This window comes from Mercenaria mercenaria, chromosome 16 (genome assembly GCF_021730395.1).
Source record: "Mercenaria mercenaria strain notata chromosome 16, MADL_Memer_1, whole genome shotgun sequence".
In the NCBI taxonomy this organism is placed as follows: Eukaryota; Metazoa; Mollusca; class Bivalvia; order Venerida; family Veneridae; genus Mercenaria; species Mercenaria mercenaria.
In genome coordinates, this window is record NC_069376.1 from 55,673,948 (window position 1) to 55,818,126 (window position 144,179).

A 144,179-nucleotide genomic window follows, 5' to 3' on the forward strand; every position below is an offset into this window, starting at 1 on the left:
CGGGTCCGCACGACGCATGCGCAACATGCGTAACTAAAACAATTAATTTCAAGCTGCGGTTTTGGGAATAAATATAATTTCAACAGTTTTCATACACACAATCTGTAAATTTACAGATCGAAAAATCTAAAAATTTATAGATTACCTGTAAATTTACAGATAATCTGTAAAATACCACTTTCCTAGACCTGCATATTGGATAAGCGTCTCTAGACCCTGAACAAGAACCAGAGTTATATCGCTTAATTTCAGGTAACCCCACGTATAAAAGAAGATTTAGCAGGACACCAAATTAAAAATATGCCTCTGTATCTTTCTCAATGACTTAAAAAGTTAAATGTCTTGAAGGAATAGGGTAGTATGATGTTTCTTACGTTTCCTTTTCTTCCCATCGCCATCTTGTTAGATTTAGTAGGTAGACTGTGTCCCTAACGTTTCAGACCGTTTCAGACGAAAGGTCTTTTCATCCCAAGACATGCAAAAAGGATAGGGATAGAGTGCGAAATGGACTCCATTTCGCGAAATGGACTTTATGTCTACGAAATGGACTTTTATTTTCTTAATTGTGACTTTAATTTAAATTTTATCTGTATTTTCATCAATAGATATAATAAATAAGAGGTAAAACTAAATGTTGGTCATTTTTGATAAAATATGTTTCTAATTTATAACCAAAATATTACAATTTATTAAGACCACGTCCTCCGAAATGGACATTTTCGCGCCTAACTTCTACGAAATGGACTTTTATTTTTTTTAATTTCGGCTTTAATTTCGTTGATATTTGTATTTTCATAAATAGATATGATAGATTAGAGGTAAAGACCCCAAAACACCTAAAATACTTAACACTATCTATATCGACTGTGTACTGCCCAACGATCAATTCTGGTTATATAACTGGGATCGGCGCTTCTCTGGGACAGACTGTTAACAGATGAGCAAGCTCATTAGGTGCAAAGTTAAAACGAACAAAGATTACTAAGATAAAAAAAACAACATAGATATAGATTAAAGTCTAGGTCCCCAGCAGGGGTTTGACTATATGGAAGATAGATAGATTAGAAGGTTAGAGTTGCCAGCCTCTCAGTGAATTAGAATCAAACTGGGGCTGGACAATGTGTGTAGGGGAAGACCATTCCAGGAACAAACTGTTCTTGGAAAAAGGAGTTAAAATGGTTTTGCATATGAGATTGTGGGATCAAGTAGTTCAGGTTCCCTGTAGGTGCGAGGTGGTTATGGTCAACTGCAATTAGACTGTATACTTTATTTTAAAATGTTTATAATAAGGAGTTTTTGATGCGGCATTGTTCAAGGAATTGCCAGTTGAGATCTTTAAGAATTTAGGTAACACTGCTTGTTTGACCATAGCTGTTACATACGTATCGAGCTGCAGACCGTTGGACTCGTTCAGTACGTTGTGTAGGTGAGGAATTTTTGCCAAGGGTGCCATATAGAGGAACAGTTTTCAAGCTGTGGGCGGACATACGTGTTGTGAGCTGTTTCTTTTACTTTTCTGTTGTTTGTTTTGACATTTCTTTTGATAAATCTAAGTGAGTTATTTGCTTTCGACCAACACACGCACACACGCATGCACGCACGCACACACAACGTAAACACACAAGGACAAAACAAACAAATAAAGGAACACAGTGGGGAACCGCCTTGGAACGGTCAGTGGCAAAACCACCACTGGGGAGTTTCAACCAATTTATGGTGCACCTAACCTCACTCTTACCCACGCCATGTTCCAAAGTCACAGGACAGTGTAAATAAAAGTTATCCTCGCCAGGTGAAACCCTAACATACGCAAAGACAACAGAAGGCATGTAATGTAAAACACAAAAATGCTCTTATATATACATGTATACATATATGCAATCCTTAAGAACCTAAAACGCATGTACTCAATGCCTTTGCAGAAGACAGAGGCATCAAGGGAAACAAACACCCTTAAGTGTCCGACAAAACAGGCTAGAAGACAAGAAATCAAAATAGCTCAGTCCTGGTGGAATTTAAGAACTACCTATCATAGAGTCCTCCACCTGTTCCGTCATATACAATCAAAGAGGAAAGCGTAGCGTCCAACTGTGAAAGGGCTGAACACCTAACATGCGGTGTGTCTCAGTTGGGTCATAACCTCTTTAATAAAACGTTTAATGACTTTACTAAATACAACTAGGAAATTGCCATGACCCAAAATCTTACGAAGTTTGTAAATAGAAAAAGTGGAAACTCCACAGGTCACTCAACACAACAAAAACGAAATTGTTGCAGGCTCGGTTTGATTGAGCCTGTTCATGGACGGTTGTGGAAATGCATGCTACCGTCCACGCCCTCAAGCCCCGGGTTGAGCAGAACCCCATAAAAACGGGTTTTGAAATACCTTTTCGCAGAAGTGTCTTTAAATTGCTATTTGTATTTTAAAACCAAATCTGAATTACGATAGTAAAATTTAGCAAAGTATTTACGTAATTTATAATAACGGTAGCCCTGTTGAAGAAACTTATTTGTAATATATTGATTACGTTCATTGAAGTCCTCAAGCCATCAAGCTGGCTTATGGAAGGCCAATGGTTCTACCCAGGTGCCCGCTCGTGATGAAATAATGCACGGCGGGTCACCTGGGGACTTCCTCCTCCATCAAAGCTAGAAAGTCGCCATATGACCTATAATTGTATCGGTGCGACGTTAAACCCAACAAAATAAATAATGTAACTCGTGTGCCGATAGATGCCTCTGTCATTATTCAGTAAAAATAAATATAAATTTTTAAATAATTAAACTTGATATGCCGAAATAACAACAAAACAAAACAACACACACACACACACACACACACACACACACACACATACGCACGCACACACGCACGCATGCACACAAACAACAACAAAAATCAAAACAACACACAACAAAAAACATGTTTAATAATCATTTGATGGAGAAACATTTCCTTTTGACATTTCATTCTTCTAGCTCGACTATTCAAAGAATAGGTAGAACTATTGGACTCATCATGCATCAGCGTCGGCGTCCCGATTCGGTAAAGTCGGTCAATAACTATACATAGCTAATGTTGTCTATATATGTAATACCGACTTTAAATAAAATTTGTATCTTGTATCTTATAAGTTTTTGTATTTAAGCTGGTATTTCAGTAATCACTTGTGGAAATGGATTGAAATTTCACACACTTATTCACTGTGCATTACACAGTTTCCATAACTCTATTTTGCTTTTTTTTACAAAATTAAGCCCCATTTTCAAACTTAGCAGTTTTTGATTAAGTTTTTGAATGTAAGCTGATATCTCAGTACCCATTAATGGGAATGGACTGAAACTTCACACACTTGTGACATGCAGTGCACAGGTTCCATAACTCTACTTTACATTTTTACAAAATTATGCCCCATTTTTTTTACTAAGCAGTTTTTTATTAAGTTTTTGTATGTAAGCTGGTATCTCAGTATCCACTAATGTGAATGGGTTAAAACTTTACATATTTGTCCACAGTCATGAGCTGATATGCATTGTACAGGTTCCATGGCCCTGTTTTACAACTTTACAAAATTATGCCCTTTTTTCGACTTAAATATTCATTCAATTGACAAGGCTGTTGAATGGTCGAGCGTTGCTGTCCTCCAACAGCTCTTGTTTTGATAATATTTATTATGAAATTAAGATATATTTTGACAGTTTTTCCTTTATGGTATTTCTCAATTTTATGAATGTGATGCCGACCAAGAGCAGAAGATTTCACGATTACCAAACATATCAGAAGGAACAACCTATGCAGAAGGACCAAACTTACTGTACGTGATCCGATTTTCCTGTTTCAGCTAAGTCCATATTAATATTGAACCTTTTGAGTTCTGCTCCAGCAAAGGGCTATAGAGGACGTGGAAGGTAGCCTGAAAATAGCATCTTCATTTTTGTCGTGTTGGGCGCTCAGAGTTTCCGCTTTTAGCTCGACTACTCGAAGAATAAGTAGAGCTATCCTACTCACCAAGGCGTCGGCGTCTGCGTCGGAGATACACCTTGATTAAGTTTTTGTTTTGTACCAGTCCACTTTTTGACAAAACCTTTTAAAACTTTGAAAATTTTAACACTTGTGTACCATCACCTTATCCAGTTTTAGGCAAGAGTACATAACTCTATCAAGGATTTTGGCTGAATTATGGCCCTTCTTTAACTTACAAATCTTGGTTAAGTTTTTTCATACCAGTTCATATTTTGCATAATCTGTGTGACATATGGCTTTGAAACTTTGAACACTTGTTTACTATAATAATCTCTATCTGTAGGCAAGAGTAGATAACTGTATCAACTATTTTGGCTGAATTATGGCCCTTTTTGGACTTAGAAATTAGTACAATTTTCGTGCAAGTCCATGTTTTGTCAAAACGATTTGACATGTGGCTTTGAAACTTTGAACACTTGTTTATCATCATGATTTCCACATGTAGGCAAGAGTACATAACTCTTTCAACTATTTTGGAATTATGGCCTTTTTTTTTTACTTCGAAATTGGTTCCGTTTTCGTACAAGTCCACGTTTTGTCAAAACTATTTGATGTGTGGCTTTGAAACTTTGAACACTTGCTTATCATCATAATATCCATCTGTCAACTATTTTGGTAGACTCTTCCACGCGTTAGATACTACATATCTGTATTCGATAAGACAGATCAGTGAAACAGACTACTATTTTGGCTGAATTATGGCCCTTTTCAGACTTGGAAATCATTTGATTTTTTCATACCAGTCCATATTTTGCATAACCTGTTTGTCACATGGCTTTGAAACTTTGACCACTGGTTTACCATCATAGTTTACGTTATGTAGGGAAGGTTAGACTACATAACTAGGATAAGGACTTCAACATAGAAATTAGTAAAGTTTGACATACCATTCCATATTTTGTCTTAACTGTTTGATATATATAGCTTTGAAACTTTGAACACTTGCTTACCATAGTGCAAGACTTATCCAAATCCGCAAATACAGGTACAGTGTTTGTCTTATCTATATTTTTTTCTTTTGTCTGAAAATCTCTGGTAATATTTTTACCCCATTCTTTCTTCGAATAGTCGAGCGTGCTGTCAACAGACAGCTCTTGTTTTTATTACTGCTTCTTTGCGCTAAACTTTGGCTTGAATTTGTAAAGCAGTCTATTTTGATAGATAATCCCAAAACCAAAATAAAACTATTATTATTTTAAGTTTTATTATAAGTAGTATGTACTTGAAATATAATTGATGACAACAAAATGTGTTTGAAATAAATAATGTTATGATGATAACAAATATTGTGGCTCTTTAGCTTTTAATTTTTTATTGATTTTGCTTGGTTCAGAGATTATTCATGACATCATTCTGCCAGGTTGTTGACTTGTAAGAAATTTTGTCGTTTCTGGAGAAAAATACGTAGACAGCATCATGTCAGCTCCTTTAAAGACGGAAGAAAGCTTTGAAGCTGCTCAAGGAAATGGTAAATCTAGGTTTTGTGAAACTTAATTGTTCCCTTTATGTAAAATATGTACGCCTATTTTGACAGCTACAGATGTGACATTCAGTCAAAAATGACAAAATTGCGCAGGTTGTCGTACTTCGATTCATATACATAAAAGTTATGGTTCTGATACATGCATCAGGTCTGTAGTTTGAAAATGCAGATAAAAAGTTCTGGAAGTGTCCAGCCGTGTGTTAAATGGATGCCTAATGTGGGAAACTTGTCTCATAATTTAGGACCTTGGTCATCTTGGTCTGGCTGCGTTGGTTAAGATTTATTTGGCCCAAATTTTTTTCCAGACAATAATATTTGATCTCTGCTTCGATTCTGATGGCGGTGAGAATCCCTGCAGGGATATAAATTAACACTTAGACCCTAATATGAAAAAGGCAAAGCCTCTTTGCGAGCGTAGCTTAAACGACAAAGAAACTATTCACTGCTTAAAACAATTCCGAGAACCTATTCACTTGAAAAGAAACAAAAAATTAGTGATATTATACCTGTAACAGCGAATATCATACGTTGCAAAATTTATGGAAAGCCGGTGTCATGGTGACGTCATTACCTATTTGCGGCGTTCTTATGGCTTTTGCTTATTTATGACATTTTATCCCATTTTCTGGCCAATGCTTGATCTTTTAAAAGAAAATCATATTTTTTTTCTACCAACTGAAAATATTTCTTGCATTATTTTTGAGTGATGGATAATATTCAGCAATCAAATGAAGTTCTGTATTCACTGCCTGTGAGCACCTTGCCTCTAGGGACACGCACTTCGTAAAATAAAAGCAAAATTGAAATTATTTCCATAACATAACTTTTTTAAAAATAAAGACACCTAATGAACATTGAGATTGTAACTCAAATGTAAAATTAAAAAAACAAAAAAACAATTTTCCCGACTTTGACGGAAGTAGAACAAAATGGCGGCGCCGAGACGAGAGGAAAATTTTTCAGCTACATCACTTTGCCCCATTCGGCACACCTTTGTTATATTCGCCAACACATTGCCGTAAGGCGAGCTACGTGCTTGCTATTAGCCATCTGAGCTCCTTACAGGCAAATTCTGGGGGCCCAGCCTAAAACTTAGGGGCCCAGCTATGTTTTGCTGAGAAAATATAACAATGGTTTAGATCTACATACTTAATTATAATTAAGTCTTGTAATTTGATTCCTGCCAAAATACAATTCCTTAAATAAAGAACACTAATGAAACTCGCATAACCAGTCAAAATCTGAGAGGACAGTTGTTAACAACTAGTGCATGACATATTCTAAACATATGACACAGCCTCTCAAACAGAGACACATTTAATTTAAATTCTGAATGATTTTGCAGCATTAAAGGAGGATACACCCGGGGTTGTTAATGGGCATTTTTGATAAATACTGCATGTTTATGGACATCTAAATTCTAGTATTTTGTTACATTGTCGAGTTACAGGACTTGCAACCCGACACAAAATTATTACTGTACAAAAAGTACAAACCATGCTGTGGTCTATGTTTCTAAGCTAAGGTCTGTTAACAGCCCATTTTTCTTTCCTCTTTGGCCATTAGGACTTTCAGTAATCCTGATAATATTTTGTTTTGTTGCCGCGGCCAGCCATTCTAGGCTCTTTAACAGCCTTCAGTAAATCTCTACTTTCTAGTGCAGTATTTCTATGGGCAGTATTGTTGGTGACAGAGTAAATAATCCCAGTATGCTGATTTGTCGTAGTATATATCAGTAATTTTAATTGGCCGATTTATGTGACGTTGTGCATATTAATAAGACTGTCTCGGAAAACCCAGATTATTGACATTAGAAGAATCCAAAGCCATTTGCCGACTGGGCGACTATCTTGGAAACTTGACTCGACCAGCTTTAAATCTGGTTGCACTGGGCGAGTGTTAATTTATATCCCTGCCCCAGTTTTGCTGGGTTATTGTGGTGAGAATTAGTGTTGAAAGTTTCAACACCTTAATTGCTTCACACTTGCCAAACGCGGATGTCTACTTGGATGCTGCATTGCGACTTTGTGTGTGTACAGGAATCCGGCGGTGGAAAAGAGTTTTACTTTCCCCAGTTTGGTACCCTCGCCAACAAGGTGAAACCTTGTAACTGCTTCCATGGTTGATGGATCCTGGTGGAAAATAGATTCAGTGAAGGATCTGGTAAAAAAGCAATAAAGTCATTATCAGAACAGCATTCATGTATCATTCAATATTTGTACAAAGTGTACAATCAAATATATAACTTAACTGCATGAATGAAATAAATTTATGCAAAGTGAAAACTACAATGAATGACAATGAATGAATTACAACTATTTTTTATTTATAAAATTAAATTAGAATAAAGTATTTAAATAAAAATCAATTGTTTGTTATGTAGATATACCTGATCAAGACATTTGTCACAGACAAATGAGTGGGTAATCTCTCCTTGTTGCAACTATTTTACTGGTAAATGGAGAGGCCGAAAATAGAGACAGTATAATATTAAATATCTAGTATCTTGTCATTGTTAGATCTAGCTAGAAAAATGACAAATACTTTTAACTGTTGTTGGAAAAAAGTAGAAAAGAAAACATTGCTTATCTCTCTACCATATTTTTTGTGTCAACCCTGATTATTAGCCCCAACTTTTTGAAAACCAGTTTCGGGGACTATAAAGGATTGTGCTTTTCTGTTGTTGTTTTTTTAAGCATATTGCCCAGCCCAGTGGGTGATACTGGGAAAAACTGGGTTTTACTTGGCAATATAAAATTGCAGTTCATACTTCAGACCAGATCAAAATGTTGAAGCACAGAACCTACCTTTTAAGGAGACTCTAGATGCAGTGCCGGACTTGTTTAGTTATCATTCTAAGTGAAAAAATTAATATGCCCAAATCTATGTTAAATGCTGTAACAATTGAGAATACAAAATCTGTTACAAGTGTGATGGTGCTGTGTAGAGAGGACAAACTTAGGGCAGTTAAAGAACCACTCTGTAGAATAGCCAAAAAACTTCTAGATATGCCGGCATCTTCTTCGTCTGTTGAAAGGGTATGTTCAAATTTTAGTATTATTCAGACAAAACTCAGAAATAGATTTGGGATCGAAAAACTGCAAAACTTGTATTCTGTTACAGAATGCTTCGTAATAAAGAATAACTAGCTGGTAGACTATCATATGTTAAGTAAAATCTAGTTGTGACCTTGAGAGATCATTCAATATTGTGATCACTGACAGAGTGTAGATTATATATAAACTTTAGTAATACTGTGTCTTTTATAAATTCATGTGTAACTATAAATGTTGAAAGGTGTTTACTTTCACATATTAAAAATATTTTGTTTTGTAAATAAACCATACTTTTGTTAATAAAACTGTTCTGTCAGCTACCTATCACTTTACCAATGGTTTCAAAGTAAGTAAAACTTAATGTTAGAATTAGCTCACATTTTATAACATAGAAACTCAATAGTTTCATGCCAACTGTGTTTCGTCCATAACTTATTCATAAAGGGATGTTAATATTACTTGGCATAATTGTTCCCCATAATAGGATGGCATGTCATGAGCAAAACTTTGACCCCTAGGTAAGAGTTCAAGGTCGCACTTTGAGGTCAGAGGTCAACAGGGCTTTCTTGTGCCCCACCACTCAGTGGAGAGGGCATACAGATTTGGTCTTGTCCGTGAGTCCGTCCTTGCGTCCTTCCGTAAAAAAATTGTGATGTGCCTGGCTCAAAAAGTATTTGATATGAATTGATGAAACCTTGCATGAGTCTTTATCATGATGTGAACTTGCACACTTGGCATTCTTCTTGTTATTTTAGCGCTAATTACAGAGTTGTGGCCCTTGAAATAACCAAAATAGTGTATTTTTTGTTTATGGTGCTCATACAAAAATGTAGTTCTAAAAGTATATGGCCTAGAATAATGAATCCTTTATATAAAATGTTTATTGAGGCTAACCCCCTTAAGACTGCAAACATATGAATTATTGTCCCTTATTTGTGATAAATGTTCCAGTGGGTGCATACCCTGTGTCCTACAGACACATTGTAGTTTATGTTTGTTCTGCAACTCAACAGTCCATGAAGGATTTTAATATTTAGGAATGCTATGGTTTTAGATGTATTTTGGGGTACTTATGTCAGGGGCAAGATCATCGTTACTAAAAATAGAAAAGTTGTTTTCTCCCGATAATGTCAATTGAGTAGCTTTGTTAGAGACTAGTTTTTCAGGTAGACTCTTTTGAGAAAAGGTAAAACTATTTGTCTCCTCCATGTGTCTGTGTCTGCATTAGCATCCTGATTTGGGTAAGTTTTTGTTTGTAAGCTGGTATCTCCATACCCACTGATGGGAATCAGGGCCCTCACTCTACTTTGGGGGACAATGTTGGCAAAAAGCCGGTCAATATGAGTATTGACCGGGCCGGCGGTCAATACTGGTTAAAACCGGTCAATACTGGTCAATACCGGTCAATACTGGTCGATTCAATACTTTGGTCACTCTTTGGTGGTCAATACTGGTTTATTCAACACTTTTACATAATGCACATTAACAGATTAGAACAAGATGTAACAGTAATGTAAAAATTATAAAGCAATCTGAATAAAACAAAATTTTGTTTGTTAAAAAGTATAGTGGATTGATGGTCAATACTGGTTGATATAGTTTTGGTCCTTGGCAATGTGTTCTGGTCAGGCTCAGTTCTGGACAAATACTTAGACTGGTCAGTGGTCAATACTAGTTTATTAAATGCTTTTATCACTTTAAAGTATAGCTTTTATTTTGAATTAATTAAAAAAAATATTACTATAAATTACACTCTGAAATGGACAGTACTGGTCATTTAAAATTTTGGTCCTACACAGTATCCCTGATCAACACATATTGTGGTCAATACTGGTCATTTGAATACTTTGAATTGCATAACTAATTTTTTTTAGATAAAGTTACCATGTTCAAGCACCTCATTGATACAGTGGGATTATTGATGATGACAGCCAATAAGTGACTAGATAGACTGGCCTGCAACATATAATCTGTTGTATATTGTAAGACATGGTGTCAATTAGGCAATGTGACACTTGCTATCAAAACACAATTAAACCACTTCAATGAAAGGGTCCAGTTGTAGGCAGCAATTTTTCATTGAATTAAATACCAGTAAAAATAATTAGATTTATCACTTGTGAATCAAACACTTGACTGCTACAGTTTATGAAATACTTTCTACAAATGAAGTTCAGTTAAATTAGCAATATAATGACCAGTATCAACCAATGCTGACAAACTGACCACTTCTGACTAATTTGGGAGTATGACTAATTTGGGAGTATTAATTTGGTTGCTTGAACTAAATATAATGCATGCAAATACCTTCATCAGCGGATTTTGTCCTACACTCAAGCCCCAAATGCTCTTAACAGTCATTATTCAAATTGTTCATAAACTCTGCAAAATATCTTAACAGTCAGTATTGACTAATTGACCAGTATTGACCAATCGACCAGTATTGACCGGTATTGACCACTTCAGGGAGTATTGACTGGGGCGGTTTTAACCGGTTAAAACCGCTGGTTAAAACCGGGGTGGTTTTAACCGCCCAACATTGTTGGGGGAAGGGGTCCGCAGCCCTCAGGCGGGGGAATTTTCGCGTCGTTTTAGCCAAAAGGGGGAATTTTCATTGCCTTCAAAGAATAACATACTATAATTTGTAAGAACTATAAATCTATAAATCTCATTAAACTAAAGTTGTTTCTTTTTCTCAACATACTACTGGTAACTGCAACCATATCATGTCAAGATTAGTTTTTCAGAGGTCAAGCTATACTGTTATTAATGAAACTTCCACAAACTTTATCTAAAAGGAGTACATTTATCATTACAGATTTTTTAATCAATTTATATTTTAGTTGTCAGTGTCTAAAAGTGGGTGGGGTTTGGTGCCTTTGCATTTTATTATCAAAAATGCTTCAAAATAAGGGCTGCTTTTGCAACAGTGATCATATTTTTCTTAAATGCAGACTTTTAAATGGCTTTTTAATGAGATCGTGCTAGAAAAATCTTGTAAGAAATGATGAAAATGTCCAAAAATCACGGTCGCGAAAACGGGTGACAAATATGGAAAACGAAAGTAAACATTTAAAATTCTTCATGAAATACCTGTTCTAAATTTCTTTTTTTTACCATACCTATTCAATACTTACAATTTCTGCTTATTAAAGCATTTAATTTATTTTGGACCAAACAAAGCCTCGGCAATGATAATAAATTTCTATAGACTGTAACGGTTGACCCGCTCACGTAATTGTATCAAGCAAACAAAATAATGATTTTAATTATCCATTTTGTGCAAAGACGATAATCTAAAGCTGCATTGTTTATCAATTAATTTTTACACATTGATCAGTAAACACCTTTGATAATGACAGGGATTATTGTACTGAATATAAACCGCGAGATGACCACGTGTCAATCGGCGCTTGGCGTGATTGACATCTGTTAGCGGCTAATTAACATACTCCATAATACCAGCTCCACCTACTACCATACTTCCGCGTATGACGGCGAACAATATTGAAATTGACTGGGATTTTGATTGACAAGGGGCAGTAAACTTTCGAACTCGAGACGCATCAAACAAAATTTCCGTGAGTCAGCCCGACGCACGGAGCATATTTTGTGCGGTTCAAATACGAGTTTTTCTTGATTTTCGCGGATCAAAAACCTGGGACTTCGGGTCAACCGAATGCCCAGTAAGGGGGAATTTTTTTCTCTGGGGGGGGGGGGGGGAAAGGATACTATTTTGGCCAATCGAGGGCCCTGGGAATGGATTGAAACTTTACACACTTGTTCACTGTGATGAGCTGACATGCATCATAACTCTAGCTTGCAGATTTACAAAATTATGCCCCTCTTTCGACAATTTTTGGTTTAGTTTTGTATGTAAGCTGGTAGCTCAGTACCCACTGTTAAAAGGGAATGAATTGAAACTTCACACACTTGCCCACTGTGATGAACTGACATGCATTGTACAGGTTCCATAACTATGTTTTGCCCCTTTTCTCTCTTATATTCATTCAGTTGACAGGGCTGTTGAATAGTCAAGCGTTGCTGTCCTCAGACAGCTCTTGTTTTGTTGTACATGTAGGTAGCTTTTGTGACAGTCATTGTTACTAAATATAGAAAAATGTTTTTTCAATCAGTGATTTAGAAGGAGTATCTTTCAAAAAGACTGAAATTTAATTGCATTTAAGTATGTTTTTAAGGCAGAGGAATACTGACAAAAAATGATCGTAGTTGTCTGACAATTAAATTGCGTCTCGGGACAGCATTTAAGGCAAAATGAACTTTATCGCAAAATGTTATTGAACTTATATCAATGAAATGAACTGATTCACAAGACTAATGTACGTAAATGACCAGTGATGAATTTTCAGAAAGGTGATGTAATGAAATACTGGCCTTAAAGTTATGTTTTGTATTTTATGTTGAAAGAACTGTCTTTAGGTTATAGCATTATTTCATATTTGGGAAAATTGATTTAATAATGAATAGTTTGATGAAAATTCAAAGCTGCATTATATACATGTCCTTTTTGGCAGTGTATGAAAAATAATGTTTTCTTCAAAAAAGCTTTAATCAGTTTCAAATGTAAGTTTTATGGTATCTCAATTGGACATCTAAAACAGTAGATTTAAAATCATACTGCATTTTCTTAGAAAATAACAAAGCATTGATGGATAAGATCCAATCAGGGGCAAAAGAGGTTTTCTGTGATGGATTTTTGAATTGTAATGATCTTAGAAACAGATTTCAAGCACAGGACAGGTTTTATTTCTTACACTGAAAAAAAGGAAACATAACTTTCCTTAACCCTTAGCCTGCTGGTGGCAATTGATTCTGCCTTTGCGACCAGTGCAGACCAAGATCAGCCTGCACATCCGTGCAGTCTGATCATGGTCTGCACTGTTCGCCATTCAATCAGTACTTTTTTGGTAAGCACCCCTTTAACAGTTAATGGTACTTTCCAAATTGAAAGATGGACCAGTCCATTTTAGAAATTTAACAGGCTAATAGTTAAAGAACTTCTGATTTCAGCTTGAAAAGGATTTGAAATTATAAAGATGATAATCCTAATGTTAAAGGACACATGATTTGTGCCAGACATTCCTTTCAAGCAAGGTTTCTAGTGGGAGGGATTCAAAATCGTAATAGGGCTGACTCTGAAAATAACCATTCATCCATGTGAGAAATCACATGATCAAAATAATCTCTAATCCAAAGTAAATTTACAAATAAAATGGGATAATATTGAAGCAAGTTTTAATGTAAATCTAAGATATAGCCTATCTTTTGGCAGCATAGATGATAAGATAAGATAAGATAAATTTGATTTTGAGTCGGCAAGATAATTAACAATACAACATAAGCTATCCAAGTACTTTTGAACCGACTATAAATGCTTTTGAACCGACTATAGTGCTTTTGAACCGACTATGAGATTCTAAAACTTCATAGATTTCAACCACAATCACCTGATGATTTGGAACACTTCAAGGAACTGAGACTTCTATTTTTGTAAGTGTTTGTAATTACTAGAACTCAGATATCATCATTGTAAACTACATAATTATTTAACAACTTTCGTTAGCCATATATTAGGCTATGTTTAAAATTTCATATCTAATCACAGTATGAACTTTATTCACTTTCTACAAAATATCATTTTGGTTTAAAGATTATTATGATCATATGATTTCCCAGAATGAAAAAGGTCATAAATAGTGTTCTGATAAATCATTGTCTTTCACATTCATTGACTTGCAGTTTATTTCCCTGTTTAAAAGTGTTTCTTAGATTATAATGCTATTCTTAAATGTCATTGTTGCAAGGGAGGTAACTCACTTATGTAAATTGTTATCTCCCTTGCATCTTAAAACTCTTGAAAGGTCTTATGATTTTACCTGAGGCAGTTGACAAGCCAGTGATTCACGTGTACAGGTACATCAAATTATACATGACATTATCTATATCTGTCTACATAGAAAGTAATTACATCACTATATATATCATATACATCCAACTGTACAATTGCAAGTGTGTTGTAAAGGTTTTTATCACTGGACATATGATAAATGATATGAGGACAATTATTGTACATGATAGAATTTGAGTTAAAAAGTTTATTTCAAAGATAAAATTGTATATTTTGGAAGTAAAATAAGAATCTCTGTTATGATTTTGTGTTCAGTATAAAAGTATGACTAAACAGTTGAGAAATTTAATTTTACGAGAGATAAATACTGTACATCTATAGATAAAGTTGCTTTGTGATGAAGGAATATTGTAAATGATGTTTTAAAGCATTCATTTTAAGCCTTGGAGGTTTTATCTTTAAATAATGGATCTGTTCATTCAGTGGTATTGAGAAGAACTGGGTAAAATCTCCCATTTTAGTTTCATGGTAAAAAAAAGTACAAGTGCATTAAATGTGGTGTATAAGGAGTTGGAATAGGAATATTTAAAATTGCAACAATGAGTTCACTGACAGAGTCTGATGAGGATTTGAGTTACACACCAAAAATAAGTTCACCAGGAAATTACCGTAGGTATCTGGACATATCACGGTCTGATTCCCTGTCTGAAGAAGATGTAGGGAACCATTCTGGGAATGAAGGGTTCATTGATGATGAACTTTTTCTAGATTCCAGTCTGCCTGAAGCAGGTGTGTATTTTGTGTAGACTGCTGTCAGATTTAGCGCAGTACCACGCTTTCCATTTGTTACAGTATTTTTGACTGGTACTTGTATATTGGAGTTTGGATTACATTCCACATCTTACAACAATTTAACTTGCAACCTTGGAAGAAAAGTTCTAAGCTGTATGTCTGACCAGTATGGTCCAATTTTAAATGACTTTTTAGATTGACTTTCCGAAGAAAATGTAGAGCTATTGCACTCGCCCCGGTTTCAGTGTCAGCGTCGCCTTTGGTTAAAGTTTTTTATTAAGTCAAATATCTCTGTTACTATCAAAGCTATTGACTTGAAACTTAAAACAGTTATTTACTATCAAAGTCTACACCAGGAGAAACAATCCCCATAACTCTGATTGAATTTTGATGGAGTTATGCCCCTTTTTGACTTAGAAGTTTTGGTTAAAGTTTTTGATAAAGTCAAATATCTCTTGTACTAATTTCAAAGCTATTGACCTGAAACTTAAAATAGTTATTTACTATCAGAGTCTACATCAGGAGAAACAATCCCCATAACATTGATTTTGAATTTTGATGGAGTTATGCCTCTTTTTGACTTAGAATGTTTGGTTAAAGTTTTTGATAAAATCAAATATCTCTGGTACTATCAAAGCTGTTGACTTGAAACTTAAAATAGTTATTTACTATCAAAGTCTACACCAGGAGAAACAATCCCTATAACTCTCATGTGAATTTGAAAGAGTTATTCCCCTTTTGAACTTAGAATTTTTGGTTAAAGTTTTTGATAAAGTCAGATATCTCTGTTACTATCAAAGCTGTTGACTTGAAACTTACAATAGTTATTTACTATCAAAGTCTACACCAGGAGAAACAAACAAACCTCATAACTCTTAACTCTCTGAATTTTGACAGAGTTATGTCCCTGTTTAACTTAGATTTTTAATCCCGCGCCGTGGCGGAGGGATTATAGGAATGGTCTGCGTCCATCCTTCCTTCCGTCCGTCCTTCCGTCCATAACAAAATCGTGTCCGGTCCATATCTCCTAAACCCCTTGAAGGATTTTCATGAAACTTGGGTCAAATGATCACCTTATCAAGACGATGTGCAGAACCTATGAGTCAGCCTTGTCGGTTCAAGGTCAAGGTCACAACTCAAGGTCAAAGGTTTGAGCCTTCCATTTTGTGTCCACTCTATATCTCCTAAACCCCTTCAAGGATTTTCATCAAACTTGGGTCAAAAGATCACCTCATCAAGGCGATGTGCAGAACTTATGAGTCAGCCATGTCGGCTCAAAGTCAAGGTCACAACTGAAGGTCAAAGGTTTGAGCCTTCCATTTCGTGTCCGCTCTATATCTCCTAAACCCCTTGAAGGAATTTTATAAAACTTGGGTCAAATGATACCCTCATCAGAACGATGTGCAGAAATTATGAGTCAACGATTCCAGCTCAAGGTCAAGGTCACAACTAAGGGTCAAAGGTTTGAGCCTTTCATTTGGTGTCCACTCTGTATTTCCTGAACCCCTTGAAGGATTTTCATCAAACTTGGGTCAAATGATCACCTCATCAAGAACTCATGAGTCAGCCATGTCAACTCAAGGTCAAGGTCACAACTGAAGGTCAAAGGTTTCAGCTCTGTATCTCCTAAACCCCTTGAAGGATTTTCACGAAACTTTGGTCAAATGATCACCTCATCAAGACATTGTGCAGAATTCATGAGTCAGCCATGTCAGTTCAAGGTCAAGGTCACAGCTAAAATCAAAGGATTACCCTTTCACTATCCATAGCAGTGGCGGGGGATTTAGCTGTCTTTTAGACTGCCTTGTTTTGGTTAAAGTTTTATCAAGTTTTTACTGGCAAAGCTCTAATTCAGAGTCAAGCACTGAGAAAAATCGAGCGCACTGTCTTACAGACAGCTCTTGTTATGCTACAATTTTATGTATACCAGCATCAAATAAACTTAAAAAATATTGCAACTGACTTTCTAGCTTTTGTTACACTAAGGAACAGAATGCTGTTTAGATTTACCCAGATGTAATTCAAATGAATACACCTTTCTAGTTGATATCATCTTTCTAGTGGGTATGTACCTTTCTAGTGGGTATGTTACCTTTCCAGTTGGTATGTTACCCTTTCTTGTGGATATCATACCTTTCTAGTAGGTATGTTATCTTTCTAATGGGAATATTACCTTTCTACTAGTTTTTAGTAGGTATGTTACGTTTTGAATGGATATGTTACCTTTCTAATGGATCACGCTACCTTTTTAGCAAATATGTTGCCTTTCTAATGGATTATTTTACCTTTCAAGTGGGTATGTTACCTTTCAAGTAGGTATGTTGCCTTTCTGGTGTGTATGTTACCTTTCTCAGAAAGATCATATGAATCCCAACAATACAACTCACTTCAAAAGTGTAAACATCAACAGTTTTGCTTGTTCTACCATTTAAGTGAAAAGATTTATTTTTAAAGTCTTGTTTATTTATACAGATTTGTATCCAGACTTGAGCTCCCCACACTATGAAACTGCACAGGAGCAGCACGGGGAACCAGCACAACCCCAGCCATTGTCTGAGGAACAGAAGAAAGAACTTCAGGAGGAATTAGAAAAGGTAATTACTGTGCCACTTGTTCAGGTTTCATTAATGGCCTGAGTGCCCAAGCTTGCTGGGGCAAGTCATGTGGTCCTGAGTCTTATATCGGATAGTTTGAGTGTTTTGATCGATTATCCCCTTGCAACATGCAGCAATAGATAGTCCGATTCATTGCTAAAATGGTATGTATAAATGAGCCTCACCATGAGAAAACCAACAAAGTGCATTTGCGACCAGCATGGATCCAGACCAGCCTGTGTGCCCACGCAGTCTGGTCAAGATCCATACTGTTCACTTTCAAAGCCTATTGCAATTAGAGAAACCTTAACAAACAGTATTGATCCTGACCAGACTGCTTGGATGTGCAGGCTGGTCTGGATCCATGCTGGTTGCAAATGCACTATGTTGGTTTTCTCATGGTGTGACTCAAACAGTGTATTGTCAGTATGTTCTTCTGTAAAAGTGTGTTGTTAATGAATTAGATTGGTCTACTTCCATTTGTTTATTATTTAATGTTTAAACACAATGTTTTTGTAGGTAGAAGGAGAGATAGCTACACTTAGACAAGTTTTGGGATCTAAAATCCGTTACTCCACTGAATTAAAAAGAAAACTGGGTATTACCCCACTACAAGAGATGAAAAATGATTTCCAACTCGGAATTAAGACGATAAAAGATTCCACACCGTAAGTATGGCTAATTCAGAAGAAACAAGAAATATAGGTCCAGTCACTGTTTAAAAACGCTATAGTTTTATTAACAAATGAGACTTTCACTAGTTTCAAATTGTAAATTTATGAAGTTTCCTTGAGAAACTTTGTTCTGCACTTATTTTGACAACAGAACATTGCACTGAAGTCAATGGAAAATGAAATAATCTTTAATACCATAATGCATAAAGGAGGAGAAACATGATATGCCACTGTGAGACCCATTTTTTAATTGTTTGGAGAATCTGGTGACCAGTATATCTTTACCAGGTGCAGGGCTCCATTTCTTAATGGCAATGGTTGCTTATTTTGAATCACATGCTCTTCACTGCTATGTTTATAAGTTTGAAGAATCCTCTTTGTGGCATTTACTGCTGTCGATCCAAGTTTGCTGCATTATTGCAACAGTCTTTAAAAAAAATAGCACATGATTGATCTTACAGGTAGAGCTGATCTTATGTCAGAAAAAATTGACTCCAGGGTAATATATATTTGAGGTTTGAAGACGAGTCTTAAAACAAAACCAATTTTTGACTAATGTTAATTAGTATCAGCCATTCTTATTCTGGTCTTCTCACTCTTAAGTTTACCATTAGACTTGGACGAATGAGTTGGATTGAGACATATCCATCTATGATAACTAAAATGATGGCCAGTTTTATAAGGATTTTTTTCTGTCATTTAGGATGGAAGACGTTTAATTATTTTTATAAAACTGTTTTTGTCAATATACATTTTATTGCTGATTGTAAGTTTTTATTTGTGTTTTTTAGCACTTTATATAGTCGCTGTACTATTTTGATTGTTTTGTATCTACTTGTTTTGTGAGCATTTTATTTTGCACCAACAGATATCAAAAGACAAATGAAAAACTTCATGATCTTAATGAAAAGATTCACCAGTCACCCGCGTAAGTTTTCACTAGCATGCTGTTGCAAGATTTTGTGTTTTGTAGTTGTTTTATTAGCTCACCTGTCACATAGTGACAAGGTGAGCTTTTGTGATCACCCTTCGTCCGTCGTCCGTCGTCAGTCCGTCCGTGCGTGCGTCAACAATTCCTTGTCTGCACGATAGTGGTTTCATTTATGATTTTATTTTAACCAAACTTGCACACAACTTGTATCACCATAAGGTCACGGTTCCTTTCTTGAATTGGCCAGATCCCATTATGGGTTCCAGAGTTATGGCCCCTGAAAGGGCCAAAATTAGCTATTTTGACCTTGTCTGCACAATAGCAGCTTTATTTATGATTTGATTTTTACCAAACTGGCACACAACTTGTATCATCACGAGATCTCGGTTCCTTTCTTGAACTGGCCAGGTTCCATTATGGGTTCCAGAGTTATGGCCCCTTAAAGGGCCAGAATTAGCTATTTTGACCTTGTCTGCACAATAGCAGCTTCATTTATGATTTGAATTTAACCAAACTTGCACACAACTTGTATCACCATAAAATCTTGGTTCCTTTCTTGAACTGGCGAGATTCCATTATGGGTTCCAGAATGATGGCCCCTGAAAGGGCCAGAATTAGCTATTTTGACCTTGTCTGCACAATAGCAGCTTCATTTATGATTTGAATTTAATCAAACTTGCACAAAACTTGTGTCACCATAAGATCTCGATTCCTTTCTTGATCAGGCCAGATCCCACAATGGGTTCCAGAGTTATGGCCCCTTAAAGGGCCAAAATTAGCTATTTTGACCTTGTCTGCACAATAGCAGCTTCATTTATGATTTGATTTTAACCAAACTGGCACACAACTTGTATCACCAGGAGATCTTGCTTCCTTTCTTCAACTGGCCAGATTCCATCATGGGTTCCAGAGTTATGGCCCCTTAAAGGTCCAAAATTGGCTATTTTGGCTTTTGCAGCCATATAGAGACTTCATTTATGGTTTTATTTGATACAAACTTCCAAAATATCTTCAACAACAATAAATTTTGGATTCCATGACAAATCAGATCCAATCGTAGGTTCCAGAGTTATTTTATATCTGATTACCTCCCCTGATTGTAATCAAAATGGATTTATATCAGTAAGTACTTATAGGACTTATTTGAAATTTCATTATTGTTATTAGTTGGACAGAGACAATCAGGGTAGATAACTATGGACTGGTTTTATGTCAAATTACCTCCCTTTATTTCAAATTAAAATGGGTATATCTCCGTAACTAATGAAGATACTGATCTGAAATTTCATTTATGTCAACAGATCTATTTGGCAGATCCTTCTTTTGTTCACTTACAATATTTATTTTTTTAATTACTTCCCTTTTACGTTACTATAAATAGCTTATTTTTAGTAACTTTTTTATTATTGGCCGTAGGGAAAAACCGAGACCACTTTTCTGTGGTACAACATGGCTGGTACCTCCAATTTTTAGGTGTATTTTGACATATCTATACCTTGTAAGAATTTTTTTTCTTTTTGGTTAAATTTCTTCCGTTTGTTGTTCCTGTCCTTTGGACTTTGATATTTTACTGAGGACCTTCTTGTCCTCAAGTGCAATGATAACAGGTGAGCGATATAGGGCCATCATGGCCCTCTTGTCTTTTTTGTATGCTGTATTATTTCCCTTTATTAAAGACACTTCTGTATAGTCTTGATATTATGCTGTATTCAAATGTTTTCTTGTGATCAAGATGTTATTATTTTCAAGATATTATGTTGTATTTAAGATCATTTTTAGCTCGTCTAGCTATTCTACTCACCCTGGCGTCTGCGTCGGCGTCACACCTTGGTTAAGTTTTTGCATGCAAGTACATACAGCTATCATTTAAAAAACTAGTGATGATATTGAATTGAAACTTTACACGTGTCTTCAGGGTTATAAAACTAGTTGATAGCACCAAGTCCCATAATTCTGATCTTCATTTTGGCCAAATTATGCACCCTTTTGGACTTAGAAAATCCTGGTTAAGTTTTGTGTGCAAGTACATACAGCTATAATTTAAAGGCATATAGCTTTGAAACTTATTATTTCTTTTTTTAGGTCAATAACCAACTTCACTGGGTCATGTTCCATTACTCTGACATGTATTTTGAGCAAACTATGCCCCCTTTTGGACTTAGAAAATTCTGGTTAAAGTTTTACATGCGAGTTACTATCTCCAAAACTAATGCAGATATTGAATTGAAACTTCACATGTGTCTTTGGGGTTATAAAACTAGTTGATAGCATCAATTCCCATAACTCTGACCTTCAATTTGGCCAAATTATGCCCCCTTTTGGGCTTTGAAAATGCTGGTTAAAGTTTTGTGTGCAAGTACATACAGCTATTACTAAAATGCATATCGAGGGCTTGGCGCAAAACTATTGTATCTTGTTCTTTATTTATATACACTTACAATAGTTTTGCACCAAGCCCTCGATATAGATTTGAAATTTATTTTTTCTTTTTCTAGATCAATTACTAACCACACTGGGTCAAGTCCCATTACTCTGACATGATTGTATTTTGGGCAAATTATGCCCCCTTTTGGACTTAAAAAATCCTGGTTAAAGTTTTACATGCAATTTGCTATCTCCAAAACTAATGCAGATATTGAATTGAAACTTCACTGGCGTCTTCAGGGTTATAAAACTTGTTGATAGCATGAAGTATCATAACTCTGATATGCATTTTGGTCAAATTATGTCCCCTTTTGAACTTAAAGCTCTTGTGATATTTTAACATTTTGGGTAATATTTTCCTGCTTCTGGGACAATATTTCAAATAGTCGAGCTTGGCTGTCTTACGGACAGCTCTTGTTGTATTCAAGGTATACTGTATTCAAGGTGTTTTCCCAGTATACAGGATGTTTTGTTTCTATGCCTCTAACTACACACCACAGTTTTAAGTGGTTGGAATACAATTCTGTAAGTTTACACCTGCTTTGATCTTCCTATTTCATGGGAGACATATTGTTTTATCTTCACTGTCTGTCTACATTTAGCTTATCTGTGCTTCTTCTCAGAAACCCCTAGCCATTAAATGAGCCCTACTGTTTTAAGAGTCGGTAGGTCAATGTCACAGTCACCAGGAATCAAAAATGGTTTCCGATTGATAACTGAAGAATGCTTTGGCATGCATGCATTAATCTTCATGGGATGATTTCCTGTGGTTAGTAGATGACCGCTATTGTTTTTGGGGTCACATTGGCATGTGACAGTAAAATTTTAAGACTGGTTTGCATATTGTTTTGAACTCTTAATCTGTGACTTTTATGCTATTGAATCAGTCTAAAACCAGGTTAGTAGGTCAAATCTTAGAAAAACTTTGTTAACCTGCTAGATGCGGTGTTTTCTATCTGATCAGAAAATTTCAGAATGTTGGTCTTTATGAAATAAAAGACAAGTTAGCAAGCGGGTTATTATGACAAATATTTAAAGTAAAAACAACCTGATCAGGTGAAGGACTCAGGATTATCATTGTCCTCTTGACTTGTTTTTTTCTGACGAAAGAAAAGCATAGTATAAAAAGGTTACTGAAAATTGTTCAGTACAAATACAGGATGTATATCAACTTAAACCCTGTTTAGAAATAATACATAAGACTGAACTGTTTGCTTGTTAAAAGTTCTTCAGCTTGGTATGAGTCCAAATTTATTTCTGTAATGTTAAATAACTAAAATCGTAGCAATACATGAACTGTACAGTGTACCTTTAAATGTGTTGCGGCTACTTTTAGTTTGTGAGGAAGCCATGCAGCTGGCTTATGGAAGGTTGGTGGTTCTATCCAGGTGCCCGCTTGTGATAAGATAATGCATGGAGAGGGGCACCTGGGGATTTCTTCCACCATCAAAGCTGGAAAGTCACCATATGACCTATAATTGTGTCGGTGTGACAATTTAAATCCAACAAAAGCTTAAGTTTGAGGTTATGGAGTGTAATAGCTAATTTATTTACATCATCTTGGGGTTTAGGGGAAGGATGTAACTGGCAGGGTTGTTATTAACAGATGATGTTACAAATGTGACAGCCAGTGATACATTTAGACATACTACAAGAGTTGATCCAAAAGTAATGTCATTGGAGTCGTAAAACTTGTATGACGAAAAGAACTGCCCAAGTACCTTGATATATTTACAAATCTTGTTTTAAAATACCATACAAATTTATCGCTTAATGAGATACAGAGATTCGCAGAAAGCATGGAAACAGTGTTCAACACACATCAGTCACTAACGTTATTGATGCCGGACATTGATATTTCAAAATCCCACCGTCAGCCCATCCGTGCGTCCAAATTCTTGTCTGGGCTGTAACCCTGCCATCCATGAAGGGATTTTGAAATAACTTGGCATAAATATTCACCATAATGAGATGACGTGTCATGTGCAAGAACCAGACCCCTAGCTCCAAGGTCATGGTCACATTAAGAGGTCAAAGGTTAACAGGGTCTGTTTTGTTTCCGGTCCATAACTCTGCCATCCATGTTGGGATTTTGAAGTAACTTGGCATAAATGTTCACCATAATGAGACGACATGTCATGCACAGGAGCAAGACCCCTAGCTCCAAGGTCAAGGTCATGCAGATGGCATCCTAATAAAAGTAGCCCTGTCTGTATAAAACCGATCAGTATATATAGTACACATATTTCAAAGTATACTGGTATATAATTATATTCACTACTAATGTTATTGGTTTGATTTTATGTATATTAATTCTAAATAGCGGTTTACTAACATTGGAGGTGTTAAGAATCATTGCCTGAATTAATTCCTATGTTATTTAGATTTTGTGCAATATTACCAACTGTTATTCAAAGAAAAGTACTCTCATTTCATTCATTTGAATGTTTTTCTAGACCTGTTAAAAAAAAAAACTTAGGTTGAAGCACAAGTTGTTTGTGTTACTGACATTGTGTAGGAGAGCTTCAAAAATGTTTAAAATTTCAAGAGAATCCACAATGCAGATGAAAGTTGATGTAGGCTTTCACTCTTGACACATTTTGTGGAGAAAGTTCTCAAACCTATTTCAAAATAAATATGGTTGTTTGAAAAAGTAGGGTAAGCTTAGCTGGTGCTAGTTCCGGAGTACCATATTTACTCAAAATAGGATCAGATAAGAACTGAATTCTCATTTAATGCATTGACGTAGAATCATGGAATTCAAAACAGTTGTTAGGGCTTCCTTTCAGACTTTTCACTAGGATCTAATCTGATTAAAATTTTCTCCCTATTAACACCTGGCATACGCTTACATTAGGGAGATCAATTACTTTAGTCAGATTACACTAGGACCTTCCTTAATATGTTTTTGACAAAACTGACAATTACAAAATATACACTCCTTTGGTTTACACACTTGCAGTACTATTTCTAGTTTTAGGAACCACAAAGAGGCACACTCTTTTACACTTGGGTTTCCCAATAATTGCCCAAGCTCTAAGTTTCAATTAAACACTTTGCTGCTTAATCTTAAATGTTAAATCTATATCACAACTATTCCAGAAACTGTGTTTATACAGTGCACTTAGCTTGATTACTTGAAGTAAAATCAGAAAAACTTGTTTGTTGAGCTTTAAGTTCATTATTTGGCAGAATATCTTCTACATTTTACAGATACTGGTAGAAATGGGCCATAATTCCAAGAACTATGATCTTCTGTTAAATGTACAGTAGACACATTGCTAGTTGTTGGGACATTTGCCTTTCAAATTTTTCACCAGGAACTTCCTTGATAGTAATGATTCTGACAAAATTGACAATGACAAGTTATTTTTGAAAACACTATACTTCATGCTGCTTTGGTCTAACCTTTACCCTGCTAAATTTCTAAAATGGACTGGTCTGTCGTTCAGTTTTGCCAGTACCATTTGTTATTCGAAGGGGTGTTCACAGAAATTTTTATGCCCCCCGAAGGGAGGCATATAGTTTTTGAACCGTCGGTCTGTCGATCTGTCAGTCTGTCCGCAATTTTCGTGTCCATATCTTTGTTACGATGGATGGATTTTCAAAGAACTTGGCATGAATGTGTACCACAGTAAGACGACATGTCGCGCGCAAGACCCAGGTCTGTAGCTCAAAGGTCAAGGTCACACTTAGACGTTAAAGGATAGTACATTGATGGGCCTGTCCGGTCCATATCTTTGTCATCGATGGATGGATTTTCAAATAACTTGGCGTAAATGTGTACCACAGTAAGACGACGTGTTGCGCGCAAGACTCAGGTCCGTAGCTCAAAGGTCAAGGTCACACTTAGACGTTAAAGGATAGTGCATTGATGGGCCTGTCCGGTCCATATCTTTGTCATCGATGGATGGATTTTCAAATAAATTGGCATGAATGTGTACCACAGTAAGACGACGTGTCGCGCGCAAGACCCAGGTCCGTAGCTCAAAGGTCAAGGTCACACTTAGACGTTAAAGGATAGTGCATTGATGGGCGTGTCCGGTCCATATCTTTGTCATCGATGGATGGATTTTCAAATAACTTGGCATAAATGTGTACCACAGTAAGACGACGTGTCGCGCGCAAGACCCATGTCCGTAGCTCAAAGGTCAAGGTCACACTTAGACGTTAAAGGTCATTTTTCATGATAGTGCATTGATGGGCGTGTCCGGTCCATATCTTTGTCACTCATGCATGGATTTTAAAATAACTATGCATGAATGTGTGACACAGTAAGACGACGTGTCGCGCGCAAGACCCAGCTCTGTAGGTCAAAGGTCCTAAACTCTAACATCGGCCATAACTATTCATTCAAAGTGCCATCGGGGGCATGTCCTATGGAGACAGCTCTTGTTTTGAGTGATATTAGGGAACAGTGCAGACCAAGATCAGTCTTGTACAGGCTGATCTTGGTCTGCACTGGTCGCGAAGGCAGAATATTTGCCGCCAGCAGGCTCAAGGTTTATACACCAAGGCCTTTCTTGATAATTTTGTTTCTGACAAAATTGAAAATGATGAATTATTTTGAAAAACGTTATACTTCATACCGCCTTGGTTTAATTAAAGCTACACACTTGCACTGATTGTATTTCAGGTACCAGAAAACTTCAGCAGCAGCAAAATCAGCAGCTGAGAAGACCTCCACAGTGGTTGCCGGTATCGGTTCAACTGTATCTAAGAAATTGGGAGATTTAAGGTGAGTTGTGCATAGATGTAATATGTTACACAATATAAGGATTAGTTTTGGGATCTAGGCAGATAGCAGCTCTAGCTATTAGTGTAGACAGATGATCTGGTGTCCATTGTCTGTGTTTGAAATCTTTTATCCACCACCTCTGATCCGTTTACTTGCAGAGAACAGATAAGTACTGGTACAGAATCCAGGAACACTGGTTAGGTTAACACCAGCTGTACAGAATCCAGGAACACTGGTTAGGTTAACACCAGCTATTACATATTTGAACTCAAACATTACATTTTCTGTGTTGTCAAATAGTGATGAAGTATGTACATAACATGGGTGATAAGCTGATGACTAAATAGTTGGTATTGTTTTGCTTTATATACAACTGAACTACTATGAAATCATTAATATTTTTGGGAGACCAATTTCCGTGGATTTCGTGGTTGAGTCAATCCATGAAATTTAATACCAACAAACAAGTAAAATTCCCATAAAGTTGAAATCCACGAATTCATATCCCCACGAAATTGCTGTTAGACCAAAACCACGAAATTAAATGATTTTACAGTATTTGAATGGGAAAGCAAGGTGTAACATAATATGTTGTATAGGCAGTATTTTCTTTTTTTACAGAAACTCACAGACTTTCAAATCGGTAGAAGGAAAGGTGGAATCTGCATACGCATCTGTAAAGGTAAGATGATAATGTCTTTAGAGAAGATATTTCATGGATGTAATATCAGATGAGTTAAAACTGGGTTCTCTGTCAAAGCTGTGATAAAACGAGTGGAAGATCCTTCTTGGTCATTTAATACCCAGCAAACAAATTTGAAGGTGGGGATGGTATATATGAATCATTTCATGTTAATGCAGTCTGTTGGTCTGTTTAAAAAAACAAAAACAATTTTGATGCCAAGTAGTAATCTTCCAAAACGTTTCCAGCAACTTGTCATACTTATGACCACTGTGAACTATACACATGGATGGCATATTTGTGTAGGATCTGTTTAAGCATTGCTTAGTTTCAGTGCTTCTATTTCTTGAGACAAATCAGTTTTGTGGAGGTATTATTCACTGTCGGTGATAGCTCTAGTTTAATCTGTCTTTGAAAAATATTTTTTTAGATTTCTGTTCAGTGGGTATTCAGTAAGAATGTAAATGTAGACAGATCTGAGAAACTAATACTTATTATGATTTTGCCTAATTTCTGTGGCTTATTATATTGTATGTTCATGTATAAGGATTGAGTGCTAATGACTGTATTTGTTTGTGTAGTCGTCACGTTCTATAGAAGGGCTGAAAGATCGCTTGGTGAGTTAGGTATTGTACTGTAGCATGTTGTTGTATGCACACTGCACCATTAATTTTCATTTAACATTTTGTAGAAATATTACACTTACTATATGTTTTATATATTTTCCAAGGTTTCTTGTAAGGGCACTTTCAGAAAAAATGGCTAAAAACGTGACATAGGGGGTCAAAAATAAAGTTCAGATGCATTGTTATGCATTGCCTTCATTGATAAGTAGATACATTGAATTTTTTATCTTTAAAATTTCAGGACTGAAATACAAGCCGTTTTGTTTTTATGAAACTTTAATGAATTAAAAAAACTGAAAAAATTACAAAATAACACATAAAAATCATAGTATTCTTCTGTCTTTTTAAAGTACTTATATTTCATTTTTCTTCAACATGTGTGTTGGATTAGGTCTAAAACAAATTAGAAAAACTACTTTCTTAACATTCCCTTTCCATTATTTTTTTTCTACCTTTTAATGTCAAAAAAGTACTTTCTATAAAATAAATGGTGACAAAAGTTTTCATTGTTTTCTTCCATCAGTAGCTAAGTTTGAAAATTTATGCCAGATTTTAAGTTTAGATCCGCAGTAGCAAACATGAAAAATTTCAGCATAATTGGTCACTCTTTGGTGTCAAATCACTTTCATTTCCGAAAGCAGTATTTTTAGCTCAAAATCTTACACTCCTGACATAATAATAAGTCTAATATAACAACTAAGTTCTTAGTTTCTGGTGCTTAATGCAACAAGTTTCTGTCACTTATAACTCTAAATATAAAAATCATTAACATGTAAGCATTATTTCTTGGCAGAATTTATTACTGAGGCTAAAACCATCAATTTGTTTATATCAACCAATATGGAAGTTTAACTTTGTTAATTTTTGTGATAAAATATCAGCAAAACCATACTACTTTAACCAACAAACACCTTTGCAACAAATAATGAAAACAAACTGTTTTAACTGATCTCATTTCAAGAACAATGGTCATAACTTTTAAAGAAAGAACAAATCTTACACTCCTGACGTAATAATAATGAAGTCTACTATTACAACTATATTCTTAGTTTACTCTAAATATAAAAGTCATTAACTTGTAAGCTATATTTCATGGCAAACTTTTTAACTGAGGCTAAAACCATCAATTTGCTTATATCATCCAATATGAAAGTTTTAAATTTGTTACTTTTTGTAATAAAATATGAGCAAAACCATAGTATTTTAAACAACAAATACCTTTGCAACAAATAATGAAAACAAACTGTTTCACTGATCTCATTTCAAGAACAATGGTAATAACTTTAAAGAAAGAACAAAATCTTACACTCCTGACTTAAGAGCAAGTCCAAAGAATTCTGACATACTAATGTTTCTAATTTATATGTAAAAACAGCATCTTTTACCAAAATTCTAAATTGCAAATCTTACACTTTGTGTCATTTTTATATTTTTGTAAAGTAAGTCACCTTTTAGATAGAACAGCAATATATTTTCAGTGTTAAAAATAGCTGCAAGATATCTGCCACAATAACAAAGTTTAAAATACTCGAGATGACTTTCAAGTTAAAGTGTCACAGTATACAACAAACAAACTGAACACTGACAGGGCTCTCGTTTGCTTTTTGGGACAGGGTCCAGGGTCCAAAAATGGGGGGAATTTCGCATGATTTTTCAAAAAAATCCTTTGAGGGGGAATTTCAAACACAAAAAGAAATGCAAACAGATATAATCATGCTTTTCAATTTTGCTGACCCAAACCTGAATTCTGTTAATTATAAACTCTGCTGTATGACTTCTGCCAATTATAAACAACCTTATTCAGGCATCACACTTTGTATTTTTTTCTCTGAGCTACTGAATTTTCGGAAACAATAAAATTTCAAGGCCAACAAGTCCACTGCAAATCGCTTAGCACTGATGTTCTTGGACTCGAGGGGGAATTTTTTTGAATAGGGGGGAAAAAAACATTATTTTGAGGGGGAAATGGGGTCGATATTTGGCCCCAATTTTTGCCAAACGAGAGCCCTGACTGAACGCGAAACATAAAACTGTCCAAAGTGTATCACTCCATAGTTTGTTCAGTCAGTTTGCACTGAGAACATCTGGCATCGAGATGAGCTCCTCGATTCATCCAAATCAGGACATATGGCAGGCGTTTTATGATACTAAAATGTGGCTATTTTACGTTTCTGATCCTGAAATGATTGTACACTCTGGCTTGTTGTACAATCAGCATTATTACTGAGATCTGTATCTTGCAGTTCATCAGTAGCTGCTATGAGTTAAGATTTTATAACTTGAATTTTCATTGATAAGGCAAATAGTAAAACCACCTTGGACTTGTACTGAACAGCACAATTATCTGTAAACCTATGCAGGACCTTGATTTTGCATGGGCCAGGATTCTTCATGAGGTGGATAAACAGCTGATCTGTGAAAGCATGGACAGCCTTAGCATTATGTACTAATTCATCTGAGAGAATAATAAGTGATTCCTTTATAATCACAGGATTCTCCATTGTACTATTTCGGCCATGCCTGACTACAAAATATTTTTTCTTGTAGGCAAGGTTCTGTTCCTTTTTCTGTTTTTTTTTATACTTTTCATTTGTCTCTCTCCTGGTGGGATCAGACTTTAATTTTTCTCTGAATTTTTTTACATAAAAATTATTCACGATTCTTGATTCTCTTGTCCAGTGCATCATGATTTTTAGACAGTTTACTTTTCATATTTATCTGAATATTGTTTATTGATCTGAAATTACAGGTAATGCAGGACATTACAAATTTGTAAATTATTTACTATACATATATAAATATAGTAACATTACCATTTACATAATGGTACATCGTTGTGTTTTGTATTTAATTTCTCATGTAAGTAGTAAATTGTTGATTTTATAATCAATATATATTGATGTGCTCAGTCAAAAATGTGGAACATACACTTTAAATTTAAACATTTCATATATGTCAGGAGTGTAAGATTTAAACAAAGCCCTAATATAGGTCTTTATATTAAAAATCCTAAAAAGGCATGACTTCTAATGGTTTACATATTCAACATGGACCAATATAGCATTATCTTAAGCCATATACTGTTCTGTAGTTACACAATGGTTTGATTTTTATAGCTTATGAACACAATTAATTTCATTTTGATATTAATACAAGCTTTTTAACATTTTAAAACCTTTGTAACTTGTCTGAATCAGTTTTAGTATAATATTTAGAAACATAAATTCTACTTACATTCATTTCATGCAGCCACTATACATGACAGTACCAAGCTTTCATAATGACATAATTCTTACACTCCTGACATATTTTTAAATTTTTTATACTTGACACCAGTCCTGTCAATCAAGTATCATCAGTGAACTTACATGACCTTGCATGTGTAGCAGTCCACTCAATTTCTTACAAAATGTACACATAAGTTGGTTCTTACAGTGTTTTTCAAAATTAGGGGTGTTAAATCACAAATCTTACACTCCTGACCATTTAGTAGTCCTGTTTTTGATAAGGTCCCCACACTCACACATATAAACATATTGGGTTCAGTAAAAGGCAGTTTGCTTAAATACTCTTCTGAAAATGTTTATGTACAAATAAAATGCTATAAAACTAACAGTGCCATTAACTGTATTGTTTTCGTTGATGACAAAGCCCTTTTTAGTATTTTTTTTCAATCAAGGGGTGCATAACTTCTTGGGCGCACAAAATGTCTTTAGTCACTCACAATATGCATGTATGTTCAACCAAAATTTAGTCAAGTGTCTGTATTTTTATATAAGGTAGACATTTAAAGGGTTCCTATTCATTTTTTTCTTCAATATTGCTATGAAGCAAGATGTACTTCAGAAATGTCACGCTAAAATCTTACACTCCTGACAATTTTTGGCCTAAAAATCAAGGTTACTTTTTTATTATAAAAGATATCACTCTAAAATTTTGACACAATATATTAACCTACAAAACGCATTGTTCAATATGCAAATCAGTTTGTTTGGGTAAGACATGAACAAAATATGAGCTTTATAAAAAATTAGCCATTTTTTTTGAAAGTGCCCGTAACTCTTGGGACCTTCCTGAATAAATTTTGTATATTTTAGGATATTTCAAAAATGGACATGTTTTACCCAGTGATTCCTCTCTTACTCCTTCCCTTAATACATTTTGTGGAGATCCACCAACTTTGAAACATTGCACATTTCATATTGATGACAGTGAAAAAAAGGATTATTTTTTGTCACAGATTTAAAAACAATAATTAATTTGTTTGCAACAAGTTAATCAAAATGAAGTCAATTTATGTAACATTAATTAATATTTTATTACTGTATCAGAATCCTGTATTTTTGATAAAACTTCCTATATTTTCTACAGCATACCTTTTAAAGGCCTGCCCCAGTCCTCTATGATTCTTGAGAAACGAGCTTATATCCAAATGGAAATTTTTTAATCATACTCAATAATTTCTTAAAGACAACACTTTTTATAATGAGCACCAGTGTAAAAATTATGTATGTTTAACCCTTATCGTGCTAAATTTCTATAATGAACTTGTCCATCTTCCAATTTGGACAGTGCCATTAACTGTTAAAAGGGGTGCTTACCAAAATGATACTGACTGAATAGCGAACAATGCAGACCATGATCAGACTGCACAGATGTGCAGGTTGATCTTGGTCTGCACTGGTCGCAAAGGCAAAATCACTTTCCAGCAGTAGGCTAAAGGTTAATTTGTAACAGAAATGTGTTTGACTTTTAGTGACTGTTAGCAGAATCATGTTGATTGTATTTTATGTTTTGTTGTATTAAATGATACATTCTCTTGATACAGTGCTTGATGTCATATATACTGTCACCCTTCTGAGCAAAAGAGGCATCTTAAACTATGATTCTTGCCCTGTAAATTATTTTGAGTCTTTATGTTTAGTGTTAAAGTTTGTGGAATGATTGTAGTGAAAACCATTGAATGTGAGTTTAAAGTAATGATATATCGTTGAATTCACTGCTTGTTGTATTAAGTTTTTGTTGTTGAATGATCAGGTTTAACCACCATAATTCCATGTTTGCTAATGATATGTTGTTATTGTCGGTGGTGTTAATCCTTGTTGAATGCATTGCAGAATGGATTATGAAGTGCAGTTCCAAGATTTTACAACAGTTGGTTAGAAAAATAGTTTGAAAAGGTAGATTAGTTGTGAACTGTAATTGATTTGCTTCAGAAGATATAACACTGAATGTTAGTTGAATGTGAATGTAGCTGAATACAACAGTTTGCAGGCCATGTACATTAAAAGTTTCCATCAACATTGGTTTTCATTGAAGTTGCAGGGATGTTGAATATATATAATGGAAGTTATTGTAGGAGAACAGCAACATTGATGTGATAGCATGTTCCCATAGACTATTTTTGTATGCTGCGATCCTTACCATAGGGGATTCAATCACATGGACTTTCAGTACTAGTTGGGAAAGCAGACCTCACATAAAAGAGAATATGTTATCAAATAGAAATTTATATTTTGTTATATCAGGTGCAATATCTTTTGCCGAGTGGTTAAGGTCGCTGACTTCAAATCACATGCCCCTCACCGATGTGGGTTTGAGCCTCTCTCGGGGCGTTGAATTCTTCATGTGAGGTAGCCATCCAGCTGGCTTACGGAAGGTCGGTGGTTCTACCCAGGTGCCCGCTCGTGATGAAATAATGCACGGAGGGGCACCTGGGGTCTTCCTCCACCATCAAAGCTGGAAAGTCGCCATATGACTTATAATTGTGTCGGTGCGACGTTAAACCCAACAAAAAAAAAAAAAATATCTATCATCACTTAAAGGTCCAATACTAAGGAAAGTGAACATTTTAATTTCTTTTAAAAAGCACAGAAACTATTACATTTTATTTGAAAATGAAAGTTGGTATGTAGAAATTCGAAATAAATCGCAGTATATGTACAATTATTTTTCTATGAAGTATGAAGAAAGTTAAAAAGACCTGGGGGGTCATTCTGTCGATTCATTGAAATTTCAACATAATACACATACATTTCTTTGAGTTCCAAAGACCTTCTGTAAATTTTGACCGGCCAATCTTCATTATTTAGTGTCTTGCAGAAGTCTATGCACTGGCTGTGAAAAAAATTGCCAACTCACTTTCCCTTAGTAATGGACCTTTAAGGTTATGCTGATATCTCTAACGGTTAGGCAGATATCACTAACGGTTAGGCAGATACCGCTAACGGTTAGTCAGGGACAGGCAAGTTCAAATAACAACAGCCAAAGTATGCAACATATGTAAGGTTCAGTATGGTCCAAATTGCTTGTAGATTAGAAAACTTCTTTCTTTATGTCATTGCTATTGAAATTACTTTTCAGGCTAAAGTATCGGGTAGCAAGTCGGAAGGGAACTTCGAGGAAGCTTTACAGAGTGAAAAAGAGACAAATGGTGCAAATGGTTCCACAGCACCAGAGACACCTGCACCGGAGGAAAAAGTCCCTATGTAAACATAACGATCAAACTGAAATATGGGGCAAGGGGATAATTTAAGCTGAGTCATGGAGATGTGGTAGTGTAGATAAATTTCAGTTGAACAATGTAAAACTTCCAGATGTTACGTATTTTATTTTTAAGACAAAGAATTTGGAATATTTCTCAAAGCTGTAGAGCTTGCTGTGTAACTGTTTGCCTCACTGTGATTGTATTAACAATAACTGTTCATTATGCGCCTTGTTCAGATATGTGTCTGGTATGTGTTTAGAAGGTAAAAACATTTCAAGTGCTAACATCTTTTATGTTTTTTCGGAATTTCTTATTTTATTATGTTGGTACTTTTTAACTGGTTATATGTTACAGAATTTTTACATATGGGCATATTAATAATGAGATTTACAATTGTTAATGTTTATAAGCTGTGCAGTTTAGAACACTGTCTGGCAGGATGTACTTTGGCCTTGTGGTTTATCATGTGATAAAACATGTTTCAGAGTTCGGATATTAAATTGAATTGAAGCACAAAGGCATTTGCCTGAGTGGTTAATTATCAAAGCATTTGAACAGTAAACTTTTGTTGTCCCTTGTTTATCTGACAGACAAGCCATGTAAGAATGTCACATTAATTTCTGAATATTCTGACCACAATATTCTATTCCTTTTGTGTGTCACTACCAAAATGTGTTGCAAATAAAACTTAGTGTAATAGTAAGTGGTTGAGGGAGGGAACTTTGGCACTTTATGTAATCTGAATCTAAAAATTGGATAGTAAAAAATAATACAAAACTTTATTCAAGAAAAGAAATTATGTTGTTTCAGCTTACTGTGCATTTTCTTGAGCTTCCATTTGTAGATTAATCTTTACATAAATATGCATATATTTTCTGTATATAAGTGGAAAAGTTTGCAACGTTGAAATGTTCGCAGATTTCATGAATTAAAAAAAATCACAAAAATCTCGGCCAGCGTGACTTTCCATGTTTACTAATACACATTATAGTCAAGTGAAGATAAACAAACTTTGGCACTTTAGATTTTGAGGGATTTGTGAATATTTTCACTTGCAAAATGTCTGGAATTGGCAATGAGCAAACTTTTTGACCAGTGACCATATCAGCTTTGTTGCTTTATGCCGAAAAAACTCCTTAGATATGACATTGTTTATGTAAATTGTTTTGCGAAACACTGTCAGCTTGCCACAAACCGTAACTATTGTAAATGATGTAAATGTTTTAGTCTAGGGGCATGTTTGAGAGTAAAGATTTAGATGTTGCTTCTTACTTTGAAATATAATTTGAAATATAATTTCTCTTGCATGTTTGTGTCACATTTTGCCAGATTATTATTTTGAAATGAAAAAAAAAGAAATATGAAAGAGTCATCTAGAGAAAAAAGCTTCATTAAAAATCTAAGTAAAGATAAAAATGAACAAGAATATGCAAGGTCCCTACTTGAATAGTATTTAAAAATGAAATTGACATGTAAGACAGTATATATAATATATTTTGTAAGTAATGGTATTTTATATGCCGAGGGGTTGATAAATAGATGTGATATGATAATTTAACTGACCAAGATCCAAGGTTATATAGCAGTTTGGAATCCAGTCTCAAAATCCTAGCCTGTGATTGGTTGATTCAGGATGCAATCTTGAAATTGACCAATGGCATGACTCCATTCTGAGACTGGTCTCTACACTCAGTTTCATAACTTTGGAACCAAGACTTAGTATGAAAGGATAGCATGTTTGTGTAACAATATAATTGTTTATCTGTTTACTCTTTATTTTCTGTATTGTGATAAAGTTACATTGATACTGGTTTAAGTGAATATTCAGTTGAAATAAGAAAAATAAACAAAAAAGGGGACATTATTGTTGCTTTCTACTGCATAAACAAAAGCTTATTGGCCCATTCCAGCAAAAAAAGTTTTTGGAACAAACGTAAATTTTTTAAAGGCTTTTATTTCACCAAATATCTGTGCTCTTGAAATGAAGTCCGACGTTTTCTGTTACTAGCACTAGGGGAAAAAGAGGTTAAAACCCACAGTTGGGGCCTTCCCTTCCTAAACCTGTTTTGTTTGTTACATATTCATGAGTAATGCTTATCATAAATCGAGATATTCGACAACATTATGGCAAAACACAAAGGCAGTTACAGGTCAGGAATTCTTGATGGGATAAAGGCAACTGACTATCAGATTGTGAAATAAAGACTGAAATCTGACATTCATTTTGTTGAGCTTCCCTGTTGAGAATCACTGAAATAATATATTGAAGAATGTGTAAAAACTGATTCTCTGTACATTGACCATTTCCATTTTTTAACAAGGATAGTTGGTATGGTTTGAATATGTTAATAAGTAAAACTTAAAGCATTGTTAATGATGTATTATCCTTTTCACTAGAAACTGTATAGTTTATTTTAAAATAAATTTGTTCGTTCATTCTTTCATTCATTTACTAAAAAGAGGATTAAAGATGGAAAAAAATGAAATTTGATACAGTTTTTAAAGTAAATCGTACATCAGCACTTAACATTGTTGTGCATTGGCAGTTAGGTTGACTTAAGAGACTTATATATGGTAACTTGTCAGTGGAGTAACTGGTATGTTGTATGATTGTATTATATCCTAAGTCATTATTTGTGTTGAATTCCTGTCCTATAAATGGGTGTAAATATTTTACTTAAGTTACCATTATTGTTATCTCCTTTTGTTACTGTCTGTTTAAGAATTATTATTGACATTATATTTGTTGTGAATCACAATCAGGCCTACCTATTTTTAGGTCATGCATGGACCAAGACATTGTAAGAAAAAACAAAAAAAGAAAAGAATTGAAATACAGATAAATTAATCAATTCTTGCAATAACAAAATATTTGAGAAGTAAAGAGAGAGAAAAAAAAAACAACAGAAAATCTCTACAAAAATAAATTTTTGTGAAAAAAAATTGCCAACTTGGAAACCCTTGAAAACTGTTGGAAATTTAAAAATTACAACATAAATGAGCCGTGCCATGGGAAAACCAACATAGTGGCTTTGCGACCAGCATGGATCCAGACCAGCCTGCGCATCCGCGCAGTCTTGTCAGGCTCCATGCTGTTCGCTTTTAAAGCCTATTGGAATTGGAGAAACTGTTAGCGAACAGCATGGATCCTGACCAGACTGCGCGGATGCGCAGGCTGGTCTGGATCCATGCTGGTCGCAAACCCACTATGTTGATTTTCCCATGGCACGGCTCAATTAAACTTACATGTTTAAGATGCAAAGAATCCTGAATGTGGTAAAAAAAAAATTAGAATGTATTTTTATTAGGAAAAAGATACTTGAATGTTGGTGTACACTATTTCTGTTGTGAAACATTTATTTTGCCAAAAGTGTGAACATTGCTATGTGCATAATGTTTGTGTATTTATTGTTTACAGTGGTGTAAACCCATTGTTTATAGTGGTGTAAAACTAAGTGGTGTAAAACTAAGCTGTTACAACGTTTGCTTAGTTCTTCGATGGTGGGTATTCATAGGTAGTAGCAACTGTAGTTTCATAAATGCGATTTATTGTATTTTTATGATATATGCTTTAAGATAAAGAATTAATATTTATTGCCCGACAATTTAATGACAGAGTCTGGGGTATAGTTATGCCTCATTAACTGTTGGGATTGAGTATGTTCAAATATTTGATTGTTAGAACCTGTATGTGATATTGGTGTCATATCTATTTATATGGAGAGATAGATTCTTTACTAAACTGCATTAAAAGAGAGCTGTCTCGTTTTATATTGGGTTGAATTCTACTAAAGTTCTGTTATCATTCTGAGGAACTTTCATTATTAACAGGCACGCCCTTTAGCCATAAGCAATGTAAAAACAAAAATTCTGTGTAATACATATTTTGAAATTTTGGTCCTTTACAGTGATCTGTCCCAAATTTGAATAGTCCAGAGAAATCTCATATTGTTTTTCCAAGTCAGGTTGAAGATAGTGTTGTTATATCATTCCATGACAATACTTAACATGAATTCCTTGCTCGCTGCATGGTACTAAGTGCCACATGGTGGACCAAAATAAATCATATTCAGTACTTGTTGTTATTGATGTTGGTCTTTCAGGATCATAGAGTCCAGTAAGTTTCCCTGACTTAAGGCGAGGTGTGTTGCATGTTTCGTTACCTCCCTCAAGCAGGCTCTAAATACAAGACTGCTCAGTTGCAGTGTATGCTTCCCGATGATTTTCTATGGATTTGTTTATAGAAGTGAATACATTAATCAGTCTGCAGTTAGGTGAACATTACATAAATTAATGTCTACATTTTCAAGTAGATTCTAGAAATCTCTTGCCTTTTTCCACAGTGGGTGCTGGGATAGACTAGTTTTGAATATATATACCACCTACATTTGATTTTGTATTAACATTTATATTTCCATTCTTTGTTCTCAGATTATTTTATCTGTATATATTGTTTTTGAATTTTGAATGCTGTCTTTATATTACAATATAAGTTTCAGCAAACAGTGGTTTTAAATTAACACATTTGTTTATAATTGGGTCACCAAGTTCTTCATTTTTGCACATTATAGTGTTCCTAGTATCGTTTATGGTGTATCCACTATATAGTTGATTAAAAAAAAGCAAGTCACAAGAACATACTAGTTTTGTCTGCACTAACTTTAATGTTTAAATTTATCGACAGAAATGCCTTAAGTTGTTGGAAAATATGTCATTGTAAAATATGCCATAAATTATTTCGGTGCCACCATAAAATTAAAGTGCATGTTTCTTTGATTTACAAACACAGAGATTTATCCATTTCCAAAATTACTGTAGAACATGTGTTTAAGAAACTTACATGGACATATTAAGATTTTGACATTGAATTTAGAATTCTTGTATGGGATATAGCAATAGACATCTCATACCCATTCTCAGAGTGGGTTTATAAGAAAAGTACGAATCCCTAGTATTAATGAATTCAGTAATATTTTTCTGTAGCATATTTGGTAGGTCATTCTAGACATAATGATTTGCTTGAAAGCTGTTAACATATTTGCTGTAAACGTTCACTTTCATTTAACCCTTAGCCTGCTGCAGGCGAATTTAACAGCCTTTGCAAACAGCTTGGAACCAGATCAGACGCCGATTAAATCGGCGTCTGATCAGGTTCCAAGCTGTTTGCTACTCTGACAATATGTCTTCTAATTTTGGAGCAAATTGAATGAACTTTACAATTTTAGCAGAAGACATTTCCAGCAGACGACAATTTATCTAGCATGCTAAAGGTTAAGATAAATACATCTGTTTAGTTGGTTATTTACCTGTTTAACAAAGTAAGACTTGATATGAAGAACTTTAAAAACCTGATTGTGCAATATTGCTTATGAATAAAGTAATTTCTTATATGTATAAATGTTTGTTGTGTTTTACAATGATAACTACTTCAGATTACTTGGCCACTACTCTCTGGGTACTAAACTCTGAATTCCATTTAGGAAGCTATCCAACTGGCTTGTACAACATTGAATCTTGGAAATTATCATATATGGCCTAAATTCTGTTGGTGACTTAATACAACCATTGATTAAGAATTAAAGTATCAATTGTGTGTGTTCAGGCAACAATTATTCAGTCGTATAATCCACAGCAGTATCAATTGAAGACTGGTGTTAAAACATCGGGCTAATGTTGCATTAAATGGCTGCTGTAATAGTAAACTACTGGTTAATATTGCATGAAATGCTACAAGTTCAGTTCCATTTGTATGAAATGGTTTTCATCGTACTTATCAGAGCGATTCCAAAAGGTTAGCGCATCAGGCAGCTTATCCACAGCACAACCAGTTGTTGCAGGCGTCGCGCAAGGTTCTAGGACCTGTGCTCTTCATTATTTTTATAAATGACTTGCCACTACATAGCAGAAATTCTAAATTAAACATGTTTGAATATGACACAACAATCTCTGCTCCTGGAAAAACTGTTTCAGATGTACAAATTGCCCTCCAAGAAGATCTTACTATTGTAGAAAACTGGTGCAAAGACTGCTATGATACCAAATGCTGAGAAGACGAAAGCAATGTTTCTTTCAGCCTCCAACAAGATACATAATACTTTTGGAAGTAACAATTCCCTTGCATTTACATTAAACCAACAGTCGCTTGAAACCGTTCACGAAAAAAAACTTCTTGGAATACAAGTTGACCAAAATTTAAATTGAAAAAATCAAATTAACAAAATACTAAAAATGTGCAATTCATTACTTTATCTTTTACTAAGAATTAAAGGGAATTCCTAGTTTTTTATGTGCATCTTTCTGCGCAGCCGATACTTTCTTTGAAAGATTGAAGTGCAGCCAACATTTGTTGAAACATTTGACAGATAATCTTAAATATGAGGAATCTTGTATAAAATAACATTTTTCAATAAGTTTTATACATAATCAAATGCTGATACTGGTTTATGTTGTACTGACGTGTATCATGCCTGACATGCGACTTGCCATTTGTGGCTGTGTTTTGACAGCGCATTTTAGTGCAAAGACAGCATTGTTCATATAATGTTAGACAATTAACTTTGTATTGATAAGACAATATCTCCCTTCAGATCATTTAGTATTCAGTTATAGAAAGGATTAAACTTCTAGCAGATATAATCAATTCGGTCGAGGCCAATTTTTTGTCTAAACAGGTGTTGTATTCAAGCGGTCCTAACATACAATTTAGCCTGGTGACACATACATTTTTGGCCATTTTTATGTTCACAATACAATTATTTATACACAAGGAAAACAGGGAAACAAGAGGGTCGACCCTGGATTGCTCACCAGAGTAATATGAGCTACATGTTTCAAATGTCAAACTGATGATTTTTAGAATTTTTTTGAAAGATTTTCCGATGTACAATCAAGTAACCCCTGGGGCTGGGCCAATTTTACCCGGGGGGTCATGATTTGAACAAAGTTTGTAGAAGTCTACTAGGCAATGTTACATATCAAATATCTAAGATGTAGGCCTTCTGGTTTATTTTTAGAAAATTTTTGAAGATTTTCCTATGTAAAATCAAGTGACCTCTGGGGCGGGGTCAATTTTGACCCCAGGGGTCATGATCTGAACAAATTTTGTAGAGGTCCACTAGGCAATGCTACATGTCAAATATCTAAGCTCTAGGCCTTCTGGTTTATTTTTAGAAAATTTTGAAGATAATAATTTTCTATGTACAATCAAGTAACCCCATGGGGCGGGTCAATTTGACCCCGGGGGTCATGATTTGAACAAATTTTGTAGAAGTCTACTAGGCAATGCTACATGTAAAATATCTAAGATCTAGGCCTTCTGGTTTATTTTTAGAATTTTTTTGAAGATTTTCCTATGTAAAATCAAGTGACCCCTGGGGCGGGGTCAATTTTGACCCCAGGGGTCAAAATTTGAACAAATTTTGTAGAGGTCCACTAGGCAATGCTTCACACCAAATATCTAAGCTCTAGGGCTTCTGGTTTTTGAGAAGAAGATTTTTAAAGTTTTTCCTTTCTGTTGCCATGGCAACCAGAGTTCTGCATGGAATTCAATTCTTTGAATAATTTTTGTAGAGCTTCACCCAAGGAACATAATGAATCCTGTGAAGTTTGGATGAAATTGGCCGAGCGGTTTATGAGGAGATGTCATTTAAAGTAAAAGTTTACGGACGGACGCCGGACGGTGACTGATCCCAATAGCTCACCCTGAGCCAAAGCTCTGGTGAGCTAAAAATCTATGAAACAGTTTTTTCAAAATTTTAAACAATATTCTTTTCTAAGAGTATTTTTCATTGAAAAAAGTTCACAAAAGTGAATATGAAACAAGATTTTTTTTTCATTTGTACCCATCATTGTAATGATTATAGTATTACAAATATGACTACGATATGAAATAAGTATATAATAAAATCTGTTAAAAGAATAAACCCTATTGTGCTGTCTTGGTTCATGTTTTGTGGGTATTTATAATAAAAAGCAGAAAATTATGAAAATGTTAAACAAAACGCTAGGAATTTCAGCAACAGTGGGTATGTTCAAAACAATTTTTCACAAAAACAAGCCTGGTGACCCATTGTTTTTATTTGTTCATTGTTTTCAGCATAAATTTTCCTCTCATATATGTGAATTTGAAAAAAAATTGATGAACGGAAAAAAAAACAGGAATTCTCTTTATTCAATAAATTATGTCTTAACTTACACCCGTAATTTATTCTACAATGCCTATATTTTACCCTGTCTGGATTACTGTAGCACAATTTGGGGAAACAGCTCACAACTGCAAAATGATCTGATCGAAAAGGGCTGCGAGAATTTTACTAGACGAACCATTTGATACCCCTTCAAATGAACTCTTCAAGGAACTCCATTGGATGACTTTTCCAAAAAGAGTTGATTATAAAAAAGCTGTAACAGTCTATAAAGCATTGCAAAAGATAATAGGTAAGGGTAGATTTCTCAGAAGCACAGAACACCAAAAATACAGCCTCAGAGCCATGCATTTGCAAAGTAGGCCCACAACAAAAAGTAGCTGTAATGGAAAAATTGCTTCACGAATCTAACTAGTACATATGAATTTATGCCAAATTAGACAGAGGGGGAGGAAGTGGCAAGGGGTAAAAAAAAAGGGGGGAGGGGGGGGGGTGGGGGTGAAGGAAGTTGAAGGGGAAAGTAGAACAAGGATGAATATACAAAGGGAACAGAATCTCAAAGTTGTCCAGATATGTTAATAATCAGATAAGTTAATAATAAACTCAGATCATCACAGCAACAACTTCTTTATATTCCAAAATCCAAATTTAGAATTTTTCAGGAAATCACTAAATTATTCAGGACCGAAACTGGAATGACATTCCTTTACATGTAAAATCTTCTGCATCTAGTGCAGAATTCAAAAGAAGATATATCCAATGGAAGTTTCCTTGTTGGACAAACTGACAATTAAAATAAATCGTTTTTGTTCTGTACTGTTGATTATGTAAAACGTATCTGTTTTGTTCTTCGTTATGTAAAATGTATTACGTTGATGCCCATATGGAAGATTGCTTCTGCAAGTATGCTGCCTCGTTAAATAAAGTCTCTATTATTATTATTAAATGCCCGTTGTAACGACAAACTAATATTGCATCAAACTGCTGCATTCCTTTGCAACATCTTTTAAACAATGTTACTACATTTCTTGTGTAGGTAACAACAGTAAGCAATGTGTGAATGTATGTAAAGGTTATTTACCTTCACCACCGCATCTTTATTCCTGAATTTCTTCATTATTATATATACCATGTTACGAGTGTGACTACCGGTATAATTATCAGACCAGAGCATGTGAAAATTACATGTTTCTACGGAAACAGTGGCTGGTGAAACTATTTAACCCTTAGCCTGCTGCAGGCGAATTTAACAGCCTTTGCAAACAGCTTGGAACCAGATCAGACGCCGATTAAATCGGCGTCTGATAGGTTCCAAGCTGTTTGCTACTCTGACAATATTCTTCCAATTTTGGAGCAAATTGAATGAACTTTACAATTTTAGCAGACGACATTTCCAGCAGACGCCAATTTATCTAGCATGCTAAGGGTTAAAACATAGTTTGCAAGTAAGTTACAGTCTGCCACAGCAGAAGTAAACAAGACGAGATTATTCTCCAAATTATCCACATCTAACAAGTTTGTGTCCTTCTTGGGAACCAACTGTATCAATTGGTTGTACACATTTAAACTGGCGGCTTGTTTTCAGATAGAATACACTGATAAAATATACTTGGTACTGGCAATTTTTTATCTTTTTATAGGAAGCAGCGACTGACAAAACTGTTCTTGGATGTCCACAGGAACAATACCTATGCTTGGGATTCTAAAGCCAGACATGTCCTTTTTCAATTGAATTATTTAGGGAAATTCTGGCAGCCAAATGCCTGAAATCAGTACCAGTCCGGCCTGAATACCGACATGTAGCTTATAACGTCCCTAAAGAGCGGAAGCAATGATTACATTGTTCTAACTACATAGCTCTGATAAGTCAGTTTATATTGCAAATATTCCAGCTCTCATGTGCCCCTTGTGGCCTTACCTCCTGCACAGACAAGCACTGGTCTGAACCACAATATTCCAGACTCCAAATAGAAACATCTGTATCAAAAGTTCGGTTTGACTGCAATCGCTGTGTAACTGATGTTACTTCTGGAAGGTTGAGGACAGTGGTCTAGTAAATGTTAGGAATTTGTATAAACTAGCTGTTAGCATGGAACGGGGAAACATAATAATAAACTGGTCCAGACTTTGAGTAGTAACATCAATACTAGATGTCCACGGGCAAAATGTCGAGCCAGTCAGCTGTCAAAAGGATTAATATTTAGGATACTTTTGGCAGTGACAGAACTGATTGCGGAAAACATTTCTGCCAAGTTATTTAAGAGCATCTCTATCCATGGCTAAGTTACAGCCCAGACAAGAGAAACTGCATCATGTTTTGACCTCTGACCCCTAAAAGCTTGACCTTGACCTTTCAACTACTTACGCCCGACAGACTGTCTCATTAAGGCAAACAATTGTGTAAAGTTATTAAAAAAACCCTCAATCCATGGCCGAGTTACAACCCAGACAAGGAAAGCTGTACCAACTTTTGACCTGTAAGTATGACTTTATCTTTTAAGCTACCAATCTAGTTGTTGCACATGACAATCTAATGGAGGCAAATATTTGTGCCAAAGTATTTAAGAATCTCTCAATCCATGGCCGAGTTACAGACCGGACAAGCAAAGCAGCAACAGGTTTTGACCTTTGACCTCAAAGTATGACCTTGACCTTTAAGCTATCAATCTGGTTCTTGCACTGAGGCAAACATATGTTCCAAGTTACCTAAGAATCCCTTGATCCATGGACAAGTCAATCTCGGACAGCTGCACAGAATACACCAAACCACCATTGTGACAACTATGTCTAGCTCACCTCCAGCGGGCTCGACAAAAATCGTGTCTACTTTACTCGTCCATATAATTGCATTATGCATACCTTTTTGTAGTCCAATCGTATTGGAAAGAATAATAAAACTGCACTAATTTAACAGACAACTTGCTGTCCTGGTGCAATTTTACTACTTATGGTCAATACAGATCAAGATTCTACAAGCAAGTGATTATCTTAGGCTAGTTCTAATGACATAAACGTAAGATCAGCTTCTATTTGCTGAACTTTGGTTACAGTCTATACTGGGTGCCTTACAAGTACACACTGACATGGCCCTATGAGGGCTAAAACCTGACAAGACTTAAGTGGTCATCATCTTAATCATACAGTTTTGTGGCCTTTAACGGGCATTGTAGCACTGCAGAAAGGAAGTTCAAAACAATATACAGCAGTGAACATATAAAGATAATTTTATTTCAATAGAAATACTAAATTTACACACATAATCCTAGCAACATGTACCGTCACACCTGAAACACATTCACCCACAAAAATTACAACAGTCATGATAATTTAACAAAAAATTTGGTTTCAAAATCTTTGAGAAGTTCCTACTGGGTACTGTGTGTGATATGCCATGGTCAGACCAGATTTCTATAATCTGAATTCTCATTCTTTCATAAACAAGTAGCACAATAGAATCATGGATTTCTGAATAAAACATATCATCATTCACTGCTGTCTCTTACTCATGAAAATATTGAAGTGCTGCCAAAATAGAAACTTTAATGAATAATATACATTATATTGTCTAGAAAATCTTTCAATGTTTTTTCTTGATTTTATTTACAACAAAACCTTTACCCTGCTAAATTTCTAAAATGGACTGGCCCATCATTCAATTTGGACAGTACCATTTTCATTTGAAGGGGTGTTCACAGAAAATTTGCTGAATGAATAGAGAACAGTGCAGATCAAGATTAGCCTATATGAACAATGTGCAGATTGATTTTGGCCTGCACTGGTCGCAAAGGCAGTACTTTCCCCCAGCAGGCTAAAGGTTAATAATAACAATCTGATTAAAATGACATCATTTTCACACATATTGTTGATAACAAAAACACTGTAAGTACTTGAGAGAAAATACTTATTGCATGTTTTCACATGACATTCGACATTGGAATGCTTAACAGGAAAGAAAACAAAATCCTTCGTAGACGTAAAATGTACATAAAATCTTGAAAGAGGAACTAAATTTAGCCCAGGTCAGGTCTGAAATTCTTCACTTGGTATACTAGTAACAATTTTGACATAAAATATTGCACCTTTTAAAGCATAAATGCTTGAAAAGTTTAATATAATGCATTAAATAAATCTATTTTTATAAGACTTTATACCAACAACAGAGGTAAACATGTATGTACATTCTAATAAAATAAAGCACTTCTATTTTCTATGACTACATAAATAAAAGCTTTTAAATGATTTGAATTAAAATGTCATGAAATTTACCTCTTTTTATACAAATTTTCAAGAAAGAGATAGACTGTATCACCAATGTAAATGCAAAGAAAAGTACACTGTATAAACAAATTGAAGATCAACCTTAACCAATGGTAACTGTGTACATGTAAACTTATATTATAAACAAACAATTCATATATCTATGGTTTCCGAGTTTTCCTTTTACAACACAGGTGCTGAAGCTAGTACAAATATCTTTGGACAAATTTTCACTGTTTTGCTATAGGCAGATATTTCATGCACACAAAACCTGTGGTCTGTGTCTGAATTTCACATCAGTTTCTGAATGAAAATAACAAATTAAACCCTCCTGATTTGTCACCCATGCAAAAACTAAAGTGATTACGGACACAGACAATAAATTCTGCATACACAGAATACAAGCCTTAATTTGATTAACAAACTAACATTTAAAAACATTTTTATTTTATTAATCATGGACCTTCACATACACTCCAGCTAATATTCTTGTATCCTAGGACTTCTCCCCTTTCCTGAAAAAGACAAAAATAAAGTTTAAATGCTTTAAATTCTGACACAACTTTTCTTTTACCTAAAGGGACATAACTCGGGATATACATCACAACAGGTACACTTTCTGAAAGGTTGCAATTTCCATAAATGTCACAAATCATACCTAAATTTAATCTGAATTAATAATTTTATGATATATTTATAGTGTAGCTATTTAAATGCATTGGAGAGCATTCCTACATATTAAATTTATTTATTTATTTATCTGGGTTTTACGGCGCACCAACACAGTATAGGTTATATGGTGCCAAACAGGACTACAAATTTTGGTTCCACATCTCAGGGCTCGCGCTGGCGTTCGCCAATTGAGCCATTGGCTCAAGAAAACGAAAATTGGCTCAAGAAAATTACGATTGGCGAAAATCGTCAAAAAGTATGACTTTGGACTTTTGGGGAAAACCTACGTACTAAAAATAGACCAAATTGGTAGTTTTCGACCTCGCTTTGAAATATCGCCTGACTGATTTTCCAATACATTGCCGAAGGCGCTCCAGCGAGAGATAATTGTTGGACACAGTCTACTTGATTGTGTATTTTTAGAAGCGGGTCATGGTCGCAGTTTGTCAGCTGTGTGGCAATTAAAAGGATGACACCTTCGTCAATTGACTATGATTGCGGATAATCGTTAAACAAACAGCGGTCGAATGTAATGAAGATCACAGGCGGCGCCTTTCAAGAGATTATCGAGTAGATTGATTTGTACAGGGTCGGTAAACAAAATCAAAGGAACCGTTGGTGGTTGTCTCTAAATAATTTCGGTAATTGACTTTATTTGTCATAATGATAATCGGTAATTTATTGGTGAGCAAATTGTCGAGTAAATTATTGAAGTTATATATACTGATGTTCCTTGCTTATTTCATTTCTGCTTGAAATTGAAAAACATGGCATCAAAACGTAAAATTGACTCTGGCATTAATCCTCCTGCTAAAAAATCAAAAACAGAAAGATCTTTTTTGGATAGTTGGAAATCTGGCAATGCTTGGTTAACGTTTGATTCTGAAACTAAATGCATGTACTGCAACCTTTGTAAGAAGCACAGTAAATCAAATACATTCACTTCTGGGTGCCCAATCATGAAGAAAGATGCTGTCACCAAGCATGCTAGAAGCAAAGGTATTGTTAATAGTTTATTAAGAGTTTTGTACATGTAATTACAATTGCTCAAGTTGAAAGTCTCTTGTTTAAAAGACCAAATTTAAAGTTATGTTGTTTTTTTAACAAAGTAAATGTGTTAGCCATAACTACATGTATGTATGTTGCACTTCAGTCTGTCTGTTATGCATTTAAATATGTGCCCTGACATGCACAAATCAATATAGTGCATTTGCAATCAGTTGATCTACGTCTGCCTGTATGGATCAGACACCATGCTGAGATTTTATTTGCAACTTTGTTTCCTATTCCAGATGCAATTCTCATAGAATTTTTTTTTTGCTTTCTTTTTCAGACCATACAGACTGTTTGTCAGCAGAGAAGTTGTCCTCAAATATGAAAATGGCCCAACAGACTGCGCTTGGGAAGAGCGAAGCTGCTATCACTGCTGCGCTAAAGAATGTATATTTTGCAGCGAAAAATGATCTTGCCAACTCCATGGTTCCCGAGTTGAACAATCTCTGTCTGAAACAGGTATGTTAAGTAAATATGTTTATTTCAAAAATCTAATCTGTAAAATTGTTTTTGTGTGTGTATCATTAGATAAAACAATTAACATGATTTTTGGTCTATGTCTGAAACAGGTATGTTTTGTAAATATTAAATATTCAAAAATCTAATCTGTAAAATTGTTTTGTGTATGTATCTTTAGGAAAAACAATTTACATGATTTTTGGTCTTGTATTAGGTTGTAATATATAGTTGTTGAACTGTTGACATGACTTTACTTGAATTCACAACCATAAGCCTGGGAATGGAACATGTATCTTTAAATGAAAGAAATCATGTAATAATTGGCATTGTAAGTAATCTGTTAAAATTAATGTGTTAAGCTGACCTCAAAATTGTATTGCAAGTAACATCAAGGTAACCACTGTGATAAATGTCTATAATTAATTATACTTTTTCCTGTAATTAGGGACAAATAGTTAAATAAGACATTTTTTGCTTTCCAGGGAGTCTCACAGATCAGTGACCTTAAAGTGGATGCCCACACAACATATGAGCATCACAGTAGTATTGGTGAGTTCCAGGAGGCGCTGGCTGGGGTTTTAGTCGAGAATCTACAACAGAAGTTGCTGAAGTCACCAAAGTTCTCACTTATGTTTGACGAATCTACAGACACGTCTGTTTCACAGAATCTGATTGTGTATATAAGATCACTTGACTATGATGTATTTGATTTTGCTACAAGTAATACATGTTTTCTTGCAATTTCTAGTTTGCACAGGGCAAATGCAGATGCTATCTATTCTAAGGTTCTCCAGCTTCTTTCCCAGAAAGGCCTTGATCTTTCAAACCTTTGTGGTGTTTGCACCGATGGTGCATCTGTGATGATTGGCTCTAAGAGTGGTGTGGTGACCCGTCTGAAACAGTCTGTGCCTGGGGTGCTCTCTTCCCACTGCATCGCCCATCGTCTGGCTCTGAGCTGTAGTACTGGGGCTGATACCATTCCTTACCTTGTGAAGTTCCAGGAAATCCTCAATTCTGTCTTTAAGTACTTCCATAACTCTCCTAAAAACATGTCTACTCTCTCTGCTATCCAATCTGTCCTTCAGAAGCATTCTACCAGATTTCAGGAGGTGTTCCATACCAGATGGCTCAGTTTTGAAGGTGCTGTTAGTGCTATAGTCAGCAACTATTCCAGTCTTCTCTCTTGCTTTCTTGAGGAGAACTCTGGGAAAGCTTTATCTCTCTACAAACCTGTTGCCACATACAAATTTTTGTATGTTGCACACTTTCTGTCTGATGTTCTTTCACCACTTGCCATTCTCTCCAAGATGTATCAACAGAAGAACCTGATGTACAGTGATGTTGAACCTCTCCTCACATCAACCATCTCCACCCTTGAATCCTTGAAGGAAAAGAAGAATGGCACTTTTCTCTCTGCTTTCCTTGGTTCTTGCCCCCCTGAGCCTACCATGGATGGTGATGGTCTGTTTACATTTGAGTTTCAGTCTCACACTATTAGAGATTCTGCTGAACAGAGACGAGTTGCTGTGTCGGTGTGTGACAAATTTGTTGACAACATGGTGTCCAGTCTTCACTCTCGTTTTTCAGATAATGCTGACTCTGTAGTCATGAAGGCTCTAAGCAATCTCTTCAACCCTTCCATTACAGATGTAGGTGCAGACTGTGAGGCAGTGTCAGAGTACCTAGGTACTGTAGGCTTTGAGGGGAGAAGGAACGAGCTTGTCAGCTTTGTTAGCTATTCAAGGGCACTTGCAGCTGATACTTCAAACAAAACCTTGAAAGACTCTGTCTCTTGCGCCAATCTAGCAATTAAGAACAGGCACAGTTACCCTGCCACTGCTGAAGCTGCTGAACGGTTTCTTATTCTTCCTGTCTCCACTGCTGACTGTGAACGTGGCTTTTCTAAGCAGAACCTTATTAAGACTGCTCTTAGAAACTCTCTCTCTATTTCTTCTCTTGAAAATCTTATGCATCTGTCTATTGATGGTCCACCTCTTGCTGACTTTCCCTACAAGAGAGCTTTCAAAGCCTGGGCTTCTGCAAAGAGTAGGAGAATTTTGATGTAAATTGTAACTAAGGATCTGTTCTCTAAAGAATTTCAGATTTTTCTTATTATGGTACTGCAAATGCCTATAAACTATGTACTGTGAAACCACTTCTTTGTTTTAAAGTTGATGTTTTCAATTTATGCAGTTTTTATGTTTTGTGTGTCATGTAAATCATGTTTTGTCTATTATATATTTATGAACTTAATGTTTTGTAGTGTGTGTCATGTACAAACATTGTTTTGTTCTGGTTGTTAACTGTTTAGTGTTTGTATTAAGTGTTGTAACATTTTATGTGTGATGAAATGGTTGTAAAATAAATTATATGAAACAGTTAAAACTCTGATTTATCTTATCTGCTATATATGTTATAGTATGTTACAGTATAGTTATGTTCTCCCAGTTAACAACCAAAAATAATGCTCAAAATAGCTATCATAGCACCATTCACACTTGAAATTCACAAAAGTTTTCATCCCGAAAACAGCCCCGCGCCCCACCCCACAACCGCGACATCCAATTGGCTCAAAGAAAATCTGACCCAGAGCAGGCCCTGCATCTCATTTACATCGAAATAAAAACATGAGGTATGGAATCAAAATTTGCATACCTGCTGGAATCACAGAGTTACAGCAAAACCAAGTGTTAAAGACCCTATTAGTCGCCTCTTATGATCATGCAAGGGTAAGGCAGTGGTTCCAATTCTTTTTATACACAGATCGTCCCAGAACCACATGGGGCTACATATTAATATTAAATGGTACACACATTCAATTATATGGGTTTAAAGTCAGTGACACAGATCAGGTCTTATGGAAACTTTCCAGCTGTGAAAGTGAATGAAGACCTTAGGTGCCGCTCCAGGCACTTTTTTCAGGCATGATTCAGCACCTGGATTCATGGTTCATACAGAACATTCAAGACAATTTCAAGTACTTTTTAAGGATTTTTTTTACTTTTTCAGGACCCAGATCTTGTAGTCTCAAAAACTTTTATCAACTATTTGCAAAACCGGACTTTAACAGAAATTTGCTCTGTGTAAACTGTGATAAAATGCTGTCATTTTATGACCACTTCTGGTGCCTAACAGCTCATTAATTAAGTGACCGAAGACCATTTTCCTTCAATTTGATTTCTTATATAACACTATTTCGTCACATGACAACACAAGCAGGGCTAAAGCTCACAGAGCCTTAATACAAGCAAGTAAATGCAAGTCAGCAACCTTTACCAACTGGCCACAGAGGACACCATGACTATAGGTAGTTCTCTCTGTGAACGTCTATGGACTGTTGTTGCCTAAATGAGAAATGAAAGACTGATCAGATAACAGGATATCTCTTACCTTCTGGCGGCTATACTGCTAAGTAATCTATTTCCAAATATAAATGTTGGAATTCCTAACAAGCCGATGTATCTCAGAGTTTCAAACATGTTCAATGTTGTCCAGTACAAATAATACAGACCAAACAGAGCTGAAACAAAAACACAGTATACATAAATGTGTCTTCATATCAAATGTTACCTGGAAGACAATAGAAACATTTTCACAAAAGTACACATTCATGCCTTGCTGAGTTTGCAAATACATGTATAACATTTGAAATGTGAAGTCTAAGCATGCAAAATCAAATTTCAACTAGAGCTACTTTTGAGAAAAGCGCATGTCTCCCACAACTGCCTAATCATCTGGATTGGCATTTCTTCTCCATTATGTATCTGAGTCAACCATGTACTAAGACCTGTATCACTGGCATCAGTATTTTTGGTTCAAGGGCCATAATTCCAAAGTGCCTGGGCCGATTTGGCTAGTTATCGATCTTGGCCGAGGACATATTGGCAAACATATTTTGTTTAAGTTTGGTGAAGATCGGATGAGAAATGTTCGATTTAAAAGAGTGCGGACAAGATTTGTAATAAGACAGACAAACACACAGACAGGAGTAAATCAATATGTCTCCCACCACAGTGGTATGGGAGACATAATAATGCTATGTCACACAACTTCAGTCCTCTAAACATTTCATTAATAACAACTTCCAAGCATGAAAGAACAAGTATGCCCGCGGGAAGAATGTCGAGCCCGCCAGCTGTCACATGTGACCTTGACCTTAGACCTAGGGACCTGGTTCTTGCACATGACACTCCGTCTCATAATGGTGAACATTCATGCCAAGTTACATTAAAATCCCACCATGCATGAAGAAATGCTCCGGACAATCTTCAATTTGACATTTGACCTCCAACTGTGACCTTGACCTTTGAGATAGGAACATGGGGTTCGCGCACGACACTCCTCATTAATGGAAAACATTCATGCCAAATATAAACAAGATTGGTCCATGCATATCAAAGTTATGGTCCGGACAAAATCGGACAGACGCACACACCAACCAGACAAAAGTGACAACTAAGTCAAGCTCACTGCAAGCGGGCTCGATAAAAATGGAACGATAAAAATGGAATAACTTTAGTCTCAGAAACATGTTCCTTTAACCAGTCTGAATTACAATTACATTGCGTACTTTATAGCAAGTCCTTTTGATTCGTTATCTCAACTGAACTAAGGTCTGTCAAAGTCTAATCACATTGTAACTGGTATATCCATCAATGTTAAAACTTTCATGTAGAGTTAATACATGAATGTTATCATAGTGAATAGTGTGTTGACTTTTTGTAAAACATGAACAATTTCAACATACCACCAAGGCAGACATGGAATCCTACAGCACTAATGGAGAATGGGAAGTTTGAAATGTTCACTCCAATCTTCATCCACTGAAAAATGAAAATATATTTTAGTGTTAAACTGTGATCACTTCAAAAGTATTTTGTCTCTAAAATATTTGTGTATTATTCGCTATTCTGAAGATTTATCTCCCCATTTCAACTTTCTACCTAATGGAAGTACTTAAATCAGTGATCCCCCCCCACCCCCACCCCCGATTTTTCAGACAGTACCAGTTCTTTTGAAATGGGAAATAAGCATTGAAAATTACAGCTTTGGGGAAATATAGAAACTGATGCAGTATTACTAGTAATTGCTGGGTTGGTCAGCAGGTGTGTGATACTAAACAGTTTTGGGGATGACATTTTGTCGGTTTAGAGTTGATAGCGCAATGTTTCGTTGTGTAAGACTAGAACTTTTTTAAAATCCCAACATGAAAAAACATGATAAGTGAGTTAGATACCTCTGATTTTTTGTGGGGGAATCATCGATAAACTGCTATTACAATCAAGAAGTTTGTTAATATGTTTTCACTTCATTATGTTAAAATTAGACTGGTTTACTTACACAAATGAAGAGAATGGCAAAGGGCACAAGAACTAATCCTGTAAATGCCAGTGACACCGTCTTTGATGGTCTCTTCTCTGGTTCCCGGAACATATGCTTCAAGATAAATACAGAAAAACTTTAAATTGGTACTAGTACACAGAAAATATGTCACAAATGCATAACAGAAAATGACTCAGAATAACGTATGTTTCTAATTTACCCCCCGACAGTATCTGTAATTAGATGAAACACTGGGGATATAATCATTTCATTTACCAGTCAGCTTGTAAACATGCGAAACATAAAATCTTTAACACTCAATTAACAAGCAGAATGGGATGTCTCCAGGTCAATGCAGTAAAAAGAGGTTCAACTTCAAGTGGAAAGTACAATTTTTTCATGTGAAGCTGTACAGTCAAAACATTTATTAATATAGCACAGGTGCTTGTACCATACCTTGATTTCTGGTTTCTTGGCATACTGATCTACTTTCTTGCCAGCAGATGGTTCCTCTTGGAAGGTCAGAGCTACATCAGCCTGAAAATTAAACAGTGTTCTATTCATTCTTATTTATTTATTTTGTTGGGTTTAACGTTGCACCGACACAATTATAGGTCATATGGTGACTTTCCAGCTTTGATGGTGGAGGAAAACCCCTCCGTGCATTATTTCATCATGAGCGGACACCTGGGTAGAACCAACGACCTTCTGGATAGCTTCCTCACATGAAGAATTCAATGCCCCACCCACATTATTTTATTATTATTATTATTATACCAGATTTATATAGCGCCCTTTTCATGATCAATTTCACGTTCAAAGGCGCTTTACATAGTTCAAATGCAGCCACACAGGGCGCATAATTCATCCTCTACTAGTAGACACAGAGCGATCTGACCAGAGGGACAGAGTGAGACAAAGCCCCCATGACAGAGAGATCAGAAATCAGATACAGGCTTGTCCGGCTAACTTAGCCTAGCTCGTTTCGAATAGACAGCCTGGTTCTTTAACGTGCCCAGTGTATAACACTGATACACGCAAGGATTGCCTGGGTTCCTGACCAGTACACCTCTAGTTGGGTGGGAAACACTGAAAAGCGTTTCTGAAAATTCCCGAGTAGTTGCCGGGGATCGAACCCCCGACCTCAGGACTGGAAGGCCAGTGTGCAAACCACTGAGCTATCCGTCTACCATCCATGAGGGGCAAGTGATTTGAAGCCAGGGACCTTAACCGCTCGGCCACGGAGGCATTCTAACCACAGAAATGTGTCTACAAAATGACAATGTAAACAGAAATTAGAAATGCAACAATTTTAAACGACCTGTGAGGGAGAAGCTTTACAGACTCTTTTACTAAGAAATACATTACACCATTTCAGCCTCTTCCACTCAGAAAATCCTTTTCTACTCGTGCTGTTTTTCTCTTAATTTTTCTTCATATCAGGATTTTTATTTCTCTTTGTCCAAAATAAAGTGCTTTCCACACCAAAAACAGACCAAAACACCTTCTCTTAGAAAAAAGAACCAGGACACAATAACTGTGTCTCCAAAGTAGGATTATTTCCTCTTCCTGTTGCCTAAAACTGAAGCTCAAGATTTCTCAACTACAGCGAACTTGGCCTTAATACAGAACATGGGCAAAATAGAACCAGCATGACCTACACTTGTGTCTTTAAAATAAAGACAGACATGACGCTCACCACTGTCCATGAGATAGGATTCTCAATAACGGCATCACCAACAATCAGCTCTACATTGTATTTGCCGGACTTGTAGCCAAAATCTTTAGCACTTCCTCCAACATTCTGGAAAGTAACAACGAAAATATTTAATATCCAAGCCTAACAAACTTCTATTTTATTCACTTATACAGCAGGCCACTAATAGCTATCTCACCTATTTAAGGAACTTCTCTTTTTTTCCCCATTTTGTTCCTTTACTGATTAAATAAATGAATTTAAGAAGAAACAGCATATGCTCAAAACTATGGAAGTAACAAAACATAATATTTTGAAACTTTCTGAAATTTTGTCGCTTTATCTAAAGCAGTTTTTTCATGCAGACATGAATTTCTGGATTTCAGATAATCTTTATTTTTTTTTTCATTTGGATATAATTACATGAATTCATGCAGCTACTAGATGTGACTGATAGTCTCTTATGATCAATAATTTCACAGTGGAGTTTCTTGAACTATCACAGGTTTGGGAGAAACATTTGTGACATAACTAGCTTCAAATTATCTTCAATAAAATTAAGTAGGCCTTACCAAATCAAACTTGTTCACATTGCTGGAATCAGCCTCGGCAACAAATATGATCTCCTGTTTAGAGTCTACGTTTGTCAACTTGACGAATGTTTGATGGGCCTTGAAAGAATTGCCAGACGTTTTATCTTTCAACGTAAACTTCATGATCAGCTTCTGGTGGAAATCTGCTTCCAGGGTGGCACCTACTTTCTGTGGGTACTGAACCCTGTTTGTAAATGACAGAATATTTAAGTATTGCAGTTGTCACAAACAGCAAAAGAATCATTATAAAAGAATTTTATTGTGTTGGAGTTGAAGCCAAACAATCAGATTTGGTCATATGGAATATTTGCATTTAATGGTGAAGGAACATCTGGAGTGTCCAACAGCATGCACAAACTAGCTAGAAACACCAAACAATGCTTACTGGTACACAATAGTCCAATTTTCAATGGTTTTTTTTTTTTTAAATTTCAAAACATATTTACAAAAGTACAAAGCTGCACTACCCCTAAATTTATAGGCACTTTACAACCAACATATATATTTCAAGTTATGATGATAACACTAGAGGTTATTTGATTTTAATGTGGGTTGCTCGTTAAAGAAATTCAAATGCATAAAGCATCAGCTACTGCACCGTGTAAACAAGAGACTACCCTGGTTATATAATTTTATCAGACATACAAATCAAACAAAGTACCTTGTAGGTTTGGGAGCTGAACCCTGGTCCTTGTCTGCGACTCCGATTTCAACACCTTCAAGAGAGACTTGAGCGGTAACCTTGACAGTCACGGAGGCCCCTGTTGTACCTATTAAGCGACTGTCAGCTTTCTGCGGCTCAACACTGATTGTTACCTTGTAGAAGCCACTTGATGGTTTGTTGGCCATAAAGTCCATTTCAAACAGGGAACTACAGAAATCAAAAATAAAAGTTTAACCAAAACATAATTAAGCTGCACTTACAGTCACGGTGAACTGAGACTCTCATACTCTTTCTGATAAATGAACCTATCAGCAATGTCAAGGTCTCAAAGTTCAGTCTGGAGACCACTCCAATAATACAATCTTAAATTTTTTTCAGAAAAAAAAAAAAAAAAAATAACAAGAGCTGTCTCCATAGGATGACACATGCCCCCGATGGCACTTTGAATGAATAGTTATGGCCGATGTTAGAGTTTAGGACCTTTGACCTACGGACCTGGGTCTTGCGCGCGACACGTCGTCTTACTGTAGTACACATTCATGCCCAATAATTTCAAAATCCATGCATGAATGACAAAGATATGGACCGGACACGCCCATCAATGCACTATCATGAAATATGACCTTTAACGTCTAAGTGTGACCTTGACCTTTGAGCTACGGACCTGGGTCTTGCGCATGACACGTCGTCTTACTGTGGTACACATTCATGCCAAGTTATTTGAAAATCCATCCATGGATGACAAAAATATGGACCGGACACGAATGCACTATCATGAAAAATGACCTTTAACGTCTAAGTGTGACCTTGACCTTTGAGCTACGGACCTGGGTCTTGCGCGCGACACGTCATCTTACTGTGGTACACATTCATGCCAAGTTATTTGAAAATCCATCCATGGATGACAAAGATATGGACCGGACACGAATGCACTATCATGAAAAATGACCTTTAATGTCTAAGTGTGACCTTGACCTTTGAGCTACGGACCTGGGTCTTGCGCGCGACACGTCGTCTTACTGTGGTACACATTCATGCCAAGTTATTTGAAAATCCATCCATCGATGACAAAGATATGGACCGGACACGAAAATTGCGGACAGACTGACAGACCGACAGACAGACTGACAGACCGACAGACGGTTCAAAAACTATATGCCTCCCTTCGGGGGCATAAAAAAGCAATCAAATAAGCTATTAAAATTACAACTAAAAATTATACACCCAGTTACCAAGCTAACACAATACACAATAAAGATTATGTGGATAATTTAAGTCAAAGTATTTTAAATTGCAATAAGTTGTGAAGAGCTTTTTAAACCTGAAAACAATGCACTTACTCCTCCTTGGTAGCTTTGAGCTGTTTCTTGCTCACAACAACAGACTGGTCACCAAGGTTTTTCGCACTGTCTGCTGTCACAGTCAATTTACCTAGACTGCCACCCATCAAGTTTGTTACTCTCACCTGCATAAGTAGTGAATACAAATTTTACAATTCCCGAGATTTTTTTTCAGGGTAATTTCTTATGACATCATTCAATTTTTTCAACAGAACTTCAGCCAATATATGTAATCTGTTGAGTTACACCAAGTTCATGGATTTCTATTCTTCTATTGTCAATGCTTTTGACATAAGTAACTGTAATGCACAGAAAGGCTTTAATTAAGCAGAATCATGATATGAGTTATGTCCAACTGTCAAAGAACCCAGAGGTAAATTTAAATTTTGCCAATAGGTTGTTAGAGAACAATCGTATGTACCTGTACGACTGGTTTAGATGAGCTCACAGACACTGAGGTGGCGAGAGTAACAGCAACTGGTACATGGAACTGAAAATTGAAAAATAAACACAGTGTCGTATGTTTCTTCACAAACCTTAACAACTTATACATTCAAGAAATGTTTCACAGTAAAACCACAAAATTTCTCTGAAAACCTTTTTAATACTTTACATCTAGAAATGTTTAACATGATTTAATTCAAATTTCAAACTGTGTGAAATTTCTATAAGATGGAATCTATTGTTAGTCAGGTTTTGTTTTGGGTCGTTTTAAAGTCACACCAAAACAATTACAGTTCATATAATGAATTTCCAGCTTTCGTGGTGGAGGAAGATCCCCAGGTGCCCCTCTACACACAGGCGAGCATGTGTGTAGATCCAAAACCCTTCTGTAAGCCAGCTGGATGGCTTCCTCACATGAAATAATTCTTCACCCCATTATGGGTTTAAAATCCACAGCAGTGACAGACATGATTTGAAGCCAGTGACTCAAACACTTGGCCATAGAGGCCCCCTGAATGTATTGTTGTTCCTCATTGCTTTTAAATATATACAGTTACATGTATCATCTTTTGTATAATGGGTTTGTTTTACCTGTTTCTGCTAACTCCACCTTGGTCATCAGTTAACTGTGAGAAGCACAACACAATCTCCTAAGACCGAATTTTACAGTTTATTTCCTAATAAGTTTCAGAAATAACTCTGTACTTCTACTGAATACATGTACCAGATGTTTTTACCTTATTAGCTGTGAGTGTGTTGACAGCTGACAGAAGAGCATATGCTGACTTGAGTTGATGGACATGTTTACGACTCAAAAAGTAGTTGGAGAACTTCAGTACTTTATCCTGTAAAACACAAAAAATGCACATTTCAAATGCTTTCTGTGATGCGAAAACATGCTGCTGGGAAAAGGAAGTTTATAATCAATATGTATGTCTAAAAATAAAGTGGGAACTTGTTATCTCCAACTTGCTTATCTCAAAATTCCAACCATCTCAGAGACATTTTCAAGCCCGGTCCCGAAAACATATGAACAAAGTATCATATTTAATTAGGACCGAAAACATGTGAACAAAGTATCATATTAAGTCAAATTTTGGTTATCTTGAATAAATGCTCCTTCACTTGAAGTTTGAGCTACTGAGTATTTGGGACTGAGGACTGATCCTATGTATATTAACATTTTATGTTAAAATTTGTTTCAGTCTTAATCCAACTAACCAACTTCACACAACTACATTAACCTTGTTCCGTTTGATTCAGATTGTACCAGTTAGTTGCTTAAATCAAAAGAAAGGAAGACAACCTACCTGAGAAATGGTTGGGGCTTTTCCAACTTTTCCTGCAAGGGAATAGGAGCTATCCACAACAAAGGCAGTGACAAATAATCCACCTTCAAACTGAAACACAAATTTAATCAAAGGCTATTCAAACAATGTCTTGAAATCTTATTCCAGACAACTTCAAACTAATTCTTTCCATCATTTACTGTACAATTTAAATATAAAACTAGAATGTGTCTGTAGGACACAGGGTGTGCCCCCCACTGGTACATTTGTCACAAATAAGGGGAAATCATTCAAATGTTTGCAGTCTTAATGGGGTATAGCCTAAAAAAAAACTAGAAAATGCTTTTGTAAAAAAGCGCATGTCTCCCCCAATGCAAAGTCCTATAGGCAAGAAGTTAATAGGGGTCAGGAGCGAAAGTCAAAGAGACACTGATGGTTGGCTGCAATAGGGATCATCTACTTGGCATGTCCAGTCATCCCGCTAAATTTCAACACTCTTGGCCTAGTGGTTCTCAAGTCACTGTTCAGGCTCCTGTGACCTTGACCTTTGATCAAGTGACCTCAAAATAAGTAGGGGTCATCTACTCTTTCCAATTCTACATTTCCAATCATCCTATTAAGTTTCAACATTGTAGGTCAAGTGGTTCTCAAGTTATTTCCAAAAAAATGATTTTACATGAACAGGCCACTGTGACCTTGACCTTTAATAGACTGACCCCAAAATCAATAGGGGTCATCTACTCTGCATGTTCAATCATCCTATGAAGTTTCAACATTCTGGGTCAAGTGGTTCTCAAGTTATTGATATGAACTGGTTATCAATGTTCAGGCCTCTGTGACCTTGACCTTTAACGGAGTGACCCCAAAAACATTAGGGGTCATTTACTCTGCATGAACAATCATCCTATGAAGTTTCAACATTCTGGGTCAAGAGGTTCTCAAGTTATTGATTGGAAATGGTTTTCCATGTTCAGGCCCCTGTGACCTTGACCTTTCACAGAGTGACCCCAAAATTGTTAGGGTTCATCTACTCTGCATGAGCAATCATCCTATTAAGTTTCAACATTCTGGGTCAAGTGGTTCTCAAGTTATTGACCGGAAATGGTTTTCAATGTTCAGGCCCCTGTGACCTTGACCTTTAATGGAGTGACCCCAAAATCAATAGGGGTCATCTACTCTGCATGAGCAATCATCCTATTAAGTTTCAACATTCTGGGTCAAGTGGTTCTCAAGTTATTGACCGGAAATGGTTTTCAATGTTCAGGCCCCTGTGACCTTGACCTTTAATGGAGTGACCCCAAAATCAATAGGGGTCATCTACTTTGCATGTACAATCATCCTATTAAGTTTCAACATTCTGGGTCAAGTGGTTCTCTAGTTATTGATCGGAAATGGTTTTCCATGTTCAGGCCCCTGTGACCTTGACCTTTGATGGAGTGACCCCAAAATCAATAGGGGTCATCTACTCTTCATTATCAATCATCCTATGAAGTTTCAACATTCTGGGTCAAGTGGTTCTCTAGTTATTGATCGGAAATGGTTTTCAATGTTCAGGCCCCTGTGACCTTGACCTTTGACGGAGTGACCCCAAAATCAATAGGGGTCATCTACTCTTCATGGCCAATCATCCTATGAAGTTTCAACATTCTGGGTCAAGTGGTTCTCTAGTTATTGATCGGAAATGGTTTTCAATGTTCAGGCCCCTGTGACCTTGACCTTTGACGGAGTGACCCCAAAATCAATAGGGGTCATCTACTCTTCATGGCCAATCATCCTATGAAGTTTCAACATTCTGGGTCAAGTGGTTCTCTAGTTATTGATCGGAAATGGTTTTTAATGTTCAGGCCCCTGTGACCTTGACCTTTGACGGAGTGACCCCAAAATCAATAGGGGTCATCTACTCTTCATGACCAATCATCCTATGAAGTTTCAACATTCTGGGTCAAGTGGTTCTCAAGTTATTGATCGGAAATGGTTTTCAATGTTCAGGCCCCTGTGACCTTGACCTTTGACGGAGTGACCCCAAAATCAATAGGGGTCATCTACTCATCATGGCCAATCATCCTATGAAGTTTCAACATTCTGGGTCAAGTGGTTCTCTAGTTATTGATCGGAAATGGTTTTTAATGTTCAGGCCCCTGTGACCTTGACCTTTGACGGAGTGACCCCAAAATCAATAGGGGTCGTCTACTACAGCAGCCCTACAACCCTATGAAGTTTGAAGGTTCTAGGTCAAATGGTTCTCCAGTTATTGCTCGGAAATGAAGTGTGACGTACGGACGGACGGACAGACGGACGGACGGACAGGGCAAAAACAATATGTCTCCTGGGGGAGACATCATAAATTATGAAATGGATTCATTATTCTATACCATATACTTTTTGAGCTATGAGCATCACAAACAAAAAATCCACTATTTTGGCTATTTCAAGGGCCATAACTCTAATTATAGCTAAAATTCTCAAGAAGAATGCCAAGTGTGCAAGGTCACATTATGATAAAGACTGAAGCAAGGTTTCATGAATTTACATAAAATACTTTTTGAGTGAGGCACATAATTAGGTTAAAATGTGCATTTTTTGACTATTTCAGGGGCCATAACTCTAGAAATAGGGGGCGGACCAAGATGAAAAATAGGAGGTGCGCAAGTTCATATCATGATAAAGATTCATGCTAGGTTTCATCAATTTATATCAAATACTTTTGAGCTAGGCATGTCAAAAGGTGAAAATGTGCATTTTTGATTATTTCAGGGGCCAGAACTCTAGAAACAGGGGGCGGACCCAGATGAAAAATAGGAGGTGCGCAAGTTCATATCATGATTAAGACTCATGCAAGGTTTCATGAATCTATATCAAGCACTTTTGGAGCTAGGCGTGTCACAAGGTGAAATGTGCATTTTTGAATATTTCAGGGGCCAGAACTCTAGAAATAGGGGGCGGACCAAGATGAAAAATAGGAGGTGCGCAAGTTCATATCATGATAAAGATTCATGCTAGGTTTCATCAATTTATATCAAGCACTTTTGGAGCTAGGCGTGTCACAAGGTGAAATGTGCATTTTTTGACTATTTCAGGGGCCATAACTCTAGAAATAGGGGGCGGACCAAGATGAAAAATAGGAGGTGCGCAAGTTCATATCATGATAAAGATTCATGCTAGGTTTCATCAATTTATATCAAATACTTTTTGAGCTAGGCATGTCAAAAGGTGAAAATGTGCATTTTTGATTATTTCAGGGGCCAGAACTCTAGAAACAGGGGGCGGACCCAGATGAAAAATAGGAGGTGCGCAAGTTCATATCATGATTAAGACTCATGCAAGGTTTCATGAATCTATATCAAGCACTTTTGGAGCTAGGCGTGTCACAAGGTGAAATGTGCATTTTTAACTATTTCAGGGGCCAGAACTCTAAAAATAGGGGGCGGAGCCAGACGAAAAATAGGAGGTGCTTAAGTTCATACCATGATACAGACTCTTGCAAGGTTTCATTAATTCATATCAAATACTTTTTGAGCTAGGCGTGTCACGAACTTCGGACAAACAAGAGCAAATCTATATGCCCCCATCAGTAATGGGGGGGGGGGGGGGGGGCACAAAAAAACATGTTCATAGAACAACATAACCATTGCAAAATTGTGCTAAAAGTCATTTTTTCGGAATGCTTCTCTCTTTTCACATGTCAAGAGACAGGCTACATGTAATTAGTTTTTTTGTCAAGGTTTATGTTCTTCAACAGTCTCTCATTTAATAGCAGAAATGCACTCTGTGTAAATCACAAAAAAATTGTTGTCACAGAATGCTGTGTAGACCAGGACTGCTTGGTGATGAAATATGATGTTTTCTTTCAAATCATATTCATTTCTTATTCTTTCCACATGGCAAACTGCTGAATGAATATTCATTAAGGAGTATCAGATGAAATTCAAACAGATTTTTACAAAATTCAATTAATTTTCAATATTTTGTGTGTGAAAGTCACTTTCAAGGGAGTTTTAAATGATTAATTAGCATCAAGTTCAAGAACTTTCTAAGGTCTGTGTGAACCCTTTACTTCAGTGAAAACCTTTACCTGCAAGTATTTTTCATCCACCTCATCAGCCTGGGCAACAACATCTTCTATAAGATCAAAATACTTATTCAGATCCGAATTCAGCTCCGTCACTACACGGAATGCGTAACTGTGGCTGAAAAAACAAACAAAACAAGCACAAAAGTGAACAAGTAAATTCAGATATAGCAAGTTAAATGAGAGCAAATTCAATGTTTATGAGAGGCAATACAATTAGAAACAAATGAAAAAGACATCAAAACTAGTGACTCCGACAGAGCAACCGTAAGATTCTTGCTTTTTTGCTGTGTTTGGATCCAAATATTTCTGACTTTCATAATTTTATCATATTTTTTTTCATTTTTGTAAAGCACTTTCATCCTTACTTAATACTTATCATACGATAATCATTTAATCAAAACAATTTACCTCAATGGAGAATCGTCCTTCTTTAATGCCTCTGCAAGCGCTGCAGAAACTTTCTTTCCATCAACTGTAATTCAGAAAATTAAAGGAGAGATTAAGTATCAATCAGCTCAAAACATTGACTGAAATACAAAGAAAGTGCAGCAGGTAAAAGCATAAAATAACATTCTTCTACATTTAACTAACTAGTGTCTCTTATCTGGGTTCCCCAAAGATGTCTCTATTTAAAGTGGACATTGGTACAGAAACTCTAACCTTGTTATAAATTCAAATTTGAAAAACATGAAATTGTATCTAGTGTAACAGGAAATATATTTTCAAGTTGTTCATATTACTAAGACAGAACTGATATCTTTCAACTTAAACAATAAACAGTAAATGGTAAACCAATGATTTAATGAACAAAAAAAGCAACAGTTGTTCGAATTACCTGCAAGACCGAGGTTTTTCAATGCAAAGTAAGCATAGTATATATCGGCCACACTGCTGTCCTCGGCTACTGCAGCATTTAGAACCTTCTCAGCATTTCCTGCTGACAGTTTACATCCAGACAGGGCCTTGGCCGCAGTGGAGGCATGAAACCAGGAAGCTACACTGTTAGCATCCACTGAAGAAGTCACTGATCTGCAGACTTCCTGCACAAAGCAAATGTATATTCAAATTAAAAGTTAATAAAAGAACCTTTTATTCATTGATGGTCTTTTCTCAAATTCAAAATATCTTGTATATAATAATCTTTAATGTGCAGACCATCATTTTGAATGCTTACTCACCTTAAAAAGAGCTATACAAGTTTTCATTTCATGTAAATAATTGATGCCTTACTTACAATTTTTCTCCTGCAAAAAAAATGCCTCTACATAAGATGAAAGCATGTACAATTACAATATTTCAATAGTTCTGTACTGATCACTATTATGGTTTACAATGTCCTTAAAAATGGGAATTTATTAACCTTTCTTTCAAGTATGGTTTTTTTATCAAGATGGAAAATTGTACAATTTGAAAGAAGCTTTCTAAGGAGAAAACAACTGAAAATGGCCTCAACTACAGATGAGCGACTCTCCAAATTTTTAAGATCTCAGCAAGTAAATTCTATTTTTATTACCTGCTCCTTGGGTATTGTGGCACCCAAGAGTTTAAGGCCCAAAATAGAGTAGTGGGCATTAGCTGCATCTGTGTATGGCTGTGCAGATTCAAACACTGATCGCAATCTATCCCTGTCAACAGTGGTCAGGAATGTGGATGGTGTCAGAGCCTGACCCACTACTGCCACAGCAAATAGATATAACACTACTGAACCTGAAAGCAAAGATGAAAATCTCAAAGTTGAGCATAATAGATATTCTGCACTCCTCTTCAGACCATTGTGTAGGTTAGTAATTTATCGCTGTCTCCTGAACTATGTTCCTAGGGATTGAAAAAATATAATGCAAGTTGTCTGCATACATGCAGCTATTTGGCAGTATCATATTTGGTCCAAAATGACCAGAGAAAGAGACTTGGGCTCTTCTTTAATGAATAAACAGACAATGGGTGCTGGATTAAATTTGTGTCCTTGAATGTCTTACTCTTAAGATGTTTTTTACTACTAGATAGCATCATTATTGACTAAAACATATATGCCAAATCATTCAATGCCTATGGTACCAAGTGTTTTCTTTCAGACGTATTTCCCACGGCATGATTCTTCCAACATTTAAATCTAAAACTCCCAAAAATAAACTCGTTTTTTCTTTGAATTTCATCAGGGGTGTGGAAATCCCAGTATTTTTCACTTGTCCACGGACAAATGAGACTTTAAAACCTACTTGTCCACAGTCAAAACTTACTTGCCCGGATTTTCAACATTTTAGCATGCAAATTATTCTTTATTTTGGACAATAATCTACGAGTAGTAACAAAAGCGAACATAACAAAGTGTTATACTGTAGCTGTTTCAAAAAATAAGCTTTCGACACTTTATTTGTGTTCGTCCGCGAGGCCGTTGAACATTCAACAGAAATACCTAAAGACTGCTCATCATTCCATGTGAACCCATGTGAGAAAGCATGACACTTTCTGACTGTTAGAAAAACAAACATGGAACTTCCTGACTCGTACTAGCGAGCTCTTTGTGCTTTGACTATTTACTTCAATTTTTGTTGGCAGACGAAGTTGTAACCGTTGAACAAATTTGTCCAAAATTGTGATAATTGTTTACGTTTCCGGTTTCTATTCGACAAGTTACCGTGTGCAAAAATCACGCGAGATCATGACAGGGAACCAATCAGAACGCAGCGAAAGAGCTGCTAAATTTAGACAAAGTATGGTTTTCCCAAAACTGGAGAAATCTAGAGGCTCTTGGCGGGTGAAACATCCGTATCGTACATCAAATTCTTAAGCGTTCCTAAATTATTCTTTCCTTTTTTCATTTCAAACCAGAAAATTTGTGCTTGTCCGCGGACAAACGGAATGCGAAAACTCACTTGTCCGCAGTCAAAAAGTCCCGAGTCGGACAAGTCGGACATAGGAATTCCACACCCCTGTTCATCCAAGACTGTACCAATGAAAACAAAATTACTGAACCAAATTTTGTGGCAATTCTTTCTAGAAATAAAAAATGTCACTTTTTTAACAACTCTTAATTTCAATGGTTACTTTAAAAATGAAATTTTCCCAAACTGTGACGTGCTTCACAAAACTGCTTAGCAGATTGCTTAACATTCAGTTAGATAAACTTTTTGTTACGTATAGCCACCATTTTGATGATTCATCAAAAATTGCTCAAAATCTTGTAAGATGTAGTATAATATAATACTGTTTATGATTGTTAGATGAATAGTAATGACAAGTCAAAACATTTGTTACATTCTTTTATCAAGGGAAAACATTCTTTGAATTTGTATGACAGCCTATGGAATAGTCTGAACAAAAAACTTTTGATGGAAATCTTCAACATCCAGTCTAGGACGTTGCGTTAAGTTGTAAGACCTGCTCCAGGGTTTTTTTTCGGCCGTTTTTATAGCCGTTATTCGGCTATATTCCCAATGCCAAAAAGTATGTATTTTCCCCAAAATAAGTGCAAAAATTCCCAATCTACATTCTGAAAAAAATTTCATCAAAATTGCACAAACATTGACCAAATTATGGACAATATTGTAATGGAAGTATGTTAAAGAGGGTGTACAATGTAAAACAAGTGTATGAGAAAGTGCTTAAACACATCCTTACTATATCCTGTGGGACTAAATATTTCCCAATTTGGAACATTTACATGTCAAAATTCCCAATTTTGGGGGTATAGGCTATGTTCCCAAATTAGGTAGAAAAAACCCTGTGCTCAAAACTTTCATGAAGCCTGTAAAAATATCCCAAATCAGTTTGTGATGGTTAATAGGCCACTTCCAACAGCCGTGCTGATGGGTTAACCCTTTAGCGATATGGTTAGTGTCCGCCTACAGATCATGAGGTCCGGAGTTCGAGCCCAGCAGGGACCTTGGTATTTTTTCGCCCAGGGTTTACTTAAATGGCAACGAGACTCTTCTGGAGAGCTAGTGAGCTCTGAAAAGTAAAGGGGATGAAGTGTAGTGATAGTAGGTTTATAGGTCACTTCTAACAGCCTTGCCGTTGAGTTAACCCTTTCGCGACATGGTTAGTGTCCTCCTACAGATCACATGGGCCAGGGTTCGAGACCCAGTAGGGACCTTGGTATTTTCTCGCCAATTAAGGGTTTACTTTATCAGCAGAAAAAAAACAATTGGTAGTTTGTAACTCATTTATTCACAAAAAATCCTGAAATTTACTTAGGCATTAAAATACTTGCTGTACATTTCAATTAGGTCAAAACTTCTTTTCCTGAAATCAACTGTCACAGAAAAAAGAATTCTGACTTGCAGATTTTCAGCGTTCGACACTAACTTTTTTGCCAGGTATCCCGAAGGAATACCTGCTGGGAAATTTAGGAATCCCTGCTGAAAATTTGGAGTCCCTGATAACAAAATGTGGTAAGAACATGAAAAAACTAAAATCTAACAAACACAACTGTTTACAGTACTACATGTATTTTATTTCCACTTTATTTCCATTTTACATCAATGACAACAATAGCTTGTATGACTTTTGCTGTAAAAGAATAATGTCATTTCTGTCCAAGTCCTCTTCCCCCTCATCTTCACTACCATCGCACTCCTCTGTCATTTGTTGTAGTTCGTCTAAATGTATGCCGCCTAGTTCATTCCCCCTTATAACCCCCTTATTAGTAATCATTTTTTTGACATAAAAAAAAATTCCGAAGTCTCCCTTAAATAAACAAGAGGACCATGATGGTCCTGAATCGCTCACCTGTTCCCGCATGACCCAGTTTTGAGTATGACATCGTTTTTTCTATTATTTGACAAAGTGACCTAGTTTTTGAGCTCATGTGACCCAGTTTTGAGCTAGACCTAGATATCATCAAGATAAAAATTCTGACCAATTTTCATGAAGATCCATTGAAAACTATGGCCTCTAGAGAGGTCAAAAGATTTTTCAAATTTTAGACCCAATGACCTAGTTTTTGACCGCAGTTGACCCAGTTTCAAACTTGATCTAGATATCATAAAGATGAACATTCAGACCAACTTTCATACAGATCCCATGAAAAGTATGACCTCTAGAGAGGTCACAAGGCTTTTTTATTATTTGACCTACTGACCTAGTTTTTGAGGGCACGTGACCCAGTTTCAAACTTGACCTAGATATTATCAAGGTGAACATTCGGACCAATTTTCATGAAGATCCATTCAAGGGTATGGCCTCTAGAGAGGTCACAAGGTTTTTCGATTTTAAGACCTACTGACCTAGTTTTAGATCGCAGATGACCCAGTTTCAAACCTGACCTATATATCATCAAGATAAGCATTCAGACCAACTTTCATACAGATCCCATAAAAAATATGACCTCTAGAGAGGTCACAAGGTTTTTTCATTACTTGACCTACTGACCTACTTTTTGACGACATGTGACCCACTTTCGAACTTGACCTAGATATCATCAATATGAACATTCTGACCAATTTTTATGAAGATCCAGTCACAAATTTGGCCTCTAGAGAGGTGACAAGGTTTTTCTATTTTTAGACCTACTGACCTAGTATTTGACCGCATGTGACCCAGTTTCGAACTTGATCTAGATATCATCAAGATGAACATTCAGACCAACTTTCATACAGATCCCATGAAAAATATGGCCTTTAGAGAGGTCACAAGGTTTTTCTATTATTTGACCTACTGACCTAGTTTTTGATGGCATGTGACCCAGTTTCAAACCTGACCTAGATATCATCAAGATGAACATTCTGACCAATTTTCATGAAGATCTTGTGAAATATATGGCCCCTAGAGAGGTTACAAGGTTTTTCTATTTTTAGACCTACTGACCTAGTTTTTGACGGCACGTGACCCAGTTTCGAACTTGACCTAGATATCATCAAGGTGAACATTCTGACCAACTTTCATAAAAATCCCATGAAAAATATGGCCTTTAGAGAGGTCACACGGTTTTTCTATTATTTGACCTACTGACCTAGTTTTTGAAGGCACGTGACCCAGTTTCAAACTGGACCTAGATATCATCAAGGTGAACATTCTGAGCAATTTTCATGAAGATTTTGTGAAATATATGGCCTCTAGAGAGGTCACAAGGTTTTTCTATTTTTAGACATACTGACCTAGTTTTTGACCGCATGTGACCCAGTTTCGAACTTGACCTAGATATCATCAAGGTGAACATTCTGACTAACTTTCATAAAGATCCCATGAAAAATGTGACCTCTAGAGTGGTCACAATCAAAAGTTTACGCACGGACGGACGACGGACGCTGCGCGATCACAAAAGCTCACCTTGTCACTTTGTGACAGGTGAGCTAAAAAAAATTCAAAAAAAAAAAATGTTCCGACCTACCTACCCTAATTTTTTTAGCATGTTACCAGATGCAAAGATTTTTTAGGCCTTATTAATGCAACTCCCAGACTTTATCTACAACTAGGACATTGGTTATAACAGATTTTCTTAAACATTTCATTTTAGTTGTTTTATTTTGCACATTGCCTAAAAGTGGGTGGGGTTTAGTGTTTGCATGCTTTTATTATCAGCAAATTCTTCTAAATAAGAGCTGCTTTGGCAACAGTGATCATATTTTTCGTAAATGCAGACGTTTTATTGGCTTTTTATTTTAGTTTGTACTAGAAAAATCTTGTAAGAAATGATAAAAATGTTCGAAATTGTCGGTCTAGAAAACGAGAGACAAATACGAAAAACAAAAGTAACAGTTAAAGCTCTTGAAAAGATAACTGTTTTAACTTTATTTTCTCATCATACCACGTATAATTTCTGCTTATTTAATTTGTTTTGCCCAAACAAAGCCTCAGCAATGATAATAAATTTGTTATAGACCGTAACGGCCGACCGGCTTACGTAATCGTATCGTGCACACAAATAATGGTACAAACATGATAATCTAAGGCTGCATTGTTTATCAATTAACATGTAAACATTGATCAATAAACACCTTTGATAATGACAAGGCATATTGTACTAAATACAAACCGCGAGATAAGCACGTGTCATTTGGCGCGTGGCGTGACTGACATCTGTCGGTAGCTAATTAACATACTACACTCCGCCTACTGCCATATTTCCGCTTGTGCTGGCGAACAATATTGAAATTCACTGGGCTTTTGATTGACAGGGGGCAGAACTATCGAACTTGGAACGCATCTAAGTAAATTTCCGCGAGTCAAGCTGACGCACGTGCCATAATTTATGCGGGTAAAATACGAGTTTTTCTTGATTTTCGCAGGTCAAAACCCGGGACCTCGGGTCAACTGAACGCTTTGCTTAGCAAAAGAGCGATGTTTGAGCGAACAAGACTGGGGAATTTCATTTTTTTAGAATCATATTTTATCTGAAAATCAAGAGTCCCGACGGAACACCGAAATTGTGAACTTTAGGATCCCTTGCAGATTTTTGGTGTCCTCGGGATCCCGGGACACCGTTAGTGTCGAACGCTGATTTTCTTTCCTTTTTTTTGACACAATTTGTTATGCATCCATCACTGTGTAAAGTATGCAATAGTTTGACACAACTGCCAAGTTATTTACTGCAACTAGTAACAAGATTATTATGCAGTAATATACAATTTATTGTAAAATCATATATATTTCATGCAAATTTCACTTTTTACACGTGGCAACGCCGGATTTACCGGCTTATTTACGGCCACTAATTTGGAAGAAATACGGACAACCTTGGAATTCGGTTTCGTACATTGTTGGTAGGTTTTATATAAAAAAATTTTGCAATAAGAAAGCAATGTCAAGAGCGATTTACAAAGCACTGTCAGACGTTTGAACGCTGAATTCAAATACACTACCTTTCGCCATTTTAGATAGGTCACTTCCGGGGACGTGTGACATCCGGGTAACTTGTATGCGGTGACGCGATAATTAAGCTTCATCAGGAAATTTCTTTCGGTTTAAGGTATTAGATCACTAATAGTAATGTTTACAAACTAGCCTTTGCTTGGTATATTCTGAAAGGTAACAGTGTTTTGCACTATTTTGCAATTTTTAAACAACTTTTACCGTGCCGTTTTTTTTATATAAATTTTGTTTAACTTATGGTATCTCCTCAAGCTCAAGTAGAGACAAATTTCAAAGTGATAGCAACTATCCAAAACGTTTGCAGAGAACTCTATTACCATTAATTTTAAGAAACATCAAACTTGGTTATCAATTATAAAACACAAAATAAAAATGTCAGTATCAGTTTTTCTATGGTGCCTCAAGTAAACGGATTTAATGTGACAGAATTCATACTTCAACATTGAAAAAAATAAGGTCGAATGCTGCGTTTCTGTTTTGAATTTTGCTTACTCCATTTAAAAATAGCCCTAGGGCAGACGTAAAACCTAACTAAATTTCTTCCACAATATATAATCTAAGAGTGAAAGCAAAATAGAGAACTTTCACCGCGTGTAACCCAATATTTTTAAAGATGTGTAACTCTACCACTTCTGTTTAAGTAGTAAATTCATTTTGAACACCAAGAAATCGCTTATAAGATTCATTTTTTTCCAATTTTGTACAAGAAATCAATAATAAGTCTTGAAAGAAGTAAAAACTTACTAGAAAAAAGGAAAATAAGGAAAAAAAAATTTGGTTCCAGCAGGGCTTGAACCTACGCTCCCCCACTAAGAATTGCAGTTAAAGTAGGTTTATGGTAGGAATTGAATACTCTTCAAAATGGAGGTTCTGTATTAGTGATCTAATACCTGAAGACACTAAAAACCTCTAAATCAGACATTAGAGAAATGGCAGTATTTTACAACTAACAACATAACAGAACTACAAAATTCACTAAACATTTTCTAGCAATCTAAACAGTTACTTCGTATTTTAGGAAGTGTCTACAGTAACGGATCCGCATCTAATAGACACTTACCTTTTAGCTCCTTTTTGCGCCTGTCTGTTTTAAAATAAGATAAAAGATGATAATTTATTTGGAATCGGCAAGACTTATATAACATAAGCTCTGAAGATCTTTTTTTAACCGACTATGTAACAAGTATAGTTAGTGTGTTCACAAAATGTACAATCTACACACTGACAATAGTAATTGCCAACAACTAAGCACTATGCTGTAGAACAGAAATGCTAAGCATAGAAAATATTTCACTTTAAAAGCTAATACTACGGGCACATACATGCTCGAATGACTCCATGAAAGGTATTTAATCATAATAAACATAAATCTTACACAGCATGAACAATATCAAGACATAATATTTAAATGCAAATTTAAGCATGTGTAAAATAGATTCGACATTCAGCTAAATAGTTGAGTCTACATATTGACAGAAAAGATACCACATGCACATAGTATAGTTATCTGAATCAAACTCATACAGACTTCGTAATAGCAATGACTACGTAAAATTAGCTCGCCGTACCCATATATGTAGAAAAATCTAATTCATCTTTTATTCCATCTGCCACTTCTCAATGAATATTAGAAACTTGGATTCATTGAGTCTTTTCCAAACCAGACTAAAGGCAAAATACAAAGCAGATACAGTTCCTAAATATTTTTGTATTGGTGACAGAAAAAATTTCTGTCACCAATACAAAAGTCCACGGTCAGCGAAAAGCAAGGTAGTGGGAAAGTAAATAAAGACAAGTCATTAATGAATGCTAGGAAGTACAGCAGTCCGTGTTCACTGTGCCTTGGGGAACGCCTGATGAGACAAGAAGAGCCATCGCTTCTGGAGCTTAGGACGAACTTCACTCATTGCAATGTAGCGCCCGTCTCTATAGTAGAAGCCTTTTGTGAGGTACCTTGTCGAAAACTTTTAGAAATTCAAGCAGAACTTCATCTCCTTTATCTTTACCAGCATGGTAGTGATCAGCTGGGCATCGCATGACCGTCCCTTCCGAAAACCATGCTGAATGAACATTACGGAGGATTTTGTTCTTCCCAAAGTGCCCCATACTTTGCATGTTACAAGGGAGACAGACAGGTAGTTTTAGGCTAGTTGCTTGTCACTTTGTTGCATGTCGGTGAACTATGTGCATCTCTTCAGTCTGATGGTACTGTTCAATATTCTAATGATGAATGGAAACTGAAAAGGACTGAACATCGATGTTTGTTTTGCGCGTGTTCAAAATAAAAGATGTTTTAGTGCACTGCATTGTTTTTGTAGGGGTAGGTTGGGTATAGTTTCATCCTATTGATTGGTTGATGACTGTACGTCTCGTAGGTTCTTATAAAGCATCAACGTCATGCTATGTTAAGCCGGTGATATAGGCGTGAAAGGTGTTCCACATTTCATTACCTTTGATTCAATTAAATCGAGTTTGCTAATAGCTTGCTTGGTTGTGTGGATTTCCAAATATATCATATTTTTGTAGACGTAACTCATGTCGACACGACACACATAATGTAGTACTCGCTGCGTTAGCGTTAGTTCTTTATCGTGTTCCAAATTATCAGAATGTGATTGTGATTGAAATCTATGTAGTTTTAATTATGTTTCCATAAGATAGTCTATATTTTTAGACTTGCAGCACATTTTGTTCCAAAATTATCATATTATTCGTAAATTTACTTTGGTTTAGAGATTATTTTGATCATGTGATTCCCTATTTGAAAGCGAAAAGTAGTTTATCTGTTATAGTGTCTTTTGACGTAAATGAGCTATTCATGTGTATCATTACTGACGTTTAAATTGTTTTTGTATTAAATGCATTTGAATTTTTGGTCTATCTGCAAATTGAGAGTTTGGACATGCCGGTCTAATGATAATTAAGTTGACATTTTAAAACGGGCCATATAGAAATAGTTTATAAAAGGTCAGAAATTGATTGTTGACGTTGACAATATGTACGTTTTAGCAACAAAAGAGACAAAATATCATGAAAGGTTAGTAAACATGTGTAAGTAGAAGGTCTTACAACGCTGACAGCTGTGGTATTGACGTTGAATTTAATAGATATCTACCATGTTTTATTTTTAATTGATATTATTTCAAAGGTTTCATGTTTATGAAAAATATATCGTAGTTGGAAGGTAATGTCATATGAGACAAACATTAAACGCCATATAACGTTACACTAACCACTACGTTTATCGGGGTATTTTACATCTAGACTGTTCGATTTTAACTTAACATGTACATTGGCTATAAAGCTTTATCTTGATGTCAAGCACTTTTATAACAGATTTCAACGCGACGAATAAGGAAATGTAAACAGAGGTAAGGTGACATTTTATATAATTTAAGAAAGTTTGGTTTTATTTTTTAACATATAATATTACAGGTATGACCCAATAACTTGAACCCAACTATCTTCATCCTTTATTCAATATAAAGGTAAGTGAGATTTTTAGTTGGATAACATTTAAGATACATTTATAACAAAAGTAGATTTGAATATTTGCATTTATTAATGAATTTAAGAGCGGGTGGAAGAACGGATAGATGGATGGACACTGACCTCGTTGTTTGCAATAACCAATATTTCACGTGTTTGTTTCTTGATATTAACATGGATTTATTAATAATATGTTACTGGAAGAATAATATTTATAGTTGCTCTTGTAAATACGTGAATTTATAACTGGAGAAATAAAAATCTTTGAAGCAGTGAAATCAAGGATATGATTTGGCATCAGTTTGTAATATGATTGTCACAGTTTTATTGCGAGAGACAGGAATGAATGCGGTCACACTTGAGAGAGCGACTAAACGTAAAGAAACTCTTTTTCTTCAAATAAAGGAAGGCCGTTATATTTAAATCTTAGCAAACATTTGCCTCGTTTCAGAAACGAATCAGTTTTTATCAAATATATGTGAATACTTTAACGGGTATACACCCGGAAGATTTAATCTAGTAACAGGTCATTGTAATTTTATTCTAACATTTTCTTTTTTTCAGCGTCCTTGTTATATCTACATAATATTGCTTAAACAAGGAAGGAAACTTCAGAAGAGGGCAAGTGTTTCTCTTTTTTTTTTATTTCTATTTAAGATTAAGATATTACATTGAAAAAAAAAACCCATATGAATCAACTTAAGACTTCAAATTTAGTAAAATAAGTAGTGAAGGAAGAAAATACAACTGAATAATATCATAATCTTATATTCACAAAGTTGTATATAATCGGTATTTATGCAAACTGATGCGTTACCAGTTTTGTAGTTATGCAATTTGAATAATTTTGAGATAGATAGATAGATACATCATGGTGTTATAATTGAATATTTTGTTATATTTAAAGCCGTCTGAATAGGCGGTGCAAGTTTATATATTTTTTTTAATTCAGCTAAAATATTTTTTTTTATTTCAACAGGATAAACAGCAATATCAGCATACAGTTTGAATGAGAAACAAAAAACCCACTTGTATATGTACGAGGAAGATATTTTTCCTTTTGTGTGTTATGTCAAAGCATGCATTTTTAATACTTTGATGACAAAGTTTAATGCACGGACAAAGTGGTTTAATGTTACATGGAGTGGTTCGATATTTTGATGTGAGGAAATGAACACGTTTGGAAGAGTGTTTTAGTTATATGAAGGAGACAAAGACACGAGAGTTGACTATGAACATGCTGAAAATGAAACTTGCGGATACGGTATCAGTTACCCGAAGTTATATTTAGAATACAACACAACTGTGGTGTAAATTTTTCACTTTTTTTGTGTCGATATTAAATAAAGTGTCAAAATTAACAACATGCAATCACCGAGATTTGTTGACATTGCTTGTGTGGAGAAATGCCGACAGCATCAACACAATATCATTATCTATTATTGTAACATACATGACGAAATCGGTTGTTCCGAATGTATGTCAACAACCCACAGGGCATGCGCCACTGAATGTATTGGCGACATTGCTCAAGGAACTAAGGACTGCATTGAGTACACGACTTTGCTTGAAGATCTAGCTGCGATAAAAATCCAAGCTGAAGAAAATGAAAAGAAGGCTGTGGAAAATAAGCTTAATTCTGATATATGTCTATCCACTGTAATGCGGGACATAAGAACGTTTAGACATGACATTGATGCTCGCTTAGATCAGATGGAACTTACAGTATCAAACAAAGCTAAGGAAGTGAATCTAGAATACCAGATAGAAATGAATGAAATAGTAACAGAAAGTAAAAACATTCAAGAGAATGCTGAAGAACTGTTAAAAGAAATAAAAGGTATTGAAGCTAAGGAAACAAAACTATTTATAAAAATGAAACAAAAAAGAGTTGATGTTTCGAAATATAAACATGGTACTGAGCGGGACAAAGTACACAGAATGCAGTCTTTTACATTTGAACCAAATTCATGCGTGGCAGATATCTTTAGAACTAGTGAATCACTGGGGAAGCTGCTAGTTAACAATTTGAGCGATGAGAAAGGATCGGTTTTTGACCAAGCCGGGACTGAAGAAAACATTGAAAATGTGACGGAAGACAGTTCCGAACATGATGTTCAAATCAAACAAGATATGTATGTAGAAAGTAAAGGTTTAAAGGATGAAGAGTTAGGCACATCGGGTGATACAATGGAAGACACTAAACTTGATAAGGAAGTCAAGGGATGTGATGTCATTTATCAAAGATCATCATTTAGCACAGAAGATGGTATAAGTGATAGACAAGAAACGAATAAAGATGAGCATGGTGGTTCTGATGAACTTAAAGAAATAGAAATATGCGTAAAAGGTAGATTAAATGCAAAGTTATTTTCTGACAAAGAAGATTGCGATATTTCTGGTATGGACATGCTATCTGAAAACGAAATTGTTCTTGCAGATTATAACAACAGATCAATCAAAGTCGTAGACATTATACAGAATAAAATCACAGATGAAATCAAACTTGAGTATCATCCATATGACTTAACAGTTCCAGACACAAACACAGTGGCAGTAACACTAACAAACACAATCCAGATGATTGCAAAATCTCATCTTTTGCGACTCGGTGACAGTATAAATGTAGATGGTGAATGTTACGGAATAGCAAGCAGTCGTACAAAATTCTTTGTGTCGTTTATCAAACCAAATCCAAAGGTAGAAATTTTAAATCACCAAGGAGATGTTTTACAGAAATTAGAGATGGATACTATCGAACGAAGAATCTTTAAAAGGCCTCGGTATATAGATGTTAGTCCAGATGAAAAATTCATCTACATTTCAGATTTTGAGACAGATAGTATTATAAGATTAAGTGCTATTGACAAGCAGACAAACGTTTTCACAGATGCAACCATACTGAATGGACCGTACGGGATTCATGTAGGTGAAAATGGACACGTTTTAGTATGTAACTATGGCAACGACAACATTTTTGAGTTTTCTGCAGACTTATCGAAACACAAAATGGTTTTGTCGCAGACTGAAGGTGTGGAGTCGCCGCAATCTATATACATGTGCAACAAGGAGAATAAATTGTTCGTAGCTTGCACAGATAGTGCCGACTGCAATGACATACAAATTTTCAGTCGCAGTTCAAGATAATGTCTAGTTAACTGTGTACAGACCTGGACGAAAGCAGTCACAGTTCAAGATAATGGCAAAACTGTATACAGAGGTGATTAAAATCAGCTCAAAATAATGCTGAAATAACTAGTCGGTACAAATATTAACAGAAAAGTCCAAAATAATGCTGAAATAACTAGTCGGTACAAACATTAACAGTAAAAGACCAAAATAATGCTGAAATACCTGAGCCCTAATAAATCAGTAACATTCTAAAATTAGGCCGAAATAGCTTTAATATAGTACAGTATATGTGTATACCAAACAACTTTGCTAATTTGTATTATATCACCATTACGCAAAATGCATTCAGATTTGATAGGGTTTCTTCAACTTTAATTAAAATACTTTTATTGGTAGATTAACTTAAAATTATAACATTTGTTCTTTTTCTTTATAAACGTCTTCAGCGAGCTGGGTTGTTGGTATTTTGGAGTTTTCACTTACACTGAGTTATATATGTATTTTATGCCACTGGTGTCTGAAATGTTCGTTAGTCCGCCCATACGTCTGTCAAACTCGAATAAAACTAGGTAGACACGCAGGTATTGTCGGAAATATTTTGTCCTATTACATTTTTCTGGAGTTATGACCTACTTGTCCTTTGAAACTTAACATCAAAATTTGCAAACTGAGTATTCAACTTCTACAGTTTTTAATCGAATTCAAACCAAACTCGGTATCGTCATCATCAATACAAAGTGATTGGGATTTTTATGTGCATGTGACTGTTCCTGAGTTGCATCCCCATCTTTCGACTTAACAATAAAAAAATAATTTTTACATTGTGTACTCAGCCTCAATCTCACCAACATTTTCATTCCAGTTTAAGTGAAATTTGGTATACTGTATAATACATCAAGTGGGCATACTGAGTTTCATTTTAATTAACTTACTGTTTTCTATTGTTTGTGCAGACTGTTACTACAAGGTCTTGTTGTAACTTATTTTCCTGAAACTGAATAATTTAATTAAATGCCTATTTTAATAGTATTTTATTGTATTTTCCGTTACAAATATCACGTTTATCGGAACTAACAATAATAGATCGTATTAGTATGCAAATCCGTTGTATTTTCTATTTTTAGAACTGATAAGACAGTGATCGGATGGGCAGAAACAGTGATGTTTTTCTAACGGCCTAAACTTTCTTAAAAAAACAGAAATTATATCAATAATTTTTCATCAATGGAAAGGTTATAAAATGAGGATTTTTTTTTGTTAATTACTTTTAAGTATCATTTCGAAATAAAATGGATCAATTATAAATGTTGAACATCACTACCATGCTATTTAAATTATATGTCATTTAAGAAGGTGATTCATTTAAAAAAGATATTTGAATATGAAAAGTATTTTGTTAGTATTTCAAAACTTTTTGAATTAAAAAATCCACAATTGAGCGAAAAAGTTATTAAAACAAAAAAATCAGATCCCACCACCAAATAAACAGATGTTAATGCGTGACGTCATGGCGATCTCTCCTATTAGGACCACCTTATCATCGTAAACCTTGTGGCATGACAATAATAGTATGGCCGCCGTTGTCACAATGTTATGTCATCGAAATGGAAAAGGACCTGTACCTATTGCACTTGCTCTAATCATCTATTACTTTGATAAAACCTACAAAGTTGACATGAAATGAATATTTTACCAAGTTTGATGAAATAGTGAATTATTGGTCAATTGCAACTGATAGTGCAAAGAATCTGACTTTCGCTCCAATGTCTTTATACCAGAGGTTTTTAAAAGTATTAAAGTTCCAATGCAGAGCATACAGTCAAGTAAACGCTATGGTGCTGTATGATTTAAAGGTAAGAATGTAAGAGGTTTTAAGAAAGAAATTATCAAATAATATAGAGTTAACGAAAACGAATGTCATATACATGTACATGATAAGGATACACTTCATGCCAAAAATTCTCCCACAAATACTGAAACCTTTAATTTAGGATTTAAAACTTTATTCAATTTAGCTCTTTTGTGAAGAGAACTTTAATATAGTAACCTTTAAGAAAATCCTGGGAGATTTATAGAATGCAACCAAGCAAATGGATACTTGTGTTCATGAGTGGTAAGGCGTTAAAAATTGTTTGTTTCGGTATCCCGACCTACCCTAAATTTTAGCCCGACCCTAAATGTTTTATGGCCTTGGAGAATTATTTTAAACTTTTTAACAAAAATTTGCAAACTGCTCTTTTTATGATTTAAACATGGTCAGTGATGTTAGAAATCAACTTACTGATGCTCTAAAAGCATAACCCCTTTATTTGTATTCATTTTTTTTTGACACGAAAATAATTTCCAAAAAGTCCCACTTAATAAAAAAAATCCAAATAAAAAAAAAATACCGACCTACCTACCCTAATTTTTTTAGCATGCTACCGGAAACAAACATTTTTTACGCCTAACGAGAAGTGTAACACCCCTAAAGCCCTACATCACAAAATCACGGCGGAGCTCTATTTGATACTGATACCACTGAATGTACTCCATGAGCCCAAAAACCAAGTCCAAGTAAGGATAGTATTGCGTATTTGCATAACTGAATAACTCTTGGAACAAGCATTGCTGGTGTCATATCAGGACAACCGACAGCAACCCCAGATAGAGAGTCGAAACCACTACCTGTCGGATGAGCTGTCGGCATCTTATCCGGCGCCTGATACATATCATACTATATTCAGTAATACAAAATTTTCTTTCAGCGCAAATTAAGCCAAAAAGAACGAGTGTGCCAAAAAAATGGAGCAAACATTTGCATATTAGCAAATTATAATAGCGGGCATATTTTGATAATATTGCGGCCGGATGGAAATGACTTACATCGAAACAAAAACATTGATACCATGCATTCATGAGAAGATGAGGCTGTTTTGAGTTTTTCATAGAAATTATCAGTCGTTGCTAGATTTTAATGTTTCGTTATTCATGCACTTCAGTGTAACTTATTTAGATTTGTTGATATATATCTCCATACATGTATATAACGACAATGAATTTAAATGTTGGACATGGATTTCTTTCTATAGTGTATTGTTTTTGTTTCATTGGGTTTGTTAAAGGTAATATTGACGTATTCATTTTTCGTCAAGTGCCTTTTTATAGTTTTATATATTAATAAAATTTAGTTTGACTTTTGTGTGAGGACGTGTGCCAGATTATTGTTACACGTATTAGAACAATAATATACATGTTTTGGTATTTGTGTCTTTTGTGTGTTGTAAAAGTGTAATTATGTTATAATTTGTTACAATAACATGTTTTTTTTTGTTCTCACGGAGCGTACCGTCTGTCGTTTTGGACCTCTATTCTTGTATGAGGTGTCCTGGTTTGTTCTTCACATGAAATTACTGAAATTATGAAAACAATCGATGGTTTTGTTTTATGTAAAAACAATTAAAAAGTTAACCACCTTGCTTATTTTAACATACATTATATTAATTAAAACATTTATTTATTTACTAGTTGCCGTGTCACTGCAATGTTATAGCTGTCCGTCCCAAAGCACTGCTGAAGGGTGTCAGGCGATCACATCATGTGGACCGGACCAGGTATTATCTAATATAAAAGAATATTAAAAGAAATCTTTCGGTAATTCTGTATTTGTTGAGCCCCGTCTATCACAAATCATATACACTACACCAGGCACATGTGAAAAGTGTCTTTTCTTTCTTCATGATTTTGACATGTGTGTCCAAATCATGGGCTTTCAGTTATCACTTTTTTGTGTGTTTTTAATTGTAAAAGATCTCACAGGGAAATTACTCCTATCATTTCGTGAAAGTGGGCCGACAAAATAAGAATTTTGCATGTCTTTTGAAAATGCTTTTTGCAAACTTCGAATATTTTTCTAGTATTAAATCGTCAATAAATGCATTTGTAAATTTTAGGCTATTGTTGTTTAGCTGTAATCGTCGTACAAGAATAGTATTAAAATATCCTGACGTAACAAATTTATTTCCAAATTAACAAAGTCCGTTTCTGTATCAGCTACATACATGCCTGACTGTATGTTTCAAACCATCTTGGTTTATTTTCCACTTTCATCAACACCTTATTTATCACATTCTAAGTAAATAAATCTGAATAAAATATCGAATCGTATCTTGATTAAATATTTAAAATAAGTTCTCAATTGGGCAAAATAGTAAAATGTGATCCAAACAGGAGAGACATTTCTTGAAAAAAACAACAACAAAAAAAAAAAAACAACTGAAATGTGAAAACTGTGACTTTATATCACTCTGAATAATAACATTGATCACAAATTTTGAAAGTTGTGTCTGTGGAAAAATCCGTTTTTCACATGTGTGAGGAACTGGGTCACGTTCTTCACAGGGGTGAAAGCTGCGATTTGTGAAAATAGAAAAGATTTTTTTTTTTCACAAAGTGCAGTACCGGTGACTAAGTTTCAATGGTTACATCTTAAATGTATTCTGTGATGTATACAAATATATGTCTTGAAAGTTTGGTAAGAATTGCCCACACATAATTCTACAAAAGCTTAATCATAAGTGTAGAGAAGTTTACCTCAGTTTTTGCAAATATTTTCATCCAGATGAATAAATATATTTTACATGTTATCATAATATAACAACAGCAGCCAAATATGTTGTAGAGAAGTTTGTGATATGATTTGAACGAATGTCGACTGCAAATAGTGTTTAACAAAATTAATTAGTGCCCTGGGAACAAAATATAATTCATGCCACAAAATACATTTTAATATAACGCATCTTTGTTACTTTGTGATATAAACATTTACCAGGTGTGCATGTTAAGGCGTACAATCAACAACCTGACTCAGGAAATTCTGTACGAATCGCAATGTGAAGACAAAGTAGTGAGTAACACGTATTTTATAATGTACATTTTTCCATTTGTTTGGTCTGAAGTCACATCGACTGTCTGTTTTTTATGGTCAAGGAAGACCCCAGGAGACACACCTCCTAAAATCACACGGATGCCTTTCCAAGAAACGATACCGTATCATAGGAGGAGGTAATGGCTGTGCTATTTTCTTTGGTTTTAATGCAACTTTCCAGCACCTAAAAGAAGAATGGTCCCATGGGCAATACTGGATATTTAAGGCATGGTCAAGCCACTGGGTAGAATCAAAACCTTCTGCAATGCAGCTTATTCTACCAGCATTCTACCATAACATTACTGCTGTAGCAACCACTGTAGCGGAAGACTCGAGATATTCAGTTTCCAAAAATTGCCTGTTGTCCAGACTGCAACGATCGAGTTTCGATAAAACCTTTGTTAACATTCCATGTATGTTAAACAAATTTTTGTTTTAAATCAAAATGGCCAAATTTTGTTGACAGGCCTGTGATTTAGAGCTTGACAGATACAGAGCCATCTTAACAGCACTGGTCGGCAGAAAACGAGAAATGAAACAAGTTTTAGCTGGTAAACTTTTAATTCATGAAACGCGTTTTATTTATTATGTAGACGAGTGCTTCTTCAACAAAGAGAAGATCAAACGTAACCAAACTATCTAATTGCAGAGTCGGTTTATAGTTTTTGTGTGAAATACCCCTTCACGTCTATCGAGCACTGGCTTAAGTGGAACTCAATTATATAAGAAAATTAAATTGACTCCATGGTCCAAATAACAATGCTGAGTCCTAGTACGGGAATGTTTTTTACGGCCACGTCTAAGTCAATGAATGGGAAGGGTATTTTACGGTCACCAGTGAGCATGTCCATATCGGACAGATATCGATAAGTGGTCGGAATACCGATATAGGTTCGGCAACGAACCGATGTTTGCCCGATATGATAATATGAACCACACCATTTTTGGTAATAGTTAGTTTTATGTGTGTAAAATATGAATTTTAAGAATGTCCTAAGCTAATACCTAAATCTATATGTATGCCTATAAACAAAGTTCCAATATTGGTCAAATGTAGCCAGTGTGAATATACCGCCATATTCCTGCTGCAAACGATTACGATATCTTGAAGAACCCTATTTCTATCTGACTAAATTGATAATTTTACTAATAATCAACACATCGCTTCTTTTTGAATATTTTTACGGACGCAAAGTCTTAACTATTCAGGCATTTGTCAATGGTTCAAGAAATATTACTATTAAAAAATAAAGGATATGAAACTTTATTACATTCTAATTAGATTTTTAAAGAATTTGAGTGTCACGAAAAATTGTATAAAAGGGCTTGTGTTGGAGTTTAGGACCGCTCGAAATTTCGATTTCGATGAAAACTATTTTGTCAATTAAATTTTATTTAAGACAAATAGAATAACATTGACCCGCGCAGACTGGAGATATACCATTTTGTGGATTCGCCGTAAACCACCATTCCACACATTGACCCCCAAGAAGAGGATATACATATTGATGCCAAAGACCATTAACGAAAAGATTATTATTAGATAGAAAAGTAGAACATGACAATAGACTTAAAGTGATACTATCGTATGGTCCGATATCGGAACGAAAGGTACACTACAAGCTATCAGTCCGTCTTAAAATCTACCAGTTTTTGTTTTGAGTTGTCATTATTCTTATCACCATCTAAAAACAAAAACTCAATGATCAGTCCTTATTTGATAGTTTCTCACATATTTCAGTAAACAGTTTTTATATCATTATCATACTACTATGCCTTCTCTCTACTGGGAAAAGTGACTTGAATATATCATGGAGGTATTTCCCCAAGACGCCTACTCGTTTATTGACCGTTAGATTTTCTGTTACAGAGAGTGTATGTCTAATACAATGTTGTGATCAAGATCTTTGCAACAATGGGTGTGTCAAACCAACAGTCCAACCGGTTACAGCAACATTCAATACAAAAACTATGTCGACAATAGAATCAGCCACTACAAATACACAATTGAACAAAGAAACTGTCACAACAAACAAGCAGCCGACCATAAAATTAGTCAGTACAAACACACAACCGACAACAGGATCAGTCATTACAAACACACATTCCACAGCAGGATCAGTCAGTGCAAGCACACAGCCGACAACAGGATCAGTCAGTACAAACACACAGCCGACAACAGGATCAGTCAGTACAAACACACATTCGACAACAGGATCAGTCAGTACAAACACACAGTCGACAACAGGATCAGTCAGTACAAACACACAGTCGACAACAGGATCAGTCAGTACAAACACACAACCGATGACAGGAACAGGATCAGTCAGTAGAAACACACAGTCGACGTCAGGATCAAGCACAAACCCTACCTTGACAACGTTTGCGAACGGCACACCATCAACACACGGCAATGTAACAACACGAACTCCGGGAGTAATTCTTGTGCCAACCAAATCATCCAAAGTTACAGCAAAAACGACAGAAAAATATCAAAACAGTAAAAGCACAGCGAGTTTTAGTTATACCGAACAGCCAACAATTTCATCGGAATCGACAATGGTCACACCACAATACATTTCAACACCAGGTCGGTTATTTTGATCTTAAATAATTAAATGTATGAACAGATAACCCCCATGGAAATTGGCATATAAATAATTTCTCAACGTATAAAGAACTAAACTATTTTCTTACGAATTCAAAGTGGCATTTATTCAGCTACTACTATGACTTTGTCCTACACGCATAATGAAAAACTGTTAACACACATTTTTAATTTAGATAATATGCACGATTTTTTTGTTTATCATCATCATAATCATTTTTAATATTAATTATAAATAAAGATAATACGTATTTTTTATCTTTATTATTCAGCGGATTGTCCATACGGCTCTGTGACATTTGAAACGTCATGTTACCTGTTTGGCAGACAAGAGATGAGTTTCCGAGATGCAAAGGTAACTTCAGGACTTTGTTAAGCTTCACGTGAAACACGTGAAAATTCCAACACTTATTTTGCTAAAAAACGGTAAAGCATCGTCGTCATTAATTGTGATATTTTATCAAAAGATCATTTCATTCTTTTACCCATGTTTCGAAACATGGAGCCACGTGATCCTTATAACAAAACATCTTACTGGATACATGTAACACACTTGTCTCTTTTCCATCTTGTTGACACTTTTAGAAAAATGAACCTAAACAATACTTCTTAGATTTCAAAATATCTATGTTTACCCTATGCAGTGAAACAAACACGCAATTATGTATGGCCCGCGGCATCAGTCACTTTCTAATCGAGTGACATGGAGACTTACTCAACAATCTGTGGTGACAGACAAAAGAATAGTAGATTAGATATAAATACGACCAAACGCCTTTCCACCATACCAAATGTGTTACATCGGTTTCTAATAAGTTAAACGTTTCTAAAAGTTCAGTGTTGTTCTGAGAAATGGCGGATAACTTACTCCTTTGTTAGTAAAATTAGTTCAGCCACTTTAAATGGCTTGTGATATTTTTTTCTACATTTGTAGATGTTCTGTGCCAAGTACAACTCACATTTAGTTCACGTCGACTCCTCTAGAGAAAATGAGTTTCTGAAAACCCACTTGACAAAAATGCATAGAGGTATGTATTTGTACATCCAGTCATTTTGTGAACTTTTTCTCTGCCTAATTTTCAAAAAAAAAATATCTGTTAGCTACAGTGTCTACTTAGTTGAGTACAAATAAGCAGAGTAATTCTGGTCTATCACCATAGATCGGTATTATAACAAGATTTTATTTGAAAACAAACTTTTAAATTGTTTTGAGTACCAGCTGACATATTACACTTACTAAATATGGAATGCATGTAAGTTTGTTCAAAGCTAACAATCGCTATGCCTTATCTATTCGCCTTTGGATGTTTTCAGAAGTAAATTATTTAAATCTAAACCAAGAACCATATTACAAATAGGACTGCTTGTTTACTTGGTCTACGAACTTTGCTTATTGTTAGCAATGTAATATAATATGTGCATTTTTTTGAAGTGTTAAAGTTGTTCAAATTATGTTTAAATCAGTCTAGATAATGTTGTAAAGTAAGGTAAAAAGTAGGCCCCTAACTTGTGTTTACAATAAGATTACATCGTCCTTACATTATCTTGAGATTTGAAGTATATATTCAGCAATAATAATAATATTTCAATTCAGTCGAGAAATATTTTGGGACCAGAACATGAAAGCAGTTTTTCAACGGTCACATACAGTGCGTTAGATAGAATATGACTTCTTTCAGTTGGCTTATCTCGACCTGTTTATGTCGTCAGTAGTCAGTAAGGTTATCATATGGTGTAATGCTGGGTTGTCCCTATTTTCGTTGCTGACACTATTTTTTTTGTCTTTGTATAAAATTTTATTTTACGCGGGTATTCATTACATAACGATTACAATGTTTTGTGTCAGCAATGGTCGTTGTACGTACATAGAAATAATCTTATACACAACATTGTATTTTGAGTGGTTGCAGTGATATGTTTCAGTTGGAAACAGACGTTCTGTTGTATAAGATATTTTTAAAGTAGGTTTTATAATGAAAGGTATACATACAACAATTCTGTCAACATTTACTTGCAATTTATTACTAAATGGTACTAACTTGAAAATTGTATTAACGGTGGGCAAGCCTTGAGTTTTCGGAGCTTGAATCAATCTCGAATACAGCTGACAAGTAATTTGCTATTTACTTAGGCCCTACACAGTACTGGATAGGTATAACAGACGAAGAGACAGAAAATGTATGGCGATTTTACGACAATCAAAAAGTGGCAACATTTTATGACTGGTCTCCCGATGAGCCGGATGGTACCCAAACATTTGACGGAAATGCGAATGCAGACTGTGCAGTATTTGATCCTTATCTAAACTTTCAATGGAGAGATGAAGATTGTTCACCATATCAATATTCGGAACCAGTCTGTGAAATAAGGTAAAGTCAAACCGAGTCTGTTATAATTTTGCGTGGTTGCTTTCGATGTTTCCATATTATCTTCCAGGTTTTATTACTATTATTACTATTAAGACATACAATGACTTAAGGAAACATTCTGTTTTGTATTGTCTTATCTGTTCAAATTCTTCAAATTCTGCAAACTTCATAACATTCTAAGTGAGGGAAAACAGTGGGGGTTTAAACAATTTTCAAAAAGTTTAGCGTCTTTTCATCAGATTTCTAAATATTTTCACATATTCTGTGTACGTCGTTGAACTCCTAAACACGACTATAACCTTGTTTTTCTATTTCAGACTGTAAAATGATTATTTATCTCATATTACGAAATCTTTCTATTTCTATCTTGGTTTTTAACATTTTATAACAATCTTTAGTCGGTCATGGATTGCAGTAAGTCAGAAGAAAACTTGCTGGCATTTACTGTGTCGAGTTTTAGAGAATATCTCCAACGTATCACAGATATCTCTTATGACATTTAGTAACAAATTACTTGTCTTTTAGAACACTGCAGACAAAAGTTAGATAAAAACTTATATGTAATGAACATTTAATTAAGAAATTAAGATTTTAGCTATTATGTACATTGTATATCAAGAGTTATCATTCCTTATTTTCAGCAAGTCGTAGAAAGACCTAATTTTGCTGTGATGGGTTATGGTAGTGAGATTGTGTACACGTCGCTGCGTATATGTTCTTGTCAGATCTAATGAAAATAATTATTATAGATATTATACAATGTTAACGTTAACCTCGTGTAGTTTCAGTTATTTTTTGTATGCTAGATGTAAAAATGTCAAGTACTATGCAGGTGTGTATTTCAACGATGAGTATACTTGATTGCATTCTCAATGCTCTCTTACATAGCCGTAGTAAATCCCAGTGAGAGATGAAAAGAGGCTTACAAATTGTTTTGACACAGAAGCGTTGAACTGGCATTAGCTAAGCTATCATTCTACATAAATGATGCCACAAAGACCCTTATCAGCAACCTGGTTACTTCACGGTTAGACTACTGTAATGCCTTGTTAAGTGGTTTCCAAACAGCACACTTAACAAGTTGCAACATGTCCAGAACGCGGCAGCTCGCGTCACCACCAAGACGCCCCGTCGCAATCATATAACACCGGTTCTGAAGGAGCTCCATTGGTTGCCAGTAAAATACAGGGTGCAGTACAAGGTTCTGACCCACACATTTAAGGCTTTACACAATCAGTCCCCTGCCTATATTAGGGATATGATAGAAGTGTATAAACCGGTCAGAAACCTAAGATCACAAGACACACTGTCACTGGTTATGCCAAAAACTAAAACCATGATGTATGGCAATCGCAGCTTTTCTTGCACTGCTCCGAAGCTTTGGAACTCCCTTCCCGTCAAGATCAGGGAAGCTGACACGCTAGCTGCTTTCAAAAGCCTGCTAAAAACCCACTTCTTTGTACAATATTTTGTTAACTGACCGATACATTGATGCTTTTTTTTCTTCTTCTTCTTCATAAAACTGCGTAGAACAGTATTTTATCCTAGGGTAACCTAAATACTTTTAAATATGTATGTATGTTTGTCTTGTTTAATCTATACGTTTTACATTTATGAATTTTGTTAATGTGGAATGCATTATTTTTGTATGTGTATTTGTTAGTATTTTTGCAATTTTTCTGTGAAGCACTTTTGAACGTGTACACGTGCATGAAAAGAGTGCTATATAAATGTGGTATAATAATAATAATAATAATTAAATAAATAAATAAATGGTCAATGATCACTTTTACAATATTTGTATCCAAACTTTTTTTTGCAAAGAGATAGGATTGCGCCACAGTTGAGGGTGATACCACAACATCAGTGTGTTGACACTACTAATTGAATAGTTGGCATGGTTAAGGGTTCATGTCTAACAAACGACAAATCAAGGAAACAAGTATTATATCAGACAGCTTTATTGTAAAACAAATTAAAAGAACATATATGCAAGAGATGACAGGTGTAATAACTAACGACTACATTAGCAACCAGTGTTGCCATAGGGAATAATCCGGAACATTTAGACTATTGACATCATAACAGACTCCATGTTTATAAACCCACATTGGGGAACTCTTTGAACAATATATATTTAGATATATACCTAATAAAATAACTTTGTAACTCAAGATTTCCTTTTTCTTGTTGTTCTGTCTGACTGGACATACTGTGAAACTATCATTTAATATTGATAAAACATAAAACAAATAAGGTATTTATCGTACTGGAGCTCTAGTTTGTCGTTCTGGAGTGTCGGAGCTTTTCAAACACGCCGACAAGCCAGAGCTAAATAGCAGAAATTAGCCACCACAATGTTCTAGCTCTTGAGTCAAGTTAAGCCAAGTCAAAAATCTTTTATTTCATGAATACATGAATTAATGAGGTGATCATTTAACAATATATTGAGGCTCATGCGAAAATAAATGACATGATTCTTTTCTAACAAAATATATGTAAGAGTTATAACACAAATACATTCCATATCTGAATATAATATGCCATATAATAGATGAATGATGCCCCAATTTGGCATCGGATAGTAACAAAATGTATAATTATGGAGACGGAAATATATTAACAATATCATTTATCTTAACTGAGGCAGTATGATTTTAGCAAAATAACAGTTTAAAAGATCTTTTTTTATTTTCAGTGTTTATAAGATTTTTCCAGTTTAAATACATTCGGAGTTCTGAAGAAGAATGGTTTGATATTATTTTGGTTCATTTGAAAACAGGCTACACTCGGAAAGATAATGAAACTCATCGCCTAGCTTATGTTAACAGTTTTTTCATGTTCTTTGGTTTAATGGTATTCTTGTCCAAGGTAACCGAAGGTTTCTCGTGCGAAATTTTATCATAAAATGCAGCAAAGACGATGTTTTGAATAATCTGTAGAAAGTGCTGTCTAGAATAAAGGAGTACCGTGCCTTCGTAAATAAATTTTAGAGCTTGTATCTAACTGCCATATTATGCTATTTGCTATTCGTGGACGTATATTATCAAAACCGCATTTAATTAAAATAGATTAGACTGTAAACAACCATTGGCATTTTGTCTTAAAAGATTCGTCCTTAAATTTTCTGCTTATACAAGGTTACTAAACCCTAGTGCCGCCACCAAAAAGTGTTGTAAGAAAATAATGACATTTTAAAGATGCGTTACTTGTAATATTTTGTTTAGATAGACGTAATCAAGTCACATACAGTATTTGTTTGGACCTTATCCTCTTGGTATACAAAGATCATGTTACGATATCACGTACAATCTTTCAAAGTTTTCATAATTTAAGAAAGGTAGAGCAAGATGTAATGGTAAAGTATTTCCATTTGTCATTTCATGATTATTGTAAGATAATGGCGTCTGATCATTAGTTTACCTAATAAACAAAACCGAAAATTATCTTCGACTCAGTACTTTTTAACTGCTCTAGAAGAAGTGCTCTTCTTCCCGCCATATGATGTAAACATGGGCGCGTTAAATCCAGGTGACCTCATTCCATCAAATCCAACATCATTAAGGTTTACGTTCCCAATCACTAGCGGTGTAATTACCACGGGACGCTCAGATTCTAAATCTGCAAAAATACATGACAAACAGCTGAACTTCCTGTAGCTTCATGGAAAAATGGGTCCTCAGTCACCGAGTGGTTAAGGCCGCTAAAGTCGAATTACTAGCCTCCCACCGATTTTGGGTCGAACTCTCGCTTAGGGTGTAGAAAAAGTCTTTCCAAATCTGATTTACGGAAGGTCGGTGGTTCTATCCGACGGATAAATGGAGTCGCCACTAGAAGCTGGAAAGCCGCCATAGGACCTATATGGAAAAGGTAGGTACTTGCTTTAATCTTTTAAGGATTAATACTGGAGACAAACATCTTGCTGCGTCCAATTGATTACACCCGCCGATTGCAGTCATGTGTGATGGTCATACGAAGTTCTCTTTATCTTTCTTCAAGTCAATTCAAATATAATATATTACAATATATATTTGCAAGCGTGTTTTACCTGACTCCTTATCCTTAGCCTTTGGTGTAGATTCTGTCTTTGGCGTAGCTTCTTTCTTTGGCGTAGATGATTTCTTTGGCGTAGATGATTTCTTTGGTGTAACTGGTTTTGGTTCCCGTAGCGGTAGACCCCAGGGCGTGCTGCAAGGACAGAAAAGAATAAAGTGAAGCGGGCAATGTCCATTGCAATTCAAGATTTACTAATTTATGTTACCCATATTGTATTGTTTTCCTTCTGTCAGAATGACCTTTATTAAGCTAAGGTATTGCTATGAGTGCAAACAGAAAATGTCGTTCCGGACTGATTTTGTACAATGAATATTTTTCTTGCTAGTGATAAATAAGCTCTATTTTACTTATTCATGAATGTCGCATTTGATGTCTATTTTTAACGTCAGAAGATTGTACCTTTTTATACTCATTATACTCATTCCGCGTTCATTTCATTCAAGTCTAATAATTTGCTTTTTTTGCAACCACACAAATATTGATAAAAAGATCAGATTGTAAAGGGAACTTACTCGTCTACATATTCATACTCCTCTTCTTCTTCTTCCTTCTCTGGTTTGTTTTTATAGTAGTCACATGGACTTAAACACATAAAAACATTTAAAATGTCGTAAGTTATTCATGTATAAAATGTGTTATAACGCGGAAATGAATGTTTGAACCTTCTAGAGAATTTGCTTTCCTAACAAGGTACCTCGAACATATTCTTGCTTCCACACGGTTAATGTCCATGGTTTGAAGTATTAAGAAAAGTTCATACTTTTGTATTCCTAACTGTCCAAATTCGAACCCGTTGTGTTGGAGAATGTTTGGGCGACGCCAATTACCTGCACATGCATTGATTGGGTGTTTTGTTTGACTTTGTTGGGTCTTGTAAATAAATCAGTTGATTTCGTATCAGACGCAAACAGTCATCCGCCTTGGAATCGGATTTACGCCTAAACGATTGGCAGTTTTTTTCCCAGTATTGATCTATTAGTAATCAGACAGTCGGACTGCTAGCGTTTCTAAATCATATTAAATAAAAAAACAAAAATATCACAAAGTAGCATATGGCTTACATCGGACAACATGTGATCTGTCTGTTGAAGCTGGCGATCATGTGACCATACTGTGGATATTTCTTAGGAAAGCACGTGCCAAGTCGATGAAATCGGATGCACAAAATAATGCATGTACCTACAGAAATAACAAACAATGATATTATAATTTAGGTGAACTTAAGGGACCAGCTGATACTGCTAAAGAGAATATTTTTATTAATGATTTAATAAAAGACAAATTTCCGATACAAATTTTTTCTTTGTTATCAAGTAATACGTTATTTTATGAGAAAATGGCCAGTCAGATGTTGTTATTTAATTTTGATGTCATCTCTCGCAGACTTCAACTGAAACTAAAAATATTTTAGATGGTAGTTGCTGATAATTGTGTTTTTTGATACATGCAACATTTTTTCTGTTTCATGTACTGTCGTTCCTAAATTAGAACAACACTATAGCGGAACGGTTTATGGCAAAGAATAATTGATAACGAAATGTTAGTCTCACCAAATATAAGAGCCATAAAACCCATGACACTCCAGAAAAGATATTTATTGTAGGACTTGTCAAACCAGTCATATCCTGGCGGAGGTTGTGTCGATGTTGTTGTTGTAGTTGATATGAAAGTCTTCACAGACACGGTCGCACTAGCTGCAGGAAGAAATAGTTCGAAACTCATCTCGGACAGATTAAAATTAAAAACGTGATAAAGTCTCACGAGGATAAACATTTGATAATTTGATACTTTGTAGACTATCCTTCATAAAGAATACAAAAAAATAAGCGTGACAAAACCAGGAGTTTCAAAACAAACCCCCCCCCCCCCAAAAAAAAAAAGAAAGAAAGTAATGTCGTCACTTTTTAGATCTATTTATTTTCGTTATTGTGGTTTCAGTGGGATTGGTAGCACTCGACAGTATATCCATAGACACCAACACAATCCAATTAGACATCTAGAGGCCAAACCATATCCTTCAGTTAGTTTAGCTTATTAGTGTTGTTTTTTTTTCAAGAATAACATATCAATAAAATTTCTTTACTTATAAACCTAAACCAGGGATGGGGTGGGTGTGTGGGAAAGGAACTGTATCAAACTTCACTTACCAGTACCTCCTCCGTCTGTAGCAACAACATGAATCTGCCATGTTACCGGACCGTACTCTACATCTAACCTATTGGCAAGTGACAACTCGCCACTCGTAGAATTTACAGCGAAGTAGTCGGATCCGTCTGCAAAAAATGATATACAATGGTAGTGGTCGAGTGGTTAAGCTCACTGCTTTCAAATTATTATTCTATGGGTTTCTTTCGTGTTGGTCAACTAAATTGATGATTCCATCAAAGTACGGTATATGCCTTAAGTATTGTTCGAAGAAACACACGCTGGCACAAGGCCAGAAAGAAAAAAAAAAACAAGTTACTTTAGTAAACCTAGGTGTAGGGTATAACATGTACAGTGCTTTACGTAGAAGGGAATCTTGTACATACCGGAAGTTGCGTCAATGCTGTATGATAAAGTTCCTGAAGACAGTGTGCACGCTATCGTTTCTAAAGTCGTACCTGAAGTCGTGTTTATACCGACACTTATTGAATACACTGTTGAACATGTAGGCTGGGCTGCAAAAGAAATGTGAAATCGACGAATGTTCTAATGTCTTAGTTGAATGGAAATATGGTGCATATCCGGCCTGCAGTCATGGGGTTTTGAGGTCTTACCAGTCTCTGTCACTCAATTTTAACAGATAACAATATTGTAGTCTGTTGTGATTAACATGTGGTTCAAAATAGTTTTCTTTAGCGAGCTTAAAAACATATATTTACTCAAAACAGAAAGATACTATAACTAATTCGATTAACTCTAACAATTAATAAATTATATTCCTACTTACCAGAAGTGGGTAAAAAAACTGCGCAGAACACATATATAATTCCTATGAGAAATGATTTTAAATTATAAATCATTGTCTTTCTTTATATATTCATAACGTTTCAACAGTACATTTATTCTCATACGAGACAAATGTTTTATCAATATACGGAATACTACGTTGCCATTTACTGTAGTCTTTAAGAATATAAAATCATATCAAGTTATATTTAGTACAGTATTTATTTCATAGAAGAAAAGTCAATTGAAATAAAACAAAAGGCATTTAACGCTTGGATCGTTTAAAGAATGAAACTAACGGTTTAAGCGGTCTCAAATTTGACAAAAGTAATACAGATCGTTTGGCTATACTCGATTAAATGGGCCTGGGTCAAATGAAACAGCATTAAAATATACAGGTAACAATGGGCTATAACTGTATCTATAAACGATGGTTATGGGGAAAATACTTTTTTGAATTTCAAAGGACTTTAAAAAAAAAAAGACTAAATAGTTTTATTCACGTCATATTTAAAGTTTTTTCCGTAACACTCGGAAGCGGCTCTGATATAATCAAAAGATAGAGACACATTTTATCTATGTTCAAAATTTTTATAGTCAATTGTTAACTGTGTGTCACCCGTGTTGCACTAAATAGTTTGCTTTTTAAAATGTTGCATCTTGGCTTTATATCTTGCTTCTTCACTGTTTCGTTGTTATTGTTGTTGTTGTTGTTTAGTTGTTTATGATAAAGATGATGGTCATGATGCTAATGCTGATGATGATGATGATGTCGACCTGTACCGTCTTTTCACTATGATCAGTTTTAATTGCATTTGTCGAAGAGTTTCCGATCCAATAAAATGAAATTTGATGAAGTATAAACTGATTTCATCATTAAGAAATAACAGACATAAGTTTGAATAACACATGCCAGTGAAAAAACTAGAATGATTTACAATGAATGTGGATAGAGTTATACTCCAAGCCTAGACTATACCATGCTTACGGATAGGATCAAACTCTTAACCTAGAATATCAAATGCCTGTGTATAGGTAATACTCCCCACCTACCAGTCCCAAGCCTGTGCATAGGATAAAACTCCTTACCTAGAATACCCCATGCCTATGAATAGGGTTATACTCCTAACCTAGAATACCCCATGCCTTCGGGCAGGATTATACTCCTAACCTAAAATATCCCATGCCTATGAACAGGGTTATACTCCTAACCTAGAATACCCCATGCCTTCGGGCAGGATTATACTCCTAACCTAAAATACCCCATGCCTATGGGCAGGATTATACTCCTAATCTATAAAACCCAATGCCTGCGGATATGGTACTACTCATAACCTAGAATATCTCATGCATATAAAAGGGCAATACTCATAACCTGGGGTATCCCATGTCTGTTGATAGAGTCATACTCCTGACCTGGAGGTCGTCGATCAGATTCACGTCACCAGTTCAGTCGCCTGAAAGATTGTAATGTGTATAATGTTGGCACCTCAGTAAATCTACATTGCCTTTATATAGGACACATTCTAAATGGATGATAATATAAACCTACTTTAGAAATAGGCCAGGCATGTCCCAGTAGCTGAGAAACAAAAGTATTTACCGCATTTTATAAACAATTGTAATCTGTTTGTGAAAACAAACAAAATTAAACATTACTGTTCAATCTAAGATTTTGAGCATTTCGAATTTCATGCGGATACATTTTTGTTCCTTGGTTTTTCTTGTTTTATTTGTTTATGGACAGTCATTAAAATGTAAAGTATAAATTTTGGTATCTTATGTCTTACATCTTTTGATATAGTATATTACCATGCATGAAGGATTTTTATATTCATTGTATGTGTATGTTGTACACTGTCTTAAGGAAATATCACTTCACTTACAAATAAATTTTGTCTCTTGATATAAAAACAGCGATGAGTATCGAATAGGAAAAAGCTAGGACTTGCTTACTAAAGTAAATGAGTGCCGCAAAATGTCATAAATCTTTGAAGTACAAACCGTAATATTTAGATATTTATATAATTTTAGAGGTTGAGTATATTTTGTAATGCTTTACTACAAGATGTGTTATTTATTATCTGTGAATTTGCTTAATCATTTTAAATAAATATATACAATAGATATTTACGTATCATGAAATTAAAATCGTGTTTTGGGTTGTTTTTTTTCCATTTTAATTGAAAAAAAGATAATAATAAAATTGAGCCACACTATGAGAAAACCAACATAGTGGGTTTGCGACCAGCATGGATCCAGACCAGCCTGCGCATCCGCGCAGTCTGGCCAGGATCCATGCTGTTCGCTTACAGTTTCTCTAATTACAATAGGCTTTGAATACGAAAACAGCATGGATCCTGACCAGACTGCGTGGATGCGCAGGCTGGTCTGGATCCATGCTGGTCGCAAACCCACAATGTTGATTTTCTGGAGGTGCGGCTTATATTAACATACACTGAACTCTGATATAGAAACATATTTACTGCAATCACATTGTAATAGACAGATAGACAGACATATAGAGTTTAAAGAACAAAAGCAAAATATATTCCCCGCAAACGGCTTTACATTTATATTCACAAGGAGGAATCGGAAGTGTGACGTCACTCCACAATCTCTAAACATTAATAAAACACGAGTTTAAAACTATACCTATTTATGTAGACTAAAAAGAAAAGAAATGTATAACCATTTTAAGGGAATGGATCTCCTCCTAGTGCTAGGCGTAGTGACAATGCTAGTCAATGTAAGTGTCTTTGAAATTATTTGTTTATGTTTTGTTGGAATACCAGGATAACTGTTGTTTGTTTGGAGAGTCTATGCAATCAGAGTATGTAATATATATAGTTTTAAAGTACACATATATAAACATCTGATTTAAAGTAGCTGTTAATGTATTATTTCTCCTTTCTCTCTTTTCAGAAAATTGGTTTTTTTTCTATTTTTCATTTTCATCTAAGATATTAAACTATCAGATAACTGTACAAATGGTGCACAATGCAAATTATTTATTATACATTAAAATACATGCAGCATTACTTTGAAGTTTGAAGACGACTTCTACGTGTTTTTATATTTTATTCTTGATCTTTTTCAGACGGCTCATGCAGGTAATATTTTATATTTGTTATAAAATAGGTTAGAATACAATCTTACTTGATAACGCCTTTTCAGGGTCCAATTTTCACATTTTGTCGCAGCCGGTACTCATTCAAATTTTGGCGGAGCATGATAATTCCTTTATATACACATTTCTTTTTGGATAAAGTTGTCTTTGCAGTCTGAATTTATCAAGCGAGTTGAACTATATAACAAGAGACATCACCAATCTCTGCAGACTATTTTACCTGTTATTACGCGATTAATGAAAGACACATACGTATGATTCCTTTTGTCACATGTTAGCTTTTTTTCACCTAAAATGTAGATATTTCATGATACATTAACCAAATCCAAGCCCTACAAGAAAAATAACGCCTTAATGACAAACCAAGCGCGACAAGCGATTTGATGCCAAACCAAGCTTAACAAACGGAGTGATGCCAAACCGAGCTTAACAAGCAAAATGACACCCTAATAACAAACCGGGCTTAATAAGAGAAGTGATGCCCTAATGACTAACCGAGTTTCACAAGGGAAATGACACTCTAATTACAAACCGAGCTCAAAAATCGAAACGATGTCTTAATGACAAACGGACCCCTACAGGCAGAAGGACGCCTTCTTAATGCCAAATCGTGTTCGACCATCGAAATGACGCCACAGTTCTAAATTTGTAAAGTTCTAACGCATAAGAGTAAGCAGATTTGAAGCTATAAGCAAAATTTAACAACCCTTTCTTTTTTCTTTTATGTCCGTTACCACTACATTGATGTTGTTGTATATTTTGTCTGACTTCAGAATGCCCGATACACACAGTGTCCAGTCAGGGAGCACAAGTCTGCTTAACCGGGATTGGCATGTTGAACAATACAATATACTCACACGATGAAATCTGCAGGTAATTCACTTACAATTGTCTAAACTACAGTGCAATTCGACATAAAGACGATTAAATTTGATCCTTTAAAGGTGTTTAATCGTATTAAATACATATGTAAACGTAAGAATCAGTCATAACATGAACCATATAACTGTGACCCGGAGTAATTTGGCTGACTGTAGTGCAGTGATATTTAAAAGTAGTCCACATCGTTTTCAGAGTTCATAATGCACTGCTACGAATTTGCCCGAAATATCGCTCTTTTTGAGCCAGGTAACCTCAAGGGCATGCATCATTAATAGATAATTATAATTACATGCATCTCGCTCTGTGGCATAAAAACCAGCATGATAGTAAGCATGATTACATAATGATCTTTAGATTGCTTATGATAAGGAGAAACACATTTCTCTTATATGAGTTTGCAATAGAAAATTATTTGTTTTATATACATAAGTAAAAATAGATAAACATTTTTTAAAAAAAAAAACAGTTTTATTTTCCATTTTAGTATGATAATAAAATATTATTAACAAGAGTAATAAATTGAAACAAAGATTTATCTGAGTACTATAGAAATGATTTATAAAGATATTTTACTATAAAACAATTGGTTAATGCATATATAAAAAAGACTTATTCTTAAGCATGAAATGCATGAATAGTTAATATATGGTGACACATTTCTTTTAAAAATGAAAATGATAAGAATTTCTGATAAGAACTTATTTCAGTTGCTAAAAGTAAGAGATGTAAACTGTGTATGACATCGATATATACATATAAAATATTACAAATTCTAAACACCCGGACCTATATGTTGCCTTTCATAAATATTTAAAATGTCAAATCAAGGAAAAAAGATGACTGCGCCGGGAATCGAAGCCAGACCGCCGTGGCAACAGAAAATTTTTCTGCTGTCGCTACCAATAGTGCTATGGAGGATTTAGTGTTCAACCCTTATGATGCTGTACGCGATTGATTTGTTCTGCCTTTGCGACCAGTGTAGATCATGCATGATTAGCTTGCACATTTGAATGCATGAATGCATGTTTCTTTCTTGTATCATAACTGCAATTTTTCACAAGACTTCCATCTGGGTTAAATTTAATACTACCGTTACAAATCTAACTTACAACATGGGTATTCCTGTACCAACCTCCTTGGGTAATTATGACTGGGTATGATTCAGAACAGATATAGTTTATTGTTAACATTCAAATATTTGATACATTCTCAATGAGCTACACAAGGACTGATAATATTGTGTTTCCAAACATACTTTATTTATGTTCTTCATATTTGGCCCGCCAGCTTAGCTTAATAGGGAGAGCGTTGGTCTACGGATCACAGGGTCGTGAGTTCGATCCCCGGGCGGGGCGTATGTTCTTCGTGACGATTTGATAAAAAGACATTGTGTCTGAAATCATTCGTCCTCCACCTTCATGTGAATAAGTTTGCATTTACTTGCGGAGAACAGGTTTGCACTGGTACAGAATCCAGGAACACTGGTTAGGTTAACTGCCCGCCGTTACATGACTTAAATACTGTTGAAAAACGGCGTTAAACCCAAAACAACAATCTTTAGACATTGGTGTATGTTTTATTTGTCATGTATTCAGTAACCTCTCATATAGTGTACATGAAGTAATTGAAATTTCAGAATGTATAGAGAAACGTTGTATTGTGTACAGAAACAACTGCATGTTGTAGGTTTGGACTGTAACCTGCCTGATATAGGGGCCAGCTTTACAAATGTCTTCAGTATCCTAGGACCAAGCAACTACGATTTCAGCTCATGCAAGCGTATGTTCCTTTATACGTGTATATCTATTGACCGTTTGATTGCAGTTCATACCAACTTATGTACCTTTCTACGTATATATCTATTGACCATTCGATTGCAGTTCATGCCAACGTATGTTCCTTTATACGTATATATCTATTGACCGTTTGATTGCAGTTCGTACCAGCTTATGTACCTTTCTACGTATATATCTTGATCATTTGATTGCAGTTCATGCAAGTGTATGTTCCGTTATACGTATATATGTATTGATCATTTGATTGCAGTTCGTGCCAGCTTATTTACCTTTCTACGTATATATCTATTGATCATTTGATTGCAGTTCATGCAAGTGAATGTTCCGTTATACGTATATATCATTGATCATTTGATTGCAGTTCATGCAAACGTATGTTCCTTTTTTTATGTATATATCTATTGATCATTTGATTGAAGTTCATGCAAGCGTGTGTTCCTTTATACGTATATATCTATTGATCATTTGATTGCAGTTCATGCCAACTTATGTACCTTTCTACGTATACGTCTATTGATCATTTGATTGCAGTTCATGCAACTGTATGTTCCGTTATAAGTACACATTGATCGACCGTTTGTTTACAGTTCATGCTAGCTAGTGTTTGTTTATACGTTATATTCATTGAACGTTTGATTGCAGTTTATGCCAGCGTATATTGATATATAAGCTACATTTCGGACATTTATTGGCCTATCATTTGCAGTTCGCACGTATGAAGTTAAAATGAGAATAAATTCTTGCCATTTGATAACAGTCCATTACAACGTTCATGCTAATGCATTATGCTATAATTTGTATATGAATCAGCCATTTGACTTAAATTCATTTTAACGTATGTTGTTTAAAAATTATTCCCGTATTGGTAATTTTACTTCAGTCCACAAAAATGATGTGATCCATTTTACCATAAGGTCCATTTTGTATCAGGAACACATATTATTTTCTGCTTTAGTAACGCCAGAAATTGGGAGCATTTGCACTAATGACGAGCGGCTTAGTCAGTACACACTTGTAGCATGTGGACCCTATCTGTCACAGATGAAACTTTATGGAGACCCGATCGGAGCTTGTGCGTAAGTTATGTATTGTTTGAAATTCTTATTTATCTCTTCTCATTTGGACAGAGTGAAAATTGTCATTCTCCGCATATACAAACAATTGAAATTATATTAGTTATAAAATACATACTAAAGTAGTTTCAATATTGCGTCGTGGAGTTCCAGTAATCTTCCGGTATTTAACGTTCTATATAAACAATTCACTAAACAGCAATAACGTGCCTTCAGCGGTATTGTCATTCCTACACGTGTAATACCTGACGGATTATGCCTTCTTGCCGGTAAAGGTTAGATCGTGTCAAAACCAGATAAGGCACACACTTGCCTTTGAATAAGTGTACATTACATGTATTGTTAGTATATTTGTGTTAGGAAATCCATATCGAGTAGGGGATGAGCGGAAGAGAAGCTTAGCTTAATTTATTTTTACGAGACAGCGTATATCCCGTATCTAATCATGAACAAACCTGTAGTATTTTCGAAATAGCCTTTACCTGTATCCGGTCACCAACACCGATTAGTGTTTCAGTCTAGATGACAATGCTTTATTTTAGTTTTTTCGGTAATGGACAAGCAATCAATGCGTCAAAATAAAAACAGTCTTGACGTTTACCCCATATGATATGTATCAGGTTAGGTCATGACATTTCTTGATCATCAGAAACACCAGAAACATGTAGGAGGCGATATAAATAAAACATGTTGCCTATAACAGAGACAATATAACAGAAGTGAATTCCAGTAATATCATATAAAAGAAGATGATTTGGAAACAAAGAACGCAGCAAAATTTATTAGTAAACCAAAACAAAAATGTAAGGGCAGACTCTCTGGAAGCAATGGAGGCATTGGTAACATTGGGAACATCAAACGAAACAAATGCACATATCACAAAACTATCCGCAAATGACACAGCTGTGGAAAGATTTCTTTAAAACTCATACACCTGTTCCATATGTATTATTATTACATACTCGTTTCTATTCCCCGTTAAGTTACACTAGTACCGGAAACGTCAATATTTTTCCATACACTGACGCCTGAATTTCATATCGGGTGCGTGACGTAATTCAGTGTGTGTTGTTGCACTACTTTTTTCTATTTAGTTCAGTATTGTCAATTCTATTTAGGCTATATTGAACAAACTTACGATATTTACATAATATTTATACGTGTAGATGCGTATGTAATGAAAAGGTTATTATCTTTGCATCGGGAAATATGCACTCGTTCTTCAGCGTTCAGTAACTATATTATATCTACAAGAATTACTGCCAGGTCTTTAAGACATTTAGAGCACTTTGTTGTTTTTTCCTAGATTGACATGTCCTACATATATCCAGCTTTTTTAATACTTCTTATCTCATTTTATATTATATACGTATAATTGCTCGAATTATTCAATAGAATCAAAACTTATAACATTGTTCGTAATTTTCTGAGCTTTTATAAAAGGATTTAGATTGTTTTGACACTATGTGTCGTAAGTTTTCCAAATTCAAACACAGAAAGTATCTGTATGTGTACACCCATTTGATATCTGAATAAATTAGGAGAACACTAAAACGGATTTGGTCATGATTCAGAAGCGCAAGAATACACTGATTAATTCTAACTGTCTAATTTTTGTGTTTGAAGTATTGTTATAAAATAAAATACAATTTCTTTCATTAAAAGGTATAGTACTCCACTAGTTCAATGTGCAGAACAAAGTTTGGGTTACCTTAGCGTACACTGCAGTAAGTTCCAAATTGAGGAAACGTTCAGGAGCCAATCAGCTAGAAGCTTTTTAAATAGACATGCTAAAGGATTGGACCTGAGTCTTTGCTTTAAGGTATATAGAAAGCGAAATTAAGAAAATGTCTTTAACTTATAGGTAAGGAACTTATGTTTGATAACTGGAATTTATATTCGTATTCTAAAATATTATCATTTACCAATACATTTAATGTGTGAAAAACTTTCTATGTTCATGTGCGATTTTAGTTAAGAACTGTTCAAAACAGAAGTGTTCGTCAAAATGAGTTTGTCTTCGGTCAAATATTGTGTAATCTGAGATAATTTGCGACATCATTGTGACGGCACGCATAAGCTACAACAGTATTCAGTATATAACATATATAAATAATCATTCTTCAGACTTCAGGGACAACAGATGACAAGAACTGTGTGGACTATGTCGCTATATTTTCGTATGACAATGTCCTAGGTTGCATGAAAAGTATTGGAAACGTTAATCTCACCGATAATATGGATCCCCAAGATAAAAAGATGCAGTGCAGGTGAATATGCCTTACTTACGCTACGTATTACTACGCTCTATGTGAAAATTGACCTGTTTTGCAAGATTATTTAAAGTTTCTCACCAACATCAAGGTGTCCAGCAAGATGATTTTATGCCAATTTCAACAGATCTCGAAAGTCAAATCACGTTCAAAACAGCAATACGATATATTTTTTGACTTTATCAGCTTTGTACAGGAGGTTTTGGCGTGTATGGTTCAACAGTTACAATCGATGGGATCACACTGTAGTATGGCACAAATGAAGTCAGCCTTGAATACCTATACACATTTGTCAGGAATGCAGAGTACTCTGGCACGTATAACAGAGTGTCCAAGTTAGTGCAATAAACCTACATAATTATTTATTATATTTGTTATATTTGCCAGGAATAATAAGTTATCTATAGTGCTTTACATAGTGCATCAAGTGTCCAGGTAAATGTAATTTGTTAGTCTGTTTTAAGGAATAGGGAGTAATATACAGCGTAACATAGAATGTCTATGTATTTGTGAGAGTAATATGAGTTTTTCCTTTAGGTACTAAAAGATAAGGAATAATATACAACAGCTGTATAGCTGTAGCATCATATAGTCTACCTCGTGTAAAACATCTAGGTCTTGTCAAAGAATGTTCATGTAAATTATCACATGTTCTTTTCTACCCTTTGGAAGGTATGCGATTCATATTTCAAATATCTGTTTACATATATGCGATTATATGAACTGAGAGTTCAACAAATAACAGAGTTGGCTGTCTTAAATATAGCGTTTGCACGATAGTACATGTAATGATTCAGAGTGTTGGACAGAAGAATGGCTAGTGTGTAAGAAAGAAAAGCAAGTTTGATCAAAGTCCCAGTCTCTGAATATTAGTATCTGTTTTTCTATCTAAGATAACGACAGTTACGTTTCTACATCGATGTGTAATGACGACTTTCGACTGGTGTCGTTTATTGCTACGAGTGGAAACGTCGTGTTGAAATCACTGGAACAGTATAACAGCAAGGACCTTGTGTGCGCGTAAGTAATATCTCACACTGAATTGTCAGTTATACGTCGGTCTCCTATACCCGTATTCTTAAAAGACACTTTTTTAATATTAGCACTCAATATTTTTCTTCCGTTTTACTAATATAGTTTGATTTAATTGTAACCGTTTGTGACGGGACAGGGAATACGACAAATACAAACTGCTAAATGGAGAAGAAAGCGTGACTATAAAGAGCCGACACTTCGTTTTTCTAAAACTGTGAATCTTGAATGGTTACACCCAAGAATGAATATTGGTTTAAGGTGTACTTACTATAAGATATTATAAGAAATTATGCCTTCATTTATGGCGGATGTCTAAATATAAAACAACCAGAGGAGGTCATTTATCTCTTCTGAAAGAAAGTTGCCAAGTATCTGACCGGATGTTGGTTCTTGTCCTTTAGTGGTAGGTTGTTTCTGATACATAGTTTATTTCTTGCAGCATCTTCAAAGCCCAATCAGACGTTCTTATGAACAACTTCAATGCCAGTTGCTCTTCGTCCAAGATACTATCTTCACTGACATCCTCATTCGGAGCATCTTTCTTGAACGGACATTATCCAAAGCTAGATATTAGTCACTGTGCAGTTGGCACTGTCACACAATCAGATACCATTAAGTCGTAAGAAAACAAAGAGGTGCCATTCGAATTTTAAGTTCAAAACGTCTTTTCTTAATGACAATTTTTGAAACCTTAATTGTTTTGTTGTAAAAGTTCCTAGGATCACAATATGCTTAATAAAGTGATAGCTAAACTAAATGAGTCTGTTAAACGTATATATATTTATATATTTAAATCCATATTTGGCGTATGAATATTTTATTTTAGACTCATGAAAAGTTTTCTGGTAGATATGGGCTGGTAGCTTAAAGGCTCTGCAAAAGATTACTATGTTAGATATATATTTTACATATTTGATTGTTCTGTGAGCTTCTGACCCTAATACGCCACGTACCATCAATATATCACGGTGTCAGGCAGTGTTTTGATTCCATTGTCTTAGCCTCTTCTGTGCCCTGTCCTTATGCCTACATATGATGGAAGTTTATAATCGATTGTAAAGTTCTAGATCTTATATCAATCACTCCCAGTTTCCTTTTAAAGCTGGGCGCCAAGCAAGAGAAATACTGGTACCATTTCTTTAGGTCTTTGGCCAGAGATCTAACTCACGACTTTCCGCACTCCAGGCGGACGCTCTATGACTAGGCGGTTAAATGAACGTTCAGTCACTGGTAACCAAATTAGGAACTTCTTGGTATCCTTTTCTTAATGTGAAGAAAGAGCCGAAATGCTATTCCAGTAAAAACATCGACCTTTCTCAAGTCATCTGGACAACTTTCGCAGAGAAAGGGACTCAACTTATAACGGTACTAGAACCAACAGAGGTGAAAGGAAAATTAATCTAAGTAAGTTTGTTCACCACCTGGCCGCTGAAGCGTTGTTTCAGATCAGACCAAAGAATTAAGCAAATCTATCGCTGCCTTTTTATTATACAGTACATTTGTATCTTACAGTAAAAGATAAAAGGAAAACTATATAAGCGTATACATCACTCTGAACTCTAAAGTTTGATATTTAGATCGTTTAATGAAATGCTTACATTTGGTTTATAAACAGTATCAAATATCATTAGAGTCTACAGACAGTTGTTTTGAAAAGATTTTTTTTTAATTTAAAAGAAGAAATGGTGGTTAGCGTACCCTTTGAAATATCAAACCATAAAAGATTGTTTTGTTGGGTAAAGAGCACAATTTAGGTCATATGTCGACCTTCATGCTTCCGATGATATGGAACATTATTCATGCAAAACCCACATTTTCTTTATACAGACAAGAGTTCGTGCAAAACTTAGATATCTCATGATAGTATTCCAGCTAAACTCAGATTTTCCGTTTACGGAACAATATTTTTAGAATACATAGATTTCCCATGAAATGAAACAGTATTCGTACAAAACTCATATTTCCCATGGTAAAGAACAGTATTCTTACAATACTCAGATTTCCGAAGATAAAGAACATTATTCACGCAAAACTCAGATTCTCTTTATATGAAACACTATTTGCTCAAAACTCAGTTGAAACTCGCAGGTATTTGACAGTTCAAACAATCCCGTATTGTATATTACACCAAAAAACTGCGTGAGAAATGATAGGCGAATATATCATTTAGATTATGAATTGTATATGATGCTATGCTCATCAATCTTGTCAGGTTTATTGCGTAATAAAACTATTCTACTATTTCACTGAAATAGAGTAGCGACTGAAATTTTAAGTCTATGCCAGTGAAATGATGCATTGTGTTTTATTTCATGAGCCCGTCTGAAATTTAAACTAAACAATGTTCATAAAAATATTTTTCCAACAATATATAATGGACAATTTTATTGCCAGAGCGCATATCCATTACCGGACTGGATGCTTCATATATGAAGCACATTGAAGTCTACGCCAATGGTAAAAACTCTGTCAACGTCAGTAGTAACGGAATCTTCATCTTCTGGTAACTATCAGTGACGTCACATGCACATATGTACGTTCAGGTATTACAATAATCACTTTTTTATGTTTTAGGAGTATATATCGAGGGGTGAATGCGACAAAGTGCTAAGTGCATTTCATAAATTTTTACAGGAGAAGGAAAAAACATTCCTGTTGCTTTTTAATTCTGGCAGCTGCTGTTGTAATATTTTTAAATCTGATTGAAAACAACTTTATTTTTTGTTAGATCTAGTGGATTTGTAAAGAAATGTCTGACAAAAAAAGAAATTTTAATCAAAATGTCACTTAGAACTTTTTCGCACTCTTAATAGATACAAATTTGCAAAAAGGTAAGCGCGACAAAATTCTAAGTGATTTTATATTTTATTTTTAAAGGGACATAAAATTCGTCATTTTGTACCCAGTTTTTTGTAGTGTTTTAAATCATTGAATAAAATGAACAGTACTAAAACCATGTCACTTAAAAACTTTTTCGCAGTCATTTTTGTTTACTATTATAAAACTTTGTGACTTCGAAAAGAGTCTAAGTGACATTATAAGTAAGCCCTTAAAATGTATAGGTCATCCAAAGCTTTTGTTTTTGAGCTTATTTTTCTTTAGAAGAAAATATTTTTCATGCATCTAGTAAAACAACATGGTGTTTGATGGCTGGACACAAGAAGTGGGCCCTTTAATTTCTTTCACAGTAATCAAAAGTAGTGTTCACTGTACAGAGCATAGCATAAGGAAAGAAACTGCTTTATCTGCTGATTATCTTTTCAATAATACATGAAAATATTTATTACATTAAGAAACAACACATAATTGTTTTCCATTTTATTTATTTAAAGCTTTCAAACTTCAGTAATTTCTCAGACTCACAATTACACTGAACAAAAATGGCTAGCCAATCACAATGTATCTTTATAAATTATATTCTTTGGCTTAGTTAGTGTAGCAGTTTCAAGAGAATCATAAAAACTTCAGTCATGATATTTTCCTCAGAGTTAAAAATTCAATCTAATATGACTAGCAATGCATTAATCATCACAACGTTATTATGTTAACGTCATGTCAACATGATATTTAGCACCATGTATGTATCTAGAAATAATGCTTTCAAATTTGATTCAGTATTTTACTTAATAGTATCTTTAAAACGAAATGTAACACTGCACAACTGTCTAGATTAATTTACGCACATACTAATCTGGTATATTTGCTTTACAGAATAATTTGCCATCATTTTTGCCCAAATTGAACTCTTCCGCCAGATGTATTACCATTTCCAGTCCTTGTGTTTATAAATAAAGAGCGTGATGACACGCCATGCATACACGCGCGAGGAAACAGTTTCATAATATTGATCTAAATTTTACGACAAAGACAGATTAGAAAGGAAATTTTCTATAGTAAAATTATTTATGCAATCTGGCAGTTATAATCATTCGAAATAATTTCACTCGAGATGCGCCCTCGTGAAATTTTTACACCTGATGTATAACCGTCCATCATGCATAAATAATGTTAAAACACTGCTTTGACGTAAATTATTTCTTAAATACTGTATCACTAGAACTAAATATTTCTAGAAATATTTACAAATGTTGGACAGCTGGTATTGTTCAGTATAATGCTTTGATTCAGTAAATCAGTTCTCTTTCAATAGCAAAATGTTTTTTTTCTGTAAAAAAAAACTGTTTACAATAAATAAAATTTAAATCATCATGCATTTTCCTATTCTGTACTTAGATTAACGTTGAGTACAGAAAACAGTGTTTCAATTAATTTTTTGCCCAATGAAGCTTCAATACTTTAATTATTGAGAAATATACATATATGTTGGAAAGCTTGTTTCAAGATCAAGCCTCTCAAAACAGTATAATTAAATAACTTAACCTGACTAAATAATCTATTATAACAGTTCAAGTCTCAGTTACACTACACCATATAGCGTTAACGGACGTTTTAACGTATAACAAAATTTTCAATCCGTCCATTTGCATGCGTTTCTTTTCCGTTTCTCATGCGGCACCTGCACTCCTTGTTCTGCGAAATTCGTTCCATCCAGTGGAAGGTTTTGAGCATGTTCAAAATTTAGAACGTACACCACTGGACAAAGTTGTCCGTTAGATGTACTGATTTGGTTTAATTGAGTTTTGATAAAGAAAAAAAAACGTTATATGACCGAAGTAATGCATTGCATTGAACGTAACATTAAAAGATAAGATTAGACCTTACGGAAGCACAGAGTACCCCCAACATAGCCATAGAGCCATGCATCGCAAAGTAGGCCCATAACAAAAAGATACTGAGCTGAATAAAGTCAACATGAAATAAACAATCTTTTTATTTCTATGTGCCCAGATGTTTCGTTTTAAAAGAATGTTTTAACAGTTTCCTTCTTTTGTGAATTTTCCTGAAATTGTGTTCATTGATAGACGTCTCTAACGTGTTCAACATAACAGATAAAATGTAGTTTATTGGATGTGTTCTTATTTCGTTGCAATTTCTAAAAATGCAACATTATGTAAAATGTATTTAAAATATACAAAATATCCTTGAAATATTTCATGCTGTTTACTTTATTATAATTGCTAAAAGTCTGAGAGGGATTTTCAGTAAAGAAGAAAAAGTGACCACAATTGAAATTACTTTGGGGTAAAAAGAACAAGCTGCCTATTTTGTTATCAACATTGTATAAATTTTAGTTTTAAAAATGTCATAGATTTAAAATAAAATCCGTAAATCCAGTGCAAAGCTGTCTTTTTAAATATGTAAAATACTTATGTCATCGATATTATTTAAAGAAAAAAAAATACTTGGGTATATTTGCTAAAACACCAACGAAAGTGTTGGGTTTTTTGTTTCACTGCCTTCTTGGTATCTTAAAGTTTGATCTACTAAAATCACTCATGGATGCTGTTGATGAATTATAGTACAAATAAGTCATTTAATGTTACAGCTATTTTAAGTTCATTTGAAATGGTTATTGATTTTAGAAAATATTTAGACAAATTCTACTGTGTATTTCATGTTCTAAGTATGTGTCTACAACGAGTTATTGTTCGAAATCCAACTAAGTGAGAGTGTTACAGGTGGTGCTGTTTTCCAACGCATACTGGATTTCTTATATATGTATGTCATTATCAATATGTGTTTTGAAAGAATACGTGTTAACTGACTAATGCAGTCCCCTCGAAATGTACAGCAGTGTATGTATGTACATTATCAAAATATATACAAAATAAACATTCTTACATAAAAACTACTTTTTTTACTTGAACCGCCCATGTATTAACGGGAGAAAAATCGTGTGCAAACAAGGCAATTCACGTGCTGTTAATACATGATTTTTATTTTTGAAATGCTTTGTCAGGGATGTATATGTGTATTTCTGCGCAGATCTGGCCCCGTGTTCACAAAACATTTTTCGATCTCAGCTGAGTTTGAGATGGAAATTTTAATATCAGTTTTACCAAAACTTCAACGTTACATTTCAAAAGAGATTGACCATCAATACCGAATAATCACTTTGAAATAGTTATCAACTTAAAATTTAGTTTTAAACATGCTATTTCGATATAAATGAGAAATTAAGTTTCATTATCAAACTCAGTTGAGTCTGAAAATGTTTTGTGAACACGTGGCCTGGTATCTGCGTCTTGATTCTTCCATAATATTCTCTTCTTGTAGCATAAAAGCTGCTATCTAATCCATAGTATGTTCTGCTGTATCAGTTACCAAAACCAACGCACTACCCCCAAAAATGTACGTACTCGCTCCACCCTTGTTTACACCCACTTTTAGAAGTCGGAGTCGTATAAGAACTGCGTGTAACGTGCGCAATTGTTTGTTTTTAGGAATCATTTTAATGATTTTTGTAAGTATCAGTCGGATTGTTTTTATCTAATTCCTCGAAGAATTCGGATAAAACATTTGAAAGCTTGTCGATCACTACGTTCGTACTCATCCGTACTCTAAATGTGTACGTACTCAAAATAACTCGAATGTAAAGTTATTATTCTTAAATTTGTGTTCCTGTAAATTAAATTTTTAAGTTATATGCACAATTATGGGTAATGTAACGTTTGTATTACCTAGAAATAAAAATAAGATGCTCAAAAACCTTCAAATCACGCTTTCGGTAGTGTTGTTGATATGTGTGCCACGGTTATGGATATTTAAAACATGTTTACCGTTTCCAGGAACAACCGAATGGTGACTAAAACTGTACCGGAATCGTAAAGTCGTCACATATGAAAACAATGCATTCAGTCGTCGTGTAATGTTTTTATGCAAGAATAGCGACAATGCACGTTTGTTTTGTGTATTAACATCTGCAGAAGCCCTTGGGATATGTTTGTGACATCGACCTTCGGTCTCGGTCACAAACAATCCCGCGGGCTTCTGCAGATGTTAATACACAAAAAAGCGTGTATTATCCCTACAGAAACATACACATAGACAAAGAAACAAACCAACAAGTAATATAACACAGTGAGGCACCGCCTTGGCATTTTCAGAGAAAAAAACACACGGGCATTTAAACCGGTAAATACTGCATCTCGAACCTGATTCTAAACCCCATACCATGTTCCAAAGTTACAAAAATGTGTAAATAAGTCAAATCCCTAAAGGTATCTAAAACAAGCAGCCCAGCGGGTATACCTGTCATGGAATCCTCCACCTTTTCAAGGAGGAGTGGTATCGTACAAACAGAAAAAGGCTGTTCGCCAAACCTGCCATATATTTAAACACGGGTTATAAAGAATTAAAATTTTACAATATGCATTTGGAAAAATTACCATGACTCTGAATTGTTCGAAGTATATAACATCTCTATAATTGTCAGATTTTGGTATACCTTTTAGCATGGTTATATCGGGTGCACTACTATTTAATCATTGATTTTGTGAAAGATCTACCATTAACTAATTCATTGATATCACAGACACGTCTTATGATGCATGTATCATTAATTATTTTTGAATACCGTTAAATGCATTTAAAGACAACTCATAATGATTGATAGATACAAATGTATCTATGATTCTATCTTTTGATATTTTAATATCAGTGTTCAAATAAATTCAATTTCATGTTTAATTCAATTTTATGATATCCGAAATGAATATTTGATACCACAGAATGAATTTAAGATATCATTAAATAGAATTACGGATACCATTAAATAGATCGAATCTCTGGTAACTAGATATCGTTTTGTATGATATGATCACAAGAATTATTGATATCCAAATACAAAGTGTATTTTTTCCAGATCTAGGGCTAACATAGAATACCCCATTCCTGCAGAGAGGGCCATGCCTGTAAGTGGGCAATACTCTTAATTTAGCATATCCAATGTCTGTGGATAAGGCCATACTCTTAACCTAGAGGCCTTTCATCTGAAACACCAAGAGGTCAGTCACCGAGAAGATTGTAATGAATATGTATTGGTACCCCAGTAAAACTGCTTTGACTATATGTAAGTGGGTTGTTTATATTACCCTGCTTTAGAAATAGGCTAGATCTGTCTCAGTAGCTGAGAAACAAGAATATTTGACATGTCCTTATCTGCACATTTTAGTAAACAAATGTAGTCTATTTGTGAAAACAAACAAAATTATATGTTACTGTACAATCTAGGTTTTTGAGCAATTCAAATTTCATGCGGATACATTATTGTTATTTGGGCATTCGTTTCTTTTCTTCTTATTTATGGACAATTATAAAAATGAAAAACATATATTTTGGTTTATTCTATCTTACATCTTTCGACACATTATATTATCACGTATCAATGCAACAAACGTTATCCTCGCTTTAATGAAGTTGTACCTTGTCTTGTTGTATATTCTTATGAACCATCTGGTGTATTGGGATGTTGGAAATAAACAGTGAAACTAAACTAAACCAAACCATTATATATTGTCCTTGTTTTATAGCTCATTATGATAACAAAAAAAATCAGGTCTGTTACTATGGTTACTATGGTGTCATATTTCTGCCACGGATAGATAGATGGACAAAAGCGAAATACATTCCCCGCAAAAGACTGAATGTTTACATCATAATAAGGAATTATGAGTGTGTTGTCACTCCACAACATATACTAGTATATATTGTTTCAAGAATTATTTAAAACTAATTATTTTTGAGCTTCATAAAGAAGAATAAAAGAAAAGAAATGTATATACGCTACAATGGAGTGGATCTTCTCCTATCTGAATTAATGGTGCTAGGTGTGGCGGCAGTGCTAGTCCAGGTTAGACGTTGGTTTTTTTTTTTTCAATTATTTGTGTTCATGTTTACAATGAATAACAGGATAAATGCAGATTGTTTTGAGTGTCTATACTATTAAGAGTATGTATTTTAACCTGCTTCCAAGTATAAGTATATAAATGTACATACAAAAATTATTTATTCTTTTGTTCTTTTACTTTCTTAAGTATATTCAATTAATTTTGCTATTTCAATTTTCAAAATTGACTAAACAAAGGTATTAAAATATCAGATAACCTGTACAGATGCAAACTTCGTATATCAAAAATTACGTGCAGCATTACTGACTACTTTTATATGTTCCTGTTGAATGTTCACACCATATATTCTTGATCTTTTTCAGACGACACAAGCAGGTAATACATTGTATTTTGTCTTTTGTTATAAAATAGGTAATCGATATGTTATAGAATAGGTGGTAACGCAACCTTAATCGATATCTTAAAGTTCATAGTGATAATAAGTTACATACATAATTTTATTATGTTATCCAAGACTGATTCCGTCGAGTGAAATGACACCTTAATGACAAACTGTATTGGACAAGTGAAATAACGCCTTAATGAAAAGCCGACTTGGATATGTGAAATACGCTTTATTGCTTATTACTTATTGCTTTCAATTTTCTGCCCTTTGTTTCTGCAAAACTTAAGATCATCTGAAGGTCAATAATTGATCAATAACCAATATTTGATGGAAACATTGTCTAATAAGCGAAATTAATTAGTTTATTCCAAAATTGTTATTTTCTAACGTTTTAGAGTAAAACTTTTTGAAGTATTTAGATGCATTTTACAATCTTTTCTTTTTCTCCAGCTACACTGCTGTTGTTTATTTTGTTTGTCTTCAGCATGCCCAGTGCGTACAGAACTCAGTCAGGATGAGTCACAAAACTGCCTAATCGGAATGGGCATGCTGAACAGTACAGTACACTCACATGACGAAATCTGCGGGTAATTCATTCTTACATATGTCTAAACTACAGTAAAATATAGTGTAAATGATGACATCAGGAACGTCAATTTATAAACATGATTAGATTTGCATATCATAGGGCGCTTAGTGCATATGTAAACGTAAAATCAGACATTTTAACATACATCATACAATTGTTCCAGAGTTATTTGGCCTACTGCAGTGCATTCAAATTAAAAAGTAATCAGCACTTTCTACCGGCTTAATTTCAGATTTCTTAATGCATGATTGTTTAGCGTATCTTTACAGTATTTTGCACTAAAGTCTGTTCCACCTATTACGTTTACCTCGTTTCTGAATTATCAGTATCGATAAAATCGTCCAAAAAACATATTTATATACCATACATCAATATCTCTAGACCTTTTTTTCATTTTTTCAATAAAGTGTATTTTAAAGATATAATCTTGGATTTTTCTTTTTTCCCCATAGGCCGTAATGCTATATGACGTTACGTCGACTTTCCAATATGGCGGCGTATGTAGCGCAACAAACTAGGGGTCAACTCAAAATTAAAACGCCCGAGTTAATATTTGAAAATACTGTGTTTGTTATCGTATTATGCTAATTCTTGGGGAATTCATGTCAGGCCACCTCAACATGAATAAATAAATAAATAAATAAGAAAATAGAAAGAAACAAACACAAAAATCAATGGCATTCTAAAAACAAATGTGCGTGCGAGCGTCTCGATATTTTAATAACACATGGGTATTCTTCTTATATTATGTTTTCTGTTGTTAGACCGGAAAATTATAATATAACTTGACTTCTGTTGATGTGACCTAGATAGATATTACCTCCCGGAAGTATTTTTATGGATTTAATTAATAAAAGTGGAAACTAAACTTCGCAGTCCGTCAGGATATTCCCTTTCAATCACGTCACGTTAATCTGAACGGACAGGACAAGGAAAAAAATGTTTTAAACATAAAATGGTTAGATGTCTTCTACTCGAAATATTTGCGTTGAAATACGTTCATAGTTACAAAAACTATCTTGACCGTTTAGAAATACAAATATTGGGTTTTCCTAAATAATTTTGTTAACATTTCTTTATTTTTTAGTTATATTTAGGACCCAGATCTAATTTATAAAGAAATATCAGTTTATGTAAATGTTCCACTGAAAGGCCAAATTTTTATATTGGACCAGTGACGGAAAACATACAGAAAAGTAATAACGTAAACAAATTTTTTCTTTAAGACTCCATATTTATGTTGCATGTAAACTCCTTTAGTCACCACTGTGGATAAAAATGTAGAACGGACAATGGCCTCTTTTTCAAAGGTAACAATTTAACGTTTTACTGACAGGGTGTAAAATTCCACTCGCCCGCTCGCATTGGTGAGTTAAAGTCTGAGTAGGACGAGTGGACCTCGCTGTATACTCGACCGATCGGGCGAGTGGTCTTTTACGTCCTTACTTTACCAAAATTCAGAAATTACAACTCCAAAACCTCAACAAACTTTGAGATGGTTCAGTCGCTACCTGGATTGACTGGAATTTACCCGCGAATCGTAAAGATATCAAAACGTCATTCCGGTAATTTTCCATTCCATAAGCACGTGCGACCTGTCGTATTAAATATCTAATTTACATCGACACGTACACAAAAACCGTGCATAGTGCATTCATTTTTTAACATTTTCGCTTCAAGTTTTCAACACCTCTTGAGAAATAATACCATTTGAATTCTATAATGATTTTAATAAGATATCGACAGAAATGTAGGCAAAATTCTATAAAAAACGGTCGAATTTTCATATAATCATTTGTAAAAATTCAAACAGCGCGATCTTAGTTACTTATTTCTTTCGAAAAGTAAATAAATGATGAATACTCTGGGCATAAAATTCAGACTTTTGACCAGAAAGAACAAAAAACAGAATAAAAAAATCTTAAATAATGAAAAAGCGGCAGCAATTACAATACATAGAGTAAAACGATTTTTGGCAAACAGATTTCTGTTAGTGCGGCAGAATAGGTTACGTGACCTCGTGAACGTAAATAGAAATGCGATTTTAAAATAAAGCAATGTGATGTCATTGCGGTTTTTATTAAGTTTTAAATGAATCTTTGTACATGTATTTTTTTACCAACAATTTAAAAGTTTTTTTTTGTCAAACAATAATGTAAATTCCTTGAGGGCAAATAGGTCACAGAGGTAGGATATCCGCTATAGTAACTATCGTTTGAGACATTTACCTTTTATACGGGATATAGCACATTCGCTTTTGATAACAAATTAAAGAAGAAACTTTTTATTGATTTCTATTTCTCAGCAATTTTAAAGGTGGTTAATCAGATTTTGGTCAACTTTCAGATTTTTTAAAAACTTTACCAACTGATAATTTACACTTATTTGTGTTTATCAAGTTCTTAATACACATCAGATTTTCACTGGAAGAATTTTTAAACTATGATTTTCCTATCCTGGTTGCCCAACCAACATACATTGCCTAAGGAATGTTATGAATATAAGCACTACTGTATTAGAGTTGTAAAAGATTTGCATTGACAAGAACATATCTTGCCAAATTCATTAGAAATACAAGTTTATAAAATTATTATTACCCCCCTTTGTCTATCTTGGTTGCGCAACCCAGATAGATTTAAATAAATCAATTCCAAAGCTACACTTTGTTTCAAAACTTGCCTTTTGTTTCAGATAGTTGTAATATTCCAATATATATCAAATGCAAATGTAAAACTAGAAATTATATTGAAATTAAAAGAAATAATCCACGTTTTAAACGCTTTTGTATTAAAGGGAGATAATTACAAAATTTCTTAAGAAGTAATAAATCATACATTTCCAATAGGTATCTAACTTTATGTAATGGGTCTTTTCGTTCCTTAAATAAATCTCTAACAGAATATATAAATACTGAAAAATGTGAAAAATGTCAGAAAATGTTCCTCAAAATTAATGTGATTGACTACTTTTAAGAACCGATGCGGTACGATCAGACAGTGATGTGTCACATGGCGCGAAAAAACATGACGTAATGCCATGACAATCTCGAGCAAAAATACCGCTCTGATCTCCACTTCAGATGTCAAGATACTGACACACTTCTTTTAGCTCTTTGAGGGGGTGTAAATTGATCATGAAAACAAGGGCAATTACTTAGTTTATCAACTGAATAATTACCGATAATCTTTAACGTTTATTTTCATCTCTTTCAACACGGGTGGATGGACGATGGTTATTGTGTCCAAATTTTTTAGACACTTTTCAAAATAAATATTTTTCGGGAAATAATACTATTGTACATAATACTCCTTTTATAAAAGTGACAGTATTAAAAGTGTCAATTATTAGGGCGAGTGGCTGTTCACTAAGGGCCAGTAGATATTACTGGCTATTAGTCCTGCAGGGCGAGTGATGTGAATATTTTTTTACACCCCTGAATTTAGTCTAAATTCTTATATAAATGCTCTCTCAAATGGGCTTTTTCTGTTAATTCTAGGAAAAAAAACTCTTGTTTTAATTAAAAGTGCGGGAAACGATGGGGGGGGGGGGGGGGGGGGGGCAAAATACATGCTGTACACCGGGTGTCCTTCAGGTCCCGCTGCTCCTACGCCTATGTTACACTTTTTGCTTATCATTTTGATCATTCTATCATATTTTCTTCGATCGCGCGCCTCGTCACGTGCCAAATGTTACACGTGTGAGCACCGACCGAAAAGAAAAGCATTATCAATCTGTCTCCGTGGACCTTATTAACAAGACTTTGTGCCAGAGACAATAATTAATCTGTGCTCGTTAAATCCAGAAAAAAAATCTGAAGTTACGTAACACTTGCGACGATTGCGCTCTTACCTTTGTGGAATTTAAAAGCATACTCCAGACTGCAAATTCAACAGGAATATAGGATATATAAAAATAATGATTAGAAACAAAAAGAAAATATCAAACCTTTGTTAAAAAAAACCCTGACTGGAGTAATGTAAGACTAAAGCAAAACTTTAACGGAAAGAAAACAAGTTTCAGCTTGCATTAGCGTCAATTATTCATGAATGATTTGAAAATAGTTTGTAGGCCTAAATGTTTAAATCTGTTTCTGGACATCGTAGCTCTGATGGACAATAAAAGTTGATAAATGATAGTTCGGGGATATTTTTTATAATTGAAATCGGCGGTTATGAATAACAATATTTTACGTTCTATGACTGCTCTCTGGACTTTTTACCAGTTATTTAAGTCAAATGTAAATCTGGCATAATAAAGATAATAATAATAATTTAATAAAAACAGAGAATGGGTTCACGATCCGATTTCGCTTTCACCATCGCCTTAAAATATCTTTATTTCCCCGACAAAAACCGTATTTTTTTCACAGTTATTCAGATCATATGAGATAGATATTTGACATGGATATAGTTAAGGTATGATCTTACACATTTAATACTAAACCTTTTCAAATCTTCAGTAAAATACGGAATAATTACCTGTCATAGGTGTGAATTTCCTGTTCACCAACATGTACATTAATCACACGAGGGCGGTATCGCTCACACGAGTAGGTACCCGAATAACCAGTGTGTAGCATAACACACGTCAAGATTTCTATCTTCTATCGGCTGATTGTACACCTATGTAAATTTTCCCTTGTGCGCCTCATATAAATCTGCATAGTGCCAGCAATACTACGTAATTTATCTCATACGTCATAAGTTTCTTTCAAAGAAAAAGAAGCATACACAACCGGGACTCGATAGGGTGAATATTGTGTTCATTGTGAAAGAAATTGGATATGTGGCGGACTGTAAATACTTCATTAAGGATGCTAAAATACAGGTTATCTTTGAACCATGCGTTTGGAAATGATGTTAAATTGAACAAGTCATCGTTTCAAGGGCATGGTGCGATTGATGCCTGAATTTCATCGATGTGTAAAAGAGCTTGTTTGTTTACAACTGATTCATTGAGGATTGGATAGAGCTATTGAAGACTTGGAAGAATTTTGGAGTGTTTACAACTTTGATAGGTTAAAAGTGAGTCAATTTACATTTTTTCTAGATCTAAATAACATGTTTTTTTAAACACAAAATTTCATTTCACTCATGCATTCACTTGTAGGGAATTGTGAACGAAATGAGTTTTGAGTCGCTCCCGATAAAATTCACGAGAATTTTCCCTCAATACTTCAAATTTAGAGAGCAAACTCCAATGGCGACAAGAAATTACAATGGGAGACTGCCGTTGAAAATATAAATTTGTCATTTATTTGGATATTTGGCAAAGCAGAAAAAAATCGTTAAATTTCTCGAGGGTGACTTTTTTTTAGTTTATCAAACCATGTTTACTTTGCCGGTAAGTGTCGTAGTTTTGTCATATGACTCCAAAGTTGGGGTAAACCTTTGGAATGGAACAGACTTTAGAGTTTTTGGTTAAATTTAGAAGAGACTATAAGCAAAACTACAAGAGACATTCTATCTGATACAATTACTACAATGTTGAGTAAAGGGACAAGTTGAAGACAAGTGCTCTAACTAATACTGAGGGTATTCCAGGGTAAAGGTTTACTTTTGGCCGTGATGTAATGACAAATATAAGAATTAGTCATGAATCGAAACAGATATTATAATGTTGATATTCAAATATTCGATATATTTCAAGGGGCTACACACCTTGGAATAAGACAGATAATATCGTGTTTCCATACATATTCTTATTATGATATTCTTAAATGGTTTAATTTGTAATGAAATCTTTAACCTTTTCTGTGTTATTACATTTGTACAAACATTTAATGTATACGAATAAAACTGAAATTTCAGAATGTATAGAGAAACGTTGTATTGTGTACAGAGACAACTGCATGTTGAAGGGTTCGACTGTAACCTGCCTGATATAGCTAGGGCCAGCTTTGCAAGCGTCTTCAGCATCCTGGGCCCAGGCAATTACGATTTCAGGTCATGCAAACGTATGTTTATTTATACTATTTGAGTACAGTCCATTCAAGCGTGCGTTCCTTTATAAGTTATACTCATTGCATTCCTTTATAAGTTATACTCATTGACCGTTTAAATACTAGAATGTTCCTTTATACTTTATAGTTATTGATCGTTTGAGCACAGTTCATGTGGCGTGTGTTCCTTTACACGTTAACTTTGATTACAGTCCATGACAGAGTATGTTCATTTATACGTTTATCCATTGACCGTTTGATTACAGTTCATGACAGCACGTGTTCCTTTATATTTATTGACCATCTGATTACACTTAATGCCAGTATAAGTTCCTTTATACATTATTGACCGTCTGGTTACACTTAATGCCAGTATAAGTTCCTTTATACACTATTGGCTGTCTGTTTACAGTTCGTGCCAGCGTATGTTCCTTCGTAAGTTTTATTAATTGACCTTTTGCTTACAGTTCATGTTAGCGTATGGTCCTTAATGCGTTATCTTTTATTGGAGCTTACACGTATATATGATTTTAAAACGGAAATATGCATTTGGTATTTGGTTGTAGGTCGTGCCAACGTGTGTTAATGCTAGCGTATAATGTAATTAAGCATATGTTAAATGGTCATTTGATTAAAGTTAATTCCTACGTATGTTGTTTATAATATTAAATTAATACCATATTGGTCATTCTATTGCAGTCCACGTCAAGAGATTAATGTGATTATCATCGCCATGTAGTCAATTTTAATCCCCAATATTTGATAAGTAACTAACATTTTTCTGCTGTAGTCACTCCAGAGATTGGAAGTATATGCACTAATATCGCCCGGCTTAGTCATTACACACTAATAGCAAGCGGACCCTTTCTGTCAAAGATGCAATTTCATGGCAACCCGAGTGGAACTTGTGTGTAAGTTATATAATCTTTTATGAGTACATTCCTGCCAGGCAGAGTGTAAATTGCCATTCTTCTAATATATAAAAAATAATATTAGCTAGTATTTAACTGACTTTAATAGTATTCTAGCATGGCCCGAGTTGATTGCCGTTAACCAAAGAAAAAAGTCAAACTATGTATATTCTGCGATGAGCAACGGTTAACGCGCGGACCAGTAAAAGAGCAAAATGTCATCAATTCTGAGGTCAAACTTTAAAGCTATACAAGAGAAAACGCCCAAGACCCAAGGAAAATGAGAGATTATTATTGCTAATACATTGTATTTGGTTAAGTATTGTATAACTATGATATTAAATTTGTATGAGTCAGTTCTATAAGACGTGTAGTGCAGTTCTAGGCTGATATGAACTACAAACATTTAACATTTTCGTGCCTCTTATATAACATACATTATCGAATTATTCGATAGTATCCAAAGTTATGTCATATTTTACTTTTTTTCTGACCGTTTTAAAAATAGTTTAGACTGTTTCGAACGCTTGCTTCGGCTAAGGCATTTTTAATTTACAGAAAGACATTTGTACACACCCATTTGTTGCCTGGATAAATTAGAATAGCACTAAAATGGATTTGGTCTTGTTGTAGATACGCAAAATGACACAGACTAATTTTAACTATTATTTGTTGTGTTTGAAGTAATGTTATAAACATATAAAACATTTTCTGTCATTAAAGGTATAGTACTCCGCTGGTTAGATACGCTGAACAAAGTCTGGGTTACCTTGGCGTAAGGTGCAGTAAGTTCCAAATTGAGGAAAGTTTCAAGAGCCAATCAGCAAGCAGTTTTTTAAACAAGCACTTCCCTGGAGTGGACCTGAACGTTTGCTTTAAGGTAAACATAAAGGAAAATTAAATTAATATCGTATCATAAAGTTAAGATTTTATGTTTGACAACTAGACTTTGTTGTCGTGTTCTAGAAGTTTGTTTATCACTAATTGATACGTTCCGTTCTATGAAAAACAGTAGAACTCGTAAAAAAGCGTTTGTCAGAATGTTCTGTAAATTCAATTTGCAACATGGCTATCATAGCATATAGACAAAAATTTAGTTCAATGACCATTTTCCAGACCATTGGATCTACATATGACAAAAACTGTGAAGATTATGGCACCATATTTTCCAATGATAATGTCATACGGTGCTTGGCAAGTCTCCCAACCGTTAATCTCACCGATAACATGGATCCCGAAGATAAAAAGATGCAGTGCAGGTTAATATACTATGGTAACGTTATATTCTTACTACGTTGACGTATTCAGCATTTATTAGGGGAACTTGTGTAATGTAAATATATAGCCATTTTCAATAGTTCACGATAGTTTAATTAGTTCAAAACATTGCATGTTTTTAATTAGACGGTTTATTTTCAATGATATAAATTTGAGTTAATCAGGAAAAATGTATCAGTTTTGTACAGGAGATTATGGCATGTATGGTGCAACAGTTACAAGTGATGGGAACACAATGTTCTATGGTACAAATGACATCAGCCTTGAATATCTATTCACTTTTGTCAGGAACTCAGCGGCGTATAACACAGTGTCCAAGTTAGTGTAATTCATCTACATACATTTGTCAGGGATGATAATTAATCTATAGTTCTTTACAGAATGCATAAGACTGTAACATGCCAACATATATTTGTCAGGAAAGAGGAGTATTTTAAAGCATCGTACAAAATTTTCCGGTTAGTAATAAACTTGTAAATATTTGTAGGACAAAGGAGCAACATTTCTCGTTTTATAGAATGTCTTTGTTAGATAAATATCTGTTATAGCTTTTTACTGAATAACTGCATAAGTATAACAAACCTGCATATATTTGTCAGAAATGAGAAGTAATCTATGTAGCAGAACGTTCATGTAAATGTTACATGTCTTGGTTTGTCAAGTTGCAAGAAATGACGAGTTATTTGCAGCGTAACACTGAATGTTCATGCACTTGCCACAGTGCTATGCAGTTGTCTTTGATGATTCTACCACGACCCGATTACTTTCCAAATGAAACAAAGAAGACAGAAACTATGTGTTATTATGGAACACATTCACTGTTTGTTTAATCACAATTAGTAGGTCAAAGCGTCAAACGTCAGCGCCGCGCTGGAATAGAAAACAAGACAAAACAGACACATATATGGTGGATATCTTCAAGGATGTATATAGGTCTAATAATCCTTGATATCGTGTTAGGTGTGTCAAACAGTGATTTGGTCTTGAATAATGTCATTATTTGATGTTCAGTTGCGTATTATTGTAATTCTTTTGCATCTAAATTCAAACAATGATATTATTCAACGACACATCACTATTTGGGGTTTACTATTTCCTAAATATACAATTACTGTGTAGATGTAATAACAATGGCCCTAAAACGTGTAAAAATCCTGGTCTTGTTAATGAATGCTAGTGTAATTATTAGGTATTCTCTTCTACCCTTTGGAGGAAGTGGTTTGTGATTCGTATTTTAAATATGCTTAACTGTATATAAGTACATACATGTACATATTTAGAAAAATAAAAGAATATGAACATGATTTTTTTAAATATCGCTTTAACTTGACTTTGCGGCACATGGTTTTATTTATACTAATTCAGGGGGAGAGATGCTAGTTTGATCACAACCCCATTGTCTGTATATGTATATGATTATTGATATCTAATTAATCTATTCGAGATAACGACAGTTACGTTTCTACATCGATGTGTAATGACGACTTTCGATTGGTGTCGTTCATCGCTACAAGTGGGAACGTCCTGTTAAAATCGCTGGAACAGTATAGCAACAAGGATCTTGTGTGTGCGTAAGTCATATAGTTTCTGACATCCGTTTTATATATAAGAACTTCTTTTTTTTTCTTCCGTTTTACTTGTCTAGTTTATAGTTGCAACTGTTCGTTATGGGACGGGGAAGGGAAAATACCAAATGTCAAATAAACAAACATGCGAGAATATAAAAAGCATTAGGATCTTTTCGTTTAACTTTCAACCATATACAAATCTAGATTGGTGACTTATGTAATAGTAACGCGGCAGAATAATTATTGACTTAAAATATTTTACCATAAAAATTATATATTCATCAGCAGACTTTTAAATTATAAAAGAATTGCGACCAACGGTCCCAGATTATTTATCAGTTTTGAGAGTATAACCAGTCCTTGCTTGCTGTCCTTTTGTGATGGACTGTTTCCGATACGTATTTTATTTCTTATAGCACATTCAAAACCGAAGCAGACGTTCTTTTGAACAACGTCAATGCCAGCTGCTCTTCGTCTAAAATATTATCGGCACTGACGTCCTCATTCGGGATATCTTTCATGAACGGACACTATCCAGAGCTGGATATAAGTCACTGTGCTGCAGGCAATGTCGCACAATCAGACAGCATTATGTCGCAAGGAAGCAGAAAGGTGATATTCGATTTTTAAGTACAGAACGTTGCTTCTTAATGATCTTTACGGTAGTTATTTGTTTTGTTATAACAAGGAACACCGAATGATAGAAAAACTAAGGCAGAAGTTTGTGAAACTTATATACTTCCATGCTCACTTTTGACCAGTTTACGTCGAAATTCAAGAAAGGTATTTCCGGTAGTATCCTTAATGATATCCTTAATTCTTTCTTTTTAATGATAACTTTAATTCATTCTGTAGTATTAAACATTCATTTACAATTAACATAGAATAAGAAAATTAAATTGAAAATTGTTTACATTAGCAAGTCATAATACAATATTTTGCGTGTACCTATACGAAATGTCAAACCGTAGAAGGATTTACTGTTAGGTTTAGAGGCACCCCGACATAATTTAGGTCATATGACTACTTTTCTATTTTGTTTTGGGGTGGAGAAAAATCTCAACTAACGGCCTTTTGCAAGCCAGCCTTCCTCACATGAAAAATCTACTCCTCAAACGTGGTTACGAGCCCATATCGGTAAGAACAAGTTATTGGAAGTCAGCGACGTTAATCACTCGGCCACGGAGTCATAAAAGAAATCTGTTTGGAAATCGTTTCAGAAACGTAATGCAGTGGCAATAAAGGACTGGCTGTGGAAAGATCAGAAAATTCCATATGTGGTAGACGAAAGTGAATTCGGTAATCTGTATTTTAATAAGTTTATCTACAAACATCTTTTTACAAATTTCAAAAATGTCTGTCTAACTGAGAAAAATCTTACATTATAATAAAATGAAAACCTAAAAATAACGTACGACATTACAAGTAAATAAACTTAAGCATCGCCTCTATGCAGCCATCAATATGTGCTCACTTCTAACAGGATGGTACGTTTTTTCTGAATGTAGAAGAGTAGGAGTACTGTACAAAATCTTGTTTAGCACTCAAATCATATGTCATTATCAAATTTTATAATGATTTATAAATCGGATCTGTCTAGTTACATATAAGGGGATGAAGATGGCTGCTTCATCTAAAAAAGGAATATATGGCATTAACCAGAATAAGACAATTTTTCAGATACGGTTGGTGTATTGATGATTAGCAAAGCAATAAAAAAGTTCAACGAAGATGTAGCTTGTATCAAATTTACACCCAGAGTCAACGAATTCGATTATGTTCGTTTCAAAAGCGGACAAGGGTAAGATATCCCATTATGGAACAGTATACGTACAAAATTCAGATTTCCAAAAGTATGGTACAAGACCCAGATTTTCCAAAAGTGTGGTACAAAACTCTGAATTCCGATATATATGGATCAGTATTCATACAAAACACAGATTTCCAATGACATAGAACAGTATTCATACAAAACACAGATTTCCCATGACATGGAACAGTATTCATACAAAGCGCAAATATCGTTTGTGTTTGGGCTCGAAACTAGATTTGTTTTCAAATGAGAAAGTCGTTTTCTAGCTTATAAAAGTTCGGTGTTTCTACCAGGATACCTGCCTTGGAACAATATTCACATGGAACAGTATTCATACAAAACACAGATTTACCATGACATGGAACAGTATTCATACAAAGCGCAAATATCGTTTGTGTTTGGGCTCGAAACTAGATTTGTTTTCAAATGAGAAAGTCGTTTTCTAGCTTATAAAAGTTCTGTGTTTCTACCAGGATACCTGCCTTAACCTTAAAAAAACTTTCTTACGCCTCAGTCATTTAAAGCTGCAAAGTGCCATATGACGAACTGTGTCGGTGAGATTTATATATTTAAACATTTATCAACTTGTAGAAACCCTTCAATGTATAAAGCAATTTTCAGAGGATCTTCAACACCTGTTAACATTTTAAATTATGTGTGACCTATATCTAAAATCGTATATAATATAATCGTAAGTGCTGTTATACATGTAATTTATGGTCATTTGGGATTATGAAGTCCATACAATGCTGTTTCACAACAGAATTCCACCATAACGGCCATCTGCTTCGAAGGCAGTGATGGTCGACATTGAACACAAACCCGTTTGTAGAGTCGTTCGCCTAAATTCCTGCTAAGATCACATTGGTGTAACCTCTTTAACGGGAACTAGCCTTACTTAATTTTATTTTTAATTTCAAGTTGTTGTTTTTGCAGATGCCATTCAACTATCGGTAGAGATGGCGGTGAACAAATATTGACTATTGGTCCAGACTGTTATTATCTGGGAGTAATATTACATGAGATGACTCACGCGGTCGGATTCTTCCACGAACAAAATCGATGGGATAGGGACAACTATGTAACCATATTTTGGAACAATATTCAAACCGGTAACTCCATCACAGTTTGACTCGCTTGTTTTGTCTGGTTGAAAATTGTTTATTTTGTTTTTGCGTTATTTTTCAAAAGTATACGTTTTGTATCAACACTATTTAGAAACAATATAGACGAAGCTGATGCTTTTTCTCAACTGTTGGTAGGTTAAGTAAATGGTTGCATTTTATGCCATTTTCAATGGTTTTGCTGGGTTTTAACGACAGTTTCCAACGGTATAACAGTTTTTACTTGAAAGCCGTTTGCAAGATGTACATGTGTATGTATCATTTTATATATTTCTTGTAATAATAAGACATTAATTATAAATGCTCTCTTAATATCACCATACACACTAGTTACTAACACAAGGAGCTGACTCCTTAGTTATTTCATTAAAACATCGTAGACAAATTAAAATTAAAAAATATCAGTGGCTTCAATATATAAAATATAGGTAGCAATTTCAAATACTTACAAAAGAAAAGCATAAATGTTTGTTTTATCATATTTATGTTTTGATTCACAGGAAAAGACCATGATTTCAACCTACAGGATCAGAAATATTTGGATACGCTTGGGGCACCATACGACTATGGAAGCATTATGCATTATGGGCCCTACATATTTAGCAAGGACCCAAGCAAGCCTACCATGACTCCCAAGTACGATCCCCACGTAGAATTAGGTCAAAGGGATGGATTCAGTAAACTAGATATTTGGAAAATAAACACCTTGTATGGGTGTAAATCAGGTGATTTTGTTTTGAAGTTGGTTAATATATCTAAATAGCGAAAATACATATCAGTAACGTACCAGTGCTGCATAAACTATGTCACATACGTCACAATCAGGCAAAGCCAGCTTGACAGAAAACAATATCATATAGGTCACAAAAATGAAGGCGTTACCCAAAACCTATCATAAATAATGAAACATTCAGATGTGAGGAAGAACTAGTTTCTTAATAGTTAGATCTTAGAAATAGAGTTTTAGCTCTCAGTACCACCCCCCTCCTTTACTTTCGCTATTGTTTGTTTAAGATACTTCTTACTGTTTTATTCCCTTTTTTTTGCTTTGTGCTTTGAGTTGACATACTATGTCAAAATTTACGTGAATGTTTGACAGTTCAAAGAAGCCTGTGTTGTATATCACAGTGCCGTAGCCAGACACAAATTTTAACCGAGGCAACCTAGGGGGATCCGGGGGCATGCCTCCCGGATTTTTTCCCCAGGACGTCTCTGGTGCGGTCTGAAGCACTCTCAAACTGTTTTATATCACAGTAAAATCGTCCCTTTAGCCCTATATTTCACAGAACGTTCATATTTTAAGAAAAAATATATTTATAACAAGGATAATTGGGGATTTATCCTATTCTAATATAGTCTCGGATACAATCATTTTTTGTAATTGAAAGGCAATAAAATCAGAAAACCATCAGTAAGACATACAAAATGTTTTTTTAGCTCACCTGTCACATAGTGACAAGGTGAGCTTTTGTGATCGCGTGGCGTCCGTCGTCCGTGCGTCCGTGGACGTCCGTTCGTTCGTCTGTCCGTAAACTTTTGCTTGTGACCACTCTAGATGTCACATTTTTCATGGGATCTTTATGAAAGTTGGTCAGAATGTTTATCTTGATGATATCTAGGTCAAGTTCGAAACTGGGTTATGTGCGGTCAAAAACTAGGTCAGTAGGTCTTAAAATAGAAAAACCTTGTGACCTGTCTAGAGGCCATACTTTTCAATAGATCTTCATGAAAATTGGTCAGAATGTTCACCTTGATGATATCTAGATCAATTTTGAAACTGGGTCACATGCCTTTAAAAACTAGATCTTTAGGTCAAATAATAGAAAAACCTCGTGTCCTCTCTAGAGGCCATATTTTTCAATGGATCTTCATGAAAATTGGGTCATGTGGGGACAGGTGAGTGATTCAGGACCATCATGGTCCTCTTGTTTAGTATACTAGTAGTTTATTAGTTTATAACCCGGGAGGGGGTAGGTACTGGAGGGGGACTGTGTCCATGTTGGTGTAAAGATAACTATGAAATGGTGGCCTCTGGTGCATTTTTTTGGTCTGAATTTTAAGGTATTGGAGGGGATTCCCCTTCCGTTTAGTGGTGGTCAGATGGTTCTCTTATTTTGAAATACAGATACGAAATGGTGGCCTATGGTGCATTGTTTGGTCTAAAATTTGAGGTACTGTAGGGGGATCTTCTCAATTTAGGGGGTCAGGGGGCTCTCCCCCTGGAAAAAAATGAATTACAAGTATGAAATGGTGGCCTCTAGTGCCTTTTTTGGTCTGAATTTTAAGGTATGAAAGGGGATTCACCCTCATTTTCAGGGGGCTTTTTCCCTGAAACATTTTGAAAATTCAGTATGAAATAGTGACCTCTGGTGCATTTTTGGATTTAAATTTGATAAATATAATACACAATTGGGTTCGACTTTGATGAGTAGCTCACTTCTCAGCCAACTTTGGGGAGGGGGCATGGACAAGGCTATCAATGCGGATTTCCGCCTCACCTTGCCTCAATGATGTCATGAGGCAGATATATTATGTTATATTCTCATGATATTAATATACTTCTCTGAACTTTTATAACTGAAGTTTTCATCAGTGTGAAAGGCCTACTTTTTACTCTTCTTTTGTTTTTGCCTCTCAAATTTTAACCGAGGCAACTGCCTCGGTTTGCCTCAGTGTGGCTACGGCGCTGTATCATAACAATAGCTGCAAAATAATAGGCGAATATACAATCTGACTTTCAGTCAAAACAACCATGCAGCTATCGTTCTATATGCCTTGTCATTCCATGAAATAACTTATCTTTTCATTTTACCTGTTCTATTAATAAAATGTCATCATCATCTAAAATGACCAAATACTTAAATAGAGTAGCGATTTAAATTTTAAGTCTATGCCAGTGAAATGGTACATCGTGCTTTACTTTGTGAGGCTGTCCGAACTGTATACTGAATAGTGTTCATAAATAGTATTCTAAACAATATGTCTGAAACTATATTTTTGCCAAGGTGCCCCTCCGTTACCAGACTGGATGCTTTACCTGTCAAGCACGTTGCAGCCTACGTCAATGGTAGCAACTTCTTCAACGTCAGTCGTAACGTCATCTACTTCCTCTGGTAACTATCAGTGACGTCACATGCCCGTGTGCACGTATTGAAATAATCACTTTTATTATATTTAAAGAGTAAATACATAAATCTAGTTTAAATTCCAGTAAATATTTAGAAGTTTAATATTTGCATGAAAGAACATGAAAGTCAACTTGCACAGGATCGAAAGATTAATGAATCTTGTGCATTGAATGTAAGTAAGAAAGTTCTGATTTGATATGATTTGGTTTTGATAAAGTACTTTGATTAAAAGCTAATTACTTGTATTTTCCTTTTCATATCTGTTTCTTTTGGACAACAAAGAATTATTTTGTTCTGTTGGGTTTAAACTTACACCGGCACAATGTTTTGGTGGAGGGAGACCAAGGATCACTATTTCAGGCACGATCGGGCGTCCGAGTAGAACCACCGACCTTCATAAGCTAGCTGCATGGTTTTCTAACATTAAACAATTGTACGTCCCAATCGATTCAAATCCACGGTGGGGAGAGGTAAGTAATTCGAAGTCAGCGACCTTATATAATCGCTGACCTCAAATCACTTGCCCCTCATCAATGTGTGTTCGAGCCTTACTCGGGGCTTTGAATTCTTCATGTGAGGAAGCCATTCAGCTAGCTTAAGAAGGTCGGTTCTACCCAGGTGCCCGCTCGTGATGAAATAATGCACGGAGGGGCAACTGGAGTCTTCCTCCACAATCAAAGCTGGAAAGTCGCCATATGACCTGTGATTGTGTCGGTGCGACGTTAAACCCAACAAAATAAATAATCGCTTGGCCACAGTGGCCCCAGAAAAAAGACATGTCCTGACTGACTACTGTGGTGTCCAGTATTTCTGAATCAAAACTATTTCACTTTTTACAGTAAAGCCGGGAATACCAGGAAAACCAAAGGTTCTGGTTACCGTGTTTGCGAACGCATTGAGGATAAACTGGGACCAGCCAATCTCCACTGATCAGATTACAGTAGGCAGTTTAAATTTTATCGATTTCTGTCTAGCATATACCGCCAAATCTGTTTTTCGGCGTTAGCTGAATAACATGGATTTTGACATCGATTCTGTAGTAATCGGGACACGGTGCGCGCTGAGAAGATAAAACATTTATTAAGTCTTAAATGACATTGATTATCAGAAGGCATATATTAATTGGAACATATTTAGTAGTTTTGTTACCCTAAACTAAAATGATATATTCAAATTTAAAGTTTTTAGTAATTCATCACCGCTAGAGAAATCGAAAGTAAACTTCTTCATCCGTTGCGTACCTCGCTTATGGATGAGTGAGTTGTGGCTGGTTGTAACTGTAGAGTCAGTGTACCCGGTGTCAAACTGTACGCGGTTTCGACACACACGGTAAATAAAGCAGAAAATTTAACAATTCTTTTTTTTTTCATGAAACTGAGTTATTCCCTACATAATTTGCCAGGGGCCTTTCCCCACTGGAGCCTCGCTCTGGCAAGTGCAGACAAAAACAATAACAACACCAATGGAGGCCAGTAGGTCAGCTGAAAATTTTTAAATTTCATGAAAATAATGACTATGCAAAACAACAATGAGTAAATTAAATTTAAAAATAACTATTCCATCATATATTATTGATGTATTTACCTATTACTTTACCCAAATATTATGTAAGTATTTACCTATTACTTTACCCAAATAAAAAAGATTTCAACATTTATTGAAGGTATCCCAATCTGCAAATGTTAGATTTTTTTTGCTTTAAGTTTTTTTTTTTAAACTGAGTACTTAATCAAGTAATTAGAGTTATGGGGATCACTACTAGTGATTTAAAAGCTAGAGTTTTATTTTCATGTCAACTGCTTTTGTTTTAAACTGAGTACTTATCAAGCAATTAGAGTTATGGGGATCACTACTAGTGATTTAAAAGCTAGGGTTTTATTTTCATGTCAACTGCTTTAGCCTTTTCCAGTCCAACTAATTGTACGCTGGTCGACATATTGTGCTAGTGGGTTACTTATGGGGGATTCCGACCCAACACGAAATTATTTCAGAATCGATTCAGGACGTCAAATCATTTTGACCTTCTATCACTGAAGGGATACCTCTTGATCATTTAAATTTGCTGCTTAGTTGAAATATTTGCAAATGAATAATGTGTTCGTATCCAAATACTTTCTGTCTGTACATTCTGTTTAATTATGAATTTTTCATGCGCCAAACATTATAACCTCTACGCCGTTTGTCTTTTTAAAGACATTTCTTGTTATTATTATATTTGACAACAGGCCAATGACAACTGAGGAATGCATTAAATTACCATTACATCTTAAATTATTTCATTACATGACATAACAGTAATGCATGAAATTACCATCAATGGCCTATTGCATTTCACTTAACGAAATTTGCCTTCATGGATTTTTTTACTGTTCATTTTTTCGTATTTACATGACATAAAAACCATCTATAAATTTAAAGTATTTACAGCCAAAGATGTTATTTTGCTAAACATTGGGTCAGTTACATGACTGAGTAATACATTAAATAAGTAAAATTACCATTACCTTGAAAATATTTGTATTACATTAGCCTACCATTACATGGTTTTGAAACAGTTAGGCATGGCATCACATAATATTAAACAATAGTTTGCCTGTATGAATTTCATAGTATTTACATTGTATAGTTATAGCATATTCCTTTTCTACAGATGTCTTTTCTTTTAAATTCGTTCATGAGTGTTCCTAAAAATTTGTTCATTGAAAATAAGCGATAAAATATAGATCATTGGGTTTGTTCGTGCTTTCAGCTTTTGATATTTCCTAGATACAACTAAGGTTTAGTTTGTTCATAATACGTTATCCAAATAAATGTCTTTCACTTCACTATCTGAGTATGTTACAAACGAGAGATAGAAATTTAAGATCAGTGTGTTAGGGGACAATATGTTTCACTGGCTGTAGCCAGATATTATTATTATTATTAATATTATTATTATTATTTATTGTGTTGTTGTTGTTGCTGACAGAATGGAAAATTTGACCAGAACTGGAACTGCTGTGTGGCAAAAAGGACAAAATACAAATATGCTGTCCCACCATTAGGGTGAAAAATGCCAATTTTATATAAATTGTAAAATAAAATTATAAAATAACTCAGTATCTATTGAGAATAAATACAACACAGCCTTATATTTATGCCAGACTGTAGCGATATTTCGCTTGAAATGTTCCATTGCTCGAATTGGCCTCATTTGGAATAACAAAATTTCTAATATATTAATGTTTTAAGACTTAAAAAACAAAATGAAAGGTAATAAAATCAGGATATTGCATACAATTTATACATGACACGTTTATCATTTTTATATTTGAGTGGAATCATTTAATAGCTTAAAACACTGTTAAATAACTGCTTGAAAAGTTCTCGAACTGGCCACTGAATCTTGATATTTACTTGTTACTGACTGTTGTATTCAATGACCCTGCTTTATATTGCATTTATGTATAATACTTAAAGGTGTGATACTGTGTTTCTGCTGATGCTATGGTCATAATTCTAATTTATTCATTTTGAGTAAATTATTTGCTTTTTATTAAAGTAGTTTAGTGAAAAATAATATTAAAATGGAAATTAAAGGCAGTGTAAGCTAATGTATTTGAATACTTATCCACATTTTATTTTTGTAATGCAATACAGGTTACCATTACATTAACATGCATTACACATTACGTTAAAACATGTTAACTATTCATTACAGTATGTTATATATTGCACGTCCTGTTTATAAAGACTATGAAAAATTTGTTTGCAGATCGCCTTTTTATAAGTATATGTAGTAATTCAAACGGAAATGAGATGAATGGTCGCCAGTGTCCAGTGATCTCTTACAGTAAACAGATCACCACAGCTTTGACTTAATCTCCAAACGTTTAATCAGCAAATTCCGAACCATTCTTTAGGGTGGCATTGCATTTTATAAAGAAACACAAAATGTAAACAGTTCAAATTTATTTGTTGGGTTTTTTTTACTAAAGGGGTACTTACTATCGTATAAACTAGAACCGAATGGCCGCCTGCAACAGGTCCGGGTTACAGCTAACAAGTTGGCCTACTACCTGTCAACCTACACTAACCATCCGGGCCGTAGATTCACTATAACCATTGCAGCTATTACAGACAAGGGTGTTGGACCCGAGTCAGATCCTGTCACTACAAGATCAGGTATTTAGATATTTTTGAATTACATAAAATTGTTAAAGGAGAACCAACATACAAGATTTTGAAACAAAGAACGCAACTTCTCCACTGGTCAATTTCAAAAATGTGCCTAGAAAAAAACCAGTCAGATGCGATAGTTTTGAGACTAATCCCCATACTTCGTTTTTTTTAGTTTGACCAAGCTTGACGCTCAGAAAGGACATTTTAAGACACAAGTGTACCATATGTTAGCAGTAAATAAATGACTTACTGTTGTTAACAATATTTTATTTTATTATTCTATGTTAATTGTACAATTAAATCCAAAGTATGTAAAAAGTTGTTTAAAAATCAACTTTATCATGACAATCTAAATCTATTTACGTTTACAGCTTGCTCTAAGACACTGTTCCTCGATAATGAAACATTCGACAAAATCCATTCTCCATTCTTCAAACACGGATATTACGAACAAGATGTCGTTTGTCAGTGGGAGATCAGGACGCCGCCTAGACAGGTGAGCAATATATCTCTCTCCGTTCGTGTACGGTTGACACAAATAGAAAGTAACTACCCAATGAACCCGGCATGTGAAATAGGTCAGAGTATATTTCCACACTGGTAATAAAAAATATACATAGTACAAAAAAGTCGTGTGATAGTCATATCAATGACACTTCTTTTGTGCATTTTACGTTCTGAGTAATTGTCTACAACGAGTGATTGCTCGAGCTCCATCCAAACGGGGGCATTTTAGATGGTGTTGTCTTCTAAAATATACTGGATATCTTATATATGTATGTCAGTATCAATACATGTTTTTGTTTTGGTAAGAATATAATGTTAATTAACTGACTGATGCTGTTCCCTCGAAATGAAACTACAGCAGTGTATGTATGTACATTATTAAAATATACACAAAAATACACAGAAACATGAACAATGGGGGAAAAGCAACAAAGTATGTACCACCTTAGCACTTCCAGTGGGAAAACCACCACTTCTCAATCCTAACTCTGAACCTCTGGCATGTTTCAAAGTTACAGGACTCTCAAATAAAAGTCGAATCCCTAAAGGTATCTAAAACAAGTACTGAAGCAGTTCAGTCCCAGCTGGCATACCTATCATGGAATCTTCCACCTGTTCAACGAGCAGAGATAGTGTCAAACTGGGAAAAGGATGTTCACCAAACATATATGTCTTATATCTCAGAACACCCGGGTTACAATGTTTTCCAATTTTTCAATATTCATTTGGAAAATTGTCATGACTTGTAAATAACATCTCCATATATGTCAGATTTTGATATACCATGTAGCAGGAGAATATCGGGTGCACTACTATTTATTAACTATTTTGAGATATCCTCAAATCATTTCCGATTTCACAAAAGCATATTAATAGAATTAAGGATATCATTGAATTTGTCGATTTTGTGATATCACTACACGTCTATTCTGTGATATTATTACAAGATTTATTGATATCCAAACATAAAGAGTAATTTTGGATATCTTAAAATCGATTTTACGATAATTCTAAATGAGTAAAAACTAATACAATAATGCTAATGTATACGAATGACTGATTTCCATAAAGAGAATTTAGGATATCATAAAATCATACTTTTGAGATAGCCCTAATGATTTATTTATGAGATGTCCAATATTCTGCTTTTGTCCTAAAGACCTTTAATCATTTTATGATATCACGTTATTTTAGAATATCACATAATACATTTAATGATAACATAATATGAATTATTGATATCACACATCGAATTTAGGATATCACAAATTAATAAATACATATGTAAATGGCACCATATAAAATGTCTTTGAACAACAATTAAGTTTTAAAACTGTATTTGAGTTACGATAGTTTGCGGTAAAACAATATACTTGCTGAATGAGTTTACTGGCAATATATTAATTACTTTCATTAATGTCTAGATGCTCTAGATATCAAATCTTATCATTCTATGAGAGTCTTTTCTCTAGTAATGTACTAACAAATTGGTGATTAAATTCCGCTCAATGGAATAAATAGTATGATGCTATCAACCATCGGAGCAAATAACGGATTATCAGTTTAAATGCCTACTTAATTAGTTCTTACTGAAATACAAATGATACCTTGTCACATAGTCATGTCAACTAATGCCGTCACGGTGACAGAAGTCTTCATACATTTTATTTTGCAGCACATAAATTTAACATTTACGGCTTTGAATATTTCCGGAACCAATGAATGTAGTGACGACTATATTCGTATTGGATCTTCAAGACGATATTGTAATACGTCACCAACAAATGGTGACATCATAATGGCAACGAATGACGTCAAGGTGACATTTGTATCAAAACCAGGTTCGGCAGACACAAAACCAGGCGGATTCTCAATGACAGCGTCAGCGCAAGGTAAAATACAAGTAGCTTCATATTTCAATTTGTTTAAACGGTAACTTAATTCATAATGGCATTTTAACGCTATCAGTTTTGAAACAAGGAGCACCTGGAACTACTTCTAGATCTACCTAAATCTGCAATTCTAGCACAGCTAATATCGAAAAGGTTAAGGCTGGTTCGTGTATCACTTTATTATGTTACAGCATTTGCACTCTTAGGAATATTTCATTGTTTGTTTCTGTAAAGATATTGAAAAAAAAAACACGCTTAATTAGGCTATTGTTTTGTTTAACGTTATAAGGCCAAGAGAGTGAATATACACAAGACAATAATTCTACTTCTCTGTGCGATCAAACTTAGAAAGAAACACTAAAAATCACATACATACCATGGAATTATCACTACTAATTCGTTCGTAATGAAGTGTTCATGTTATGATAATAGCCTCTAGTGGCCACGTTTGAGACCATTCGTATCATTCAGTTTTTACAAATTTCCGAGTTTACAAAGTTCTGTTGTCTCAGACTCCTCTGTGTACTATAAGTTTCTAAGATTTATATTTTTAAACTATTGCGCAAACAAAATTTATTACAGGATATAGTCCAATAAACCTCAATATCGACGAGATGATTGCAGGATTTAATATTTCCTGGCAGTCGCCATTGCAAACACCATCTGCTATGACATCATACGTCATTAGCTATAAATTGACGTCAGATGCAGTACACAAAGAGATAGATGTATCACCAGAAACACGCTATTTTCTACTGTCAACGTATCCACATTTTGGGAGGGAGTATAGCATTGAGATTTATGCTAAATACCCGTCAGGAAATAGTCAATCGGCAGGGCCAGTCATTCTTAGATCAAGTAGGTCTTTGATAATGTATCCCTTGAGTACCAGCCATAATATTGACATTTATAAAGAGAAGCGATTTGTTTTATTTGTGTAAGCTTAATTTATATCACACTGTGAAGATAGAGTAAGGAGCAAGATGGTCTTCATCAATATCAAGCATATACATACGCAGACACAATGCTCATGCAATGTTTGGAAGGTGTTGTTTCAGTGATAATGAAATATTTTTCTGGGTCCAAGATCGCTGTTTATAGACAAATAGTTAGATCAGATTCCATGAAAGCACTGAGCACAGCAAACACAGTCAGAATCACACAGACCAAAGCAGGCAGACCACAAAGAACTCTTTTCGGGTGTAATAAAAATAACTTAAGTTTGTCTTCCTATTAAGTATTATGCCAGTTGAAAACGAACATTTGAAAAGGCACTTCGTCCGCGAGACTGATCTCTAGGGAAGCAATTTTCCAGTCTTTCTTGTAACGTTTTGCAAAATAAAATTAAGAGATCTTGTTGCACAAAAGAGTTGCTCGCAATTTATCATTTGAATACAAATTTGATTGGTTTCTATTTTGTAAGAACGAATCACATAGATTTCCAACCATGTGTTATTGGTAACCACAATACATGTATTTTGTATTTTTTCACGAGGATTCTATTGTATATTTTGTTTGCAGAATGTTTAAGAAACATAACAGTTTCCGGTACACACGAACATCTCAACAGCCCACACTATCCAGGAAAATACGAGCCAGGTACTATCTGTGAATGGAATGTGTTGCCAACTTCCGGTCGGAGACTTGTTCTTCACTTTGAACGCATTGATTTAAACAACGGAGATTATGTCGACATACTTAGTGAAGGGACCTACCTACGACTCGATGCTCAGAACAAACCAGCAGGTCAAATTGTAACAGATTTTGCAAAAGTTCAGTTTGTGAGTGATGACAACGATGAGGCCACAGGATTCAGAATAAATTTTTCATTGACCTCGTTTTAATGGAGACCACAATGCTAACTGCAGTTATTGTTCTATGTCGGTTGTGCACAACATATTCTACCTCTTTTTCTTTTCGAAATAAATGTAATTATGTTTTTATGTATAACTTTATACGACATACTTGTTAATACAAATAGAGTTTAATGGTGGAAAAATATCCAAGGTGTCATAGTAGACATTTTGTTAATTAAACACAGATGAGCTACCAACCTTTTGCTTTCCAACTGGATAGCTTCTTCACATAAAGGAATTGTACACTTTGAGTGGTCTTTAGAATACACAACTAAAGCAGTTCGAAATCATCCACGCCTTAGCTGTATTCGCTCAACTAGTATGTACTGGGTACCGACTTGATAATTTAAAAAAGTAAGCAAAGTATCTGTTTTCCGCTTTTTCTATCACGGCAAATTCTCTTTGGCTCTGATTATCTACCAGAACAAAAGGGTCATAATTATACAAACTTCCCCGATATCTCCTCAACAGCACCTCGACACAAATGATCTAACGAAACAACATCTATCACACAATTAGTAATGCTAAATATAAAATCAGTTTAATGAAAATATTCTTGTGTCTCTTTAAGTTCGATGTCTTTCAAAATGTTTATCACACTCTTATTCAGCGTTTTAGGCTACATCACTTAAACTTGTGGATATTGTATCATGCTAATCGCAGAGGTCATACTCGACTGGACTGGTGCCACACTTAAACCTGTGGATAACATATTAACCGCTGACTTCACAGGTCAAACTCGACTGGACTGGTGCCACATTTAAACTTGTGGATAATATATCAGCCGTTCATCGCCTTGATGAAACCTGTCTGGTGCCAGACTTAATCTTGTGAATAATGTATTAGCCACACATCGTAGAGGTGAAACCCGACTGATGCTACACTTGTGGATAATATATCAGCCGTTCATAGCCTTGGTGAAACCTGACTGGTGCCACACTTAATCTTGTAGATAATGTATTAACCACATACCGCAGAGGTGAAACCCGACTGGTGCCACTCTTAAACTTGTGGATAATGTATTAGACACACATCGTAGAGGTCAAGTCCGAATGGTGCAAAGACGGACAACAGTGCAGATTTCCTCAAGGCGAGGACATGTGAATGAGCTTTACTTTTCCTACACGGTCCAGGTAAATGATTTATTAAATCTTAGAAGTGTTATGTATTAAGTGTTCATAAAATCTAAGATCCTTTGGAAGCAAGGAAAGCAACCAAGCAGAACAATAGCAGGCTCGGTTTGATTGAGTCTGTTCATGAGAGGTAATGGAAAGTGCAATACGTCTTATGTCCCCCAGCACCGGCTTAAATCCTGTTTTTAATTTAAAATACGTTGTACACTCAGTCGAATAAAAATTTGCAAGTGCATTTGTTATAGGTAAAAAATGATAGAGCGTATAAACAAACCTTACTTAATGTATCTAACTCATGCGTGAAATCTGTTTGGGTTCATTGTATTTCCTTTTAACATGATAAGTTATAGGCCTATTTTCCTATGAGACATATTAAATTTTCAACTCCGCCTTTCTACAGACATTGTTTAATAAGAGAAGTTCTCCTATCACATGTTTTTTTTTTTTTGTATTTATACTAGCGATACATATTTTGAAGTTGATGTTGTTTCAAATATAGAAAACGTTTGAAGAATTGATTTTGTTTATAGCAGGTATACAAGTGCAATTAAAACTACAGTGAACAATGCATTTATTTTCCTACCTGATAAGCAGGTCTGTTTTCATAAAAATGATATGGTTCTTTTTTGTCTTATTCGGTCTGGTATCTTAATACTAATTCTCATCTTTTTAATCGTTTGCCCGCATTTGTTTATTAGGGACTAGTTTTCTGATTTCTTGTAGAAGTGACCAACAGTCTATATATTTGGCGTATATGTTTATAAAAACAACTAGTGGAGTGTTCTTAAGACATAGGTGCCCCAAATTCCTATCACTGTACATGGATTTATGACTCTAAGTGGAATAGTTTTTAAAGAAAACACTTAGTGCACAACTTCACATGCTATATGCAACAATCCTCTAATATTTCGTCACTCTGTCAAGCAAATTTTGAGATACATGAGACACAAACTTTTATGCCCTTAATGTATAGTTTTGACTAAGTTACGGGCCATAATAGCTGCGTTCAAAAGATCACAGCCTCCCTAAAATAAAACCATATGTCACAGCCTCCCTAAAATAAAACCATATAGCAGTGTTGATATGGATGTGTATCAGTTGTGTTTCCAAGGCAGTGTTTTTCGTCACCTTACTCTTAAATTTTTACAAAAACGAGATAAATGCGCCAGCCAGTTAATCTTACTTTGCTCTGACTTTTAAGTTTTAAGCCTTGGTGTCATGCACATGGATTACGTGCACCGGTATTTGCTCTATGTCCATGTTTTTCATCAATGTTTTGCTTGGTGTTTTGCCAATACCTCTCCTAGTATGCCAATATCGCCTTAATTATTTGAAGTTAATGAAAAACACGGACTTTTTCCGTACGGAAATACAGCTTTTATCCTAAATTACGTACAGACGGATGAACAGAGCTGGAAGGTCGCCGTATGACCTATAATTGTGTCGGTGCGACGTTAAACCCAACAAAACAGATAGAATTTGTGTGACCCAGATAGTGAATGATGTCTTCCCAAGGTGTAGACACAGTTTATAACCTATAAGCCACTGACAGACGGCTCTCAAGTCATGACTTGCTAACGAATTGCTAATTTATACATTTGTACTTGTTTTGGCATTTAGAAAGAATTGTTTTTGTTTTTCCACAATAGCACACGTCATTTACAAAATAAGGAAATGCAAAAGACCTAAAATTGATCCTAGGGGTACACCACATTCTAGCGGACGAAGACAAAATACTGATTTTTTTATTAAATGGTATCTTTAAGATAAATAAGAAGAGAACCACCTGACTGAAGATTCTGTGAGACCTTCTGGATAGAATTGGGAGATTAACTTATTCAGCGCCTTTTTGAAGATCTCTTAGAACTATGCCGACATGGTGACCTTTGTTCACCTGAAAAGGAATATAGTCCGTGAGATGATATGGCAGGTATAGGTTGAAACCCCATGTCTAAAGAAAGGCTAACACTCGTATAAAAGACTTTTTTCTATAGCTGATCATTTAATGACCCCCTCAAAGACCGGGCGGTAATCAGGTCTTTTAGTATACTGGGACTACACGAGCTGACTTTATATCGACAATGGAGACAATGCACCCTATCTAAACCCCTTGCCTTATTTGGACAAAGGTTGTTCAGATATTCAACAACTTCATTTTTGATAAAATCTACAAAGAACACCTAAACTCTATGGATATCTGTCTAAATAGACCTTGAAACAAGCTTTGTTTTACTGTGTATTGCAGTGAATCATAGCTGTCGGGTTTACTTTATATATACTTTTCACATAAAAAGTTTTCCGCGAAGTAATTTTGTAAAGTGATTTTCTGCGAAGATTCACATCTTTGTTTAGAGTATATTCTACCACAAACATATTCCTACAGCTGATCAAATATAAACACCGGCTCCGAATTTCATTTGCCATTAAATAACCAGAGCCTTCGTGTAGTTTATTGTCTAGTTTATCCGTGTTCATAGATCATTGGATGTGCAGCAGTTGAACCAAACACCGTTACTCCGAGTGGCTATATAGTCAGGGCCATGTTAAATGAACCGTGTTAAATCGGACGATAAATGACAAGAAGGCTAATTATTTATTTTCATTCTAACTTGCTCACTGAAATGTTTCATAGAAATTATGTTGGAATCAAATGTCCTTGTAGAAATAATGGACACCATTTCCAGTATAAGGGATCACTCCTAGCTGTAAGCATTGTTCAACCTTGATGACGATGAAATGGCTAGTTTAAGTTCCTTGTAGGGGGCGAGGTGGTGGTAATCTACATGGACTATGTCCGATTTTGTAAAAAAGAAATTAGATAGGCGTGAAGCCGCTAATGTTTTACCTAACCTGATTTTAGAAACACTGCTTGTGCAGTCATAGTTGTTACAGACATAACGTGCTGGTGCCCTATGGCGCTATGTTAATTATTTCCATTTTGTTATAGTTAGGGACCTTTAATTGCCACGGCTGCCAAACGGTTGAACAACATCCTAATTTTTGGCGGAGATAGGTGTTATAGGCCTTTGATGTTTGCCTTGGCATTTCTGCTGATGAAATGGAGAGAGCTATTTGCTACGTTTAAGAAAGCTGATATCTTATAATTCAGGTCTTTAGAAGGTGTCGTCCCAAGGTATTTAGCGGCATCGATGCTTTTTATTTCAGTTGCGTGTAAAATGTAGGGAATATGTAAGGGATCCTTTTCCTAAATGTAAGATGTATTGCTGTTATCATACGTTAAATAAATGTTAAGTACGTTATCAATAAAT

The 144,179-nt window shown here is 35.0% G+C and overlaps 9 protein-coding genes across 12 annotated transcripts in view; 6 read left to right on the plus strand and 3 right to left on the minus strand.

Annotated features, from left to right (window-relative positions):
- The window catches only part of LOC123540304 (splicing factor 3B subunit 6-like), a 10,327-nt gene extending 9,843 nt beyond the window's left edge, over positions 1 to 484 (minus strand). The window contains exon 1 of the mRNA XM_045325206.2: positions 375 to 484. Within this exon, the coding sequence (XP_045181141.2) occupies positions 375 to 398 (24 nt within the window). The 5' untranslated portion in view covers positions 399 to 484. The remainder of the gene's footprint in view (positions 1 to 374) is intronic.
- A 4,851-nt stretch (positions 485 to 5,335) lies between these two features.
- On the plus strand, positions 5,336 to 39,770 carry LOC123540763 (tumor protein D52-like). 4 transcript variants are annotated; one of them, XM_045326032.2, is made up of 8 exons: positions 5,336 to 5,492; positions 17,697 to 17,818; positions 18,338 to 18,486; positions 19,361 to 19,420; positions 26,484 to 26,585; positions 27,207 to 27,267; positions 27,849 to 27,884; positions 34,257 to 39,770. In XM_045326032.2, exons 1-8 carry the CDS (start codon positions 5,441 to 5,443, stop codon positions 34,383 to 34,385), a joined length of 711 nt encoding a protein of 236 aa, XP_045181967.2. In that variant the 5' UTR covers positions 5,336 to 5,440; the 3' UTR covers positions 34,386 to 39,770. The 4 variants fall into 4 exon arrangements, with proteins under 4 accessions (XP_045181967.2, XP_045181966.2, XP_045181964.2 ...); XM_045326029.2 differs by lacking the exon at positions 5,336 to 5,492 and adding an exon at positions 14,721 to 15,221; XM_045326031.2 differs by lacking the exons at positions 5,336 to 5,492; positions 19,361 to 19,420 and adding an exon at positions 14,717 to 15,221.
- A 5,960-nt stretch (positions 39,771 to 45,730) lies between these two features.
- LOC123539730 (dolichyl-diphosphooligosaccharide--protein glycosyltransferase subunit 2-like) lies at positions 45,731 to 72,254 on the minus strand. The gene is made up of 17 exons (XM_045324464.2): positions 72,185 to 72,254; positions 65,899 to 66,092; positions 65,221 to 65,425; positions 64,794 to 64,857; positions 64,386 to 64,500; positions 60,335 to 60,424; positions 59,762 to 59,869; positions 59,002 to 59,070; positions 58,581 to 58,705; positions 57,238 to 57,447; positions 56,556 to 56,760; positions 55,987 to 56,091; positions 54,744 to 54,824; positions 54,306 to 54,401; positions 53,713 to 53,788; positions 52,356 to 52,485; positions 45,731 to 47,296 (listed from the first exon to the last, which is right to left on the minus strand). Exons 1-17 carry the CDS (start codon positions 72,225 to 72,227, stop codon positions 47,278 to 47,280), a joined length of 1,935 nt encoding a protein of 644 aa, XP_045180399.2. The 5' UTR covers positions 72,228 to 72,254; the 3' UTR covers positions 45,731 to 47,277.
- LOC128549733 (E3 SUMO-protein ligase KIAA1586-like) lies at positions 47,895 to 51,564 on the plus strand. The gene is made up of 3 exons (XM_053527150.1): positions 47,895 to 48,094; positions 48,787 to 48,965; positions 49,448 to 51,564. Exons 2-3 carry the CDS (start codon positions 48,828 to 48,830, stop codon positions 51,029 to 51,031), a joined length of 1,722 nt encoding a protein of 573 aa, XP_053383125.1. The 5' UTR covers positions 47,895 to 48,094; positions 48,787 to 48,827; the 3' UTR covers positions 51,032 to 51,564.
- Positions 72,255 to 77,048: 4,794 nt separating the features above from the next.
- On the plus strand, positions 77,049 to 78,830 carry LOC128549347 (uncharacterized). The gene has a single exon (XM_053525954.1). The coding sequence runs from the start codon at positions 77,049 to 77,051 to the stop codon at positions 78,828 to 78,830; it is 1,782 nt and encodes a 593-aa protein (XP_053381929.1).
- A 1,240-nt stretch (positions 78,831 to 80,070) lies between these two features.
- Positions 80,071 to 89,470, plus strand: LOC123540395 (aggrecan core protein-like). Its single transcript, XM_045325390.2, has 9 exons — positions 80,071 to 81,919; positions 82,323 to 82,408; positions 83,626 to 83,700; positions 84,188 to 84,272; positions 85,592 to 86,311; positions 86,602 to 86,684; positions 87,264 to 87,357; positions 88,461 to 88,698; positions 89,340 to 89,470. Exons 1-9 carry the CDS (start codon positions 81,835 to 81,837, stop codon positions 89,347 to 89,349), a joined length of 1,476 nt encoding a protein of 491 aa, XP_045181325.2. The 5' UTR covers positions 80,071 to 81,834; the 3' UTR covers positions 89,350 to 89,470.
- A 1,173-nt stretch (positions 89,471 to 90,643) lies between these two features.
- On the minus strand, positions 90,644 to 95,879 carry LOC123540400 (uncharacterized). Its single transcript, XM_045325393.2, has 8 exons — positions 95,687 to 95,879; positions 95,286 to 95,414; positions 94,902 to 95,027; positions 94,305 to 94,448; positions 93,816 to 93,933; positions 93,267 to 93,335; positions 92,747 to 92,886; positions 90,644 to 92,319 (listed from the first exon to the last, which is right to left on the minus strand). Exons 1-8 carry the CDS (start codon positions 95,757 to 95,759, stop codon positions 92,153 to 92,155), a joined length of 966 nt encoding a protein of 321 aa, XP_045181328.2. The 5' UTR covers positions 95,760 to 95,879; the 3' UTR covers positions 90,644 to 92,152.
- A 2,404-nt stretch (positions 95,880 to 98,283) lies between these two features.
- LOC123540953 (uncharacterized) lies at positions 98,284 to 106,629 on the plus strand. The gene is made up of 10 exons (XM_045326288.2): positions 98,284 to 98,434; positions 98,786 to 98,798; positions 99,589 to 99,688; positions 101,334 to 101,476; positions 102,449 to 102,569; positions 104,232 to 104,388; positions 104,694 to 104,836; positions 105,026 to 105,174; positions 105,733 to 105,859; positions 106,314 to 106,629. Exons 1-10 carry the CDS (start codon positions 98,369 to 98,371, stop codon positions 106,495 to 106,497), a joined length of 1,203 nt encoding a protein of 400 aa, XP_045182223.2. The 5' UTR covers positions 98,284 to 98,368; the 3' UTR covers positions 106,498 to 106,629.
- Positions 106,630 to 121,006: 14,377 nt separating this feature from the next.
- LOC123539866 (embryonic protein UVS.2-like) lies at positions 121,007 to 140,892 on the plus strand. The gene is made up of 17 exons (XM_053525955.1): positions 121,007 to 121,142; positions 121,409 to 121,554; positions 122,330 to 122,450; positions 123,174 to 123,330; positions 123,567 to 125,299; positions 125,713 to 125,908; positions 126,517 to 126,595; positions 126,977 to 127,097; positions 128,046 to 128,221; positions 128,734 to 128,958; positions 131,239 to 131,346; positions 132,201 to 132,301; positions 135,339 to 135,525; positions 135,894 to 136,018; positions 137,705 to 137,921; positions 138,504 to 138,779; positions 139,443 to 140,892. The coding sequence occupies exons 5-17, from the start codon at positions 125,199 to 125,201 to the stop codon at positions 139,763 to 139,765; spliced, it is 2,235 nt and encodes a 744-aa protein (XP_053381930.1). The 5' UTR covers positions 121,007 to 121,142; positions 121,409 to 121,554; positions 122,330 to 122,450; positions 123,174 to 123,330; positions 123,567 to 125,198; the 3' UTR covers positions 139,766 to 140,892.
- The last annotated feature ends 3,287 nt before the right edge of the window (positions 140,893 to 144,179 follow it).

Excerpts from the sequence above, each read along its gene's own strand:
- LOC123540763 (XM_045326029.2), top strand. The coding sequence starts at position 15,032 with ATGAGTTCACTGACAGAGTCTGATGAGGATTTGAGTTACACACCAAAA. Across the intron at positions 19,421-26,483 it reads AAGATTCACCAGTCACCCGC|GTACCAGAAAACTTCAGCAG; the intron begins GTAAGTTTTCAC and ends ATTGTATTTCAG. Across the intron at positions 27,885-34,256 it reads AAGGGCTGAAAGATCGCTTG|GCTAAAGTATCGGGTAGCAA; the intron begins GTGAGTTAGGTA and ends ATTACTTTTCAG.
- LOC123540953 (XM_045326288.2), top strand. The coding sequence starts at position 98,369 with ATGTATAACCATTTTAAGGGAATGGATCTCCTCCTAGTGCTAGGCGTA. Across the intron at positions 104,389-104,693 it reads ACCTGAGTCTTTGCTTTAAG|ACTTCAGGGACAACAGATGA; the intron begins GTATATAGAAAG and ends ATCATTCTTCAG. Across the intron at positions 104,837-105,025 it reads GATAAAAAGATGCAGTGCAG|CTTTGTACAGGAGGTTTTGG; the intron begins GTGAATATGCCT and ends TGACTTTATCAG.
- LOC128549733 (XM_053527150.1), top strand. The coding sequence starts at position 48,828 with ATGAAAATGGCCCAACAGACTGCGCTTGGGAAGAGCGAAGCTGCTATC. Across the intron at positions 48,966-49,447 it reads ACAATCTCTGTCTGAAACAG|GGAGTCTCACAGATCAGTGA; the intron begins GTATGTTAAGTA and ends TTTGCTTTCCAG.
- LOC128549347 (XM_053525954.1), top strand. The coding sequence starts at position 77,049 with ATGCAATCACCGAGATTTGTTGACATTGCTTGTGTGGAGAAATGCCGA.
- LOC123540395 (XM_045325390.2), top strand. The coding sequence starts at position 81,835 with ATGTATATAACGACAATGAATTTAAATGTTGGACATGGATTTCTTTCT. Across the intron at positions 86,312-86,601 it reads ACAATACATTTCAACACCAG|CGGATTGTCCATACGGCTCT; the intron begins GTCGGTTATTTT and ends TTTATTATTCAG. Across the intron at positions 86,685-87,263 it reads TGAGTTTCCGAGATGCAAAG|ATGTTCTGTGCCAAGTACAA; the intron begins GTAACTTCAGGA and ends CTACATTTGTAG.
- LOC123539866 (XM_053525955.1), top strand. The coding sequence starts at position 125,199 with ATGTGTAATGACGACTTTCGATTGGTGTCGTTCATCGCTACAAGTGGG. Across the intron at positions 125,909-126,516 it reads TGTCGCAAGGAAGCAGAAAG|AAACGTAATGCAGTGGCAAT; the intron begins GTGATATTCGAT and ends AAATCGTTTCAG. Across the intron at positions 127,098-128,045 it reads CGTTTCAAAAGCGGACAAGG|ATGCCATTCAACTATCGGTA; the intron begins GTAAGATATCCC and ends TTGTTTTTGCAG.
- LOC123539730 (XM_045324464.2), bottom strand. The coding sequence starts at position 72,227 with ATGTCACACGTCCCCGGAAGTGACCTATCTAAAATGGCGAAAG. Across the intron at positions 59,870-60,334 it reads AAGCCCCAACCATTTCTCAG|GATAAAGTACTGAAGTTCTC; the intron begins GTAGGTTGTCTT and ends TGTGTTTTACAG. Across the intron at positions 57,448-58,580 it reads CTCAAAGCTACCAAGGAGGA|TTCCCTGTTTGAAATGGACT; the intron begins GTAAGTGCATTG and ends TGATTTCTGTAG.
- LOC123540400 (XM_045325393.2), bottom strand. The coding sequence starts at position 95,759 with ATGATTTATAATTTAAAATCATTTCTCATAGGAATTATATATGTGTTC. Across the intron at positions 95,028-95,285 it reads CAGCATTGACGCAACTTCCG|ACGGATCCGACTACTTCGCT; the intron begins GTATGTACAAGA and ends CATTTTTTGCAG. Across the intron at positions 93,934-94,304 it reads TTTTATGGCTCTTATATTTG|GTACATGCATTATTTTGTGC; the intron begins GTGAGACTAACA and ends TTATTTCTGTAG.